General features: G+C 39.3%; 3 protein-coding genes across 5 annotated transcripts; 1 reads left to right on the top strand and 2 right to left on the bottom strand.

The window, feature by feature from the left end:
• Window positions 1-2,347: 2,347 nt before the first annotated feature.
• On the bottom strand, window positions 2,348-65,856 carry WDR25 (WD repeat domain 25). Of its 2 annotated transcripts, none has more exons than XM_033062524.2 (7): window positions 65,770-65,856; window positions 61,505-62,259; window positions 30,726-30,873; window positions 20,542-20,672; window positions 6,991-7,161; window positions 4,899-5,039; window positions 2,348-4,515 (listed from the first exon to the last, which is right to left on the bottom strand). In XM_033062524.2, exons 2-7 carry the CDS (start codon window positions 62,198-62,200, stop codon window positions 4,294-4,296), a joined length of 1,509 nt encoding a protein of 502 aa, XP_032918415.1. In that variant the 5' UTR covers window positions 62,201-62,259; window positions 65,770-65,856; the 3' UTR covers window positions 2,348-4,293. The 2 variants fall into 2 exon arrangements, with proteins under 2 accessions (XP_032918415.1, XP_032918413.1); XM_033062522.2 differs by having other exon boundaries at window positions 65,739-65,775.
• A 140-nt stretch (window positions 65,857-65,996) lies between these two features.
• On the top strand, window positions 65,997-85,597 carry WARS1 (tryptophanyl-tRNA synthetase 1). Of its 2 annotated transcripts, XM_033062526.2 has the most exons (12): window positions 65,997-66,077; window positions 66,691-66,713; window positions 69,263-69,474; window positions 70,483-70,690; window positions 74,439-74,547; window positions 75,812-75,931; window positions 76,534-76,716; window positions 77,362-77,462; window positions 78,702-78,814; window positions 79,822-79,995; window positions 83,178-83,318; window positions 85,134-85,597. In XM_033062526.2, the coding sequence occupies exons 3-12, from the start codon at window positions 69,361-69,363 to the stop codon at window positions 85,290-85,292; spliced, it is 1,422 nt and encodes a 473-aa protein (XP_032918417.1). In that variant the 5' UTR covers window positions 65,997-66,077; window positions 66,691-66,713; window positions 69,263-69,360; the 3' UTR covers window positions 85,293-85,597. The 2 variants fall into 2 exon arrangements, with proteins under 2 accessions (XP_032918417.1, XP_032918418.1); XM_033062527.2 differs by lacking the exon at window positions 66,691-66,713 and having other exon boundaries at window positions 66,009-66,077.
• A 4,894-nt stretch (window positions 85,598-90,491) lies between these two features.
• Window positions 90,492-99,325, bottom strand: SLC25A47 (solute carrier family 25 member 47). The gene is made up of 6 exons (XM_033062525.2): window positions 98,838-99,325; window positions 93,687-93,730; window positions 93,340-93,411; window positions 92,894-93,076; window positions 91,539-91,809; window positions 90,492-90,792 (listed from the first exon to the last, which is right to left on the bottom strand). Exons 1-6 carry the CDS (start codon window positions 98,863-98,865, stop codon window positions 90,506-90,508), a joined length of 885 nt encoding a protein of 294 aa, XP_032918416.1. The 5' UTR covers window positions 98,866-99,325; the 3' UTR covers window positions 90,492-90,505.
• Between the last annotated feature and the right edge of the window lie 4,998 nt (window positions 99,326-104,323).

Genomic DNA, 104,323 nt, shown 5'->3' on the forward strand with positions numbered 1-104,323 from the left:
CCCAAATTAATAATGCTCCAGTAGCAAATAATAAAGTGGTAGAGACTAGCATTATTACTTCTTGGTACAGTACAAAATAGATTTAAATTAATCTGGCTTGTTTATCTACACAGTCTAGACCATTTCAAAATGCTGAAAGCCTCTGCCTTGGCTCTAACATACGATGCCCTAGAGACCTCTATATAAAAATAAAATAATTTCTCCTAAAGCAAGATGAAAAAAATTTATACATTACAATTTTATGAATAAAATTAATTAACCAACAATTCATTACATTCTAAAAGCTTCATCTGAGCATAATAATCCTTGTTTGCAGCCCAAACAGTATTTGGTAATTGCAGAGTGATGGAACAATGTGGATATTTTTTGATTACATTTCATTACATAAGATAACAAGGAAGAATTTGTGTTTGAATCATAATGAAAATTTAATTGACACCACTCTACTAAAATACAGTAAATTCATGAATACAAGCCGCACTGACTATAAGCCGCATCTCTGGGTGTTGGCAAATATTTCGGTTTTTGTCCATAGATAAGCCGCACACGAATATAAGCCGCTCTGTCGTTCGCAGCGAGGACCCGCGTGCAATTAGTAACAGAACCGCAGGAGGGCGGGGTTTACTGGCTGAGCTAAGGCTGTGCAGGCTCGGCCCGCTAGGGGCCGCTGACGGGGCCAGGTGGCCCAGCCCGGTGCTGCAGCTCGGGGCCGGCCGCTGCTGTCACTGGGCTCGGTCACCCCGGGTCGGCGCTGCCCCGCGGTGGCAGGCAGGGACGGAGCTTCCCCCGCTCCTACGGCCACGGCGGCGGGCAGGGACGGAGCTTTCCCGCGCCTGTGGCGCCAGCGGTGGGCGCGGACAAAGCACCCCGTCTCCTCCCCGGGCCACAGGAATGGCTGCGCGGGGCTCCCGTCGGCTCCCCAAGCCGCGGCAACGGTGGCGCGCGCTTCCCCCCCCCCCCCCCCCCGGGCCGCGGCAATGGCGGCGCGGCCCCCCACCTCTCCTTCCCTGGGCTGCGGCAGAGGAGGGAAGAAGAGAGCTCTCCTGCCTCTCTCCCCGCCCCCCATGCTGCCTGCAGGGAGTCAGGGCAACACGGTAACACTGTAACAATTGCGAAATGCCGGCTTTTACTGGCAGGTGCTTGGCTCGGCACTCTGGCTGGCACGTCTGGGGTTGTAAATGCCAGAAAATTATTCACATATTAGCCGCCCCCGACTATTAGCCGCACTTCCGGGTTTCCACCAAAATTTTTGTCAAATTGCTGCGGCTTGTATTTGTGAAATTACTGTACTTCCAATGACTACATTTCAGTCAGTGTCTTAATCAGTTTTATATTAGAAAGAGATTTTAACAAGAAAATGCTCTGAAAATAATTTCATAGCATTATAAAACCTTTGACTGGATCGTCTAAGTTATTAAACTCCAGCCATCTCAGAAATCTGAGATAAATGCAATTCTAACTTCAATACTCTTTAAGATTGTACAGTTACAAGTTTCTTTTATTTTCTCTACTACCTTCAATCAAATTTAAGCTTTTCCTTCCATCTCCACCCCTCAAATAGTCTACAATTTATACCTGCAAGATAATTTCAGGAGGGATATGATTCTAGACACCAGAATCATGCCTCAGCACATAAGTTAAAGTGAAACAACAGCATGGGTAATTGTACAAAATGCAGTTACTTTTCTCCATGATTCCCAAAGAGCCTCTCTCAGGACCTTCCCTGTATCCAGACATGCTCTTGCTGAGGGTGAATGTGCTGAGAGCTCACTCAGGGAGAGGGAAGTGTTCACACAAGCTGAGGCCTCATCTAAGAAAGCATTTCTACCATGAGCTCACATTTATTTCAGAGGCCTTTCTCAAGGCTGTACTTAACAAAACAGCAGACAACCTCCTATGGAGTTGGGTACCAGGTTGTAACAGGAACAATTACAGCGCTGCCCATCCTTCATACAAGACACACCTGGCTGCCCAAAGTTTTAAAGTGGTAACAGTACATTAACACCAGGAGGGAAGAACACAGAGCCAGCCCCTTGGAAAATGCTGTGCAGTTGGGATTCAGCCTGCCTAGCAACAGGCAAAGGCCACTTCACTTCCAGCTGACCTCCTCCTGACTTTTATGAGGATCCCACAGCTTGAATTAGGAGTAACTCAAAACCGCTGAACAAGTTTCTATTTAAAGGTACAGCTGGCTTGTATACTAGAGGCACAATGAAAAAAGGTGCAAACTTCAGCCTCCTCTTAAACAGCTTATTGCTGAACAAGGAAGCAAGAAATAAAAGGCAATTTGGGAAACAAAGAAAAAGTTGCTTTTTTGTTGCAAGACACTTAAATTTAATGTCCTATGTTAAAATCTGTCATAGATGTTGATAAGGTGATTAAAGCCATGCAGCTACAATATCTTGGTCTAGACTTCAAACCAATCAACTGGACCCACAGTTTTGGTATAGGCTTATTTCTCAATACAGGCAATAAGGAACATAAACTACAAACCAGGAGTACATTATGCTCATGAATTAATTAACGTATGCTGTTTGCAAGAGTGTTCTGAAATTTTTAATTTTCCTCTGAAAAAGTTATTTTTTAATGAGTGTGCAAAAAACCCCCAGTGGCTAGAAACCCCTTGCATTTGTGACAATATAAAAAATCAGAATAATAAAAAGATGATAGAGAGGAAAAGTTGCTACTATACATGGTTTCTGGATTCCATGACAGAGACAATTTACTCAGCACAATTATCCTGTGTATGTTAAAACACCTTTCCAGACTAACCAAAGACAAGCTTATAGCACTCACTACAAGATAATACATGTTTATATGGAGTCATTATTAGGAATATATGTGGTTTATGTGATGCACAGACATACTATTTTTCATACATATACACACACATGCACATTAAATATTTTCTAGAACCAAGTAATACAATGCAGGAAACACAAACTTAAGGTACACTTACAAACAATCTGTATATATGTGATCACATAGTAATGGCCTAATGAGCTTTATATTTGCTGAAGAATAGTGAGTGCTGAAGAACCTCCCCTCCATTGAATAGTATGATGATCATCTTCTGTGTCCAAGCAACATCAAGAACTATGGAGAAATTCACATGTGTTTGCAATAAATTAGACTAATATGTTAATTGTTTTCACCTCCAAGCATTGATCCATTATAGGCTTGTGTAACTTGTCAAGAATAATAGGAGTAAAGTAGTAAACAGTGATAGCATTTATTTAAAAAAAAAAAGTTTATTTTTTCCTTAAAAATATTTATACATAGCTTCATTTTGCTTTTATACAGTCATAAAAGTTTAAAACTCAAGTTTAAACATCAGGATTTCAAGAACACAAATGTATTGACCTCAAAATTAGGTTCAAGCTATCTGCCACACCTTTCCCTGAACTCTCAAAAGGCATTTTACAGTAAGTTGAGCTGATAATAGACTGTGCATTATCAGAAGAAGCAGTAGCTCCTGCCCTGTGACCTTCCCCCTTCTTGTGCATAGAAGCTATTTTGCCTTGAACTACAGTATTGCTTCTCTAACCCTTCAGTGATCAGGCGAGGAAGCTAAACTAGTACAAAAAACTGGGAAAAAACATCTCAGGGAGATAGAATAGATCATTAACTGATCTGGACATCATTCTCTGTTAAATAGTATGCCCTCAATTTTTAGTGAGGACAAGAGGAAACAGTCTCATATTGTGACAGAGGAGGCTTAGACTGGATAAAAGAAAAAACTTCTTTAGCCAAAGGGTTTTCAGGCGTTGGAACAGGCTGCCCATGGAAGTGGTGGTCACCATCCTTGGAGGTATTTAAAAGATTTGCAGATTTGTGGCACTGCAGGATTTAGTGGTGGACTTGGCTGTACTGGGTTAAAGCTTGGACTCAATGATTTTAAAGGTGTTTTCTAACCTAAACTATTCTATGATAAACCTGGTCTAAGAAAGTTGCATTGAAAAGATGCATTAAAAGAGCAACAATTCTCTTAAATTTAGGTGCTCGCTCAAAGCAGAATGGGACTGGATGAGCACCAGAAGTTTGACTCAAAAGGGTTAAAATCTCCAGGGTTGAAGCAGAGAGTAGTACCACTCCTTTGCTCAACAGTTAACCATAAAACCTTCTTAACTGCATTATGAAAGCATAAATGTAAGGGTCATAGAAGAAAAGACAACAGTCTCTCTCCTGCTTACAGCATATCCCAACAGAATTTCACATTCCATACTCTGGCTTATTTCCTAAGCCTTTGACAGACTAACAGGAGAGAGACATCCTAAAAAGTAACTCTGCTTGTTATTGCCAGATCTTGATTTCTCCAGCCCAATCACATGTTGCTAGGAGTGATGGCAGGACTGGGTGAAATATTGCACTCACACAAGCTTCTTTATGTGCAGACAAAGTGCGAATAATCCTTGAAGTATGATAGTTGTAGAAAAACACTTTGCCATCTGAACTTCCTGTCACCAAAAGTGTTCCATCTGGAGAAAATTCACAGCCCACTGCAAATCCTTCCACCTGTGAAAAACAATAACAGAGTAACTTTTGATGCTAATTAGAAAAGTTCTTTGTGGTATACTGAAAATTAATATAGTACAAACCCCATATATCTTTAAATAAAGATACACTAAAGATTTCTTCAGGTCTTTATTAAGATACATCTATATCAAAAACTTACTTAATCAAGCCATTAAGCATTCATAAAGTCTTCTAATAACTATTTTATTCAGAGTGCATATGATTCAAAATAGACTGGCACATGGGAAAGCAAATTAAGCCAATTAATATCTATCACTGACTTATAAAAAAATACTATTAGCAAACATATTAAAAAGCAGAGGTGCTTTGCAATCTGTCTTCCTTTTAAACTTGGATACTGAGCTCCTGGTGGGGAAGGATACCTTGTGTCCCTCATATCTTTTCTTTTTGTTGATTCGGTAGGGTCGCTGGGCAGAAAACAAAGCCATGTAGTTCCCGTTGGTCTGAGCTACAAACACAGACTCCTTTGGGTGCAGGGTCAGACTTGGGCACGTGTAACGCTCCTGAAAATGATTGCAAAGGAAGTTTTGTTGTGTCAAACAGAAGATTAGTTCAAACTATTCAAGTTATCTCATATTTGAGAGGCCATGAAGGACAAGGTAAGGGCAAGTTATTCCATATATACATTATATGAAGACATTTAACTCACTACAAACCACTTACATCAGGACAAATGCTAAATCAAACCTCTACCTTGTTTTCCTAGGTACTGACTAAAATCCCCTATCTCTCTGAGCCATAATTATACTGGAGAACAGCTCCAGTTCTGGCCAGACTGACAGCAACAGAAAACACCTGATTGAAACAGACACATTTCCCCATCCCTCTTTTACAAAAAAGAAGAAGGAGGGGGAAAAAGGGATCTTTATTAGCCTCCTTATGACAGTGATGTGGGCTGCTGCTGGCTGCAAACTCATAAATATCTGCAGTAATTTGTAGAACTTGGCTTTACTGTGCAGTTCCTATTTAAGACTGAACTAAGATCACTATCAAAACTCTGCCTGGTGACCCTCAGAAATCAACTGCTCCCTCAAGGCTTCCACCAGGTCCAAAGCTCTTCTAGTTTCAGCCTAACCTAAAGACAGAGTGTTGAGTTTTGATACCATGAGTGCTTTGGCTGTAGGATCCGTCTGCATGTGAAGAACCCCAGGATGACAGTGACCGCTGGACACCATGGGCTGTGTGGTAGAGCAGGAAGAACATCAGATTGGTTTTGTTGTGTGATTTGGAAGTGAAAGACTGGGAAGGAAGCTCTGGATACTGTAAAGCATTGGGCACAATGCAGTGGTGAGTTTCTGCAGAGAAACTGGGTCTGGAAGCATGGCACCAGAGAGCACAACACAATCTGCAAGAGCAGGGTGCTGTCATGCTGGGAATGTTGTAGTAATGGGTTATTTTAGAGCTGTTAACTATTCATTTTTTAATGCAGACAAGCAGTAGATAAGTCCTGTTGGGATCTAATCTCTTTGGAGAGCTGAGGAGTTCACTCCTACCTCAAAGGTTTCAAAAGTGAAACCTTTTTTTTTTTTCAGAAAAGTGAAGCAGAGTTTGCAGAGTCACCACCACATTTTGTTTATTCACAGAATAGAAAAGTGGTGATGGGGGGAATTCTGGTATGTAATTTATATATTCACATTTATGTATTTTTTCCTTTCCTTTTGCCTATCCAAGGTATTGATAGATCTAATATTGTACAAAGACACGTTTCTGGAAATTAAACACGAAACAATCCCATTAATTCATCAACAACATGTTATTGTCAACAGAGTATTTTTCTTTTCAGCCAAAAAGGATCTATATACAATCCAATCATATTATATTACATTGGATATTAGACTTGGGTTTTCAAAAAAAGACCCAGAGAGTTGAAATTTTCTATTAAGTGCCTTGGTAATCTCCTTTGAAGCTGTCAGACTTTCTAGACAATTTAGTCCATTAAATGTCTTGCTTGGTTAGATGACTGAGAAATACTGCACCTGCACTGATAAATGCAAATTTTACCTCTGTGATTATTCTGTATTAGGTATCTATATGCACATATCAGGTTGCTATTACTCTGTGAATATTAAACTCAATTTGTTAATAGCCCTCATTGCAGCTGACGAAAAATATATGAAAAACTGTGGGAAAAGAAACATTGCACTATAGCAGCTACTGCCATGCACCACTGGCAAACCACAATGACACAGCAGAGTCCTTGCCTAAATATAGCTTAGATGTCAATGAATTAGCACTGAAACATAAATATTTTAAACACAAGGAGGCCTCTCAGTCTTCAAGGTTATTTTTTAATAACAATTAAGTGTTAAGTATAAAAACAAAGAAAGCCATCAACTTACATGAAAGGCATCTTATACATCACAAGATCTTATTGAAAATCAAATTTATTTTTTTTTTTTTTTACTGCTGAAATATTAAATCATGACCCAAACAACAGTAAGTTTTTAATCTTACATGAAAAATCTGATTGGAGATTTTGGCAGCACTTTGGAAGTCCCACGCAACGATGGTGCGATCAGCTGAGTCTCGGCTTACTGCATCCGTGCTGGTAAGAAATTCTCTTCCTTCAGGGAGGAAGAGTATATCCAAGGTCTGTTGTACTGCAGCTTTGTACACTCTCAACACCTAGTGGACAAAAGAGTTTGTTATTTTTTTGACAGATTAGAACCTGATAACCTTTTAGTATTAATAATTATCTCCATTAAATTACAGTAATTTCATTATTATAAGCCGCACTTGATTATAAGCCGCACGTTACAATACAGAGTGTGATAAAAGGTATCTGTTCTATCACCATCTGTTGAGGGTGGGGGCAGTGATCCTTATCTCAACGGCAGATATTCTGCTAATGGGCCATCCACTGAAACCAGGTGGGGCAGTGTTCTTTATCTTTTCACAACCCATCCTTCTTCCAGGGAGTCATTGTCTGCTAATGGCCCATTGAGTCCCACTGTGGGACTGATAAAATTACTGCATCCCATTGGAAGTTGCTCCAGCCAGGGGGAAGAGCACAACATTTCCTACCAAAATAAAAACGAGGTTTTGGGACACTAAGGTAGCCCCTTTCTCCACTGGACTCCAGAGGGAAACCGGATTTCTCCACATCACCACTGGACCTCCAGAGGGAAACTGCACCTTGTACAGAAGCACTGCTCCAACTGAATCACATCTGTCACTGCAGGAGGATGCAGCCACCATTGAATGGGACTGCTACCAACACCCTGCCTGACGGGGTGTCAGGTTGTACTCTGACTTTGTCAGGGTTTGGAGTTTGTTTCTTTGTAGTACTGTATTTCTATTTTAATTTCCCTAGAAGAGAATTGTTATTCCTAATTCCCATATCTTTGCCTGAAAGCCCCTTGATTTCCAAATTATAATAATTTGGAGGGAGGGCTTTTACATTCTCCATTTCAAAGAGAAGCTCCTGCCTTTCTCAGCAGACATCTGTCCTCCAAACTAAAACACCATCTTTTCTTTCTTTGTCCATATATAAGCCACACCTGATTATAAGCCGCACTTTGGGTTCGGACCAAAATTTTAGTCAAAATGGTGCGGCTTATAATAATGAAATTACTGTACATATTCTTTTTAAACATCAAAAGTTAACTCAATTAAAAATGTTGACATACCCATGTATTAAATAGTTTAGTCAATGAATATAAAGAATCAATGTACAGGAAAATTGAATTATATTTTAAAAGCATCAGTATGTACAATTTATATATTATATTTGTATATACATAAGAGTCTGTTGTAAATCACCAAGGAGTTTGAGTAAGATCCAGAAAGATCTTCAGACAACACATTGTGAAGCTGGGTCTACACAAACTCCTTTCAATATTATGAACTATTCTAGATTCCCTAGAAGAGGCAAAAGAATCCTTGGCAGAAAGCTGTCCCACTCGGTGAGCTGGACTTTAAAATGAAGGACTCAGGGAGTTCGGGGTGTCCAAAGTGGCAACACTAAACACATCATGGCAACCAGCTGGGGACAAGCCAGGCCAACCAGAGCAGCAACAAATGCTCCTTAGCTGCCTCCCAGGATGAAAAACAGCAGACCAACCACCTCAGGTGTCTGCAGACCAACACACACAGCCTGGGAACAAGCAGAGGAGCTGGAGCTGTGTGCCCAGCCCAAAAGTGAAAGGGACCTGAGGATCCTCATGGACAACCAGCTCAACACGAGTGAACAGTGTGCAGCTGCAGCACAGAAATCCATCTGGGTGCTGGGGGACATCAACAAGGACATCACTAGCAGAGATTGTCACTGACAGCTCTTTTCAAGTCACACCTGGCACATTCTGTTCAGTTTTGCCCATGGTACACAAAAGACATGGGGACAGGTTGAAGAGGGACCAGAGAAGGGCAGCAAAGATGCTCAAAAGACTGGGAAGCTGCTACATAAGGAAAGGCAGAGAGAACTGGGCTTGCTCAGCCTTGAGAAAAAAAGGTTTAGGCGAGACCAAGTTCCAGCATTTAAAGGGTGGCTACAAAGATGATGGAAACTGTCTTCTTACAAAGAGTTGTGTGGAAAAGAGGACCTGAGGAGATTCTGATTGTACACAAAAAGTGGGTTAGCTCCATGCAGAAATGGGTATCAGCCACAGGATTCTGAATATTTTAACAGCGTGTAAGCTGGATCTTTAAGAGATATTTTTAAATTATTCTAAGGAACACATGAACAATTTGAATTTCCTTTCTTTCCATCTTCCTTCACAAAATTCTGTATCTATGTTGTCTAATTTGAATTTTGCAAATCAATACTTTTGCTTTCTTTTTTCTCTGATTTGCCTCCAGTGAAGAGAAACTTCAAGGCAAGTGGCCAGATCAAAGCAAACCATCTCTCTGAATATGGTGATCCTTGAAACTAGGACATGGGAAGACTCCTAGTTATTAATATCTGAATCTCTCTCTCTCCAAGTTAGCTAAAAACGTATCTGCCTGCACTTCCAACTTGTATTCAGAGGTTGGTTGTTCTTCTAATGTCACTAGAAAACCAAGAGAGTGGAGAAAGTGCTTGAAGCATTATCCTGAAATGACTCCCAACTTGGTGAGGCATTTCAGTGCCTACTTGATACTCCTTATAAACCTAGTGACTGCTGACTTCAGGGCCCAAACCATTTGCAGTTTTTTGTTTTTTTTTAAATAACCACCAAACAAACAATTTTCAGGTCCCACAGTGAAATATCCTAAATTATATCCCTTATACTTCTTGATTTCTTGCCTCAAACTCAAAAATCTACAACTATTGGGAAAATGTTCAGAAAGCTGATCCTGTCTACTTGTGTACGTCCTGAGGTCCCTTCCAGCTCTGCTTCCTGTGATCTCAGCATGTAGAAGGATGGCAGCAGCAGCTGCTCCAGTTGCTTTTCACAGGTTTTGTGAAATACACAGTTTAGACACATCATGTTTGCATTCAGTGAAGAACCTTAGCCATGCAAGCACTCTACATACCCTATAATAACAGCAACAAGATGTAAACCTGCACACTCAAAAACTTGCACATTTCTGAGCAATCTGCCTGCTTTTTTAAGATAGTGACTATACAAATGTGTTACTTGCTCTCATCAGATTTTACAGCCTCAGAATCTGCATAATGTACAAAGCAATTAAACTTTGTAAAGCCAAAAGGGATATTTCCATATTTATAGCCTCCACTTTCTCTATGGAGAAATCACCATGCATGTTTCTTCACAGAGTTATAAAAGGAAGTCTATAGTTCATTAAGAAAGCAGAAAATGAAGCTACTTTGGAGGAGCAAAAAAGAAAAATAAAACCCCAAACTGAAAAAAAAAACTCCACAAAATATAATAGCTGCCTGGAATGAGAAATGGAAAACCATACAGAAATCTGACAGCTGTAGGAACTGAAGGACAAAAATGAAGTTAAATTGAGGAGAGTGGACACAAAAGTCTGTCTGGACATGACAGACTGAGGAGGCAGCTGCTTAGCAGCAGGCACCTCCTCAGAAGTGACAAGTCCCAACCAGAGAGTCAGCAGGAGCAAGAGCATGGAGCAGCACAAGAGCAGAAACAGGGACAAAGAGCCAAAAACAAAGGCCAGTTAGTGCTGAGAAATTAAGATCGACAAAATAGGGCAATAAATGACAACAAACTTCCAAATGGATATTTGTGGTAGTGATTTTTAATATTTTCTTATTTTCAAGATGAAAATTACAGACATACTGCTCATATCTTCATAATCTAAAAAAGGCCCAAACTTGTGAAGTGTGGGTATTTATCCATCCATATGTTGTGTCCAATATTGTAAAGGGTTTGGGTTTTGGACTTGCTTTTAACAGTTTTTGCAACAACAGACATCTCTTGGTAAGGAAAAATAAGATAATTTGAAGTTGGTAATGTGCAAATACTTTTCATGCTTGCTGAAAGCCTGTTGGGTTCTTACAAAAACTGTCACTATCAATTAAAACATTATCACCAGTAATCATTGAACAGTATTTGTTTGTCTGTTATTTAATAGGATATTTAACCAAATTACCTGTGTACCTTAGCTTTGCAACAGGAAACTGTCCATCAAAATTAGTACAGAAGACCTTCTTTTTCTCTATGTTTGATACATCCCTCAGAAAAACTGTGCTGTTTTATCTTCAAACCACACAGTAGGAACTGACTTAGAGAATAGTAAATTAACACTTTGAATAGCAGCTGGGAACTTGGTATACATAGTATTTCAATTGCCCCATACAGGCAGTTTTCAAAAATAACTAATTGCACCATCCCTGCTCAGGGAAGCACTCATAATTAACTATGCTTTGTTCTACCTGAGGCAATTAATTCAGGAGGTGCCTGAGGAACTTGTCTGAGGAAAGCACCAATTTGCCCACCCTGCTGGCTTTAGTTTGTTAATAACAGCTTCTGCTCTTGTCCTACTTGCAGATTTATCACCCATCAGCACTAGAAAACCACAGTTCACTTCTTCAATCTCAGAATTTTATGGACATAAAAGAATTCATTTCAAAGGAAGCCGTAATTGTTTCTAGTGTCAACACAGTCCAACACAATAACAAAGCTTCTTCAATAAGGCAGGAGTTCATGGCTGCAGGAATTCAAAAAGAAAGGTAATTTAAGCAAATTAAATCTGTTTCAAACAGATTCTTATGGTTCTGGTGATTTGAAAAGCAAGCTGTGATGCTGAATTCAAGGCGTATATTTCAGATGGGTGTTCTATAATACTTCTTTGCATTGAGCACATACTGTTAGTATTCTGTTTGTCAAGGCATTTTCCACATGAGCAATTCAGAAGCTGCTATTTGCCCCAACTCTGTGCTGGTCCCTTGTGTGCTGTGTGCAATGCACTTTACAAAAAGCACCTCAAATTTTATGCTAGTGATGAGAAAGAAACATTCTTTTATAGTCACTGTCCTGGGCATCAGAAGAGGAGGTCTCAAATCTAACAGGACTACAGGCAATATGGCTGGTCATCAAAAAAACCCCTTAATCAGTCAGATCCATGGCTTCCAACCTGTAAAATTTGGCATATTTTTTCTTTCATGTCTTGTCCTACCTTTTCAGATTGTGTGATTTGGCATGGACCTGCCTCTTCCTACTGACATGCTGGGTAATTAGTTCAATGGGGGACTGATTAAATTTCCTCTGTGAAACAGTACTACACCATAAACAGTAACAAAAACTACACTTTAACTTAAATAAAAGCTTATTTTTTCACAAAATAGAAGGGGTTTTAATCTATTGCAGTGCAAACCATTTGTGTCAATCAATTTTATTTGTCTTCATGCAGTTAAAAAACTCTATTTTTCTTTACTATTTAATTTTTTCCCCATTTGTAACTGCTCGGTTTTCAGAGATACAGCTCAAGATTATCAAGGGATCTTGAGAATAATTAAAAGGAAAGGAAGACTTTTTATTATAAAAAAGGGGTTAACCTTAATCTGGTACTGAGCTCTAAGACTTCAGATATGAACAATGAACACTGGCTTTTCTTAAAGTCAATTTTAGATCACTTGAAAAGGCACAAGAATCTTGTGGTGGAAATTGTCTACCATTTATGAGGAAAAAAAAATATTTTCCCATCAGGTTTTTTTTAATTTAAAATTATCTCCCCATCTCAAATAGGATAAAAAGTGAAATCCACATATAGGAAAGATACAGGAAGATAGAGAATGGCTTTTCTGTGAGGAACTCACCCAAAGTTTTTAGTACAAAACCAAGAATCTTACTACACAAATGAGATGACTGAGGGGAATCTGAAAGAATTTGAAATAAAGTCTGAGCAGCATGGAGAAGGCAACTGGTTTCCTCCATGATAAGACTTCAGACTGCAAATGAGCAGAAAAACATAGAACGAGAGGCTTCTTCAAACACTACATATTTAAACTGAATTCCTTGCTAAAGGAAGTTGCAGATGTAAAAAGATCAAGAACAAACAATTCCACAGTGTGAAAACTGGAAGTGATCCAAGAAAGACAAAGAGGCAGGAAGCCCCAAACTCTCAGTTAAGAGAGACCTAGGTAACCATTGCTGGGAATTGAGATAAAGACGTTTGCTGTGCTTTTCAATTCTCATTCCTCAGAAGTGTATTGGTCACTGCTGGGGGTGTAAAACATGTCTAGAAATGAGCTGAAACTGGAACAGCCTTTCCCTGACAGCTTCCCACGTGAGCATTCCCACTCCTAAAGAAGGAATGTTTTGTTCCTGGCTCGTTTCAGTCCCTCTGAGAGCACAGCAGTGACTGTCCACAGACAGGTGTAGGATTTTCATCTGCAATGCCACCACGAGGCTCTCACAAAACACAGCAGACTGCTCACCTCTGTGCCACAGACACATAACTCGTGCCTTCACACTCAGAAAGGACCCCTGAATGCTAACATTTAAAATCAAATGCCATTATGCAAGTGCAAATACATCCCCACCATAGTTCTTTGAACTTTTGTCCATGGATTCAGGAAGGATTTCTCTGAGAAGAATAACTTGAGTTTTCTAAAGCACTGCATAAATCATCCTATTTTAATTACCTTGTTCTTCCTAATACCGCCAGTACATGACAATGTATTGGCTGTTTCTATAGAAACCAGAAGTGCAAGCAGCTCCACCAGTTTCTACAGCCTTCTTTTCATATTTATATGCTATCCAGAGACAAATTCATCAGGGTCTCCTAAATACATGCTACTTAAAATGACTGCATCTCATCTGAAAGAAATTGCAATAGGATGTTTCCAAGGAAACAAATGCAGTGCATTTGCACCTATTAATTTTTTAACTGTGTTTTAACAGCTTGGGCTTATTTCTTTATAAACTCAAGTATGGAGAACTGGCTCACCAACATAAAAAGCATCTCTTTAATTTTTTTCTTTTTAAGCATAAAGTTGTAGATGACTGTTGTAATTTTGTAGATAAATAATGTTCAGAGTGATAAACAAAGATGGGGGGAGGCAAAAAACCCTGTTGTTACTCTGCCTTGAACTCTGTTGTTAATAAAAATTTTACAGCTCATTTCAAGACTTATTGAAAAGCTTGAAATAGGAGCTTCCATTATTTTTTTCTAGTTTATTTGTTCTATATCTTATAAGATCTCAATTTTTAAAACGGGAAATTGTGTATAAATCTTCAAATTTGTTTTCCTTAAATTTGGCTTGACTTTATACTAATCTTTTTTCAAACTTTCCAATTTTGTTATTAACCCCAAATGGTTGAACCTTTCTATTTCTTTGTACTCTTTCAAATTCTAGAAATTTGTTACTATTTTCCCTGCATAATATTATATTGCTTTTTTATTGATTGTGCTAGCACAAGATCTTCTGTAACAAACATTTTCCAAAAATAAAATAACAAATTTTGTCTCCATTTAGTGTCATGCCCGAAGCACTTAATTAAATTCTTTCCAACCAATTCCCCTTCTTGAGACATCCTTTTTAGCCAGTTTTCTCATTATACAGCACCTAGGTTAATTCCTTCCTTCCCCAGCTTCTCTTACTGCTCTATCAAAGTCCAATGTCATAAAGTGACATCAAGTAAACTTCACACCATCAACTTTCCTTTAAATAATATAATTTTTTAAAATGTATTTTATTTCTATATCTGTAACTAATCTTTTCTTCAAAGTCTGTTTTGTGGCTGTCCATCATATTTTAATGGGTCTCCTCCACCTGATGCCCTTCCTCTCTTTCCCTCCTTGTTTAACATAATCAGTGGATTTGCATTTCTGGAGGTCTAAGAGCTTCAAATAATGCTTTAGGATCAGAGCCACAGCCCTGTCACCTTTCACTTATTCCCTCTCCAGATTACTGAGTGGTGCTTCATCAGGACTTGCTGTTCTGACAGCAATCTCAAATAGTTCTTGCCAAAGCTCCAACAAACCTCACTAGCTTGTGACACTGGACACGTGAATATCCACAGACAAAAGGTCAAAAAGAGACTATGTCCAACAGCTGAGTAAATTATTCCTCTATTTTTAATAGAGTCCAAAAAATGTTGTTAGTGACCTCCACTCTTAAAGTCGCTCGCATTTCTGTATGGACACAATAAAGAACCAGTTCCTGAATGCTTACAAAACATTAAGTTTCATCAAAGTAGAATATAAATAAAAGATAAAATATGCAAATCTCAAAAATAATTAAATGGATACATTTAGAAACTTTAAGTAAGTACATTCAGATGTAAGCTGTGACTGCTGTATGTCCTTTCACCAGACCTAACAGCATTTCTGCTCTACACTATGCAAACTTTGCTGACACAATAAATTGTGTAAATACATTATTTCAATGTATTTGAAATGTAAATTCACCATTTACACTCATCATATAATGAACTTCAGCTCCTTTAAAAGTATTATTAATTTTACACAGCTACAGTCAGTTTTTCTCTGACAGTACATCTGTCTAAGCTTAGAAACCCAAATTAAAAAGCAAAAGAAACATGTATAGTCATATTTATTTTAATGAACAATATAAGGTCCTTATTGCTGAGTTAAAGGATACAAGTCCCAACCTTTTGTCCTCTTTGCTATTTCAAGGAATAGTAAAATTTCAGGTAGAATAAGTGGTTGGAATATATATTGTATCCTCAATGAAAAGCTAATGTAGATCAGTCAAAATGAAGGGTGACTGTGCTGGCTTGTCCTGAACATCTCAAGAAATTCTTCCATGGCTCAGAGAAAGGAAATACTTCTAAAATACATAACTACTTTAAGGTCTGGGGGTTATTGCACATTTCTTTTTACAGAGTTTTACAGGGTTTATCTAGGTTCAGCTCCAAGGTCCAAAGATCCCATGGGGGCTGTTAAATATGATGCTCCCTCCTTGGTCAACACAGCAGATTGTTTTGGGGTTTTTTTAAACATAACAGCTTTTTTTCCAGGTTTTCTGGTCTTTTCATAAAATCTCTATAAACATTCTCCAAATTTGTCATAAATTTAATCAATCTGTTATACAGTAATATAAAATCTCCAGAATAATCTCTTTACCAGAGAGACAAAACTGGGTTTAACACAAAGAAATGCCATTGAAATAAATCTCCACAGGCTATTCAGCTGCCTCTTTTATTTCATTTTTCAGGCTTTGATTACTTGTGCCTGTAATTTCGAGATGCATGTATGCTTTACATTTCACTGAGCAGTTAACAAGCTGTCCCATTCATTCATTTGTCTGAAGTATATTGCTTAGCTTTATCTTAAAGATTTTAACTCCCTTATTGTTCTTTCACTCTTTGTCTTACTTAATACCCAATGCTGCATTTGAAACTGTTTTGCCTATTTGCTCAACAGAACAGGGATAGCAATAAGTATCTTTCAACATTCCCCTTTTTTTTTTAATAACTGCCTGTCTGATTAATGGCCAAATGCACATTTCTGTCGCGTTTTAAACCCAGTCAGCACACAACTAAGTACCACACAGACACTTGCTCACTTCCCTTGTACCATGAGTGAACTGTCAAACTGAATTGAAAAGATTCATTTATACACATTAGCAAGGTTTGCATTGTGTAAAGCAGGGATACTATTAGGTCCTCTAAATTTTTTCAATGTTTTAGTAGCTGAGAGGCTGCCTCAAACCAACTTGATACATTTTCTCTGGGACTTGCAAATCCAATTTTTGTACCACATTCAAATAATGAAAAATATTAGTAATTAATGCTCATAAATTCATGGTGCTGGTCAGGAGTACTAATTTTTTAAAATACCACCATAAGCTATTCTATGTCACTTTCCATTAGCAGAAAGCATCAATGTGGCACACTGCCAAAAAGCAGCTCATTTAAACCACAGCATGTATGTGTAATTGGACAACATTTTTGCAATTTCTCATTCTCTCTGTCTGTTATGCCTTAATGTTTTGCTCTGAAATTCCACGAAAAATCCCCTTATTTCCTGATAAAATTATCATTTTGCCTCACAGTTAATTTTAAGTTGTGCAAGAGGATAACTTGTTAAAACATAGGAGTGCATCCTAAAGTATGACCCCTGAAATTGAATTACCAGCAAATGCTGAAATTGAGTTTTCAATGTGCAATGAATAACAAGATTCAGATGCCTGATTTAGAGTGTTCCCTCTATTGACAAAATATGCTGCAAAGCCTGAAAAGGCTATCAGGAGTATGATGATAGGAACAAAAAGAATCATTAGTTCAGCCACATTCATTCCAAGATGAATGACAGGTTAGCACACTTGAAAGAACAGGCAAAAGAGGAAAATCTTGTAATTAATTAGGATGAAAGAACTTGAAATGTAGAAAGGTTGTTTGTGTCAAAATTGAAACAAAAGTGGCATGAGGCCTCAGACATCTATTTCAGTTAAGAGAAAATGGCTTTTATTAAAACAGGATTAATTTCAAAATATTGACCGGGACACTATCCAGTTTTAACGATAGCTATAACTGTGTAAGATGGAAAAGATATGTGAATAAAGATAACAATATAAACTGAAAGCAGGAATACCTGAAGAATCCACTGAAATCCCCCAAACTGTGGCAGACATGACATACTGATGACACTGATAATTCATGCCTAACCAACATTTCTTTCTATGCCTGGGAGTTTGAAATGTAACTACAATATTTTGCTGTAATGATGCACAGGTGAGACTAACCTCACCTGAGGAATGTTTGTCTGTTCCTTGTTACTGCCTCATAAAAACTGTGTGCCACACCTCTCTATTTGCCTTGTCCTGTTGCAGCTGCACTGTTCATTGGTGAAGGACATGTTTCCTCTCTTCTGCCAGTTTTCAGGAACAGTTTCAGTGAGAAGACTTTCTAAGACAGCCAAAGAGCAAACTTCAGCCCACAGGGATGCACATATTTCAGTAGGAGCCACCTTCTGTGGAGCTTCAGGCTGAGGTGCTTGGCAATATTTGGCAATCACAGCCTGGGATGGCTGTGGTGCTTTGCAGCCTCTGTGCAGGTTAAGCACCACATGCTGTTCCATGCCTGCTCCTCTTCACAAGGAACTTTCTGAATCTACGTTTATACAGGCCTGAACTACAATCAGGTGTGCCAGAAAAATCAATTGACAGTTTAGCTGTGGTTAAACTGGGACACCATGAGAATTTAAAACCTAAAAGGAACAACTTGATTTAGGAGGCAAACACATTTATTGTGTCATTGCTTGGAATACAGTACAGCTTGATACCTTGTCTGGGGCCAAAGGAAAGCACTATTAAGACTCTGATGATTCACAGGGGGTAAAAAAGGGCCAAGAACAGCATTTTTCAAGCCATTTGTCTTGGTGATACTATAACATTGTTCAAAGATAAAAGAAAAATACTGTGGATTAGCAGAGATACTGACAACAAGAGAGTTGTAGGCTCAGGAGACAACTCAGAAATAATTTATCTAGCACAGGTACTAGCATCTGTTCTCTAGCCCCTTAGCTCTACTTCAGTCAATGCCAATTTTGTATAGTCTTCAGATCTTGACAGCAAAATCACTGATATCAGAATTACTAGAAAAAGAAAATTCATTCAAGCATAAATCTTGGATTGTAAATATCCACTGTAAACAAATCTTCTATTTCTTTGAAACTGAAGTGCTTTCTCCATTATCAGTATTTGAGATTGTGTCCTACCACCTGTGAAAAATTTCTGACATATTTCTCCACAATCATACATAATATGAGCCCCATCCAGAAACGTGCACATTTTTGTATCCTGTGACTTCAGCCATTTGTTACTGTAGAACAGAATCAGTTATCATTTTCCATCTGGAAAACTGGGCAGTCTACACACACACAAGCTGGAGGCATTGCCAGTTTTGGCATGACCATGCTCATCAATCAGAGTTTATTCCAAATCTATAGAAAAGTCATGTTCACAGATTCTCAGAGATAGTCAATCAAAGATATGCACAGGCACAAAATCCATCATAAAGAAATGACATGGGGTGAAAGAATGTCTCTGGCTTTGTACACACCCAGAGACTATCACTTAACTTTGTGTATAACTACAGTATCACTTTCAGAAAAGACTATTGGACCAAGTCAGAAAATCTCTGGAAGAATGTTTTGTCACCTGCATCTGCCATCTTCTCCTGGACTACAAAGACCTCAAATTTGACAAAACTATCAACAATCTTTAAGCCTTAAAAAGATGACACCCATTTAGCTCCCAAAGCACCTTTCAAAGGCAGTTCAGCATACCATGACAAACTATGGGTTCTCTATATTAAAAATGACACTGAATTATTCAATTACAGACTGCACCTCCTCCCCACAATTAAATCCTACTGTTATGAGAATCTCAAAAAAGAAAAAATGTATTCTCTATGTCATTTCCATGCTATGAAACCACTGATCCTGCTCTTCAGGAGAAAATACTTCTATTAGTCTTTCATCTTCAGTTCTCTGACAGGGGGAACAGTTAAAATAGAAAATCTAATTTCCTTTTTTAAAATTTACATAGGTATTTTTTATTAAATGCACTTATATTTTGCAATTTAAAATTAGAATCATCTTCCTTCACAGACCTCTGCTTTGAGAATCTCTTCACATCCACATGAAGGAAAACTAGCTATCATACAAGTATGATGGATGCAATAAATCCCATCCACTTTTACAAAGGTTTTCATACTAACATTGTAACTCTGAAACTCACCGTAATTTTATTTTCAGAGTATCCTCAGATGTGGCAATTTCAATATGTATTTACTAATGTTTTCCTTTTAAGAACCTATTCAAGTGGTAGAGATCCTACACAATTAAACTCTTTCCTCAAATATCAGTGACAAATCCAACTGCAGCACAGCAACTCAACAGAGCAACTCCCACAATTATTTCAGAGCTCTCCTGTTAGAGCCCTCATACCTGGAATGCATCTCCCTGTATCTCTCACCCATTATTCTTAGGACATCACAGACAAAGTGTGGCTATGCTGTCTTACCTTCTTCAGGTCCCTTCTGCCATCCTCAAGAGTAAACAGATGGCAAACTATGATGAGTAGGATCTACCCACAGAGAAATACGAAGGAAAACAAAGAACTATTCACTTTACAGTCCCTGCTTCTCCTTGAGCTGTTTTGTGCATGAGGATGTTGCTTACCTTACACTTCCACTGGCAGAGTACAGCTCTGGTCTTACCTGAGCTCTGAATGGCAGCTGGGAGCACATTGCTCTTTGTGATAAAGTAAAAGCAGAGTCACCTGTGACCCTTCACAAATGTAAAAATTGCTCCTAGCTTCTATATAAAATGTACAGGCATACACATCCTGACCCACATGTAAGAGCTTAAAGAGCAAATTTGCTGTACTGCTTCCTTGCTTTTCACAATCCTTAAGTGAGCTGTTTGCTTTGTTTAATTCAACTAGATGTTGCTTATATTGACAGAAAGAAAAAAATAATATTTTTCTGTACAATGTTCCTCATAACACTTAAAGCACATTACAGAGGCTCATATCAACAAATAGGAACACAGTGACAAATGCAAAAGACTTCAGAATAACATTTCAATGAAAGACCAGTAAGTACATCTAGCACTTTGGTAACACACAGCACACACAACCTAGGAAACACTCTGAAAGAGAAAGACAAAAAATATTTCTTTTACCTTAGAAGTCCTTAAATCCCATGCTTTAACTTCTGGGCTGAACCCTCCACAAATGAAAACATTTGACTCTGTAGGGTGGAACTTCAGTGCACTGATCCTAAATTCTGTTTTGCTGCTAAATATCTGCTTCCCTAAAATCAAGTGACAAGCAGAGATTAAAATTCGAGCAGAAAATGAAATACGTTATTCAACTTAGTTTCAAAAATATCAAGGTTGCTTAAAGTGAACATGCTTATAGTAACACATTTCAAACATCTGGGACTAGTCTAATTTAATGAAAATAAAAGACAACTCACTAATGACTATCCACTTGAAATTGCTCCTGCTCATGGGCCTCTGCACCACTGACTGCTTCCTACTGAAGGGAGACAAGAAGTTGTTCCCACACTAAGGAGAGGAGCTCCACAGAGGCCACGGTTCAGACAACAGGCAGGAAAAAATCTACAAATCTAATGGCTGGTTTCCCTACAGAGAAACCACAATCTTTTTTTTTTTTCAGTGAGACAAAAATAACTAGAACAAAACATTGTCTGTACATAAATACCATGTCCAATCTATATTACAAGTCCTAAGTTGTTTACTTAGCTCTCTGTGAAGGTAGGAGCGAAACTTCATCTTGAAATTAGGAAATAATTTGCAAATCACCATATGAAGGCAATAGCTGTTCCCATGGATACACTGTTGCCAACTTTTAATTGTGTACACTAATCTCCACAGGATCCTGTGGTTAGTATCAATTGGATTGCCTGCACTTTGGAACACAACAGAATTCAGCTAGGTTAATTTATAGCACATTTCCACAGTTCACTGCTTCCTTTCCTCCTAACAAATTCATGATATTACTGTACATTCACTGAAATAAAATTTTTGGAACACAGCAGTATGGAACAAGATAAATATATCTGCTCACTTTCACAATAACAACTGTGATTTATATTTTATATATCCCATATAAAGAACTACATTAAATAAAGTTACTGCTGTAAGCAGCAGTGAAGGAGGTACTGCAGAAGTAGAACAAAAAATTCCTTTAAAATACTATGATAAAAGCTTCTTAAAATATTCTTTAATTTGCATTTTATGCAAGTGAGGGTTATCTTAAAACAGGCTTTTTTAAACAACTGAAAATACTTTCAGCTAAAAGCATTACTGACAGATGTAAACTCTTGCAGGTATGGGTGTACAATACTGAAAATCATTCACACAGATTTTTTTATACTTATTTCATTCTCTGAGGCAAATTTATTTGATTTCATCATCAATTCAATTTTCCTCATCTGCTGAACTCAACTTACACAGTCAATAGGCTAAGACTTGTAAAATTACTTATTTATTCGGTTTAAAAAAGAGAAAAGTTTTGCTTCATCACACATGCTCATCAAGGGAAAAGACAGGGAAAAAGATTACAGAGAGCCTAAAGGAGGGGTGAGTGTTGTTCTATGTGAATTCTGGTATTTGTAGGAGATTTTTTCCTTATTTCAAATGACTCTCCACTGATTGCCAGTGCAAGCTCTAAAGGGCCTCTCTGCCACCACTAAGTGAAACACTTCATTTTGTCCATGAGTTCCTTCCCCAAAAGGACAAAAAAGTCATAAGGGCAGCAGAGATTTTCTCCGCAAGTCATATCTGTGACCATCTCTTGCCATGGGAGCTTTCAGAACATCAACAGCTACAGGGAAATAAAAAGACTCATCTGGGAAGGAAGTATTAAAATCATCAGTTCTAGGAGCAACAAGATATTGCTCTCAGGTACATCACTGCCAGGTATCATTTGGGAGGGCTTTACCAAAGCCACATACACAGGCACCTTGCTCTCACCCACAGCACTTGAGAGGCTCCTACTCAGTTTAACAGCCCTTTGCTCCCAAAGGAGTTTGTTTCTTACTAGTTCCCAGCCTAATAAAAACCCTGGGAGTATAATCAACAAGTTTTCAATGGAACTGCAGCCAGAAATTAGCAAAAAAATGCAGCCTACCTGTACTAGTCCTGCCACACAGCTTTATAAAGGACAAATCAAGTGATCACTGTTCTCCACAAAGTGTGCTGTCCAAATGGCATTAGACATATCCATAACTGATTCAGTGGAACTCCTCATTTAAGCTTTCAGCAAACACTGGCTTTGCTGTATGTTTACCTCCACAAGACTTCTCAAAATTGCTTTTTCTATAATAAATACTTTCGTTCTCTAGCCTAAGACACGAGAAACTCAGGTAAAACACAGGCAAAAACGATGTGCATTTAGTTCAAGATGCAATTCATCTACTAACTACAAGATCTGTTACCTTTTCCACAGAAAGACTGATTTAACGTAATTTGTTATTAATTTGTTATCAATTTTTCAATCTCATTCCAAACTGTTTCCAAGTAATTTAATCATTTGCCTGATATTTTCTTCAGAAACTAAAATACTCTAATTCCCTGCTTTGTCTCCCTCTGTTTGAAAGAGAAATGGGCACTGAATTTGCCCTTTTCTTGTCTTCTAGAGGCTGCAATTTATACAGAACCTCTCAGTGACAGTCACCAACATAATTAAACCACAATAATCTTACTGTTATGAATTCTATATTACAGTGTAATAACAAATAAAAACAATGCAAATGACCTGAGCGTCTTATTTACCTCTACACTCTTTAACATCATTCTTTTTCTATTTTAAGCTGCTACCTTACAATTTGATGCAGATATTAACCATTTTTTTTACTTAAGTCAGAAACAATCACCATAAACTAATCCTAAAAGTTCAGGCTCTCCTGAGCTGAAAGACAACTCTCCCTCTCTTGTTGTATCCCCAAAGTGAAATTCCATCAAACATCTCTTTTTGGGAATTGAGTAAACAGTGTTCTGAGGAGTTTGGTGTTATTAGATGTATACATGAATTCCATTCTACTGCCATGTCACAGAAAATGAGCAAGACTGGAATGTAGACAGGCTGAACAGCAGCAGTCAGCAAACTCAAAAGGTGTTAGAGAAAAGAAACACTCTTATTGTCAGAACTAAAATTTATTCACAATTCACTCAGAAATTTAGGAAAATTATCCATCTGAGAGATGGAACAGGTCAATGCAAAAGATGACATGGGGCATATTAGCTCGTGCAATTAAGGTAATTTGAGATAATTAACTCAACTCTTGGCCTTTATCCGTACAAACTTTGCTTAGTGTGTTATACTACTATGAGGAGAATTTATTCTTTCCAGGCTGTAATCCTGCTATGATGGAACCCACCCCATAGCTTGGGAAATCCAGGTGCTATAGATCTCCCTCCATCTTTCTAGAAATCATTTGTTTCAGTTACACATCTTTTTCTCTACAATTACTCAGTTTACTAAAATGAAATATTCACCTTTGGGAGACCTTATCTTATATATTGCAAAAGAAAGCCTTTGAGGAGAAGACCCCCCTTATCCATAACAAGTATAACTCAGCAAGCTTGTATATACCTTTATTGTGTATATATTTATTGTATTTTAGTTCCTAAAGGCAGTATAACCAACTCATAGACTAGAAAATTAGGTCTTTTGAAAATATCTTTGGCTAATTGAGGGAAAATCCATACCACATATCATTCCCTTTTATAAGGGGTTGTTATTCTAAAGCAGAAATCAAATGTTTCTCTAAATCCTTTATTTTCACAATTTCAGCAACAATATCTACTATATCTTTTGCAATGTGTTTCATGTTCTTTAAAGGCTTTAATTCAATTCTCCAAGCATTAAAGGCTTGCCAGTAACTTAATAGTAACACACACAACATGGAAAAAAATCTTTAAAAATATCTTGAATATATGTTTCTGGTCCTTTATGCAGCAGCCTACTGTGAAACTGCTCAGTGACAAAATCAGATATTTTAAAGGCTATTTAACATTCTGAATTTTTCACAGAACAACAGCACAGTTCCAGTAATTTCACTATTATAAGCCGCACGTCTGGGTGTCGGCAAATGTCTTGGTTTACAATACAGAGTGTGATAAAAGGTATCTGTTCTATCACCATCTGTTGAGGGTGGGGGCAGTGATCCTTATCTCAACGGCAGATGTTCTGCTAATGGGCCATCCATTGAAACCAGGCAGGGCATTGTTCTTTATCTTTTCACAACCCATCCTTCCTCCAGCCAGTCATTTTCTGCTAATGGCCCATTGAGTCCCACTGTGGGACTGATAAAATTACTGCATCACATTGGGAGTTGCTCCAGCCAGGGGGAAGAGCCCAACATTTCTTACCAAGATAAAAACAGAGGTTTTGGGACACTAAAGGAGCCCCTTTCTCCACTGGACTCCAGAGGAAAATCAGATTTCTCCACATCACCTCTGGACCTCTGGAGGGAAACTGCACCTTGTACAGAAGCACTGCTCCAACTGAGCCACATCTGTCACTGCAGGAGGATGCAGCCACCATTGAATGGGACTGCTACCAACACCCTGCCTGACGGGGTGTCAGGTTGTACTCTGACTTTGTCAGGGTTTGGAGTTTGTTTCTTTGTAGTACTGTATTTCTATTGTAATTTCCCTAGAAAAGAACTGTTATTCCTAATTCCCATATTTTTGCCTGAAAGCCCCTTGATTTCAAAATTATAATAATTTGGAGGGAGGGGGTTTACATTTTCCATTTCAAAGAGAAGCTCCTGCCTTTCTCAACAGACACCTGTCCTCAAAACTAAAACAGCAACTTTTCGTTCTTTGTCCGTATATAAGCTGGGCCTGATTATAAGCCGCAGTTCCAGATTCGGACCAAAATTTTAGTCAAAATGGTGCGGCTTATAATCGTGAAGCTTCTGTAACTATGCTTAGGGATCCTGAGGTTCACACATCTACCTTTAGAACCCAAAAACATTTACTTCCTTACTCTAATCTGTAAAGAAAAGTGAAGCCTGAGACTTACAAGGACACAAGAGCAACATTGCTTAGCAAAATGGATTTCCTTCTGTGTTTAGAAAAAGAAAGAAGACAATATATACAAAAATATTTCATTACAGTCACAGTCCCGCTCATGCACAATAGTGAGAAAAACCATTAGATTGATTAGACATCATTTGTTCTTAACAAATCAATGCTGTCTGTTACTTCTCCATTCTTGGTGTGCTTAAAAATGGCCTTATTATTTTCTCAAGAACCAAAGTTATATTGACTACCTGTTTTTCCTAACTTTTGTCCCTGCATGTTCACAAGTTCACAGCACATGAAGATGTTTGAAATATTAAATAATTTTCTCTTTTAAATTTGAAATGTCCCCAAAATAAATACTTTTCAGCAAGGCTTTACACCAGTGAGCATAAGTAAAATGCTGTTACGTCCTAGATGGAGAGTGACCTCTAAACTATGTTCAGCATTGTTCATAAAACTGCTGAATGTTGGGGGAATCATTTGATCTCACATCTAAGGTGCCTGCTCACACTGAAAAGAAAACTAAACAAGTAAATAAAAACAATATCAATCAACTGGGGTTTTTTCTGAGGTGTCATATAAAAGCTTTCTGCATATTAAAACATACTCTCTAAATAGTACTGGGAGAGAAAAGGAGGAAGAGAGGAGGGCCACAGCTTTCCTGGGGTGATGTCTAGGTAAGAGAACTAAAACTCCTATGTGAACAAGTATGAGTAATTAAAAATAGTAATGTTATATCTATAGGCCTGTCAAATTAGAATAGAAAAAAATACATAGAAAAGAAAATTTGAACTATTCTCTTGGTAGGTACAAAGTGTTCCATTAAGAAACTCTCTCTCTCATTATAACTCTGAGGAAATTATATTTGAAAGCAAGCTCAGTCCATGAACTAAAATACAACTGCAACATTTGGCAACTTAGGAAATGTGCCAAAATTTCTTGGAACATTCCCTCTGTCATAATATTAAAGAAATGAAAAGTATCTACAATATGCAAATAGTAAAAAACCCAGCCAACGTTCTGCCTATGCTATTATACCAATTCATTTGTGACTAATGAAAAATCTACTGATTAATAAAACATGCATTCCAAAAATAAAACAGTTATAAATAAATTCTAAAAATACAATTACCCTTCCAAAGTTGGTAGAGCATCTCCATTGCATCTGGATGTAGCAGAAGTTAAATGTCAAATGTATTTGACCTAGAACTATTTTAAAAGCATTTTTTCCCTGCTCTCTGAATATAGCACTATTTTATAGTCTGTAAATAATGTGTCTGAACTACCAGTAATAGAAAATGATTGTGTGTTATTAGTGAAAAACAAAACCAGAGTCTCAGACTGCTGCACTATTATCACATTTGTGAAACCATTCAAAAGGCTTTATTTTTATAAAGAACTACTGTATATAAAATAGGACAATGAAAAAAAAATAACCAGTAACAGGCAGTAAATCTGCAGGTTTTTGGATCTACCAATATTCATGGATCTCCATAGTGCAATACTAAACCTGCCTGATGCAAACTGCAACTAATCAAAGAACCACTCATGAGACTGACTCATGAATGATCTTGAGCTCTTTAAAAATTTATGCACATTTTGGGTCTGACCCATACTGAATGTGTACAAAAGCTTTTAAGAAAACCATATTTGTGGAGAGCCTTAGCTCCACAGAGTCATAACTGTGGACAGTCTTAGCTTCACATCCTGGTGTTAAGGCACTGGATGGCCCTTGAAGATAATAAATTATGATCTACAAAAATTGAATTTAAAAAAGACTTGCACAGCAGTATCTCTTATCTCTTACCCAAGCCACGGTAAGAGAACTCCTTGTATGTCATTAACTTGAATTCTTCCCTTGTCCTGTTCTTCATCACAGTATCATGTAGGCTGGATCTCCAGGGGTCATCTCCAGGGACCTCCAGGGACCTTTCAAATCCCTACTCAAATCAGGTCCAGCTGCAGCAAGGGACTGTCCACTGAATTTCTGGGTATCTCCAGGTATTGTCTCCAAGCTTCTCTGAACAGCCTGGTTTAGTATTTGACAGCCCTTGAGTAAAGCCATCAAGTTTTTATGTTCCTATAATGTTCCTTTGCCTTGTATCCTTTCACTGTACATCTTTGAGAAGAGTCTGGTATCATTTTTTCTACATACTAGGTAAATACTTCCTAATCTGGCCTGGAATGTCACTGACTTTCTTTGCTTCAAGAAATCACTGCTGATTCATATTCAGCACCAGGACCTCCAGGTATTTTTCTGCAAAGTTTCTTTCTAACCAGTTCAGCCTCAGCCCGGTCTGTTGCACAGGATTACTCTATTCTAGATGCATGCCCTTGTTGAACTTCCTGAGATTCCTACCAAGTCATTTTTAATGCTTGCAGTATCTTAGATCTCTTCATATATATGAACTTTCATTAAATACACCTAACAACGGAAAGAAGTTTGATAGTGTAAAATTGCAGGATAAGATTTAATGGATGTGTCTTCTAGCCTTATATCAGGATTTCTCTGCCAATAACAAAAGTTCCGTTTCATGATTAATGGGATTTCAGTGTTTGCTTCTATTCTGATGTTGTTCATATCATAAAGACTGAAAAAAACCATTCCAGAAGATGCATTATGTTAGAACATGGGATATCCAAACTTGAGTCCAATCTTAGAAAGAAAATTTTCTAAATAATTTATTCTAGTGCTGTTTGTTAAAAAATTGCTGACACATTTCTTTGAGAGATATCATAACCAGCCTTCATCAGATCCAGAACAATTAGCCAGACTACAATTTCAATTTAATAGGGCAGAAACTATGTTCCCAACAGAAAATTACAAAAACCACACACAACTCAGCAGCTCATCACCATGAATGTACTAAGCTGTATTTGCAACCTTTTTAAAATTTTTTAAGTCATTCTATATAGACCACTAGGTTTCTTTTAGTGAAGGACATGTAGCAATTTTTATAACACAGATATCATATATAAAACATATACTGAAAACAAAGAAAAGAAAGATTAGATTTTAGGAAATGACTGGGAAAATGTTGAACCAGAACAACATATACAAGAGCATAGAGCCTGAAAGAGAGCATTATTATTTATAAAATCCCACTGGCATGCATTTACTACATTTAAACACATTGGTAGTTAGTTCACACTAGCAATGCAAAGTAATTAGGACTGAAGTCCAAAAAAGTATATGAAAGTCCTCTGTGAAGAAACAGTTCTAACATCTATCTGAAGTTAATCAAAGAAGAAATCATCTCAGCCCTGATGAAGAGTGAGGAGGAATGAATGATTCAGTGAACTAATGTAAATCAAAATCTTATAGATGCCTTAGTGTTTTTCAAATGGAAATTAGGCTTTTTATATCAAATTGATTTGGATTCCAGAGGCAAACTGCTTGCCCTGTCTCTCTGAACAGAATTGACTGAAATGTATGAAGAGTAACTTTACAACAGGGAAGGAACTCAGAAACTGGCTTGCATACATAGGAAATCAGACTAAAATTTTGATCACTCATGCTTTTCCAAATGAGGTGTGAAAGTCAGGTCCAATCACAACTACAGTTCAGAGGAACTACAAGGAATTCTGTGTTCTCTAAATAAGGCAGTAATGAAGATCTGATATTTCCAAGTATATAAGGATTCATTTTACACATACAATTCATTTAAATAGATAGAAACACTACATAACTCACGAGTTAGTAAGGAAAGAACCATTTATAAACCTATCTGCTTTGAAACTTAGTAAATGTATTTTGCTATTATTGCCATACCCTGGAGAAGCATAAATGAATCACTGTAATCAAGGTAAATCCAGACTCCTGTCCCATTACTGGATAGTTAAGCCAAAGAGAGGTTTGAAATTAAAGTACATTATTTAAATCATGTATCTTCAGAATTTTTCCTATGATTTTATGAGATTTTCCCAGAGTAGGGAAAAATTACTCAGACACACAAAACCTATTTGGCTCCTATAAATCCCATTATGAAGATAGCCATTCCATTTGGAATTTGTAAGCAGACAAAAGTAAATGCACTTCGATTAGTAATATTCAGTTATATGTGAGACTCGAAAGATTGCTGTAGAAGTCTAACAAATTAATGACCTGGTATATTAACCTCACATTCTACTACACCAATTATAGCAAGCTCCTTTCCTCATTAAAATAGCTGAATATTCTCAAAACATCAGTATTCTATAATATATTTTACATTCCTACACTGCAACAGCTCCCTTTCAGCCATCATTGAATTCCAATACTTCTGGTACGACTATTGTTGAGAAAAATAAATTCTCAAAGCATGAAAAAGAACCTTTCCCTCATGTGAACAATATTTTAAAATTTTGTTGGCTGCTTTCCCAGTTTATCTGAATAGGACTTCTGCTTTCCAGATATTCACATACAATGTAGTTCCAGTTTCACGCAAGAGAAAATCCTCCTAGACAAAAACCACTTGTCATTTTTGTAAGGATTTCTATTGTAGTCTTACAAAAAATATTGCACCTTTGCAGGAGTTAAACACTTAAAAATAAACTAAGTGGGAAATGTAAAATGTTGCATCTCTTCCCTTGACAAGGCCCCATTTTGGATGCAATTCATACATGCACACAGAGATGCCCTATTGTGCACAGCCCCAGTGAATGCTGCTGGATGTTGGTAACACACATTAAGGAGAGAAGGAATATAGCTGACAGAAGCACTTTAGTTTGTGAAGGAGACATGAGGAGACACAGCATTAAGTCTATTAGTTGTTAAGGTTACAACAATCAAATCCCAAATCAAATTTAAAAATGCATCAAGGCAACACAAGTTCAGTCACAAGGTTTCATACCACAATTTAAGTTTCTATACTCCTAATTAAGGTCCTATTCAGAAAAAAGAAAAAAATCACCTAATTAACTTAAAGCACAAGCTTCAATCCAAGAGAGAATGAGATACAAGCCTATGTTTAAATTAAATATATGTATAAATGTTACTGAAGTCAGCCTTAAGAGGCTGTTTAAACACTTTAATGAATGACTGTGACAGAGCATAAAAACACACTTTTCATTCCATTCATCTGTGTAGTACCTGAAAACAGAAATTACATGTAATCATGAACTGTAAGATATTTCAGTTTTCTTAAACTTCTCCAACTACTCTTAATTGCCAAAATACATTTTTAAAGTAAGGTCACATTTCAAGAATTCTAGCTTTCATCTACAGATTTGTCTGTATTTTAGAAAAAAATAATAAGGCTAGCAAGACCCCAAGTTATCTGTACACAATAAAGAAATGGCTGTAGCGCACTCTTCATGGCCTTTACCTGTTTCTACATCTGTTAGATGCAGCATGGAATCAAAGCCCCCACTGAGGATCCTTCTTCCACAGGATGACCACCGGGCAGCCCGAACAGCACAGGAGTGACAGGAGTAGGTTTTTAAACAGCAGCCTGTATCTACAGCATCCCATACCTTAAAGAGAAGGAGAAGGACACCTTTACAAAGAGTCACAGTATTTTTTAATAATAACAATTGGCTACAGCAAGTCATTTTAGTTGAGAAAGGTTTGCATTCTGAAATTGTGTCAGCTAAGCTGTAAAAAATGGTTTGGAATAAATGCATGGTCGATTAGAATTAGGGCATTTTATTAACAAGCCACAAATCAGTAATCCATTTTTATTACTTTTGTTATTTCTTGAAATGTCTACATTGCTTTCTATTCACGTTATACTTTCCCATTCATAATGTTGTCCTAATCTATGCAGGGATGCATCCAAATTTTACCTTTAAATCAATTTTCTTCTAAATTTTTGTCTCTATCATATCACGCTTTCCATCTAGTAAGAAGAATCCTGACAGATTACACTTCCACATCTGCCCATACAAGGGCTTTTATCATATTTCTTAGTTTGTGATTTTAAGTAGAATTTTACCTTAACTTCACTGAGGAAGCAGATAACATGTAACTACATGGAGATTTTTAAGGACTGGTCTAAGTCCTCTCCTTTTTCTTTTGGACAGAACTAAGTGGATGCTGAGAATTTCTGAAAACCTACTAGTTATCCAATTTTTTCAAAGCATATTACAAGTAGCATTTTCAGAACATAAATAGTTCCACTCATATTTTAAAAGCAAATTTTAAAGAGACAGGTACATTTTTCCAAGTAATACATATTAGAAAATACAACCACTTTGACTTTAGTTACCAAGTACAGTTGACAAAAATTAAAAGCATATCCTTTTCATAGTTCTCTTTTTTTCATAGTTTTAAGATCAAATTAGAAGTTTAGCAACAAGTGGCCCATATAAAAATCCGATCAGTTCTGTGACAGAAGGCTAAACATCAAAACTATTATAAATTTTCTTCTTCAGTAAAAACTAGATTATAAAATGTCCTATGGTTGCTCAATATAATACCTATTAAGCTTAGAATGTGAACAGAGAGAAAAAAGTGAGACTTTGGAAAATGTATTTTTTGTCTTCAATTATATTTTCTTCTTACTGACACAAAGGACTTGCTGACAGTATCATTGAATAATGCATACTCAGAAGACAACACTGCATTATAGAAAATTATTTTTTCAAAAGATCTTCTATCATGAAGCACAGTTCTGCAATGCAAAGCAACCAATTATCATTAATTATTTGACTAGCCAGTAAAGACTGAAACTGTGAGGGCCATAGCCTTAGTATTCTACCCTAATCACAAGTTTTAAAAATCAGGGAAATCCTAATATTAAACTGCTTTTTAAAGTAAGTGTCTCTCTGTTAATGAGTTTTAATGATTGTCTCAAGTTTCACAGTATCAAAAAAGGGTAAATTATGTCTTGGAGGGCTTTTAATACAAGGCAGCTAATGAAAATGAATCAAGATGAAAGGAAAAACAGGTGGTACATGCTTCCGATATTTCCTGTCATGTTTTAGAGATTAAGTACAAAAACTCAATTTTCACAAGAAAGGTAAAGTAAAGCAAGTCCGGCAGCACTTTTGAGTTCATGCTTCATTAAAAAAAGCTACATAATTGGACATAGCACATCCTTGAAGCTGCACATTTCCCTCCATTATGTGAGCTGGAACAAGTGATCCACTTCTGTGGATGAGACCACTGACCATGCCCAGGGGATAATTTACCAAGTAACACATTGCTTTCCACTGTTTTATTTTCCATCAGCTCTTCTTCTGCCCAGGTAATGGTGGTCTTGCAATGCTTTCCTGGAATTAGAGCTGCATGAGCAAGGCAGTTTTGACTGAGGAAATTCACTTCGTTTATTGCCAAGAAACGTAAACTTTTAATTATAGGTTTTGAGGGGAAAAGAACAAGAGTTAAACAAGCACTTAGGGGAGCACCATCCCACTTCAGTCCAGGGCTTCTCCCCCCTGCTCCTACCCAGCATCATCAGTTTTCACTGGGCATTATGGTGAAACGCTCAGCTGAGCAGTGAATGCTCAGCTGGAAGAGCCCCAGTTACGAGCACCAGTCTTGCCTCAAGTGACAGATGCTAACCATGGTATATGCACAAATGGAGAATCTTCTGCATTTCATTACAAGGGAAAATCCTTCAGATCCTATCAGAGGATCACTGCAAAGCCACCATCATGTCTGCATTTCCCTAGGGAGCCTCTTAAGTGCTTCCCATTGCTGTGTATTCCCACTGCTTAACCAGTGGTAAGGGAAAGAAATGTGGATTGTGGGAGAGTTCCACTGTACTCTGCCCAAAGCCTGAGAGGAATGTCTGCTCAGCTGCTGCTGCTTGCTCCATCAGGCAGCCACCATCAAAACAGGAGAGGTTGCAGAAGGATGAGTCCTCTGCATTTGAGTTTGCATCTCTGCCCAAGACTCAGATGTCAGATCAGCAGATTCTCCAGGGTGATGGGCACTTCAGGGTTTTAATTTCAACTGAGAGAGTCAAGTGTGTCAAGAATAACTTGTGGGGAAATAAAGGCCTTTCTAGTCTTTTTTTTCTTCAGTTCTTCCAAATTCTAGGAACTAGGGCATTAAAGCTTCCTATTTCAAGTGACTGATGTGAATCATGCCTTCTTCGGCAAAAAGGAACATGAATTACAGCCTCTTTGCCAGAAGAGGATCCCAAACATATTCTTCTTAGTGGCATCTATACATGAACTCAAAAAAAGGATTTGTTTTCTAAACCAGTCTAAGGCTGAAGATAAAGGCTACAATACCATAATCTAGGAAGTCATGGTTTTAAGAATTTCAGAGTAATTTCTTTAATAAATTGCCTTAGATCTATTTAGAAAATTTCACTTTAAATACCAAAAGCTGCTAAACTTTAACCTGGTAATAAATACTTTTACAATTAACATTTGTAGAATAAACTCTTAGATTTACATGGAATAAAGATCATATTTAGTACAGAATAAATTACTTGGGCAGAGGAAACAGTTCACTAAAAAATACAGAGGCTGATATATATAAATCTTCCTTCACAGGCATTGAAGCACATATATCAAGTATTATAAGCCTAGACATTATTATGCATCTGCCAAAGCAAGACACATTTATATGAAATTATTTTTACCAAGAGACGAACTGCTTAAGTGTTGTAGCTTGACTTCAAAACTCAGCTCTCACAGAAACTCAGTAATATTTCTAGATGAAATACTGAATTGCTATTAAACCTGAAGTTGCTCTTTTATCTTATGATGACCATTATGATTTTAATTGCTGAGCTAAAAATTTAAAATCACACATTTCATCCTGCTACTCTGAAAATACTTTTTTCCCACACACTCAAGCAATGTTATATACTATAAACAATAACCAGTCCATCCTTTCCCTTTAAAAGAATCACAAAAACAATGAAATATGCAACTAAGATTAGAAAAAACCATATATTATCGTATTACCTCTCCAAATCTACAATTATTAATTATTATAGTATTCGAAAGAAATAAACAGGCAATACTCATTTCTGGTATAAAGGGATCACGAAAACTTAAATTTTATTTTTTTCCAACTTTAATTGGAATTAATTGGCTTTAGTTTAGCAAACAGGTTCATCTTTCTCTACTATTTCTTACTCTTCTGTCCTTCACTGTTTGTAACACTGCACTTCCATTTCTTTTCCATGATTTGTTTTCATTTCCTTTCCCATTATAAAAAGCGTGGTGATTACACAGTTATCTGCTAGGATTAATATATGGGGCCAAAATGGCAGGTACAAACAGCAAAGTGACAAAAATGTACTAGTGATTTCTTTACAAAAGCAATTTTCCTTTTACTTTCTCTGAGGCACATTGTAATTCAATTGCTCTTTCACTTTCTCCTTAGTATTTGGAAATAAAGGCCTTAGAAGATGTTTGCTTTCCAGTAGAGCCTAGAAATGCTATGAAAATACTGTAACATATATTTTAGGTAACATAACCAGACCTCCTTGCCCTTGAGAATAGAAGTTCACAAAGCACATAAGCAACTACACAATATAAAAAATGAGTTTTATTATAGATATGCTTCCAGATCCTATTTTCTGCTTTCAGGAAAACAGCCTTGGAAAATAAAGCAGTTTGGGTTGAAGATAAAAACTCTCTTGGTAAGTCACAGCAGGAAGCAGGAGAGGGTAAGCACTTGATACTCTAGTAAACAGCAATCACAGAATAAAGCTCTGGGGTCTGCTGCACTATCAACCAGCTCATAAGGCACAAAAGAAAGGCTTTTATCTTACTGATCATACAAACTAGGGATTCATTCCCAGAGAAAAAGGACACAGTAACATAAGAAAAGAAACCAAAATAATATGAGAACTCATCAAGCACACCAAGACTGATAAATTAGGAATTGAGCACATCTCTTTCATTGCCATGCTGTGATTATCTATGATGCACTTGCCTCCAATTCAGATAGCAGAAAAGAAAATCCAGCAGACTGACTTTCAGAAAGAGAAAGGTGCATCTATTCATGCAGGCAGTCAGTAATTGCACAGTGAACCTGAGAACAATGATTCAATTGTGATAAATTAGAGGTTAGAAGCAAGTGAGGAATTAAGTTGTATGCATTTTGAATTTGCATGCACAGAGGAACTACAGCAGAGCCAGTCAAGAATACTAAACAAGAAATTAATTTCTGGAGTGTGTGTGACAGAATCAAAAACTTCTGGAATTGTTGGATACATGTTCATTTCAACACAACATCCATACCAAAAGAACTCTTCCCCCCTCAGTTTAGCCAATTTGTGCCAAGCTGCGTTACCAGCTTCCTCTGTCAATGGCTCCTAATGAACTACAGTAAGAAATCATTTCATACTTGTCAATTACTATAAATACAAAAGTGACATTTAAGAAACAGCCCTGTTCAAGGATGATGTGGGATAGTACTGAGTTACAGGATGCATGAAGAAATAACTATGCTTTGACTAGAATAGACTCTGTTCCATTCCACAGCACATTCAGGCTGCTTCACAGACTTCTGAAGATGAGAGCCTCTCCTTTCCCTTTCTTGGAACAGCACTGCTCCCTGATGTGTCTCAAGGAGACAGAACTGATTCATTTTTTCACTTTGTTTTTCAACTGCAGAACTGAAATCAGGTCTGAAAGATAATATGCCATATCTGGTAACATGCAGAAATTTAAGAGAATGGTGCTCCCTGAACCATACTGCCTTTCCGGTCTCGTCAATATCGAAATACTGTAATTTCTAACAAATACAGTAGAGAAGGAAGCCCCAAACTATCTACATAAAATGTCTTTCTAGTTTTCAAAGCAGTCTCTGATCTGTACTTTAAAAGGTTCTTTGAAAATCAATGGGCCAGAGGGCAGAAATAGTCTCATGGAAAAATTATAAAAAGGTATCTCCTGCTGTTACTGCTTCTTCACATTCCCCAGTTGGATGAGGTGCAGCTTTGGGGAGGGGTGCAAGAGCCAAAACCAACCATCTCTAACCAAGAGCAAAAAGGATAAGGGGCTACATAAAGAGGTACACTGAGACAACAGAATGCCAGGAAGGGAAGCAATAAATAGAAAATAATTACAATTGCAAGATGTGCCTAAGCCTCTCCATCCATTGCATGACTTGCAAAAAAGTCTGATCTTGAATGTAATACATATAAATTCCTGAAGTAACTATAGAAATACTTAGAATGTTTTATTCTTGTTTCAATTCATGTCTTCTTAAAATATTGAGCTAAATAATACTGTTGTAGTACAAAGTAAAATTGGTTGAAAGAACAAAGGAGATCACTTGAACTCTTTTGTCTAAACCTGCAGTTAAACCGTGTGAAAACTAAATTAAGCTCAAAAAAAACCTGTCAGCTAAGGTCAATTTGTGTATAACCTTCAAGTGCTAATAAACTTACTTTTAAACAGTTATGAAGGATGTAAGTAGATATTCAGATTTTTACATGGACTATGAGTGACAACATTTTAACAGCTTAACTGTTTAACCAATTGTCCCAAAAAAAGAGTTTTTTCTGCAGTATTCTGTATAGCTAGATAAAGCGAACACATTTTCAGATGCATTGAACACTTGTTTCAGGAATGTTTAAAATGTTCTAGGGAACATATTTAAAATGACATCCCTCTTCCTAATCTAGACATAGTGTATCATATAAGAAGTATGTATCAATGCTGTCATTTGAACATTTACAGATTTCCACCAGCTTTCTTCTTGCAGCAGTTGTAATTCAAAATGCAATTATCTTACTAATCTGAAGGGAAGAACCAACTTTATTGTTGCTTTAATATCTGAATAAGAGAATAAGAATTTGTATTTGGATAGCTTATTACTAGACAACCCTTACTACTGTAGAAACAAGGAGAATGGAAAGTAGAAAAATATGATAAATTAAATTAGCTGAGACAGCCAGCATAAGGTCTAAATTTGTTATTTTTTCGCTAAAAAGTTTAATTTTAAAATATCACAAGTGTATTAGTCAAATCAATGATCTCTTCTACAAAAAAGAAGAAAACAAAACAAAACAAAAACCCAAACAAACAAACAAAAGCCCCAGAAACAAAATCAAACTCAACCCAAAAATAGCCCAATATATCATACATAAGATTGTTCTAATTTTGCAGGGGACTTTATTCAGGCAGAAGCATTTTAACTTATAATACTTGTGGCATACAAATTGACACTACTACTAGAAACTGTTCAGTGGTATGAAAACTGATTTGCATGCATGTCAAAAAAGATTTAATCCTAGAAAATCCAGCAAAGGTTAAGTAGAAGCACTACATGAGCTTCATGCCAACCATGTTTATAAAACACATTTCCAATTATCTGGTGTTTTATTTTCAATAAAATCCTTCCCACAGAAACTCAGCAGCCCTGTCCCCAAGGAACATTCCATAATTTTTAGTTGTGAAGCTTCATTTGGGTGATTTTCCCATTAATAGGAAAATAAAAACCCAATCAAAAGTGCACTTTGAGCTGCCAGCATCCAATAAAATAATTTTAAGAAAGAATAATTTTAATGGAAGAAGATAAAACATTGACATTTTCATTTGGCAAAGGAGGGACAAGACAAATAAAATAAAATTCTGTAAAAAGGAAACAAAAACTCCACGCCACTCTGGCAATGGCGGCCCATCTCATTGCATACAATAAAGAAATATTCTTGGTAAAGCTTTCATAACAAGAGCTAGTACACTTCATTTAAATAGACTTAATGATTCCCTACTTCAAAAGTTAACCTATAACACAAGGAAAATCTAATCAACCGAGGAAAAATGAAGACATAAATAATTTTAAAGTATACAAACTATCTGGGGGTTTGCCAATATAAATAATTAATTTTGCCTCCACAGGAGTCTCTCAAGTCAAAACTGGCAAACAGAACTCTTCAGAAAGAAGTGAATTATTTTTTTTAAATGGTAACAGTAAGACACTGAACAATACTGATATAAATATTTCATAGACATTTCTATTAAAGAATTTGCAAATTATATATTCCCATTGTATCAAAAGTGTCCTCAGGACATACCAATCTCATCTGTGAGAATTCTTTTTTTAACCATTTGATTCAGAAATGGAAAAAGTAAAGAAAACATGGACTCTGGTGAATTCCCATTTCTTGGATGTCATTCATGTCTAGAATTACAGACAGAAAGATGAAATGGATAGTTGAGACCTTATCAGTGGTTTCAATATTCTTTCCCTGTTAATTACATGCAGTTTCTGGACAAAAAAACTCAATCCTCCAGCGTTTCACAACCCTCTCAGAGGGAAGCTGCACACACAGGTGTTGCACAGCCCCTACACACAGTTAGTGTCCAGATGAAATGCTGCTAAACACTCACGAGTAACACATGCATGGATGCAGTAACATGGACTAGCAAAATACTAGTAACATAATCAAACACTTGATTAAAGTAAATAACTGCTAGGATATTATATAATTACACAGAAGTAATCCCTGCTGCACTTATAAACTGAAACTAGAGATTAGAATGAGTTTGTTTATAAAAAATGTTAACCTAAAATTATTTTCTCTATGATAAGACCTGAAATACTGAAGAAGTATGAACAAGTTCATGAAAACACAGTTAAAAGTTTCAAAGTAACTCAGCAGCAGTTCTGAGCACTTTCATGACACAGCAACTACTTGTAAAATTTTCTTTTTATTATGGCATATTTGTAGCCAAGCATGCTGAGCTGAAATCATGACAGATTTATATTGAACTGTTTCCATTCAACACCTGGGCTTCACAAAAATAACAAAGCTGAACAGGCAGTTTCTTTCAGGTTTTTTGCACAAAGTAACATTAGAAGTGCATATATAATAACCTACTTCTTCATTACTCCAAGCTTCTGAGTCACACAAGCACATGAAATTCTCCTCTGGAATGGCATATCAATTCTATGCACATATTACTGTTATTACACAACGCAGAAAAATTTTACAAAAGTCAGTCACTACCATATGATTGCTGTGAAAGAAAATATACCTAATAAAACAATCAAAATAAATCTAATACTTCCTTTATTTGGCAGAATGATTATTTATAAGGTTTGTTGTGTTTAATAAACAAGTGAAAAAATTAAGCAGACTCCTTTAAATGAGAAGATAAAAAGCATTCTGTTTTTTAAGTGTTATAACACTTCAAGGATCAGTATCTTGCTGTAATTAATTTCTTTGATCACTATTTAAACAAAAGTGTTTTTAATTTGAGGTGGTCTTTTTAAAGACGTGTTTTTAAAATTAAGCTTCAGAGCATTTCCCCATTCACTTGAAAATAAAACCTTGTTTGAGGGGGTTTTGGGTGGGGTTTTTTTGTTTGTTGGCTGTTTTTTTTTTTTTTTTAAATGTGTTTAATACCACAATCATGGGCCATTTCATAGTTTTGTAGTTTTTCCAGTGAATGTCTAGTTAAGATATGGCACTGAACTTTGAGTTTTAGGAGCACAAGGTTTCCTGCAGTGCAGTGAGTTTGGCAGAGAAGTTTGTTTTTCTAAACATAGGTGGGGGTTACAAGTTTCAAATATACATTTATTTTTAGTATCACAGTGTAACACAAGGCACATTTGCATTGTGACAAGAACACATTACAAAGTGACAAAATCAGTTTAAGCAAATTAAAATCAGCAGGATCTATATATCTTACGTGTTTAATCAAGGGTACCAACAGCACAGGTTCACCCCTACTAAATAAAACAATACTGAAACAAGCCCAGTAAGATGATCTTACCACTAAAAATACTTCCAGGAAAGCAGGCAAGTGAAGAGAAGTACTAACACAACTCAGAGTTCCTTGAATATCATCTGAATTTCTCTACAGGAATGACCGCCACTCCAACAGGGGAATGTAAACCAAAAACTGAGGAGACATGCTGAAGAACCTGAAAACTATGTAAATTTATCAACTTTTTCAACTATAATCAAGTTGGCAAGGACACAGAGGAAGTGAAAAAGCAACCTGGTTTCAGGTAAGTATTAGAGCTTTAATTAATATGTCAGTGAGAACCTATAGTATAAAACTGTTCAAAACACAGCCATCATAAAGTTGCTAGCATTTTTTATTACTTACATTTCTTGACAGTATTAAGTTGTGAGTAAACTGACATGCCTATTTTCATTGCTTTTATGTAGTTTTTTTCTACATTGGCAAGTGAAATCTTCACAATTCTAGCTTCCTTCCTTGGAACCAAAATATCATTAGTAAGAAAATTCTCCTGAAACCATTTTATTTTCCTTTAAAAACTTCAGGGAAATAAATTACACCGTTAGACTTTCAAAACACATTGATTCCTTTACAAAGCACAGATTTGTTTGTTAGAATGTTTTATACCCATGTATCATTTTAAAAGACATTAGAAAATTGCAGACATTTGCAGAATAAAGTCTTCACTAAATGAGATCAAGATCTCCAAACACACCAATCATTCTTTTGACTTTTATTCTGGTAGACAGCCACTTTTCCCAGTCCTCCTTTGTTCTTAAAAAGGAAAGATTCCAAAGGAATGGAGATGCAATAGATGGTATGAGTAGCATTCTTTCCCCTATTCTAAGATTTGGAGAAACACTTTGCTTTTCATTGATATGAGACCACTCTAAGTAGAACCCTGTTGCCTTAGAGTCCTTTAAATGCCAGCAAGACTTGTGGTTCAGCAGCAGAGCCAGCAGCAAACACCCTTGGACAGAGATGGCAGTTCAGCATTCTCTGTACTGGTACCTCCCTTCACTCCTGCTTTCAGCACAAACTCTGCAGCACCAAGACCTCAAGGGGAGATGAATGAATCAGTCACATTACACACAACACTTGCTCGTCCCTCTAAAAGGCCTGGAAGATGCAACCTCTAGAAACTACATCAATTTTGAAACACTGAGAACTGCAAAAATTTGAACATGTATTAAGGTGCAGGACTCATGTTATCATACATTTGACTTTGGCTACATATTTTAAGGTCCAAATGAATCTACAATGCAGGATTGCCCATGACAGCTTGTGGTAGCATTTTACTGAAGCCGTATCACACAATTAGAAATAAGCTGGAGTCTTCTTTACCTTCAGAGGAAGAAATACCAAAGCCCCCTCTGGCAGTTGTACAACTTTAACTTTGTGATTTGTTTCCACAGAAATAGCCTTATCCTGCAGTTCAGAAACAGCAGTGGGGAGAAAAGATAAGCCCACTGTTTGATTAAGTTCTTGCAGTAAAGGTCTTTAAGTAAGAGCAGATATTTTCCTTACCCAGAGCAGAATACAGTTTGATAAATACAACAAGCAGTTTGATTATTTATGTGACACTGAGGATAATGCTAAATTTTAGTTGTGTAACAGAGATAACTTTGTAATGAAATTGGGTTAGCCAGAACAAGAGTACCAAGAGTACTGAAAAAATCAGTAATTTATTTGGATAGGTTTTTTTTAATTTAACTGAATATTTTTTAATTGCTTTGAAGAATATACCTAGCCTAAAGGCTGCAGGGATAAACTTTGGCTGAGGTCTTCTCAAGATTTTTCTCCGTAAGATGTTATTTAGCAGGATGGATGTACAATATAGGAACCTCCATTTGTTCTAGTTATACTAGGGTCACCCAGACTGAAAATTTTTCCAATTTTCCTTGAGGAAACCATTCTGCTTTACTACAGTTATTTGTACCTTTACTGAGTTACTATGATGCTTATGTGTCTCTAAGCACTGGGGAAAGTAATGGGAAAAACAAGAAGTTTATGGCCCAAGTAACAAAGGTCTCTCAGTGCAAGGTTTGGTCTCCTGCTTCCACTGGAACAAACTGTTACTTGTGTTGTGTGTGTTCTGCCTTCTAACAGACACATCAAATTGCTGCATGTGAATGGGAAGTTCTGCTTCCTATGTAAATTAAAGAGGTTGCAGACAGCTCCTAACTCAAAGCTGCCACCCATGATCCTCAATGACAATTCCTCACAGGGAGATCTCCACAAGGTCCAAACTCTGCCACAGGAATTCCTGCTCAGGTGGGTCTCCTGGATGTGTGGAGGTAGGTTTTATCTAGTATGAAATCGGTGAAAAATACTGTTAAGCCTTGGAAGCTGAAGAGCATCAAAGAATGAGTAACATGATGGTAAACAAGTGATTTATTATATTAAGGATATTTCAATTTCCTGGCCACTCACTCACTCTAGGAGTGTAGGAGGCAGATGCCTCAAAAACACATCAGGATTTCTCAAAGTTACACACTTGACTCCCAGGATATTCATAATCTCCTATAAGATTTGCTGCCTCAAACAAAACAGTTTGCCTTACAGATGGGGATGACCACCTTGTGTGCAGCAGCACACACACATTAACCTCAGCAAATTCCTGACTTTTAAATGTAGTAGAAAAAATCTTGCTGTGATGCAGTTACTTAGAGAAGTTGTAAAACAACTTTTCCTTTGTGGTTTTTTGGAGCTTCCCTCCAAGCACACAGCACAGTTCAGTTTTCTTCACTCAGCACAGCCATCACAACTCAGCCTTGGCCCTGATGTGGGGCCAGGAATAGAGCAGGGTTTGTGACCATGTCATGTTTACTCTGCCAACAGTAGCTTCACCTTCCCTTCCAGCTTCCCCATATCCTATGTTGCTCATAAATGTGGAAGTGAAATATATTTGTTATCTCCAGCATTTGGGGCCATTTCACCCATTTCCACTCTTCATATCTGTGGACAGTTTGGGTTTTTTTTTTCTTTTTAAGTATATACTTTTAAGTATTTTCTTTTTAAGCATATACCTTTTTCATATGAAGTGAATACAGCAGCTCCTCTTCACCAAGCAATTTACACAGCATCAACACACATCGTTAGTATACTCAGATTTTTATTTTTTCTTTTAGGGAACTCAAGTATCTACACATTAACAGCTTTACATAAAACAAAACTGATTAGCTTTTGTTATTTCTCCTTTGCATATCTATGCAAACCACTAAACAAAAAGGGGCCTGGCATTCAAATAACAGAATACTGCAAATTGTGTGACAAATAACAGAAGACTGCAAATATGTTTAATATTCTTTATAATATAGCTCAGTTCCTATAACATCATTTAGATTGCCCTATGGAGTTTCTGTACTTTGTACTTTATAACATTTAATCTCTCTCCTGTGAAATCTTGAAGAACAACCTATTCCGTAAGTCAACCCAACAGAAAGTTATTGACAATGATTTCATGAAGAGCTTTGTCCCAAAGGGCATTGGTAGGTAATTTGCAAATCTAATGTACATCTAGTCAGCAGAGGGTATTCAATGCTTACTTACATTCCCACAATGTAGTACAGTCATACAGCCCACCTGAAGTTGAACAAGAGATCTTTGATTATGTTTGTCAGCAATACAAAGCACAACAGTTTGCATTTTAAGATTCAGAAAATAACCTTAAAAGAACAACTACTTAATTTTTTCACATTCTGCACAAGACTTTGGTAAATAGGCTTTTATTATTAGATTGGGGGCTGTTTATTTTAACAACAAATTCAAAAACATTAAACACAGACACAATATTAATTTAAAAATACAGGGGTTTTTTTCTTAAAACCAATCAGCATAAAAAAGTTTTATACTTGGTTTACCTAGATATCATAAGTTGAAGAAAAACCACAATAATTTAAGACACCAGAAGCTGTACCATAGAGAGAGATTATTACTGTAGTCCAAATGTTTCAGAGCTAGTTTCCAGATATAACTGACTCTTTAAATTTAACTAGGAGTACAGCTCAAATGAAAAGTCCTGCTACATAAGTGTGGGTGGAAGCATCTATAAATACTCAGAACTGCACATGTGAAAAAGTATCTACTATGCTCTCCAACAATAGTTTAGAAATTAGGTAACGAGCTTGCATTTTTATTGTGATTTTGTCATATTATGGAGATTGCATGACTAACTTTCATTTTACAGCTGGTGTAAGAGCATGGCTTTGCAACTGGAAATGAAAATAAGAGCTCCAGCTAAAAACCTAGGACCAGATTAAAAGTTAACTTTCTCCTATGTGGATGTTGACTTGAAGCTATGAATTAATGACAGAATTATCAAGGAGCAGATATGAACATACTGACACCTGCAAACATTGCCTGGCATTTACACAGGACCCAATTAAATTATTTTTAACTAGAGAAGTAAATGTAACATTTAGATTCTTGTAAAATACACACCACTGCCCTCCCCTGTTTTGTTCTAAAGCCTGATGAACACACTTCATTTAGCAAGCACTAATGCCTAACTGTGGTATTCCATCAGTAGGGGCTGCCTCTGATTACATTCCCATAGTGCAAACCTACTTGATCAGCACATCAGTGCACAAGAAATCCCAGTTAAACTCATCCCAGAGAAATAGCTGGGTATCCCAGTAGAACATCACACCAGCCTCTGGCTCCATGGCTCTGGGCAGCACAGCCCTGAAAATGCACATAAACCCAAAGGTCCACCACAGGTCCCAGAGTGCTCACCTCCTTGGCACCACTGCAACAAAAACATTTAAACAATGCAGCCTCGGGTTCAGCATTTCTCACTGCAGCAGCAGTACAACACACCTACTGAAAGTGCTACTTCACCTAGAAATATTTCACTGCATTTACTGCACTGCCACTGCAGACTTACAGAATGAAGAATTTCAAAATTAGAAGTCAATGCAAATAGTTGAGGTTTGGCTTACTTGAAATTTCTAGTAGCATTGTAGGCTCCTAAATATTAGCACAAATTTAAAGAAATCAGTGACTAGTTTTGATAAAATTTTTCAAGAGTATTTAAATCCTTTTTAAGCACATAAATGTGAATGGTTTCTAAAATAAACAAGGAATGTCAGCAGCTGGATATCAAGTTTTTTGATAATCCAGACTCTGTACTGAGATACCCAAGAGCAGATTTCTCAAAGAAGAAAAGAGCCCTTCATTTATAATGGTGGGAGAATAAAGGAAGCAAAAAATGTTTCGTTTCAAGCCATTTGGCATAGCAAACGCATGGCTGAAAGGTTTTTGACATCAACACCATGGGTCTATGGCATTACCTAAATATTTAAAATCAAAACCTGGTGGTTGTGAAAAGCTTGTTTTCCTCAAGTCATTCAACAGATGAAAAATTATCATTGGAAGCTTCCCCAATGAAGTCCTTACAATTTCAACACTATTTTCACATAACATGTTGAGGACCCTTCCACAATCAGATTCACTTTATTATTTTAGCTTCATATTACTCAATGTCTCCTCCATTTGTGTTGCCGTTACTAAAACACTTTTACTACTTGAAAAAATATTCATCACTCCCCTTGCTTATGCCTTCATGTACCTGCAGTTATCTCCACTCCCACTGCAGAAAGCACAATTAGTTTAATTAATCTTCATGACTGTTTCTAAAATTTAGTAGCTTTTCTTCCTGTTCTCTGAACTTGTTTGAAATTGATGTCTGAGAGATCAAACATCTGCTTAGCATGTTGCAAGTACTGTCTTGAATTAAAAACTTTAAAGTATTTCATGTACTATATAGGAAAATATTATTCTGAAATGTAAGCTACAGGTTATTACCAGGATTTCAATGGACTCTCCATTCACACAGGTTAATGAAATGTGTAGGCAAAGAGAATATGCAGTTGGTAAGTAAAAGTAACTGACAATAGAGGTTTTCTGCTAATTTAATGGTTTTTTATATACAGTAATTTCACGAATACAAGCCGCACCAATTTGACTAAGATTTTGCTCCTAAACCGGAAATGCGGCTAATAATCAGGAGCGGCTAATACAACCTCAGAAGTGCCTGCCAGAGTGCTGAGCCGAGCAGCTGCAAAGTCGGCATTTTGCGATTGTTACAAATCGCTACTCTGTTGCACCGCGGGTGGAGCCTGGCTCCCTGCAGGCAGCACGGGGGGCGGGGAGAGAGGCAGGAGAGCTCTCTTTCCTCCTCTGCCACAGCCCAGGAGAGAGACGGGGGGGGCCCGGCGCCGCCATTGCCGCGGCCCGGGGAGGAGAGGGGGGACCCGGGCCGTCCCTACCGCGGCCTGGGGAGGAGAGGGGGGACCCAGGCCGCCCCTGCCGCGGCCTGGGGAGGGAGGGGGAAGCCCGCGCCGCCATTGCCGTGGCCCGGGGAGGGGGGGGAAGCGCGCGCCGCCATTGCTGTGGCCCGGGGAGCCGACGGGAGCCCCGCGCAGCCATTGCCGCGGCTCGGGGAGCCGACGGGGTGCTTTGTCCCCGCCCGCCGCCGCCGCGGCAGGAGCGGGGAAACTCCGTCCCTGCCCGCCGCCGGCGCCACGGGCGCGGGAAAGCTCCGTCCCCGCCCGCCGCCGCTGCCGTAGGAGCGGGGGAAGCTCCGTCCCTGCCTGCCACCGCGGGGCAGCGCCGACCCGGGGTGACCGAGCCCAGTGGCAGCGGCGGCCGGCCCCGAGCGGCAGCACCGGGCTGGACCACCTGGCCCCGTCAGCGGCCCCTAGCGGGCCGAGCCTGCACAGCCTTAGCTCAGCCAGTAAACCCCGCCCTCCCGCGGTTCTGTTACTAATTGCACGCGGGTCCTCGCTGCGAACGACAAAGCGGCTTATATTCGGGTGTGGCTTATCTATGGACAAAAACCGAAATGTTTGCCAACACCCAGAGATGCGGCTTATAGTCAGTGCAGCTTGTATTCGTGAATTTACTGTATATTTAAATATATGTCTTTATAATATACATATACACTTAAGCATACATGAAGTGCACTGCTGCAAACAAGTCGAAAGAAAGATTCACTATTGAAGAAAGTTTTATTTTAACAGAAAAACTTTGAAGAGAATCCTTGGATATTTCAATTAAGTTTCTACTTGAAAAGCAGAGAAGAAAGATGGAAGACAGAATCTGAAAACTAGAATTTAGGGAAGATTTTCTAGGCTCTGTGAGGGGTTTATTTTGGTTTTAGTGTAAGCTATCTTGGGCTGTGGAATGCTCTTTGCCAAGGAAAAACATCCTTAGAGAGAGAAAAGCATACAGAGTGTAAGTGCTATGATTGAAAAAAACCCCTTCTGGTATTATCATAAGCCATACTTCTTCAGCTGAAGATGTCAACACACCTTTGTAACACCTCATGATGGATCTAGCTTGCCAGTCTCATTTGCTACTGCTTCTCTTTTCTTATGCTGCCAAGAGAAAAAAAATCAACTGCTTGCTTTTTTAAAAAATAATACTATACACATCACAGTTCAGAGGTTAAAAACCAAATGGAATGAAATAACTGATTATCAGTGCTGCAGTGGTATAAGTAAATAGTACGGAGGGCCTAAGCAACTGCAACATTTTCAGAATGATTTAAATAAAATCTGGATTTTATACTGAGAAACCTTTAGAAGCAAAATACATTTTTCACAGTAGGAAAGAGACTCCAGAAACATAAGTACTACCTTGAGTAATTATTGTTAATTAACTAGAGATGAGGCACTATTTCCAAATGTGACATTTAAAGCACATAATGTGATTGTGAATATTCACAAAGATAATTAAGTTCATCTGCTTCAAGTCCTTGATTTAGGCACATCTGAAAACACCCCTTAAACTATCATTAGACCTGTAATCAAGTATTTTGTTGCTCAGGAAAATTGTATACCTTTGCTTACCTGCTAATATTGGGATATGTACTCAAATGCTAGTACATGGCTTTTGAGAAGAAATTCTCCTTCAGGCAAACGCTGAGAAAGAAAACACTGTTTCTGATTGTTTTCTCAGAAGGGACCATTAAAAATTAATTCCTCACAGCATCAGATGGAAACAAAAACAAAAATTTCTAAGTTTCCCAAACTGAACTCATGATCACAAGACTGACATGAGCCATACCTGACTGAAAATATGCATCAAGTCAAAGGTACCCCCAATGCACATACTGAGGATACTATTCATGTTAGGTTGCATACTTTCTTCATCTTCTTTATACCTAAATCCATTTCTCTACAAAAAAAAAAAATGCAATCAAATTCAGGGATGAAATACAATGTATAATGTAAAAATGTGAAAATCAAAAAGTGCACTGACTTCATTCTGTTGGAAAAAGGTTTTAAACATTACAGTCTTCAGAGGCAGGAGTCTTTGATCATTAACTCTGATCTTGGTCTTGATCAAGACCTTCTTGGAGAAATAAACTCTGAAAACAGGAAAAAAATGACCCCAAGAACAGAATGTCAGAAGAGTCATAACTTGGTGTTTTGTCCTTTGTTCTTTTAAGAGTAAAGACAGCTTCTTTTCACTAGAAAAGAGATTAATGAATAATGTGCTCCAAGATGGAGAAGAAACATTTAGACAGCATTCTAAAGTACAAAAGGTTAAATTTACTCTATCACTCTCCAATTATTTGACATAGAGGATTTTTAATCAGTCAAAACAACGTGAATAATTATGTACTCTAAGGATGTCCTAATGGTCTGTATCTCTCAGTTTGAATAGCAGTTTTATTCTAGATCACAAAACTTTTTCCTGATCAAACTTTTATTAAGGGTTATGTCTGAAGAGAAAATTAAGGCAAAATCTTTCTAAAAAAAGAAAAATTGAACATTCAATTGTGCATAGTGCCAAGAAACTCCTGACCTTGTCTAAAAGCCAGTTCCTGCTGCTGCATTAAGTGCAGATTTACTGTTCTACTTCAAAGTCCATCACAAGCACTGGCAATGCCAACTGCCAGGAGAACAGAAGGGTGAGACACTGTGCCACAGGTCATTAACCCCAGTCAGCACCCTGCTCATACCAGCAGCCAGCTGGACTTCACTGCAAGTGTCATCCTCCAGAAAGGTGTTGTTCCATTCCTCAGCAGTGAAAGGAGAACATCTGACCCCAAACACAGCATATATCTCATACAACAAAGTACAGGCTTGGGAAGAACCGCCTCAAGAGATGTACATGTTACCCACCTTCCCCAATATCTTTCCTTAAACTATAAATAGACTGAGAAAACAAGAAGGGAAAAAAAATGTTCTACAGTCTCTGGAGATGAACAACAGTGAGAATTACGATCATGTTGCTGCACTCCTACTAAAGAAATGTGTTCAGATAAAAGTGATCTTCAATCAAACTAATCAATAAAATTAAAATTGTAGTTCTCTTCCAAGTGCTCAAAGCACGTTTCAGAGAAAATCAATCTACTCAGGATTATACAAAAAAGAAATACAGGAGAAGAGTAAAACTTACTATAGATCTTCCTTTCCCTTTTTTTATTCTGCGCAAGAACACCAACATGCTGTTGAAACACTTTCTTACAATCATTTCGTAGCGACCTTTGGCAAGTTTCATGAGGAATTATTCTGTTCCCATATAAAGTGGTCAGCAAAATAAAATAGGTTGTGGGAGGTTACACTACACTAAATACTACTACACTAACATTACTACCACCAAGCATTACAGGTTAGCCCTAAGGCAAGCCAGGTTGCCAAACCAGCAATAATTGAAGGCCAACTAGTCCAGTGCACATCCTCAAAGCCACTGGACATGTCAAATCCCCCAGAGCAATGGGTTACTGCTTTTTATAACAAAACAACCAAGGAATAAAAGGAATAAGTAAAAAGCAAGATTATGTCATTAGTATTTTCTCCTATTTTATTTGTAACTATGACAAGATAATGTCTTCAGACATTTTAGGAGAATGAATATGTATTTTTCTGATGCTCATCCTTGAATTTACAGCAAATTAGGAGGAAAGCAACAGCTTAAAACATGTTTCTCAATTGAATTAATCTGCTCTTCAGATTACATGATGGTATTAGACCATATATACCATAACACATTGTATCCTGTCTTCTCAAACCATTCTAAAATCCAAATTAAGTATCCTCTGAATTATTGCACAGATTTGTACTAAAGAAGCCTAGAAATTAACACCCCATGTATTAGGTAGCCCAAATCAAAAATCAGAAATTCTCAGCCAAATAGTCTTAAAAACAGTTGAGCAAAGTCACACCAAACAGTAAGATTCACACCAAGAGAGACTTGGTTTGATGTTTTAGTCATCTGTACCAATCAATCTTTTTTAGCTAATTCCCACTATTTACAAGAGCGATGGGCTTACCAAAAGCTGAGTAACATCAAACTGACAAGGAAAGAAAAGAGAGAAAATAGGAAAATGAATAGAGAAGCACTATTTTTTACACTGAAGACAGGCAACCTTTACATTATACACAATGCTCACAGAAAAAGCAATTTGTAAATAAGGGTATATATCCAGTAAAGGATATTTAAAACCATCAGTTATCAAGGACTCTATCCTTCTCAAGAGCAAAGTGTTTCTACCATGCCATCAATCGTCATCTTTTAACACAGCGTGTTCTTTATTGTGCAGAGATTCTGGGACAGCTATGCCTGAAGCTAATCACAAGTTTTCCATAAACCACTGACTCTAAGGAATATGCTCATATAGCTCACATTCTCAGCCAGCTAAAAGTTCTGAGCATGACTAGGTTTTTCTGTAGCGACAAAATAGCAATTGTACATTCATGCTGGCCAGGCAGCGCAAGAGAGTAACTTCCCACACACACCAAAACAAAGTGAAGAATTCCCATCTAGTTTGCAGTTAACCTTTAAGTGTTTTGTGACTAATCATGGCACTATGGCTAACCCTGTGGATTTTCCTCAAATGGCAAGTTCCTGGAAAACACAGAAGTGAAAAGAAGCTACAACATCCTTATAAATCAGCTAGTGATTCAAGCTGTCGTTTGTTCTAAAATATGAAAAATCAGAATTATTTTAACATGAGACAAAGCTAGGTATAGCAAAGATACTTAAATCCTCACCCCTGCTGTACACTACATATCCACCAAAATTTACTTCAGATACATTAGCTACTTCACACACAGCAGTGAGCATATTTGGGATGACATGGTACAAGCAGAAGAATTTGACGCACATGTTCAAGTAATTCAAGAGAAACACATATTTAATGACAGGTAGCTATTAAGAATTGTTTTTAAACCACTAAATTCACTACTGCTGCCCCTATGTGGGAGAAGCACATGGCATAAAATTGGCAGCTTCTCATCAACTTCAGAATGCAGTGTGGTGCACGTAGTAGTGTGTTAAGAATAACACGTGTGCTCCCAAGACCTAAAAGCACAAACCCAGTAGTGGTTACAAGCAGAGAGTATTCATGCCCAGAAAACACTTCAGCAATCAGATCTTACCAGCAGGCAAAGGAAAGGAACTTCAAATGTATTGCAGCTCTCCAGGAGATAATTAGCTGAATTGCTATAGCCATTTATTAAATAATCTGGTTTCCCCTTCATCTCTATGAATCAGATTCATTAGCATCAATCACTTCTTCAAAGTCACAAACATTTATGCTCTATTAAAAGCAGGGATTCCTCATAAGTGCTAGACACCTCAATTTCACATTTACAGCACTTTGGAGGCAAATTGCCTTAAGCATCCTCAGTTCCTACAGGTAAGGAAGGACTTAGCATATCCCAGAGACTCTTGCATGCCACAGATTTGGAGCATCCACTACTGGTGTAAGAAGCACTGTTCTATTGAGAACACAAGTCTTAGCAACTCTACTCCCAGCTTCTGAAACACCGTGTGTCTACTCCTGCTGACCTGTGACTTATTTCCGAAAAGAAGAAGGAGAAAACCACCATAGACAAACTCCTTTTAGTTTTATGGGGTTTTTTCTTAAGCTTCAGTTAAATAGTAGCTATCAAATTCAAATCATAGCTGCTTGCACCGTACCTCAATACTATCATACTTTTTTAATATAAAATTGCCAATCAGCTAAGGCTACTCATGTACTTTAGAGTTTTATACTGATCTATGTACATATATAAAATATAAAATCTTCTTCACACAGTCAACAAAACAAAGTACAAACAAAAGGGAGCAATTAAACCTGTCTCATTGTTGCACATTATCCACTGGGAGCCCCTGGCACAGCAGGGACAATAGCTGTGGACAAGTTCTGGTGACCCAACCATCAGATGAGTGTGGCTGTTGATCAGCACAACACAGCTGGACATTGCCAACTGTGCACCCACTGATAGCAATGGCACAGAGTAGCACATCACTGCAGCAGGTCTAAAAATAATGCTAGAGAACTATACTTAGGGACTAATTTCTATTTGGAAGAAATTACCTAATCCAAATTTACAGGCAAATTCTGTCCATCTCCAATGTTAACCAGGTGATTTTCTTATTTTAAAACCTTCTTTTTTGCAGTCTTACTGCCTACCCTGATTTGGAGTAATATCTGAGAGGCAGAACACAGTGATTTAGAACAGCTATCTAAAAACCTGAGCTTTAATGAATCTTGTATTTATCAGTCAGCCTGGGCTAGTTACATTTTCTTTACAGCTTCATTCTTTCAACTAAAAAATAAACCATTTATTATTCCCAAGGCTATTGAGAATGTTAATAAGTGGGGGGGGGGGGGGGGGGTGGGAACGCCAAACACAAACAAAACCAAAGAGAAAAACCCAATAAATACAAATAAAATATTAAATATCCTCTTCTCTGGAAAATATAGATGCAATTCTAAACCCACTGATGTCAGTGACATAACCCAGTATTAAACATGAAAACTAGTCATTTAATTATGGAAATAAACTATTAATTATGTCAAGCAGCTACATGCTTTGCTAGCAATGAGGACATTTTAACTAGCACCATTTCAGTACCAGCAAGGAGAATAAGATTGAACTACCTAATTAATTTTAATTTCTTCTGCATTGTTAACATAGTGCTAGCTTTAACATGTTTATATGACTATGTCAGCCCTAACCACCTGCACCCCTAACTCCCATCCTTTCCACAGAAAACCAGCTGTGTTCCTCCCTCCCTTAGTAGATAAAAACACAAAATTCCATGCACACAATGTTCAGAAGGAGAAAAATTCTTTTAAAGAGTACATTAAAATTTGGAAAGAGGCAAGGAGACCAGCGAAAAGGACAGATTCCTAGGTGTGACTTCAGGAAGCAAGGTGTTACACAGCTGGCACATGCACAACACACAAGCACATGCAGTCTTGACTTTAACACCCAGGATTCTTAATCCATCAACCAACCAAAACATCTGAGAAAGGCAGAACACTTTGCAACATTTTCAGTTATGTCCTAGAAGAAAAACAGCAGTTTTATTAAAAATAATATAAAATAAAGCCTCCACAAGCACAGTAAAGGTAAAGATCAGCCTTAACAATCTAACCAGTCTGTCACCCAGCAAGCATGAGCTGGAAGACAAACCAAACACAATTCCACACCAGCTACAAAATGCTTTTTCTTTGAAGAGAGATATTACTGCAATGAAACATGATATGTATGATAAAGGACAGTAAGTTATTAGTTCCATAGTAATGAAGAAACTTCTTTGAAGAACAAGTAGTTTTCTAATGCTTCTTTCTCCTATAATTTAAAGGGAATTTATAACTAACAGTTGTTTTTATAGAATAAATATACAGCAAAGGCATCAATTAAGTTCTTTCTATAAGGCTTCATCCAAAGATCAAATTTCAGCAATCCTTGGTACATTCACTGGTATTATGACCTAAAAGATGCAGCTATGCTAAAAATAAAACCTGCTTTTAAAAAAGCAAGGACATGAACATACTGAAAAGAATAGAAACTTCAGGAAAACTCCTTCTAGCCTTGATGCCAGATAAATCTTCCACAAGTAATCTCTCTATAGAACCTGAAAAAGTAGAGCAAATTTTCTCAAAAAGTTGTTTCCTTGACAACATTGACAAACCATGAAGGGTAAGGAATCAAAGTCATAAGATGATGCCTTGTGGCTTTGTTAACAGATTTTTTTTAATATATAGCAGTATGTGAGATGCAGCAATAAAGCCAGATTTCTAGAAAAGAAGCAAAGACTGATCGGTGTCATTTCTATTTTCAAACAGTAAAAATATTCAAAATTTCTTAATTGTTACAAAAAAATTGAGATACTTCTGTAATATATTACAGTCACTTAAGAACTTAAAACTACTCTAGTTCTTTTCTTTTAAGTACCAAAATCTTGACTTTTTCTTCAACAATCTTACTGACACACCCAGAATGGGGAGAACACCAACATACATCTCTCCCATCTCAGCTGACATTCTGCCTTTAGACTGCACAGCAGCTGCCACACAGATCCTGTGTGTAATTGGAGAGCTTACCTTATGACATTATCAGTTCAGCTTCATTAGAGGCACTGCTCCACTGACATCTCTAGCCCTGACTCTCTTCCCTAGCAGGCTGGCTGTGCTGGGAGGCTGCTTTCTCCTCTGCTACTTCAGAGACACAGTAAACAATTGGAAGACATCCCAGTAGAATGGAAGTGCAGAGCTCACCCATTCAGGACAGATGGGTTGCTAAGGAAAAAGTCAGATAAACACTTTAAATTCATCATACTTCTGCAAATAATGATACAAGAAATCAAAACTTTTTTTAGGTAACATTAGAGAACAGAATCCTTTCTTCCACATCAGTGTTAAGGATATTTAGAAGATATTCTCCATGCTTTTGGATTTCCACAGAAATAATACTGTTTGTGAAATAATATTGTCACAACAACCATGTTATCCTGTGCATCTCACCTGTGGCCATTTTGCACCTGTTGATCAGTGTCAACCAAATTTTACAGAAGGCCTCAGTGTTTTATCCTCAAGGCTTAATCATGCTAAGCAGCTGAACAAAAGTAAAAGACACTGCAGAAGGTTTCCAGAGAAAGAAATTGAAGAGGATTTGTAGTCAGACTCAAAATACAGACAGACTTCAGTAACTTCCCTGCTCTTGGAAGAACTTTTATTTCCAAAATTTTTCTTCAAATAATTCCCAATTTATTTTTGCAGGGGCAGGGGGGAACACAGGCGCAGTAGCTACACTGCAAAATATCCATCCCACTCTTCTCCCCCATAGCCACATCCTCTAACACAGCCACAAAGCAGCCAAAAATGTTTCACAAGAACACTTGGGATATCCCTCTTGCATTCTTTAAGGAGATCTTATTCAGGAGTAATTTCCAAGTGGAAAAAAACCTCATGACATCACAAAGCTAAAAACCTCATCCAGAAGCTGAGAGGCTCACTGCACTTTTGCCCTCCCCCTTTTCCTCAAATGTCAGTCTTCATATAAGTGTTAAGATAAATTCTAATCCAAAGCAGTACTGAATTTAGTTCTTGTTAGTACAGAAGGAAAGAAACTATGGCTTATCAAACCCTACAGAGATGAGGATGGTGCTATTTATACTCAAAGAAACATACTCCTTTGAAAAAAATCCTTTGAGGCCTAAGCGTGTGTCAAACACTCCGAACATAATAAAAACTATACAAGTCATCTCCAGCTGTGGATTCTGAAAAAGTGAACAAAGGTTTTACTAGGATTTCTGTTTCCTTGACAACAGCATCACTGGAAACAAGAAAATAATTTTAACATATATCTCTCTAATGGCAGTCTCTAAACATTATCAAGGTGCTAAAATACCAAATGTGAAACAACTCTTAGCCACACAAACCTTTGGGATGAAGAGACCAAAATTCACCACTTTCATGAACTGTTCTTTGCTGATATGTGTCACCAGCTTTTGCAGAACAATTGTGAGAGCTATCTATTACATCCTGACCTGAATTATCATCTACCCATGGCACAGTCAGAAGCTTTCAGTGAGGGTCAAGTACATTCCTTCCTGCATGATGTTCCTTTTCTTACAAAATTAAGCATTATTGAGGATACTTCTCATTGAAGTATATTAAATAATTTTGTTAGAAGAAGACCAAGGCAAACAAAAAAGGCTGGCATTACTATGCCTGTACCTATCACATAAGTGTACTGCCATCTTAATAATCAGCAATCTTAAAGTCACTGGAAAAAACATGCACAGTTCTAAACAGACAAGGGAAGAAGGCCAGAACCTTCATAAAGAAAAGTCTGCTTCAGTATTTCAGAACAGCCTATTTAGTAGCCTCTTCAACAAGAAAACAATGGATTTTTTCCCACATCTAGGTAAGCACCACACAATAGCCAGAATATGAGCATTTCTTTGCAACTTTCAAGATCATGGGGAGAACTACTTATTATTTTTAATACACATTTAATATACATTATTTAAAATGTATCAACAGAGATCTAACATTTCAAATACAGAACATAAGTATCAAATAGGATGACTTCCTCATTTGTCATCTTATCATCACCTACAGTTAAAGGAATGTTGCCACAATTAGATTTTAAAAATCAATCTACTTACAGCATGATAACTAACTCTGCTTAGTGAACAGTTTGAATCCAGCCTAGCTGTGACAGGGCTACAGCCATCTGACAGCTATGCCTGAGTGTACAGGAAATATGCTGGCAGCTTAAATTTATTCTTTAATAAACAGACATGCCTGTGACAGAACAACAAAAAAGACTGCCTATTCCAAGTGAATTGTATACAGAATGGTTGAAAACAGAAATATTAGATTTTGTTACTCTGAGACGGGGTAATGACCAACATCTAGGAAATTTGGGTTGCCACTATCTGTGCCACAGTTTATAGGTTGAGGCTATCATCTTCTATCATTCAGGCCAATACAACAGGATCAAGAATGACAGAATTCCTGGAATATACTACTGCGCTATCTTTCTCCTAACAGACACAAAAACACAAAGTAAAAAAATACTTTGAAAGTATGATGGAAAATTGTATTTCTTGTGGCATTTGACACACTCCAGAAACCAAAATCCGTACATTACATTTAGTGAGTCTGAGTAACATGCCACTCTAAATCTAATGATCACAAAAGAGTCTCAGAAGACTGGTGAAGTATCTGGAGGAAATCTCTTGAGGTAGCAAATACAAAGGTGAACTACTTAGGAGCTCAGAAATCCCGACTTGAAAATAAGCACAGACCAGGAGAGGACTTAAAGACACCACAAACCTTTGACTTGTTCTTCTTTATACATGTACATAGAGACTGACCCCTGGGCGAGACAGAGCCCTGCTCTGAACCAGTATGGTTGTTCTGTTCTTAATCATGGCAAGTCAGCAACGCCCCTGTTCAAGGGGCTGATATTATTAAACTCATTTTCAAAACTTTTACTTTACTTATATGTAGAGCTGTGACTAAATGGCCATTCAACTAGGCCAGTAAGGAACAAAATATATAAGAAAAACTTACAACAATGTTTTAGAACACAAAGTGCTGCTAATATACATTTTGCATACTCAAGAATTGCAGCATTTTCTTTCCTTGACCTTGTTTAACAATGCAGAGTGAAAGTGCTGAAAATTACGAAATCCTCTGCAACAAACATAACACCTGCTGTGATGCTCTAAATAAAATATGAGAAACACAAAATTAACAGCTAACAGATGATTATATAAAGTTGTTACCTTGAGTTAATTTTAGGTAGGAAATACAGAATAAAGGCATAGGATGTTGAAGTTATGAACAATTGTTAAAAAGCTAAGTCCAGCACCAGTAACTAGTGAAAATGTTAACATCTGTGTGGCTCTGTGAAATGACAAGATCTTCCAAATAAAAGACACTGACAGTGTGAATGCAGCATTGTGGTTTCTGCAATTTAAAAATGTCTTTCAAGACACAACTTCTTAATGTTCTCTGCCACTGGAGGCAAAAAGCTGTATTCAGTGGTAACCTGTGATTCTGGATTCTGTATTTGGGGTTCTAAACCAGAAATACTTAAACAAGGTTTGATGTTCAGAAAGCACTGAATATCCACACTATGGGAACCAGGCACCTTTAACAGCAGTGATTACTCTCAAATTTTATATTAAAAAAACTTCAGTAGATGAGATATAAAAATCATGAACATTATTTTGGCATTTAAGTAGGAAAACACAAAAATGGCAGTAGATGCCTAAAATTCATTTACAGCAGCTTTCAAACAGAAGATAGAGAAGTGTTATTCAAATAAAACAAATTTAATCAGTTCAGACAATATTTCACAGACTTTACAATACACACCTTAGCTAAAAACATAAAGTCCCTCCCAATACCATTAGAGTGTAATCATGAAGAGCAGTACTGCTACAGTAAGAGCTCCCCATTCCCTACAAATTTAAACTTTAGCATTAAATATTCTTCTACTAATGCTCCAGATTTGAAGAACTGGGGGTAATTTGCAACACCTATCACTGCCCAGATGGAGTTCCATCTTATTTTCAGGTCTCTCAGAAAAATCAGGGGTTTTCTTATACATTTAGCAACACATGCATAAACTTGTAACTTTGGTCTTTCAATACACACCATAGAGGCAAATACTGAAGTCTGAGTCTTCAGGGGCAGTTCAGTTCCCATCCCTTTCTAACACACTCAGGTGCCCCATCTGCTGGTAGGAGTGTTACTCTAAAGAATTCTGCCTCTGAGCTAGTAAATGATACTGTTTTCAACTTTCCCACTTGGTAACTGTTTGAGGTGTTTTAAATGCAGCAATACAAAAGAAATCAGAATACATACTTTTAAAGAAAACCATAAAATGCTCCAACACAGTTCATTCATTCTTAACTTTGCAAGATATTTTTACTAAATGCTTCTGATAACCTTCCAGCTCTAGGTTTTCAGTTAATAGAAACTGAAAACATCAACTCATTTATTGTAAATACTTTAGCACGACTTACACTGATTCATAAAGTGCACTTTTCAACCTAAGAGAACATAAATGGAAGACTGTTCTTTTCTCTTCATCTAAGCATACTTAAAAAGTTTAAAAAACCCACATAATCAGTTCCTTATGCAGAGTTTAGACATATATCTGTGTGATCTGAATTACTTAGTCATGGTAATTTAGATGGGAATAAAAAAATTATGATCACTAAGATAAGTAAACCAAATGTTTTTTTGTTCTCCATACCAAGTTAAAAAAAAAAAAGAAAAAGAAAATCATTTTCCGCAAAGGAAAATTATTAGCTTGTGATGAAAGAGGAAATTATTAAGCATATAAGAACAGATAAAATATACAAAATTGGCTTAATACTACACAAATTGCATAGAGCTCTGGTTCAAGCACAACTTAAACTACCACAGTCATCTCAGCTTAGAACATTCAGTTCTGAGAAATCCCCACTAGTACTGGACTCCTCAAAACATAAATGACTTATACATAGCCTGTGTGTAAGGACTCGATCCAAGACATTTACACTTAAAAATAGTCAGTTATTCCTGTGACTGACTGAAAGCCCAGAGTTTTGAGGCTCTGAATTGCCTCTTCTCTCTGCTCATACAGAGATTTTAGGCTTTTAAGTCTGCTTTGAGTTTTACCCAAACCAGATGTTGAAAGCAAATCAAGCAAACATCCTGAGTGTCTGCATATTCCCATTAGAGGGAAAGAGGACACACATCCACTGCCTGGATTTAAATGAGCAATCCCAAGCAGGTGTTTTTGGGGGAAAAAAATATACAATCTGTGTGAAGTTAAAAGGATGAGGAAAAATAATAATTGACCTGCAATTCCAATCAGTTGTTTTATGCTTATACCGGAAAATGGACAACTTCAGGCAACAGTAGACAGCCAAAATCAATTCCCAGAAGGTAAAGCAGTGTTGTCACAGTCACCAGGGATCTATGTACTCGTGATCCCAGAAAGGAAGGGAATTTGGGAGTCTAACACCAAGCGAATCCTCGGTGTCACCGCGCCCTCTGCTGCCCGGGACAGCCTGCGTGTAACAGTGGGACAGTGACGAGATTCCCTAAGAAATAACAGCAAGGGGCATCCACAGCTTGCTGCCTTCCAGAAGATAAAAGTGTGGTTTCAGATACTTCCTAAGAGTTGTGTTATTCTTTTATTAATTTTTCAGACCCTCATGCTCTGAAGTGTTGCCAACACTAATATACTTCATTTATATTGAATTTCCAAGGTTTGGGGGACCTAAAACAGTCAGATTTCTTCAAAAACTGGCTTTACTGTTAATGACTGCTTCCAAGTTGGCATGGTAACACTCATTCAGAAAAATAAATATTCTTTATGCTCAGAAAACAAAACACACTGGCCATCATTTCAACTTTCTAATAATTTTATACTGCAGCAACAACTTAGACTTTAGATTTTTATACCAAATGCAACACATCTATAACTTCACTTGTCAGTGAAATGAGGTTCTGGAACAGTCAATAAACATTCAGCAGATGATGTGACAATTTAAGACAAAAGGTCTTAAATCCAGACATCAGTATTGTACAATCTAAATTTACATTGCTGCTTAGCAGAAACATCCATCAGCCCTTCTCACATATCTTAGTCTCTTCCTCCTAAGTCAGTTCTTCACAACAGCCAAGATGTAACAAGTATATTAAAGACAACTTGCAAGGAGAAATAAAAGTACTTTTTTCCTCTATTTAATGTTTAAGAAAAAGAGGTTTAAAAATCCTGGGAAAGAAGATGGAAGAACTATGTTGATATGCTGGTATAAGGGATGTTCTATTCTCTATTTAGGAAGATTTACTAAAGTCCTAAACTTTAGAAGCAAGAAAATAATTGTGCCTGCCATGGTAAATACATGTTAGATGCAATAAAGCATGTCTTCCACCAGAAAGGACACTTTCTGTGCACTCTTATCAAAGCTATGTTCCTGTGTAAGGCCACTTCAGAGGACAATTATTTGAACCCAGAGGCACAATCAGCCCTATATCTGGGAACGTATACACACAAAATACTTTTATTACCCATTTTTAAAACAAAAACCTCATTGGACTGACTAAATTACCAAAGAATTGAAGACAAATTCATTAAACCTAGAAGGTAAACTCACTCTGAATATTGAGCAATTAACCCTTGAAACAAATTTAAGTGGGAAGACCCCTTAAATCATGACAAGACACTGTTCTGAGATGCAAAATCCATCTGACCTGACCTACCTCCTCCAGCAGATGTCACACAGGTTGCCAGAAAGGTAAAGGTCTTCAAAATATCATTCCAGTGTTGGCAGTTAGTTGCTTAAGTCTGCTTCAGGGCAGAATCTGTGTGCATACCATAGTGCTCATAGGCCATTGTAATAAAACACTGATACAGATCATGAGACATGACCTAGCAGAAATCTAACTTCTTAAGGTCTAAAACACTGGCATTACTAAAATTAAAAAAAAAAATTAAAAAAACAAAACAAAACCACCAAAGCTAAAGGAACTGTGAGTATAGTGAAAGATTAAGCTGCAAGTTCATAATAATCTTATAAAGCATCTCTTCAAAATCTGAGCACATTGGAACTGTTAAATACACACAAGCAAGGATGTCATTTCCAGAAGAGGATTGTTTAATACAATATTTTTAAGTCTGATGATTGAGCCAGAAAGCATCTTGCTTTACATTACCTTGACTGTTTTGTCCATAGAAGCTGAGAGAAGCATGTGACTTTGTTCCCGTACAGGACACCACTGGATTTCATTAACAGGGCCGCTGTGTTTAGACATGGAAAATATTAAGCTTTTTGGAACTTCAGTCACTTTATACTTAGATCCCAAATATGGCTTAATTAATTCAGAGATCTTTCTCAAAGTCTGCTCTGCTGATATACTAAACTTAACATCACAATCTGAGCTACCTCTCTGGTCAGATTCTTCTTTTTCAGGCTTACTGGAATTTTCTTGACGCAGTCGTTTAGGGATATATGGCCTAATTCCTTTCAGGGTAGTAGTGCTGTCTTCATGTGTTCTCTTCTGGGAAAAGCCATTTCCAGAATTTCTCGAAGAGCTTGAAGCCTGTTCATAGTTTTTGTAAGCCACAGATAATGCAGCATGGCCAGAGTACACCCTGGGACAGTAGGGAGGTGCCAAGTCAGTGTTGTTATTCTGTGCATAACGCTCAGGGGGATCTTCCCAAACCCTGCTCCTGCCAGTGCTCCCAGCAGGGTGCATTTCATATGCAGATTTTGTGCTACCAGGTGCAAAGTGCTGAACACAACTCACAGAAGAACTCGGCTGGTTTGTTTGTCTGCCAGAAGAATTGGGGGCTTCAGTCTTTTCAGCTTCTGTCTCAGAGTCTGAATCTTCATAAGCAACCAAACTCATTATGGCTAGACACAGCAGACTCCAGAGATCTCAGTGCTGCAATCCTCCAAAATTATGATCTAAAATAAAGAATTGATTATTCAGAGCACAATTAATTACAAAGTCTACAATTTGAGTATCTCAGGGATATAAATACGCCTTTCTTTAAAAAAAATTTCAAACCTCTTATTTCTGTTTATTAATGGAATTTATTCTTCTATTATAACACACTGTACATTCTATTATACAACACGATTTGCCTCCAAGCCCTTTGCATACATTTTTAATGCATTGCAGAGGTGTATTTGCATACCACAAAACAATGACAATGAGGATGAAAAGGAAAACAACCTTGCAGTATAAATACAGCAAATTACTTTGCCTTACTTCCAGCATTACTTCTACACACACACACACAGAGAAGAAATTATTTAATTATGTAGTGGTTTTGTATGTACATTCATAAGAATACAAATACAACTCTTTTGGAATCAGTCTAACAATATCTTTATCAACAGTACAGATGACTTGAAAGAAGTGTGTAGGGGTTCACTGGCAGTTAAAATGTAAACACATTTTTGACCCCTTCAGCAGCCTTGCAGTATGAGGAAATTTTCCAACTACATCCACAGAGCATGTTCCACATAGCCTTTAGTTTTACAGATCAGATTTGTCAGAAGCTATCCTAAATTCACTATTTGCATCTACTTACAGAAAAATGACAGCATAGATGCCTCAGCTGTGAAACAAGTTTTTTGCAACATGTCCAGGAGAAAGAAATCTCATGCTAAGACTGCATATGTAACCTGCAGAATAATTCACCCTCCTAATAATCCCACCAAGATTTTTCCAACAATTTGTATGTGGAGCATAGAATTAACTACATTCAAACAACTGATGTGTCTGCAAAGTAATATTTCTGCTCTGCTGTTTACAGGCAGGAAGTATTGGTAAGATTGATTAAATGTGACATTTTATTACTGTTTTGTTTCCTTGCCAAGCTGTTAGCACTCATTTACGCTGAAGAGATTTAACCCACAACACTTTCAGACAGGCTGCTGAAATTCTTGGTTCAGGTCAGCAAACAAACTGCCCTCAAAAGCATCTTGATGACAACAGGAAATGCAGCATGAAAGTCAGTATCTTCATAAGTATTTGCAGAATTGACACCACAAATGTAGGGACACCACAAATATAGGTCCTACAAATACTTCTGCAGGAGTAGGATTCTGGAACTTGCAAAGATTATTCATTTAACTTCAGAATTGGATCTATTTAAATTAAAATAACTGTGTTTGACATAACCTACAGAAGCATTACATGACTATATATTTTATTATCAAATTTTTAAGCAAAGATCCAGAAGATAGGTACTTATTAAGATATACACATTCAACATCACAGATCTTTCCCAAGATAAGTGATCAAGACATTTAACTGGAACAAGGTGACCAACATTTCAGCACGTAAAAGCAACAAGATCTCCCTCTAGAGGACATTTTGTCATTATCTGAAGTTTAAGACAGCTATAAGTGACAGCAAAGAAGAGCAAGGAAAAAGTCTTTTTTTTTTTTTTTTTTACAATACAGCTTTTAATTCATTACATCAATATTTCATTTAAACAGTGTCAAAAAAAACAGTGTTTCATGAAAACTTAACTAACAAATCAATTCAAAAACAGTAAATTGAAGTTCCTAGCAGTAAACTGAAACATCAAATAAATAGGAGTTTTGAAGGGCTTCACTTCAGTGATCGTATCAAGTGGTTACTGTTTGTGTTGCAGTGCTAAACACACTTCCCAACCACATGTACCATGTCCAAAGAACAAATAGAGTAAGAAGCTGACCTCTGGCTAAAAGCTGTAAACTAGGATACACAAGTGAATTGGGTTAGACTTACAAAGTTACTTCAGTTTAACACCAAAAAACCCCTCCAAGTTGAGATTCAGCAGTGCAAGATAGTTAAAAATGTTTCCCATGAGATACTGGAAAGAAACATTCCATTACATTTGGTCAGCATAAATCCATCTCATCACACACATCACCCATAAACATCAGTATTTTGGTAAAAACAAAGCATCACTCTCATTTGAAGACTTCCCAACAACGTTTGTTTTTCAAGAGGAACCACAATGTACTTGATTGGAAACATCCTGTAACCAGACTGTGAGCTCATCAATGATGTAATGTGTAATGTATTGGACTGAAAGAGAAGTTTACAGCATTTTGGGTTTCCTCGGCTTCCACAAGACTGATTTATCCGGAAGCTTTGAAGAAGAGTGTTCAGCTAAGGGGCACGGTGTCCATGGATGCCAGCACAGGTGTGCTAAGGCACTGAGCACCCAGCAGAGGTGTGCTAAGGGACTGAGCACCCAGCAGAGGTGTGTTAAGGGACTGAGCACCCAGCAGAGGTGTGCTAAGGGACTGAGAACCCAGCAGAGGTGTGCTAAGGGACTGGGCACCCAGTAGAGGTGTGCTAAGGGACTGGGCACCCAGCAGAGGTGTGTTAAGGGACTGAGAACCCAGCAGAGGTGTGCTAAGGGACTGGGCACCCAGCAGAGGTGTGCTAAGGCAGTGATCACCCAGCAGAGGTGTGCTAAGGGACTGAGCACCCAGCAGAGATGTGCTAAGGCACTGAGAACCCAGCAGAGGAGTGCTAAGGCACTGAGCACCCAGCAGAGGTGTGCTAAGCGACTGAGCACCCAGCAGAGGTGTGCTAAGGGACTCAGCACCCAGCAGAGGTGTACTAAGGCACTGAGCACCCAGCAGAGGTGTGCTAAGGCACTGAGCACCGCAGGCCGCTCACGGCGGGGCCCCGAGCGGTCAGACGGGACGCACGGCCCTCCCCGGGGCGCTTCCCCACTCCTAACGCCCCACAGCCCCGAGGGGGAAAGAACAAGCCGCTGGAGGGTTCAGGGGAGGCCACAAAGATGGTGAGGGGTCTGGAGCATCTCTCTTATGAGAGACTATGGGAGACGCGTTTAGTCTGGAGAAGACTGAGGGGATCTCATCAATTCATACAAGCGTCTCAAAGGCGGGTGCCCAGAGGATGGTGCCAGGCTCTTTTCCGTGCTGCCCAGCGACAGGACGAGGAGCAATGGCCATAAACTAAAACACAAGAAGTTCCACCCAAACGCGGGGAAGCATTTATTTTCATGGAGGGGGGCAGAGCACTGGGACAGCCGCTCAGCGAAGGGGTGGACTCTCCCTGTCTGGAGACATTCCGATCCCTCCCGATGCGTTACTGTGTAACCTGCTCTGGGTGACCCTGCCTGGGCACACGGTCGGCCTGGATAACCTCCAGAGAGCCCTTCCAGTCCTAACCATTCTGCAAACACCCGGCCCTCTCCAGTCCCCCCGGAGCAGTCCCACACGAGGAAGCGGGTCCCGGGAGGGCCCCGGCAAATGAGGCCGGCTCTTTCCCCTCTCCCACAGAGGCCCGTGCGCCAAGCCCAACCCTGGTGCTGGGACAACAGCACCCGGCAACGTTCCGGTTCTGATTCCCATTCCCGTTCGGATTCCCGTTCCCGTTCCCGTTCCTGTTCCCATCCCCGCGGTACCTGCGCTCCCCGCAGCGCGCCCGGAACTCACCTGCCGGCCGCCGCCGCGCCGCAGCTAAAACCGCGCCGGGTGAGAACAAGGCACCCCAGCCAAGAGTTCCGCATGTCGTAGCCCCCGCGCGTTGGGAAGGACAGGAGTCAGACCGCGGCTCCTTGAGCGGGCAGAAACTCCTCTTCCGCCGCTGCGAGCGGGAGGGAGAGCGCTCCCTTGGGCTGGCGGCTGGAGCAGGAGCGAGGACTGCGTGAGGCAATGGTTCCGGGAGGTTGTGTTTCCCAGCCGGGAGCCGTGCCGGCCGTGCCGGCTGGGGTGATGCAATGGTGGTGACAGAGGAGCGGCGGGTGAGGAGCGGCGGGATGGGCCAGCACGGGCACGGGGATGGGCACGGGCACAGTGATGGGGATGGGCACTCGCGGAGACACCCCGGCGGGCGGGAGAGGGGCTGCTTGGGTGGTCACTGCCGGCCCTGTGACCGGTGCGAGGCGCCGGGTGTGGAGCGTCCCTGCCGGTCACGTTTTCTCCTTCCCCTGGAGGGAGATGCGTGATGCACTTGAGAGCTTTTCCTCCATTCCCTACCTCGCCAGAAAGTCCGGTGAAAATGCCCTTTTCCCTGGGAAGGGCAGGGCGCGTGTCCAGGTCACTGGAGAATGCGTCCCACCGCAGGAAGGGCAGAGCTGGCGAGCGGCTTTGCTGTGCCGGGCAGGGCGTGGCAGGAATGCTGCAGGACGCCAGGGTTAGGGAGCATTGGTGGTGGGTAACGTGCACAACAGGAGCTTTGCTCTTAAACCGCTGCAATATAGCAAAGGTTCGTGTCGGGCTTTCTTCTGGTGACTCCTCGGTCTTTGAATGGTCACGTTATGTTGGAGTGCCTCTCAAGGCCTGTTTCACATGACATCTGTGTGGATGCTACCTACTTTAATTTTCTTTTTTTGTTTTGATTTTTTTTTTTTACAGGAGGAAAAACAGTTTTCAGGAATGTAAGTGCTTTTAGACTTAGTCTTGCATTCTTTCATTTGCTCATGAAAGCTTGTTCTGGACTATTGTATTACTGTAGTCTCTGGAAATCATAATGTACTTACATGCAATGTTTATCTTCTTAACTTAATGTGAAACCCTGTTTTTTAATTCTCAGGTCTCTAACTTGCCAAGTCAGACTGCAGACAGTGAAAATGATCATAGATCTGATGGCCAGCCAGTTGAAAAGGGGGGAAGATGCAGTAGTTTTCTGATACCTTTGCCAAGAATTGTTTTTGAGCTGTGTCTCATAGCAATTCAATATTTTAAAATGGACACAGGAGCATTACCCATTATAAGTTACCTGCATTTCTTAGGTAGAAGAAGCATACACATCTTGGCTTTCAAATTCACACTGGGTCATTCTAGACTCTGGTCCTAAATATCCTAATAGTTCATTCTCCAATTCCCATACATCTTTTTTTTTTCCTTCAGATCTGCTTGCATATGTTGTGTAATATGTCTGGGACTGTTAATTTTTATAATGTCGATAAGGTAGCAAGAAAGAAAATCTTGATAAATAGTAGAATATCCAGACATTCCTTTTTTATGGTTCACAATTGCATTAATGAATTTCAAAAGGTAAAAAAGTAAAGACCTCTGTTCCGCATAACTTAATTCCTGGCTGGAATTCCACTAACAAATAGGGGCAGTACCGAGGTAAATAAAGGCAACCTTTAGGTAGCAATCCATATGTTTTGCATTTTATAGTCACAATATCCTCATGTCTTGTTGTACCACCTGGATTACTTTTGCTCCTTCTTAATGAAGATGCACCTTCATTTGAGATTCTCTTTTCAGCTTAAATCCATAATATTCCAAACATTTTAAGGAGTCTGGTTTGCTGCTTTCCAGTATGTGTGCCAAGTGTCAGCTGTCATTTCAACCTTTCTAAATGCAGGCAATCCATCAGTAAGACTGTACTGTAAAGAATTAAGTTAAAACAGTCGCAATTTGTTCTACACCAAAGAAATTCTTATTTATGTCTTTATTATTTTGTGAAGTTTGAAGCCAGTAAATATAAGTGGCGTGTTCCTACAGAAAGAATTAATCTTCATAAACATTTTCTAATATGCATTTATTCTATACTTTCTTTAACACTTAAAATATTCTCTGCCCATGAAGAAGAGGAAGACAATATCCAAATTTTAAAATGTAATTGAACTGTAGGAATGCATCAAAAATTGTTTGATCTGCTTTTTTTTAATCACACTGTCAAATTGCAAAAAGTCAAGTTTAAAGGGATCAAATTAGGTTAAAAACTGAAGTATTATTATGTCATCTAAGTATGGTAATCTAAGAGTTAATAGAGGAAACAAATTTCATTAACAAGTGGATGTATCTGCTTCCGAGTTTTCTCAGGGTTTTCAGCTGAAGCTGAAATATGGGAATGTTGCAGCTGACTGACAAACAGAGCCCTAATGATAGGGATGTGTTGGTAAGCACCCGTTACCAAATCGACCTTCAGAGTTTGCTAGGCAGGTGAAGGCTCTTTACAGTAACAGTTTAAATAAACACTGTGTACATATAACCAAGGTTATGATTAGACTGATTATTTTGTAGAAGGAAGGCTTTGAAATACTGCTGAACAGCTAATGCAACTATTATATGCTTCTGGAGGTTTTGTTTTCTTTGGATTTTTTGTTTGTTTTAATTCTGGGAAAAGGAAGCCAAAGAAACGTGTGTTTTTGCTAACACTCGGTCAGTCCGTGCTGCATGCACAGCAGTGGATCAGTAATTTGCTGGGGGATCTCTCCAGACATTCAGACCTTTGCAATTCAGTAGTTTCTTACATGGGCACAGAGCTTCCCACTTGGTGGGCATGGACACGCCATGACAGAGCCCGCCTAGGCAGACTGCTATGTTCTTAGTCTCAGCCACCTCCTCATCTTAAACCATCTCCTATTATTTTTCCTGCATAGTTCTGAGAAACACAGGCAAATTTACAGCCTATTGCTGACCTAAGGATTCTTTGGAAAGCAACATTTCTCACCAATCATCAGTGTGGTTTGTAACTTCTGCAGGAAAACCATAAAGGAGATGACTAAACTTTTCTCCTGTGTATCTTTTTTTGGGCTGAAGTACTCTGTTACATATACTGAGACAAAATTCTATATCATAATTATGAAAGTTTCATCATCCAGCATTTGACAGGGTGCCAGTGCAGGAACATTAACTAATTAGGAATCACATAGTCTCTACAAGTTGTTCTGGGATGCTCTGGACCATATATACATGTATTTAATTATTTTCATTTTGCCAGGAATTTGACTTTGAAAAGGTGTTCTAGTGTTAAATAGACAACATGAACAGTGATGTCTAAATTTATCTGATACTCTTGTCAGTCTCTGTCCATTTTTTTGTGAAACTGATGCTCACTGTGTACTGTCTCCACCTTTATCAATTTGATATGAGTAGAATGTGGTAGGGATCAGTATAGTTTTTATTTTTATGTTCTGTTCACCTAATCTTGAGGGCTTACACTAAAATATACTACTTTTTTGCCCTACAGTTCTCTTTGTTGCTGCTGTTTTGAATCTCCAAGCCAAAGAGCTGGAAGAGGATAAATTGAGTTGAGTTGTACCTCAGGTCTTTGTGCAGTCTGGCAAAATGGCTGACAGCCCGAACTGTGATTTGAAGTCTCTGAGTCCACTTCAGCTGTTTGAAAAAGTGACTGAACAAGGAGAGAAAGTCAGAGCACTGAAAGCAGGAAAAGCACCAAAGGTATTTACATTTCATGTTTTGGACCCATCCTATTTGAGTGCTGAAGAATTTTATTGTTCTAAGATCTAATTTGCATTGTGTTGAGAAAAACTCTTGTTAAAAACTGTTTATGTTCATTTTGTGAACTGTGGCATACCTGGAGTAAGGTAGTCACTGGCAAGGCCAAAGTTTTTACTCTTGAAATAAAAGCAGAGACCTAGGCTTAGAAGTCTGCTTCATCCAGTTGCCATACCATGTGACAGGATCCAAGGCATTTATTTCTCAAGCAAATTTATGGCACTTGTGTTCTTTCCTGGTTGTAGATGGTTTATGAAAATCTTTTTCTTCAGGTGTTTTTGAAGACTTTATCAAATATGTGTTCCTGTAACTATGCTGACAGTCCCTTCTTAATCTCCCTTAAGTAATTCAGTAATTTGCCATTTATTTCAGGTTCCCTATGGGCTCTCTTAATATATTGTCTATGGGAGTAAGCCTTGAAAACTGGGAGTCAAATAAGGTGTTGCTTGCAGGAGATTTTACAATAGCTTTATATTAGAGAGGTCATCACCATAACTTCTTGTTCTAGTTTGTCTTTAAGTCTGTCAATGAATTGTAGTGAATAAATTATTTTAAGGTGAGCCACTAAAAGCATTGTAAAGTAAATTAGATAAGAATCTGTATTTTATTTGTATACCTTGGAAATTCATGGTAAAAGTGGTAAGCTTGCTATACTTCTGAAAGGCAAGCAAGCTTTTTTTTTCCTAGGCAGAAATTGAAAAGCAAAACAGAGGTGCTTTAAATATCTTGGCAATCGTGATAATTTGTATTCTAATAATTAAGGGTTTGCTTTTCTTCTACATTTGACATTGATGCTGAAAACATTTAATTAGAGCAGAGTTTAGAGTTTATTAATGATGCAGTTCAGATCAAAGCATGGATGTGGGATTTTGAAAGGTTGGGACATGAATGTAATTGTCTGTTTCAAGTATGTTAAGGCAAACAGTTTTTTGGGTTTTTTCCTTTATTCAGGATGAAATTGATGCAGCAGTGAGGATGCTCTTATCATTAAAACTGTCATATAAAACAACAACAGGACAAGATTATCAGGCAGGCTTGCCTCCAAAAGATCTTGTATTAATAAACAATGGTACAACTAAAGAAGAGGATGAGGATTTAGTGGATCCCTGGAATGTGCAGACATCAAATGCTAAAGGCGTGGATTATGACAAGCTCATAGGTATAACTCTTCCTTCACTGCTACTAAGGAATTTATGTAAAGTGATCCTAATGACCACAGAAACAGCAAGGCATCATAACAAATCCAGATCAAAACATCATAGGTAACATTTAATTTATGTCTAATATTAGCATTTCCATGAATAAAGAATTTGCTGTGAGAGATGAAAATGTCCCAGGTGGAGATTTGCTATGAAAGACTTAAATACTTTTCAAAGAACTTATAGATTTAAAATCCAGGTTTTAATGTGGTTTTTTTTTGATGTAAAGACTGTTATTAGAAATTACACTAATGAAGACACTGTGACTGAGTAGCTGCATCTTCAGTGGCTGGAATGCAGAAGAGCATTTAGGCCAGGCTGAAGGATTCTTCCTCCCTGCTCCTCACATCGCTTATAGATTAGGGAGGGCAGGAATGGTCCAAACCGAATGCAGAAATCTATTAAATCTAATGACTTCTTCAGAAGGCACACTTACAGGCAGCCAAGTGCTGGCTGGAATGAAGGAGTTGCAGCTCGTTCAAAACCATGCAGTGTAATGGAAATGTTTCAGATGGGGTTGTTACAAAACTTGTTACAAAAGTTTTGTAGTTTAAGTTTGCTATTTTAATGGCTTGTTTGAGTCTAGCCTAGAAACAAGTGAGAGAACTGTTCTTTCATTTCTCCGTTTTTCCTTTTTTTCATTATTGTCAATCTTCAATTCGTGTTTAGTACCTCAGTTGTACATTGCTGAGATCTGCTTAGTAGTTTTTTTTCACACAATAGAGCATACACCCTTACATGGCAGTAATCATATTTGCTTTTGGGACAGTTCCTCGTGTCAGCATTATTTTAATTCTTTGTTACTGAGAGATTGTGTCAAACATATGCACACATTGGCTGAGTCTGCAGGAAGTAATAGGAGAAAGAAAAAGTTGGAAAGGGAGAAGTGTGCAAAGAAAAATAGAGGTCAATGTGAGAGAAGGACAAAAATATATTTATTAGAATCTGGAAGTGGACAAGATCTCTCAATCTTCTTACTTGCGTAAGAGTTACAGAGAAGTGATTTGGGGATTTTTTTCTTGGTGGAAGGGGTTCTGAGCATTTTAGAAAAGGAAGAATTGCACAATTGTGGTGGCACAATCTCAGGATCTTTCTAAGAAAAACTTTCTGTAAATCAGTTTCACCCTTTTTTTCCAGTAACTATGTACATAAGACCTTTCATCTTCCATGGAGTGTGGGTTAGCCTAAAGGGTTTTTACTTCTTTACACTACTCTCAGATTAGTGAATTTGATAAATGAGTCATTTTGCTTGTTCTAAGTGCTGTGTTGGAAATTTTTCAAAGAACACTAGCCTAGCCACTTCAGGATGTAAAGCAGTTGCTGGTTGTTATCGATAAGCTTCCTTCTTTTCCTTCCCTTTAAAAAAAATAACAATAAAAGGTATTGTCTTAGAACTTACTACATTGGATAGCTCCTACCTTAAGGGAAATTTTTGTACCATCTATAATTGTTACTAGTGACACTTGAGAAAGTTACCACTGTGCTTATGTTTAATCAAACATAGAAGAATTTAAATCATTGTTTGAATTGAAAGAGGTCTTCTCAAATAGTTGTCCTAGATGTACACTTAAGTGTATGGCAGCACAACAGAACAGCATGAAGATATTCTGGGAAGAATATTCTGTCAGCTAAGCACTAGATATGAACATCCCTAGAAATCTGTTTGTTTGTTTGTTTGAGCATGAGCAAAGAGCAGAGAAATGAGGGAGAAAGAGCTTTTTATGCTATCCATGCTGATAATTCAGTAAGCTGAATATTGCAAGTGATACTAAATGGTTGAAGTTGTTGGGCAGTTTCTCAGACCATCTGGTCAGCCCCTTTCTCCAAAGCAGGGCCAGCTAGAACAGGTTGCTTGTCCAGTACGATTTTTTCATCTCCAAGGATGGAGATCCCAGACCTCACCAACACATTCCAATATTTGACCATGTGCACAGTATGAAGGGGTTTTGTATGTTTAAATGGATTTTCCTCTTTCTTCTAAGTTGTACCATTTGTCCCTTGTTCTTTCATTGGGCATCACTGAGAAAAGTCTGATGCTGTCTTTTTTATTTCCTCCTCACTTCCCCTTATCACATATTTATACACTTTGATAAGATCCCTCCTGAGTCTTCTCTTCCCCAAGCTCAGCAATCCCAGCTCTCTCAAACTCTTCCTTGTATGACAGGTGGACTGGCCTGTCCACCTCAATTTCACAGTTCCTCCTTCTAGCCCTTCTTTAGGGTAGGCATTTGCTTACTTCCAGCCTCCAGGAGCATCTCACACTTGTCATGGCTGCTCAGAGATCATCAAGACTGGCTGGTCACCAGAGTTACTGTATAACAAATATTAGGGTATAGATTTTTCCATGTAGCTATAACAGGGCAATGGCAAAGAGGAAAAGTACACAATGAGTTTTCAGCAAATGCAAATATTCTTTTGAAAATGGCAGTTCTCAGGACTTCTGCACAGTGAGTTGAAAGCTGTATTTTGATAAAGGTTAGAACACCAGAGATGAAAAGCACACTAGGAATTTTTTTAAAGCTTGTTTAGGAGCAGAGACTGTGTCTTTGTCAGAAGCTGTTTAGAAAGGCAGATTCTTTGTGAGCACAGAGCCTAAGATGTTCTGAACATTCAACTAGGAGGAAATAGGTAGGGAAAAATGATCAATTTTTTAATACTAAAGGTGAACATGGGCAAAGAGAAGGGAGTCGTGCAGCCTGTGAATGTTCAATAAAGATATTTAGGCATTTCTATACCCCAGAGAGGTTTTCTAATCACTTTCTATGACAGTACACGAATATTTCTAGGGGAGCTAGTCCCAGTTAATCCAGGGCATCATTTTCATGTGTTCTGTTTCTGTCAGATTATCCTCTTACCAGTTGCTGTTGATGTGCTGAATCATTTTCATGCTCGTTTGATCTCTTCTTAGCATTCATTCAGATAATAATTTGCCATTTTGATGAATTTTGCATTTTATTAGTGCAATGTTGAATAGTTCTAATATTGAATAGAGCAGAATAGTAGCAAGCAGTAAAGTCTTAGATAGATTTTTTTCAAACAAGTTGAAATCATAGAGCATTGGCCTGATTATTAGGATGCCAGGATTACTGGGAATAGAAAAAATACTGCTATTTTACTCTATCACAACCTTTCCTAAACCAGCAAGTCCTAAGTCTTACTGATTGCCATGAAGAGCATTATGCATTTCCTTTTCAAGCCTCTTGAGGGGAGCAGTGTCTGTAATCATGTACGTATTAAAGAAGAATTAAGTTTGCAGAAGAGTATTTGGGGCTGGTGATGTTGTTTGAGTGAAAGCAAGAGAAGATGTTGTCTGACAGCAGAAAATTCAGACATTAAGAGCAAAACATTCAGAGCCTCATAGGCATTTTTATTGTATGGCTTAGGTAAAATTGGTGATCTGAATGTGTTTCTTTAGCATGTTTTTTGCTTGGAATATCAGTAGTTCTGCTGTAAGAAAACTGCAGTTACAGTAATTTGTGGATGGAGAAACACTGCATGTTGTGAGTGAGCTGAGCCTCCCAGCATAAAGATAATACTGGAGGTGACTGCTGGGTCTTCAGGCAAGAATCAGGAAAATTGACTTTGACTTTTTGACTTGAAGATATCTTTTTTTAGTCTAGCCTGCATTGGTATGTACTGGGTATTTCAAGATCTATATAGCTACATCATATGCTCATTTTAATTTTTTTTAACATCTTATGATTGTAGTTCGGTTTGGCAGCAGTAAAATTGACACAGATCTGATTAATCGAATAGAAAGAGCTATTGGGCAAAAACCTCACCACTTTCTACGGAGAGGAATCTTTTTTTCCCACAGGTGAGTGCTTTTATTAAAATTCAAAAGGTCCTGTTGGGCAGACTTCCTGTGAGAATTATTGGGAGAGGCCTGTGACTAGCAAAAACCGTGTGCTTTTATACCAAGGCAAACCAACTGTGCCATTTGAAATTAGCAACTACTGCAGATTTCCCCTGGCAACACTTGAAACTCTGGATTGCGTGGGTTTCTGATATGTCCTCAAAAATCCCAGACTGAAGAAATGTGCTCAGAGTGCAGGCTCCTTTTGACTCTGTGTCAGCACCCACAGGCAGTGGCATAGCAGAGAACTCCGGGTGCCACTGGTGATTTCAGCAGGGCTCCCATGCATCTGTTTGTGGTACAGAAGAGGCTCAGGATATAATCTTAAGCATGATTCTGCCAGTGACCTTCACTGTTTAATTGTTAGCACACGATTACAGTAATTTCACGACCATAAGGCGCACCGGATTATAAGGCGCACCCCCCGGGAGTCGGCAAATTTCGCAACTTTGTAGATCAGATAAGGCGCACTGGAATATAAGGCGCACTTTTTTTTTTTTGCAGCGAGGCTCCGCCCCCAGCTCACCCCGTGTGGTTGCTGGCCGAGGCCCCACCTCAACCTGGCAGCCATGGGCCCCCGGGACTGCCTGGACCCGGCAGGAGCGGCACTGTGGGCTCCTGGGCCCGCCTGCACCCGGCTGCCGCGGCACTGCCGGCTCCCCCCACGGCTCATGGCTCACACTTCCGGGGTGGCAAATGTCGCAACTTTGTACATCGTATAAGGCACACTTCCGGGTTCAGGGGAAAATTTTAGTCAAATGGGTGTGCCTTATAGTTGTGAAATTACTGTAATTGGGGCTTTTGGGCTGTGGCACCAGCAGGTTTCACAGAAGGGCCTGAGCATGACTGACGGCATGATCTCTACCAGAGGTCAGCTAAACTGCTTGGTCAAACCTAATTGAGAAATGGTCCCTGGTTGTTTTACTACTCCCTAGAGATTGTTATCCAATGAAGTAATTTTAAAAGTTGCACAATTTCAACATTAAATTTTCACATTTGATTTCATTTTGAGGTTTTTTTCCTTATGGAGACTGAAGGAGACTATGCTTTCTTTGAATTAAAAAATGAGTAAACAGTAATTTTCTTATTTCTGGGACACTTTAAATTCTATAATTTATTTATAATACTTTTGGCTTTAAAAACACTCCAATTTTGAATAAAGGCTTTTTACTGTGGCTATTTCTTACTAAATAATTGTGTCTTGTTTTCTCTATTTTTTCTCTAGAGATATGGACCAAGTACTTGATGCATATGAAAATAAGAAGCCCTTTTACCTTTACACAGGCAGAGGGCCATCCTCTCAGGCAATGCACGTTGGTCATCTTATCCCATTTATGTTCACAAAGTAAGCTATTTCTACCAGTTGTATTAATCAAGGAATTTTCTTTAAAAGAATCATTGAACATGGCTTGTAAAACTGCTGAAATGTTACTTTGCAAGTACTTCTGATTGTGTGAAGTGAATATTAATGAACATAATTCAGTCTTACCTTTCATTGAAGTTATCACAGTCCCTGCATCACCATAAAGCCCTGTTCTTTACTCCCTTAGCCATGTGGCACTCCTTAGAACAACTCCTCTGTTGTTCCTAAAAACCAGTTCCTTACAAGACTCAGTAACATTAATTTGTAAGGTGGTGCCTGCAGCAGCAGGACACAGAGACATTGGGCTCAGAAAGGTGAAACCTCTTTGAATTCTGGTTCCTTTGCAACTGGTGACCTCTGTCATGTGTACAGAAAACAGTGAGTCTTTTTTCCAGGTAAGTTGTCATTACCATCTGTATAAAACATTTAATCTGTTCACAGAAATATAACTGCATATCCATACAAAGAAAGGAGCATATATGTGCTTCATATACTTTTGTTTAAATATATAAAAATATTTTAGCTGCATAATTTACATCTTCATTTTAATTTAATTTGGAATCAAACATGTCTGCTTCTATTAGGTGGCTGCAAGAAGTATTTGATGTTCCCTTGGTAATACAGTTAACTGATGATGAGAAATACCTTTGGAAGGACATGACAATTGAGAAGGCATATGAATATGCTAGAGAAAATGCAAAAGACATCATTGCATGTGGTTTTGACGTCAATAAAACCTTTATATTTTCAGATTTAGACTATTTAGGGTAAGTATAAATTTCTTTAGACCATTGTAGTGAAAAAAGTGTCTGTATTTTCTCTCTGACTACCAGCAATGTTTTAGTAAGTGTGTCTAAATTTGAAAGCTTCATGACAAGTTTTGTAACACTTGAAAAAGAATCATATTATTTTTTTTCTTCTGTCCCACATTTTATATATGTTACTGTCATTCTACTGTATAATATATGAACAAATGCTTGTGTGTGCAATGTGTAAATTATGAAATATATATTAACCAGCTAAAGTGTAAAAATACCTAAACCACCGAGAAACTTCCAGATTGTTTTGTTTAAGATGGTATCAAAATCTCCCAGATGTGTTTACACTTTATTGGCTTTAACAGAAGGCTTGCAGCAACTTGCTGTGTTCAAGTGTTTTAATAATGCAGCATTGAGTGAAGTTTAAAGGAGAATATTTGTAGTAATTATTGGGGGAAGAGAAGAACAAAATAAACTTTTAAGGCGTAAAATTCCTGTTTGTAAATGATTCTCTAATCATCATCTCAATGTGCCACAAAAAGTCGGAAACTTTAAGATTTAATCCTGCAGGGTTTTTGATATTTTCAGCTTTTGCAGTCACAGTTTGTGCATACACCCTCCTCATTTTATATTTCCACATTTTTTTTCTTACAGGACAAGTGCTGGATTCTACAAAAACATTGTCAAAGTTCAGAAGCATGTGACATTTAACCAAGTGAAAGGAATCTTTGGCTTTACAGACAGTGATTGCATTGGTAGGAAATCATACTAGTTACAATATATAGTGTTTGCTTTCACTTTTAATTGAGCTATTTTAAGTAATAGTTTAAAGAGATTAGTATCTGCCACTCATGAAACAGACAGAAAAAGCAGGAGGATTATGTTTCCAGGCATATTCTGATGTTATTGTTGTTCCTTCAGAACAGAACACACTTTAAAATTAATTTCTAGCATAACATCTACCTTTTTGACTTTAGTAAGAGTAAAGTACAAAACACAAATGTTGAAGGGTCCAAAACAGAGAACAACTATTTCTTCTATTTTCTTTTTTATTCTTTTGTTACAGTGATTGAAGCTATAGACAATCTTACCTCCTAGAAATTTCTGTGCCAAATTTGTGAAGAAACTTGTCAGAAAAAGTTGCATTAATACCCATAGGCATTTACATATATGAAAAAAGTTGAATGCTGAATAGCCTAATTATCAATGTGCTGGGTAACTCAAGTCTCCCATTTACATCACTGCAATTTCAGGTTTCTGTCATATGACCAAGAAGAAAAATTCTGTTTAAAAATGACATTAAATCCTAGATGTTTCTGAGCATTATCATCATTCTTCATCCAGTAATTAGACCAGTGACAGCTTTCAGCCTTCACTGTAACCAAGGAACAGATTTCCACTTGTTTTAACAGTGCTCTGATAAAAGATGGACTTGTGATTATGACTTCATCACATGTGTGTAAAAGTCTTCCTGTCTGTTCTGATAGGATTTTGATCAGTTCCAGGTCGGGCACGCTGTGATTTAGCCCTGTATAAAAAAGAAAACATATCTGTTTTGGCATATCTGAGATGCTTCATGAGTACAGTGTGCATATAGCAATGATTTAACATCTTGGAAGGAAGCTTATGTGATGACTGTAGCTATTCTCTCACAAAGTGAAAAAAAAAAGAGAAGTTTAGTCAGTTCCATTTCTGGAAAGGGTAGATAGTTCAGTGATCAAGAGAGTGTGCAGTGATGAACTTTTGCTGAAGTCAATGTGGGCACATCTTATCTTTTGTCATTAGCTTCTATGTTGTTGAAGGTTTGTTGACATTGCAGAAGGTAAAGATGAAAAGGCTTCCTCAGATAAGGCAGCAGTGCTTGCTAAAGACAGAGCTTGGTCTTCAACTAAGTATTTGGATTATTCGTTTGTGCATTTTACGTATTGCAAAAAATTCTTTCTATTTATCACTGCTTCTATTGATTCCTTAGTTTTTTCAAACATGTTTTTTAGGTAAGATCAGCTTTCCAGCTATCCAAGCTGCTCCATCCTTCAGTTCTTCGTTTCCACAGATATTCAATGGCAAGGAGAATATTCAGTGTCTTATTCCATGTGCTATTGACCAGGTAAGAAAATCATATTGCTTAATTTGGTTTTCATGGATTTGGTTTTGTATTGTACCATTCAAGCTTTGTGGTGGTTTCTCGAGGCATCTGTAAAACATTCCTGCAAGCACCATTCTGGGATAGAAACTGAAAGACCTAAAAGATGGAAAGATGAAGGCTTAACCCAACAATCATGTATTCATCCAGTCTTGGATCTCTCTTGATCTCAACTATTGAACTGAGCTGACATCTAGGAAAGCAAAGACATCTGTGCAAAAGCACACTGACATGGGGGTAGGAAGAAGCTTTTGGCCATCTCCACGGTAACTTGGACAAGATGGAATGAGCTCAACTTGCAGCACAAGAGATTTCTGTTGAACCGTGGGGAAAAACCCTTTCTCAGTAAGAATAAAGAAGCATTGAAATAATTTGCCAGAAAGGCTGTAGAACCTTAACAATTAAGATTTATAGAGAGAGCTGGAAAAACATCAGATACAAATGAGAGTAATAGGGTCTTTACTTCAGTAGTGTTTCTAGGAATCACATCCTGCACTGTCTGAATCATTAGCTACTTTTGTCATAGAGACAGACTCTGGAAGATGATGTAAATATATTCATCAGCCACAATATTATGAAGTAATATTTCACTTTGGTTTAAGTCACATCATCAGCACAGCACTGCCAGCTTGATTGCTGATTTAGTTCAGATTCTCTGCTGGCTGTTAAAAATGCTTTGGGAGAAAGCTTTCATCTTAGGCTGCATCCATCTCCAGACATATTAAGGATAGTTTTAGCAACTATTTGAGTTCATGTAAAATTTTGTAAATATGCCTGTTACTTAAGGGAATCAGAGTGTACAGCACGATGGGAAAGAATAAAAAGGAGATTTTGTTGGTGTTCTGAATGAACTGGATTGAGAACAGGTTCTGGAATATTTCATGGCGAGGGTTCAGTTTTTGGTTTTTTCACGTAATTTCTTATGGTATTTTTCAACTTTATTCGGTGTTTTTTATTGATGGTTGTTTTAGGATCCTTATTTTAGAATGACTCGCGATGTAGCACCCAGAATTGGACAGCCTAAGCCAGCCTTACTCCACTCAGTCTTCTTCCCAGCCCTACAAGGAGCACAGACCAAAATGAGTGCTAGTGATCCAAATTCTTCCATTTTCCTCACTGATACACCCAAACAAATCAAGACAAAGGTAAGGACCTGCAAAACCTGATAGCATGAAGCTTTACAACAAAAAGGAGTGGTGGTGGTCATAGAATCATAGAGTCATTTGGGTCAGGAAAAACCCTTAAGATCATAAACCCTTAAGACCATAAACCTATCCCTGTGAAGTCCCCCCCTAAATCATATCTGTAGGTACCATGTAAGTTGAAATAGTCTCCAGCTTCATCAGGAAGTGCTGCAGAGGTTGGCCCACAGCACCTACCTGACACTCCTTCAGTATCCCCCTGTCTGACACTACCTTCAGCCAGCTTCTGGTTACAATGACAATTTTTAGTGTTTTCCTGGAACATATATGAATCAGTTTTTCCATACATTTCATGGCAAAGCATCTTCAGGAATTGACTGAGTTGCACAAATTTAGCTGTATGATCTTTTGCAGTACCAACTAGTCTGACAGTACAAATATTAGCTGGGATAGTGTACAGAACATGTTTGTTTTTCTGATACCTGCAGGGCAGGCTCATGCTCCTACAATAAATATTATGTTGCCATCGTTTTGAAATCTGACAGGCCATGATGTAAACCTAATACACAGGTCTTTCTCTTGACTTTCACTGTTGGGAGCACCAAACATTGCACGGTGTTAGTTACAGCACAGGTCAGACCTTTCCTGCTGCTTGAAAATCCATTGCTGCCAATTCACAAAGAAATCTGCTCGCTCCAATTTACAGATAAACATTATGCTGAATTTCAGCTCAGAAGGTGTATTTTCTTCTGAGTATATTCCTAGTTTGTTTCCAAGTTCAAAGCAAGATTGCTCTTATCTGGTGTCAGATGATTTAGTTTGGCAAAAGTTCACCTGTGTCATGATAAAGAAAGTGAAAATCAGTCCTTGGGAAGGAATTTATAGGCATGAAACCAGACATTAAATAACTGTCAAAACAAGAAAATATGTTTTTGTTGTTTCTATTGGACGGGCTTGGATTAATTCTCTTATGGTGAGAATTATGATTATGAGGATTGATCCTCTTATGGTGAGACTCTTCTACAGCCACCTCATAACACTTCATTCTCTTTTGTAGAAACTGATTAAGCAATACTGTTTTGAAGAATTGGAATTTTTCATGTGTTTGGATTATAATAATTCCAGTTTATTTGCATAGTTACAGAGTTGCTTAAAAAAAAAAACCACTGTAATTTCAGGATGGAGAATACTTGGGTAATGATAATATTGGTAATGTTCTTTTTTTACTGGCAAGTAACTTGTGATCTGCACAGAGATCCAAGTTCATAGATCCCAATTCTACTCTCTTTAAACTACTGAAAAAAATTAAAAAATAAATCTAGTTACTTGAAATATAAAAGACATAAAGAAAAATCCTGAACATGACATAAAGTGTTGAATAACGGAGGACAAGCTGAGATTTATTTCAGCTTCTGATGCCCACCAGAAATAATTTTTTATGGAAATAGAGCTTGAGTGAAAGACCAAGTACTATTATAGCAAATAAATTTTAAAAATATATTAGGAAAGATGATTTCTGGTCATGAATGAAGGTTAAAAAGAGAATGCTGTGCTGGACAAAAAAAGTTACTGCTTACAGCATTTTTAAGATTATTGGTACATTGCTAATTAATGAGGTTCAAAACTTACAGGTAATGGAAGATAAAAAAATACTATGTATTTGGAATGGCTAAGAGAATGCTGGGTAATCCAATGAGATGAATGGGAGCATTTTAATAAACTATTCTTATTGTACCTATCAGCAAATTACAACTCAATTACTTGTTTGTTTTCCTATAAAGTGTTATTTAGATTTTATATCTATAGTCATTTTGAGGGATTCAGAGAAATTCAGGGGGAAAAAATCAGTGCCTCACTATAGTTCACTGAAATCTTCAGGTGAGTAGGTGCCAGAACATGTGAAAAAAATAAATTTGAGATTAAGAAAGGAAACATTTTTTGTTTCAACAAAAATGTGCTTTCACCTGGCATATTGTATTTAATCCCTCTCTGTTTAGGAAAGAACACAAACTGTAGAGATAAAAGGCATAGAAAAAAATTCATACAGGCTTACAACATCTAATAAGGAAGAAGGTCAGTGAAGAACAGTATGTAAAAACTTCATTTTACAGATGCTGAGACAGCTATTCAGGCTGCCCTACAATATAGGAAGAGATGTAATGTGGCAGGTGGCAGTTCATTTCCTTAAAATATTCATCAGTGCGTGATTTCTGATTGTAGTCATTGCCACGAGACTCATCTGTAACTTCGTGGTTGGAGAGATTCAAAAAAGCACTAGATAGTCTACACAGATAGTAGAAATGTTAATAAATTGTGAATATATAACAGCTCCTAGATACCACAACTGAAAAAAACACCTACTTCATATGCAAATGTGTCTCTTGGCAGGTTGATTATGGTATCTCAAAAGATACAAGAGCTAAATGAAAGCTCAGCATATGGTTAAGAAATATTTTTTCCCACCACTTAGCAATTTATTTTCTTTAAATTTGTAAGATTAGCATCCTCAGAGAGTTCTACATATGTATCACTGTTCAAAATAGGCCAGTGGCTTGTGAATTTATTAGGAATGGGATTAGCAATTACATCTGTTCAATAGTGCTGTTCATCTGCCTATAGGAAACTGTGCTTAAAAAGAGGGAGGCTGTCAGCAAATATTCCATTTTTAGGCTGAACAATTGGGCATTGATCTGATCTTAAGCATTCTAGATAGACTTTTGTCATCTTTAACTTTCCTTTCTTTTGTTTTCCCAAAAAGAGGAGATAACCTTACCTCTAGGATTTCTGCAGGATTTTCCATGCCTTCTTCATCTCTTTCAAAATTAATTTCTTGATAAAGTATTTACTTAATTTTTGTACATTTTCTGCAAGCCCAAATTCTATCCAACAGCTTCAGCAAAAAGGACTTAAAACTTTTTTGACTGAGTCTTGGGTAGATTATTTTTTATTTTCACTTAATTTTTGTTCTGATTATGCAGTCTGAGGACTATGTGTGTAGCCATTTTTGACTGGTGGTTTCTAATGACCTCCTTTTTTCAATCCTGAGGCTCTGCTTTAACTTGTCCCACTCATTCTTCAGCTAATCCTTAGTAAAGAATTTAGAGGATCATGACTCATCTGTGTTTGCAGCAAAGGAATCCTGATTGTGGTGGGAATTACAGCATGAGCTCCTGGTGTTGTTTCAGATTAACAAGCACGCCTTCTCGGGGGGCAGGGACACCATTGAAGAGCACAGGAAGTACGGAGGCAACTGTGACGTTGATGTGTCCTTTATGTACCTGACTTTCTTCCTGGAGGATGATGACAGGCTCGAGCAACTGAAGCAGGTGAGTAACCAAACTGCAGGCAGGGTTATTCATTCCCTGCTGTGAGGACAAAGCTGTACCTCAGCCCTCAACAGAGCTATCTCAGTTCTCCTGTGAACCTGCTCCAGGAAGGTAATTCTGGTGTTCTTCTCATGCTCTCCATCCCTTCTGAAAGGGACTGCAAGTTTCAGTATTACTGTCTCAGTTTTTGTTTCTTTTCAGTGTTCTTTCTCACAGGCCAATCTGTCTCTTCTTTAAAACAAAAAATCCCCAGTGTTTTCACAGAAATCTCCAACACTGTGTAGGACAATATCTTCCCTACCTTTCAAATGAGGTCACCTTGGGTTTAATGTTGTTTTTATTGTATAATACACTCTGCCTGTTCCTTTTTGTAAAGTACCTAAACATTCTGCAGAACTACAGAAGCTTATGTCTAAAGCTTGCTGGTTTTTGGTTTTTTCTTATCATCACAAGAAATCTAATAGCTCTCAGGAAATTATTCATTGACCCCAGGTGAAAACTACTTCATATATGTTGCATTTTCTTTAAGCCTGTCTAGCAGACTTCTGTCTCCAGGGCTGGTAGCAAGCCATTTCTCTTCCTTTCATCACCAATACTAGGTGGTGTGTGTTCTCTGGAAGGCAGGAGCTGCCATAGATAACACCCATGTCACATTGGTTTATCAGCTTTCTCCTGCTGGGAACAGCTGCAAGAAAATCAAGAGCTGCAGATTCTTCTCCAGCCCTCTACTCCTTCCCAAACAAGAGCAGGGTTGGATAGCTGCTCTTTTCTGTGCTGTTGCAAATTCCATATGGAAACCTGAAGCACGTTTGACTTAGAGATTTTTTTCATTAATCTCCAACCACTGTAAGAGTGTCAGCCTAAATCTGCTGCAGAGCACAAAGCATTCCCCACAGCTTGCTGCTCCCTGCAATGTGCCTCAGAACCTGAGTAGAAAACATGGACTCATCCCCTGTAGCGGCATCAGTGCAGTTGCTTCAAGTGTAGCCCCAGAGGACACTTCCAAAAAAAGCAACTTTGGTGTTTTTGTAACAAACTAACAAGCAAAAAATAACACACACCCCCCAAACCATACCACCACTGAAATTGCAATTCCATTTGTTTTTGTTGATGTATTTTACTCTTGCTGAGTGAGCATCAGCAGCATTTACACCTTGAACAGGTGTTACAAGTGGCTTGATGATGAGGGGAGGTAAAATTATCATGTTTATTGTCATTTCAAATATAGCTGAACTGTCCCAGCCATGGTTGCTAAATGTGGCTGAACCAATAAACTGTTGGCCTGTGCTTCTAACCTAAAGCATTTCAGTATTGAGCAATGGAATGGATTACCTGCTGTGAATATGACTACAGTGGGAACATAGATTCTGAGTGTCTTTGCTATAAAAAGGATATTTTAATCACATCTAGTCTATTACCCAAATGCAATGAGAGAAAAATATGAGAATTTGTACCTGTTATGGGAAAAAAAAAAAAAGGCTTAGGGTGACTTAGTTTATTTGGGTGGCTTAGTTTATTTGAACTGGGATTCTGGGGAGGAAGGTTGCAGTTTCCTGCAAGTAATTACAGGATTTCCTAGTTAAACTTGTGAATGTAGTTTATTCAGTCCTTGTATTAACTTGTCACATAAGAACTTTGCCAGCTGCCTTAATGTTTTAACAGGCACCAAGCAGCTCTGCAAGTTGTATTTTCTGAGTGATACCAGATAATCTTCTAAGGCGTGTACTTACTTTTAAGTCATCCAAATCTGTCTTTTAAATAAGTACTGATCACTGTGAATGGCACCATGATCAGCAACCAACACTTTCTTGACAGGCCTACACCAGTGGGGAATTGCTCACTGGGGAGCTGAAGAAGGTACTTATTGAAACAATGCAGCCCTTGGTAGCAGCTCATCAAGAAAGAAGGAAGCAGGTCACAGATGAAATTGTGAAGCAGTTCATGACTCCAAGGAAACTGGCTTTTGAATTTTGAAGAAATGTATATGTAACTTAGCACTTGATAATCCACAACCAAGTAATTGTTGTCTTCTGTTGTATGTCATCACTCCCTAGTTATGTACAGCCTGTAATCGGTGCTTTATAAATAATAAGTAAATTATCATGAAGAGCAGAGTACAGAAAAAGTTTTAAACTGGATTTGTATCTATTTAAAATCAGAATAAGCAAGACAGAATTGATCAATCTTGCAGAAAAGCATGTATGTCAGCCCAGCATTGTATTTTAATGTATTTCATGTTGAAAATATAAATAAAATTTCCATTTGATGATAAAGGCTAACTTGGAAATTGTTTTAAATATGTTGGTAAGAGGTCATATCTCAAAGTAATAAATAGTAGCTCCATTTTCTTCTGTACTATGTACTTTGGTTTACTACACTGTATGACTTCTTGGGCTACTGAAAACATGCTGCACACAAAAAAGTAGTGAATGTTACAAAGTGAGATCCATACAGAAAGAGTGGAGATCTGTGAGTTGAACACTGGAGAAGGAATATCAGACTTGTCTTGCTATCGCCTTCCTCTTTGAGATTGGGCAAGTTGCAGAAATCTCACTGTACTTTTTTTCTGGAGCTTTTTACCTCTCCAGAGTGCCTCTGGAGAGCGGAGGTCATGAAGAAGTTGTCAGGTCCTTGATATTCTCAGGTAGAAGATAGTATAGCAATGCAAATATTAGTTTCTAGTTATAAATAACAAGTGTTAAATCATGCTGTGAAAATTGAAGTCACACTGGACACAGGGATACTTCTAGTACTGTCTGTTCTCTTTCACTGCACCAGGAGGTTTAAACTAGGGATATTTATTTTAGGATGTATTCCAGTGAGAAAATATACTTTGTTAAAATACCTCATGTAATATTTAATTATCTCCTTTCTTCAAAGGAACTTCAGTGTCTTTGCTATGATTTATGGAAGAAAAATTCCAATTTTTAGCTATTTGTTTTGATCTGAACAGTGCTGAGTGCAAACTGTTAGATCTGTCTTGTATAGAATAGAAAGTTGCTACCCCAGATACAGATTTAGCAAAGGTGGTTTTATTTGATATAGATAACACAGGTGGGTTAACCTGGTTTTGTTTGTTCAAGGAACCAAGGAAAAGGCAGAAGTGCAAGGCAAACCTAGGCCTTTTGCACAAGTTTCAAACTTGTGCTAGAAATAGCAAGGCTTAGCTTTTGTCTTTTTCTTTACAGTTTATGTGAGCTGACATTTCTAATTTAATACCATTGACTTCAGCATATTAGTGAAAATGTTTCCCAGAGACTGTCTCCATAACCCACAGGCAAAGCATCTCAGTGCCAGCAAGGGCATAACAATGAGTAGAAAAGCTTTTTTTTTTTAATTTTCTAGAAGTAGTGGAGCAATTCTTAAGGGGAAAAAGCAGCTTCTTAATTCCAGTAATAAATAAGCTAAGTCTTAATTACTTTAGACTTTAATGATGACTTCCCATCTACTCTTTGTCGTCTTTAAGCCATACATAAAAGATAAGCCTTAAATTTACTTTGAAAGTGCTTTTACAAACTTATGCAAATATATTGTTTAAAATATATGCAGATTTGTTCTGCTAGATTTATTTCATTCACTGAGAATTAATTTTGTTATTCAGCAAAGGGAAATACGCTGTAGGAGAAACAGTGCTGTGTTCTATTCTAGATAAGCAGATGGATTATTTTATAACAACAATTGAAATATGTTTTGAAAGTTCCAGAAAGGAAAGTGTGATAGGAAAACTATTTAGTATTTGTTTGCTGAACAAGTGCTATTTTCAAGTTCTCTGATTAATTCATACTAACATACTTCTGAGATGGTACATTTTCTCAGAGGAGTCTTGGTGAATTCCTGACTCTTGTAATTACAGTTCATGTCCCAGAGTTCATTTTAAAGGTCAAGGCGAGACAGTTTTCAAAAGCACCCTGAAATGTTTTCAGGCATTGTTCATTACATTTTCCTCAATTTGCCCATTTTGTTCATCTCACTGCAATAAAGATGTAGATAAAAGTCTGTATCAAACTTCTTTTGTTTTACTTCTTTATTATTCTTCAAAAGCCTGGTTTTGGCCTCTTCCTACCTTTTTAGGTATTGATTTGTCATCTGATGTTGCTGGTCCTTGTTTTGAAGTATTGAAATGGGGTATCCTAGAACCCCCCTCCAGGTAGGCTTGAGGCTGCTCCCAGAGCAAGCTGGTAAGGGTCAGTTGTGCAGACATGACCTGGTCACAAGCCAGACTGGGTGTTGCATGTCCCTGTGCACAGCAGCCAGCTCTGGGCTTGGGGAAGGTCAGTGAGACCTGTTTACAATGACACCTCTAGGTTTGTTGTAAAATGTGCTGAAGTGGAAACACAGTGCTCCCAATTTCTGTGCAAAAGCACGGATTCTGAATAGCTTCCCACGGCACTTCCACAATCAGCAAGAGGAATACTGAAACCTACCTGGATGTTCATGAGCACTGTCAGAGCAAACAGGAACTCTCAGCAACATGGAACCTGATCATGAGTGTGACTTCTAAGAGGTCTTTTTTTCTCAAGGCCACCAACTTTGTTGCTGAAAGAAATTATCTGTACAAAAAGCTGCAGTCCATATAGCAAAGTAAACCCAATCTCAGCACAACAGATGTGGTACCTTCTTTCTGTTGGCTGACCTTCAGCTAGCTAGTTTATGAAAATAAATGGTTCTGTGATCATTGGAGTTGCTAAAGGTCAAGATAATACAAATCAGAAAATAAAGCAATCAAGTGCTGAAAACCAGAAGCCAGCTTGGGGTGTGTAGTACATAATGTATCCTGTCAGTAAAGAAAAATTGGTTCAAATTTATGTGCCTGTGTTTGCAGTACTCACACAGTCACTTCCTGTACCTGTTGCTGTGTGTATCAGTTGTGAGTTCTTCCTCAGGCTGTCACCCACTCATTGTGTAGATATTTTTCCCAGCAGAGGGTTCTGAACAGGATGGATTGCGAAGCCCTTACCTTGCCTTCCTGAAATAAGCTGCCTGGAGATATAATTTGCCTCTCATGTAGCATTTGTTCAGACCACGTGAAAGCCTGCTTATATGTGGTGCTGAATACCCTGAGGCTTAGAGTTCTCAGCTCTTGCACTGGCTTCTGCTGTTATTCCCACTCATATTTACAATTCCTCTGTAGTCCCTCTCCCTTGGAATCAGCTGTTTTTCAGTTACACCCCCAGGAGGAGACATTTTCTGTTATCTGAGGGCATGAGCGTACTGGGAAAGATGAGCTATTTGATATTCAAACCTTGGGCTGACCATGGATGGTATCAGTGCTGCCTAACAATACATGGTTGTTTAGTCTGTTTTGCAGGCATTCTTTCACTGTCTCGCTTCACAGAATGTAATGGCTGAGAACAAGGTTGGCTGAGAATAACATGGCATAAAGGGATATGATTGTGAACATCCAGACAGAGCAGGGATAAATCACTGCCCAGTTAAACACATCCCTTGTAGAAAGATGAGAGGGTAGTGGACTCTTAAGAGGAATTCCAAATCTCTAGGATATAATTAAATCTTCTCTTTTAAGACTTTGTTAGTGTAGGAAGTTTGGTGCTGACACTCAAAGCTGTCACCAGGGTGTAGGTTGCTGAGGCCATAAGCATTTTGGAGAGAATCCAGTTCAGGTCTTTCATTTCACTCCTGTTAGGGTGATGTAGTGTGCACCAGCCTGGACTCTTCACCTTGCTCTTGGATCAGCTGAGATCAAGAGCTGGGTGGGCCCTTGGAAGAATTCAGGTGCTGGTTTGATATGCTAGCATGGCTGTGAATGTGTTTAAAAGGCCAGTTGAAAGCTTAGATTTCAGGAGTTGTGGAGCTTTTTTATGGTCTCTGTCTGGGGTAGAAGAGGTTCCCTTTATTCTTGCCTAGGAGTACCTGAATTCTTTAAATTTGTAGTTCTTTCTGTGTATCCAAGGCAGCTGACAAGTCCTGTCTGCTGCAAAACTGCAGCCAGTGTAGTAAAACCATGCCATCACCTGGTGAGAGTGGCTGCTGACCAGAAGGGTCCTAAATATGACAGCTCCTTTTAAAATGCAGTATTCCCCTTTCCCTCCAATAAACACATTTTTAGCAGAATCTGAGGTTGGATCCAGAATGTTTCAAGTGTCATCATCCAGGGATTAAACCAGAAGCATACATGTGGCCCCTGAGACAGGATGAGCAAACGAGCATTTCTGAGTTTAGGGATTTTGCTTCTGAAGAAAGAGAATGGGCATTGGTTTTTCAACTAACTTTTTCATGGAAAAAAAAAATAGGAAAAACTAATGAAAAATAAGTAGTAGGAAGATGAGAAAAGAAATTATAGAAAATTCTGAATTTATTATTATCTATAGCTTTGCAACTCTCCTTTAACTTGCCTAACCCCACCAGTGCATGGATTTTATGGCAGCCTTTCCTTTGCAAAGCAGGGAGGATTTGCATCCATTCCTACTGTCTCTCCAGGATGAGAACAGAACACCTCCAAAGCTGTGCCAAGCTGGCACCATGGCCTGTGGAGAGGACTCAGGAGAAAATCATGGAGAGAAAATCAGAGAGAGAAAATCAGGGCCCTGCCGGGAACCGTGCCTGGCATGGCTGCAGTGAGACCATTAGTGCAGTTATGTACACAGACCGTGTCTGCCACTCATTAAAGAGCAGCAGGGAAAAGAAAGGACATTCCTGCCCCAGCTGCTGCCAAGGGGATATAATTGGAGAGTGCTTTGGGAAAACTACTGCTGGGAAGGGGAAGAAGTTGCAGCCTGAAGCACAAATATGTGAGTCACTCAGTGAATGCAATGCAGGCATAGCGTGTAAAGAGCACACACTGGAGAGTGTCAAATCTGACACAAACTCTCCCCAGCTCTTCCTTTGGTTGTGAGGATCATTTTCTGCGCCAGAAGGAAAAAAAAATATTGATTTACCAGAACACCTGATCAGACAAACAACTGAATGTAAAAATTTGCAAATGTTTCAAGGGCCTAAGCAGCAGCTACAGTCTAAATACATTAATGAGATAAAAGAGAGGTTTCATTTGAAAGGCTCCCTGGTGAGTTTGCAATCCTATAAGAATAAAACAAAGCCATCAAACATCAGCTTTTGGGCTGAAATGTCCATGCTTCTAATGCTGTCCACCAATTCAACAGTTGTTTGTGGATGCTGTCTTACAAAAATAAATAAATAAATAAAATACACTTTGGACAGAGTGAAACAAGCTATTTTTTGTTTATATAATGATCTGTAAATCTCAGTACACCTTCATATGCTACAAACACTACCATGTTCACAGGAAAGGCACGAATGCAGTTTAAACCCAGTCCTTTGAAAAGCACTTTTGGCCCCTCCTTTCTCACACTTTCCCTCACGCAGTGGATCAGCCCTTTGTACTTGTGCTGGTCTGATTCATCTACTTGCATGCGCGATTTGATGACATCCATGGGAGTAGCTAATCCCCAGGCCAGGACTCCAGCAAAACCACCAGAAAGCAGCACAACGAGGAAACCTGCAGGAGAGGGTGAAGGGAGAAGGGCCGTTCACTTGTGCCACATTCAGCTACAGCCATCCCAGATTTGACAACAATCTTTAGTAACTTTCATGTTTTAAGGGAGTTATTTCATGCAGCTCTTGCAGTTCTGTGTTTCCAGTGATCTGAGAATTTTTGCACACTTTGAACACCATGTGAACTAGATGTGGGTACAGCCTGAGAGCACTCACACCCTCTTCACATGGATCTAATTTTTATATTCACAGGGAGATGCTCTTTTGCTGTATCTTACCTATTCAATCTTTCCTCAAAGTGGATGGTTGCTTTTTGGAGCCAAATCACAACTAAGAACCTGAAGTGCCTTTACCTTCACCTGGACTTTATATTCAAGCTCTGGACTGACCCTTATCTGAGCTCCATGATGGTTCCCAGGAGCTTTGTCCATGTTTAATTTCTTGTTATCCTGTTTCTGCATTAACAGAACTTCATATCCACATTCCAGGCACCAGTGTGTGTGGTAAAAACCCCTCCTGCAGGAGGAGAAGGAGCTGCTCAGGGACAGGGTGGGGCCAGTGAAGTGCTCGTGCAGGCTGCTGGCACTAGACCTGGGACCAAAACCAGCACACACAGAGCAACCCCTCAGGAGGATCTGGGTGAGGTTTTACAGGTACTGGGTGATGTTTGCCCAGAGCCTGGTTTCTCTCTTAGTGTGGGACTAAATAAGCCATTTTTGCAGGTTATGCCAGACTCTTTCCAACACCTACCTGGTTTATTTCTCCCATCTGGTGTGAGCCAGTCACACAGAGCAGAATAGGAAAGGAAATATATTGCAGAAGCAGAGCAATCCCTGCAGAGTAGTGCAGAACAGCCCTTGTAGAGGCCCCCAAAACCTTCCTCCTTGATGATAACCTTCAGACAGTGCAGAGACCCTTGGTACTTTGGCTTGGAAGCAGGCTGATGTGTGATGGGAGAGTGTGAGTTCTTCTGAGTCTGCATCCGAACTTTAGCCACTTCACTAGGGTTTGTCAACACAACCTGCAAAACCAGAGAATGGCATTTTAACCCTCACAGTTAAGCAGTGTTTTGATCTCCCTCCTGTAAATTCTTGTCTCCCAGCTGTTCAGACAATAATATTGTCTGCGAGTTGCAGCAAGCTCCAGCCTCCTCCCCTCTGCTGTGCTGTTCCACCCAGCAGCAGCAGGACACGTGTGTGAGCTGCGCTGGGCAGAGAGGAAGGCAAGGCAGAAATCTACACAGGATATTAAATACCTGTAACTACTTGCTGAACTAGATGGGTGTGGAAAGGGGGATGTCCTCAGCCATAGGGAAGCATACATCAGGGCTCTTATTTGTGTCTGTGTTTGTATCTGAACAAGGCCATCCTGACTATAAAAAGCTAGCCTGTGTTGAGTCACTGACTGCCAGGAAGTACCTGACCATCTGGACTGCTCTGTAAGAGGATTGTGACCAGGCACACATTTCTGCCCAGCATGCCATCAGCGGGATAGGATGAGCTCCTCCACATTCAGAGCATCTGTGGATGCTCACCCTCATCTGCTCGTGGGAAACTGCTCCTGGGCCCAGCCTCGCCTCCCTATCTGAGGATCCTGCACGTTTGCCAGGCAGCATCACTTCTCAAGGGTACCCCATTGAGTTTTAAGTCCTGGCAAGGCAGCACTGTGCTCTGCCCATTCCTGCAGTGACACTTGTGCAGCCGCCGGGAAAGCCCTGACCTGTGCTTTAGCTCAGAGTTATGTCTTTCTTACATAAACACTCCATGGCAGCCACTTGGGGAGTTTGCTGCCTATGCTGACTTTTCTTCCTTGTTCTGTGTTTGCTGCCAGGTCTGTGTCATTTTAATGGCACGTTCTTAAGTGTTCTGGTGCTCCAAACCAAATCCAGCATGAGCTGTCCAGCAGGACTCGGCCACGCCACGGAGCCAACCAGTGCAGGGCCAGCGTGGGCAGAGCATGACCTCCCCTGCAAAAACAAACCCAGCAGACTTGTTGCAGGCTCCCCTGTGGCCTCTTGGACCAAGAAAACATTCCCTGCTTTTCCAGCTGCCTGTGTTGGTGAACAAGATCTCCTGTTGTGCTTTCCCTGTGGGCTGTTTACCTACCCGGGCAGCGCCGGCAGCGGCTCCGGCCAGAGAAACATCCAGCTTGGATGGCTTGGCATCCACAGCCCCGTGTCGCAGCTTGCAGATGGCACCCAGGGAGTTTTTGTATGTGCCAAAGGAAACAGAGGAAACCACTGACACAGCAAGGACTGAGGCGGTCACTCCTTTGTAAAATCCCCGGACCTCGTGGGAAACAGGGAAAGGTGAATTAATGGTGAGTGACATGGGAAAGCATCTGCTCAAAAGCACTGGCTGTGCGTTGCTGTGACAAAACTTATTCCCACCTTACAGCACATCAGCAAAGCTAAATTTCACCCTGACCCCTCTCCCAACAGATGCTTGTGTGCAACTGGTGCCCATCCTCCCCAAACTGGCAGAGGCAGCTCTGCTTCCCTGAAACAAGGCATCTGAAACTGGTATCAGCAATTCTGATGAGAGGCACCTACCTTTTCCGTCCTGTATGTTTCCTGGACACAGTGCCAAAATCCTTTGTAGTGGTTCTCAGTCTGAATTCTCACCTAGGAAGACAGGGCCAACTTTAAAATGCAGCTATCAGATTAAAAATAAATAAAACAAATGCCATACCAGCAAACTGGATAATTAACCATAAAATAACATCAACAAACAATTTTTTTTTTTCAAAAGACAAGTAACACAATCAAATACAGTGAAATATGCAGATGCAATGCAGATAAAGCATTACATTGGGATCAATTTTCTGAAAAGGAGGGGGAAAACAAAAGGGCCTCTTTGTTTTTGTTCTGCAGTCAAGAAATAAAGCTGCAACAGGTACCTTTACTGTGTCCAGTGGATAACCCACAGCTGTGCTTAGACCACCTGAAACAGAGAATATGTTGGAGATGGTTAACAGCACATGTCACAGCAGGCCATTTCACCCATCACAGAAGGGCACTGGGGAATAGCAGAAAGCAGATCCAGAGCCCAGCCGTGCCTGGCACCAGATTTCTCGAGCTCCAGTAATGACATTTGAGCGAAGAATGACAGAGAAAAATGCAGATTTCTCTGGGTGACCGAGACTCACTCAGAGGCACAAACAGAGTACGGGAAAGTTATCAGGGAGGAACATCCAGATGGAGCAAGATGAGACAGGGAGAGACCTCAGGTAAAGGAGGATTTGTTTCCCTGGGCTGGCTTTTTTTCCCCCTCATTTTAGGCACTAAAGCATCTTTGGACTCTGAGCAAGTGGAGCAGTTTTGGTGTTCGGGGCTCGGTGGGGTTTGGGGCAGGAGGGATCAGCGCTGGCAGAGCCAGCCCAGCACGGGCAGCTGAGCATCACTGCCTGTGTCCAGGACTGTGTCCAGCCCCCGGGGCCGTGCCAATCCTCCAGCAACACCCACCCTCGCTCCCACAGCCTTCAAATAGCCACTGGATATGTAATAATCCTCTGAGACAAAGCTGCTGCCTTAACGCAAGGAAGGAGGGCTAAAGAGCTCCAACAAGGATTTCTCTGTGTTGCAATCATAAATAGATCTCACCTCACTGCATTTCCAGCTCTAAGTGTGAGCAGGTAATACAGCAAACTTCCTCCCAGCACATCAGTGGCCAAGTCACCTGAGAGGAAACCAGGCTGAGAACAGTGGAGCTGTATGCATGTGGGTTATTTAGACACAGATCAAGTTCATAGAAGTGCTGGATGAGCCCAGCAGGCAGCCAGGCATTCAGAGGTACAGGGCACATCTGCTGGCTCACCTGTTGAAAACTGCCTCTCACTGAGTTCTTTGTTAAAAAAGAAAAATTAAAACCCAAGCTACTTAAAAGTGTGTTAGTTGGTGTGGGCATGTTCACCTATGATTACATGGCTGCTTGAGAGCTCTGGAGAGCTCTCCCATGTTCTGGAGAAAAGCAGCAGCTGCTGTTGTGAGTCACCAGGAGACCATCCCAAAGTGCATCACTCAGAGCAAAACAACCAACAGCATCTTTCTTGCAGAAAAATTGAGATTTGTTCTTCAAAAACATCTATCAAATCTGACACCAGATAAACAGTAATGAAGGGGTGAAGAGGGCCTAGATGGAAGAGAGACAATGATGGAAGAGAGAGGGCAGGAGGGAATACACAGGCAGTAATATGGCTTTGTGCCAAGCAGAGAGTGACAATGCACAAAGTCATCTGGGGACACCTGTGCTGTCCCAGGTTCCCAGCCATCAGCCAGAGTAAACAGGGACACTGCCAGCCAGGCAAGAGCAGCATGTAAGGCAGTGCCAGGGTGACAGTGCTGACCTCACAGCTGCAGTCCCCCAGCCCAAGCACCCATCTCAGCTGGGAGGTTTCAACACATCTCATTGTTTTCAGAATTCCTGAACCTTAGAGGAGATGGGCATGGGCTGACCAGGTGCTGGCAACAGAGGGGCACCATGCACAGCCAAGCCCTGGCTCACTCCACTGGATAAGGAAGGTAGGAGCTTTGCCTCATGCAGATCATACACCAAAGATGATTTGGGTCAGTGTTTGATGAGAACTGACCTCCCTTCTGGAGAAATCACCCTGTTCACACCTTAAGATACAAGGACAGCAGCCCAGTAGCTTGCCCAAAACAGACTGTTTCAGCCCTAAGGGCTCCTGATCAGCTTGGTTCCAGTAAGGACAAACATCTCCACTTGGAAGGAGACTATAAAGTATATTTTTCACTGCTCCCAGAAAAGATGTGGATCCCCCAAACCTCCAAATAACCCAGCCTACCATGAACTGTGCCACTTAGGGGCACAAAGCACTCCAAGCAGTTGTCAGAGCTGAGGAGCTCAGCCAAGTCTATCAAAGGCTGAGGAATGAGGGCTCTGCACAGTCACACAATATAAATAGCCTGTGACTAAGATAGCATGACCCACACATGCCCTGTTTGCACAGCAAAATTGAAGAAGGCCAGCAATGAACAGTGGGCATACAGGAGAGAGCTCCTGTGGGACTCTTGCTGAGTAACACCACATCCGTTGTGAGAAAAATAAACAGCAAAACCAGGGGAATTACCTTTTTTTTTTTATTTTAGTGAGCCATTTTCTATGCCTCCTTTATCTGAGATATTCCCAGGTATTGAGAGAGGTTGCAGCATCCCCTACACACACAGTGTGCAAAGAATGGATCATTCTCAGTCTCTACACAAGTCAGGTCAGTCTGACCCAACAACTCAAGTAAGGAGAGATTCTGGTGGGGTGGCAATCACCAGGGAGCAAGAGGCAGCTGTACAGAGCCCACCAGGCTGCAACAGCTCTGAGCTGTTGGCAAACCCTTGTCTGAGATGCCCAGGGAGAAGCAGGGATCATTGTTCATGCACTGAATGGGCAGACAGCAACTTTGAAAAACCTTTGTTTGGGAACATCAGTGCCCCATACCCTAAGCAAGCTGAGTATCACTCATGACCCTAGCAGGAGCTGGTTTGTCTGTAAGGAGACAGCATCTTCATTCTGTAGGGGGATTATTTTATCTGCCCTTGGACTGCATGTAACCTCCCAGCTATGGAAAAGCCCAGTCATGCTGCAGACCCTGCTGCTCTACCACCGCTGGGTAAACTTCAGCTTTGCTTCCCCAAATCCTTACTCCTGACATAAGAGTCAAGTCATCCTGCAGTCACCAACAGCCCCAGACAGAAATCTCCATCCCCTGCCATGGCCCAGGCTGCTGCTGCAGGGCTAGAAAGTGTTCATGGGATCACAGGAAAATTCAAGTCAGAACGGAGATTAGGAGGTCTCTAGTCCAACCACCTGCTTAATTTTCTGGCCAGGAAGGACTGCTTCCTAAAACATCCAGCCACATTTGCTAGTTATAGAAAGTCTCCCCAGTCATTAAGGATGTTCCTCTCATGTTTTTTCTATCTGGAGCCATGGCAGATCATTGTTTCTTGGGCTGAAGATGATGAGTTTATCTCATTGCCACAGAATCCATTGCCTAGAGGTGATGCACAGTATTTGTGCAGCTGTCTGAGGCAGCCAGAGGCTGGAATTCAAATGGGCATGATGTCTGCTGTTTTTCAGAGGTGCTTAATCCGTGCTTTCTCCAAGACACTCTGAAAATAGGTCTAGGTCACAAGAAAGTCACTTACTAAACATAAAGCCTTATTTTTTGTGTTGCCTCAACTTGCTTGATGCTTTTTAGCTGGGTTCACAGACTCCTTAGGAACATGAAAACTGCTTCAGCTCTAGCAATGAACCCCAAAACAAGCTCAGCACCAAAACCATCCCAGTTCTTGCAGGATAGATGGCCAGCCCCAGGAGCTGTCCCATCTGAGGGGAAGGATGATGGCCCTGAAGCCCTTGCCAGGTACCTCCCATGTGTCTGTGGGCAAGCTCCCACCTCTGTCAGCCAGTGAGAAGTTGCAGTATCCCTCCTAGAAAAGTTCTGAGCTGGACATAGAGGACAGGATGGAAAATCTTGCTCTCTGACACACTGAGGTCAGTAAAGTGCCTTACACCTAGCAAAGACTTTTCTGGTCCCGGCTGGATCTCCACAGCTGCATGCCCTCAGGCTGAGCCTGTGTCCAGGGCTCACGTGAGATTCTTGCTGCATGGCTGGGTAGAACATGATGCTGGAGCCTGGGCAGAGGGTCACAGCATAAACCCTGGCTTTGCATGAGAGCTGGGGCTGAAAGCCAAGGAGAATGGCCATGTTCAAACTCTGTTTTCAGCTCTCCATGTTCCCTTACAAAAGAAGTTTGTCCTTAAGTGACCTATCTCAAATTGCGCTAAAAGAGAAAGGAGTCCAAGTAACAAATGCAATCATCTCTGCCCCACCATGAACAGGAAGTCTGAGAAGAGGTTTGGTTAATCCTTCTGGGATAGACATCCTGCTGTCCACCCCAGGACAGGGCTTGCTTCTCCACAGGGTACTGTGAAGTCAGAAGGGAAACAGGAGAAAGATCAGCTATCCTGGTGGGGCTGGTCACATCCTCCTGTCCCACGAAGGGTCTCCCAACACCCCAGGGAGACAGCACCCCAAGCATAGGCACAGCAGACACCCCAGGGCTGGGTGCTGCTGAGATGTCAAACCTGGCCCCACTTGCACATATTGGGTGATGGGCAATTATGGGCAGGGTAAGACTCAGCATGGTCCTTCCCAGGACAAACACATCTGCAGCAAGACCACAGGCTGCTCCTGGTGAGGGAAAATGCCAAATTTCAGTGAATGTCAAAGTCAGATCTGTGTTGCTGACTTGGACTGGATGTATCAGCCACCTGGTAGGCTTAGTTGGCCTTCCTGTCAGTGGTGACCCAAAGGATTTTTCATGGTATCTATTGGTGTATATTATCTTGTATACTTCATTAAATCTAACCAGATTTCAGAAGAAAACTGAGACTGATGGGTAAATTTTGTCATTTAAAACAAGGATGGGTTTGAACAGTACATGCTCTAAAAATGTCTAGAATTTAATCACACTTCTCTCCTGTTACTTTTTTTACACACAGCTAACCTACTTTCTCCCAGATCAAAGCCTGCTGCGTAGCTCGCCTGCGCTGAGATCCCCATCACAACTGCAAATACATCTTAACCTAAGATAACGCAAAGGTCGCTCATCCAGACATCCTGAATGCAACAAGAACACTGTGCTCCCTCCCCTCCTGTCTCACAAGTCACACCTTCGGTCCCCCAGAGCCACTGCTGGGACCCCTGGGTGGGGGTTTTGCTGTGTGGGCATTACAAGCCGGCCCGTATCTGCACAAAACCTCTTACACTGTCCCTTCCTATTAGTGCCACCCTGTCCCGCTGCGATCAGACCCGAGCGGGTTGCAGGCAGTGACCTCAGCTGACCCCGCTGCCTCTCCAGCCGCCCCGGGAACCTGCCCTGATGACATTTCCCACTCAATAAGGAACAACACACTTTTAACCAGCAGCCCCCATCGAAAGACTCAGCTCTGCTATTGAGACCTGCTCTTTAGCTGAACGAGAAGGAAACACAGCTATCTGCTTTTGTCAACAAGCACTAATTCGTGTATTTACCTCCGATGGCCCCAGCAATGAATTCCATCCAGAGCGCGGCTGCTGCCTGAATCACCCTGATGAAGGGAGGCAGAAGGAATGAGGATATCGGTCCGGTCTTCCAGAGCCCTGCCGGTCCTTCGGAGACAGTGTTTGTGATTTGAATCACCTTCCCACAGCCTGCTCCTGCCTCTGGGGATTGTGATCCTTGTGGGTACTTGATGAATCCGTACGCTGTGGCAGAGCTGGGAAGCCTGGAGCTGTTCCAGGAACACAGTGAATAAGTAATCCCAGGCAGCCCTGAAATGCTGCGCCAGAGCTGCTGTTCCCAGTGCCCTCTTGCCTGGAAATGCACGGGGGTGGTGGCTCGCAGGGTCAGGCTGGGAAGGGGCCATCCCCTGCTGGACTCCCCAGCCCCACAGGACAGCTTTGCACTGGTTTGCCAGGTTCTGGTGCCCTGCGCCAGACACGCTGCATTTGTGGCTGCTGCGGGATTCCTCCTCCCCCTATCCCAGCCCACTCTTCTTCCTTCTGATGGACCACACACCCTTTCCATTAATGAAAATTCCTTCTGCCTTTGCCAAGCCATTTTTCTTGACTTTCCTAACACACAAAGCTGACCCTAAACTTTCACACAGATCTCCATTAATTATTACCCACTCACTATGTATACAAATTGTGAACCTCAGAAATTAATCCAACCACATCCAGAGCATTTGCTTCTATTTCAGAAACAGCAGCAGAGTTTTCCCAGCCCCTGGAGCAGCTCTTTTTTATTTCTTGCCCAGGTTCCTAACCCCGTTTCCAATGTCAGCTCTTTGAGAGAGCCCTGCTGATCAAGGGGAGCCAAGAGCTCAAGGAAATGTCATATTGCCTGTTTTTGTACTACAGTCCCGGTACCAAAGGGTGCCTCATCTACATGTGGGAGGTTAAGCTTTGCCCAGAGAGACCCTGGAAATTAAAGTCCTGGTGCAATGAAGGGCTTGCCAAGCCGTGACCTGGATTGTGCCCCTCTTGTAGAGGTTTTCCTGGGTCAGAGCCAAGGTACACTGGCAGCAAAGGGAAAAGAAAATTTCACGGCTGCTGCCCCCGAGTCAGCTTTGCAAGGGAGCTGAGGATTTTCATGCCATTTCCTGCACATTTTCCAAGAACCTATTTCTCATTGAAGCATATGTTCTGTGCCAGTGACATATAGCACTGTGCAAAGGCAGAATTCCTGAGAATTGAAAATGAAAGTTTTATTTACTTGCTTCCTGTGGTTTCTTAAGTGTCCTCCCCTGAATGCTTTCTGTTCTGAAGAGAACAAATTATTCCAGTTTAACATCATGCAAGGACAGCAAAAACTTAAAACCAGAAGTAAAATATTATCTAGAGAGGCAGCAATGTAGCTGCAAAAACACACTGGGTTGTTTAGCAGCTCTTCCTTGTTATACCTGGTGTCCCTACAGGAGTTATTAATAGTTCAACAGTCTGTGCATGCCAAGTGCAAGGAAACCTGTTGTTTCCTCCTCTCTCATCCAATTCTGCTGCTGTCCTTGCAGGACCCCTCCAGCAGCAGAACCAGGTTTGGGACCTGCTGTGTCAGTGACACGTGGGGACAAGGACACAGTCCCCTGTGGAGGGGCAGCCTGCAGCACATGGCGGGGGGGCAGAACTTTTCTACACGTTGCAGTGACTGGTGCCATATCAGCAAGAAAATAGAGGCTGGCTGGCATTTCACACTGGCTGACTAAAGCATCAGGGCCAATTAGTATTTTCCATGAAATATCAAAAGACCAAGAAAAATTCCTACTTTCTTTAGCTGATCTCAACAGCTCAAAGGCAATCTTCCTCATGAAATCTTCCGAGATTATAAAAAAACAAACCCAACCAACCCAACCCCCTTCATTTTGTGAAAGAAAATTAATCATATGTTTATTTTTTTTACCTCAATTCATGCCAATGCTTCTAAAAAAAATGTTACTTGCTTTATATAGCAGGAACCTGACTCCATAACCTTTTCATAATGGTTCTGGTTGTTCAGTGGGGCATACAAGGAGAGGTCAGGTTTTCCATTTGACTGGGATTGCTTTGCAAACAGAGGTCATTCAGAAGGTGTCCATATGAAAAAAGAATATTTTGGGGCTTGAATCATTTCACCTTGCCCCTTGTCCCATCACTGCGACAGCCAGCTCTGGAGGAATGCACACACAGAGCTGCTTCAGGGACATCAGCCAGGGCTTAGCAGAGTAACATGAGCCTCAAGAAAACACAGTCACCACTACAGTACTCTGCCCCTGGTGTGCAGTCAGGACTTAGGGGAAAACAGGACCCATGCCATGCTCAGCCTGGCCACCATGTGATGGCAGCAAGGGAAGGGTCTTCTGCAAGAGGAGCCCCGCACAAGGGTTCAAGTGCTCACACAAGAGCCGCTACTGAGCAAGGTGCAATCCTGCATGAAGGAAAGCCCATCTGAGAAATGAAGCCTGTGTTACTGCTGGCACACTCCAAACAGCACAGAGCAGCTCAGCCCTGAAGAGAGGGAACCTCAAGGCAGCAATTCCACTTCCCTCACCAGGAGTCCCCCCAGAGACAGAGTCCTTGAAGTCTCACCCTTCTTCATACCTTGCTGAAGGAGCTTACCCCTCCATCATCTTCTCTTCCCTAGATTTCAGAGATATGCCAGCCTCATTAATTTACCAGAACCAGGTCCCCCAGTGCTACAGGCCAATAGAGACAGTCCAGAAAATCCATCCTAAAGAAATCTTGAGTTGTTAGGCATTTCTCCAAGAAGAAATAGAAATCATTCCTGCCCCACTTTGACACAATGTCCAAGGACTGCAGATCCAGAGATCTCTGCTTGTCTAGCTTGCAAATAAACACCATGGTCCACATTTATTCAGGAAGGACAGAAAGTGTGTGCTCCCAACCTAGGTGGTCTTCTCAAAGCAGGCCCTAGGAAATCACACACAAAACATGTTTTGAGCCTCCACAAGGGATAGCATTCCATGAGAAATAACTCAAAGAGTTCTTTCCTCCAGTAGCAAACTGTTTGTTCAAAATGGGCCCATTTCACAGGTCATTTTGAGGAAGCAGAGCATGGAAGCTGTCAGATAAAACAACAGATCAGACAATACGAAATAATCTGCAGGAAATCATGAAACTGAGTGATAAAAAGTGATGAAAGCCCTAATTTTGCCCAGTGTGTGATGGATGAAACACTTCCTTTGCCACACAGGAGGAGGCAGTTGTCTGCCCACCCAGGCAGAGAGAACTGCCCAACAGCAGAGTGGCAGAGGGTCTAGAGGACTGGTACAAGTGATGGAGCTAAAGGAAAGGTGGGAAGGGAGCCTTTAGGTAGGCAATCAATGTTAAATAGCATCATGTAGGTGAGACAAAGTAGCAGCAGCCTCCTTCTACCATCCTCTTCCACAGTTCACTCACAGGGTGTTACCAGCTCCTTCCATCCTGCAAAGCCTGTCCTCTTTCCGCTCTGCCACCACCTGCCAGCTCATGCAGCCAGTTTGCAGAGAAAATGTTCCTTCCTCATCTCCTGCCATAACATCTTGCATTTTCTATCCCACCTCCACTGTGCAATACTGCATTTACATGCACATCCAGTAATTCCTGTCCAATTCATTTTGGAAAAATCCTCGAATGGAGAGACTGTTCAAACAGCCTTACCCTACATCCTGGGGTGACTATATGATGCTTGTATCCCCAACTCTCTGCTCTGTTTATGCTGGATTTTAAGTTCTGCACATTTAAGACTGCTCTGAGAGCGAAGGGAGGAAAAAAGAAGCGTGCAGGTTGTTTTCAGAAGCTGCACTAATTCCTCCACATTCCCACTCCTAAACTACGTTGTCTGCAGTACAGAGAAACAGCAACAGAGAGCTCTCCTTCGCTTTTAATTAAATTTTAGCTAGCTAAGACAGAAAAGTTTCCTAGAATATAGTCTTTCTTTTTCTTAAAACTGTTCAAACCTCCTCTAGACTTAAAACCCCCAAAAAGCCACAGAGAGCTCATGCCTGTAGCACACTGGGGCCCAGAATGCAGCGTTTTCCAGCACAGGAAAGACTAATAAAAAAATAAGTGAGCCAAGCTACATCCTACGAAAAGACTAAATTTGCCATCTCTTCAAAACAGTGAAAAAATTTATTATTTAATATTATTAATTTTTTATGCTTATGAATACTTTGCTCATTAAAAAAAACAATTTTTTTTCCACTTTCCTCTAAAGAAATTTTTTCCCAAACCAGTTAGGGGAAAAGCCACTTCAATCTGTTTTCTAGAGAGACCCCTTTAGAAGTTTCCCCCCAGGTTTACCCTAAGCCCAAACAAATACACCCCGCTACGTCACCGGGTGTTTGCACATTGCGGAACAGGAAGGAGTGACACCAGCAGAGCTGAGCTGGCAGAGCAGAGCCTGGCACTTGGCTTGTGTGCTGGGGGTGGGATGGGGGGTGGAACCTCCTGGCTCCAGCTGGGGTATGGATTTTCAGGTCAAAGCAGCTCCCTGTCCTTTATCTCAGGTACTAAAGAAAAACCAATAATTCCAAGGACTGTAGAACTCACAGCAGGAATCTTACTGCCAAACCAACAGAGGCAGTAAGAAAATTACTCAGCATTGGCAACTCCATCAGGTATGAATGATGCATGATTTCAGCTCTGGAAAGCTGAAATATGTTTGTAATGTTTCTACATAAATTCCCAAGGTGAGGGGTTGGGGGACAGCACATTTCCAAGAAGACTGAAGATGATTGCAGTAATTTAAGAAGTCACAGATTTTCTGGTTTTGGGCAAGTCATTCAATCACCCTATCTTCTCATCAGCATAACTGGTGTGACCACTGCCATGATGACACTGCAAGGACCCAGACACTTCTCAGAGAGCCACAAGTCTCTGTTCAGGAGTCAACAATGGGAAAAGGTGGAAGTAACAATATTAGCACCCATCCTGCACAAACACCCCTGTGAAAGTATGTTTATATTGAAAATTTCAAGTGTTACATATATCTTTCCCCAAAATCATAGAATCACACAATCATAGAATGGTTTGGGTTGCAAGGGACTTCACCTAATTCCAACCCTCCTGCTGTGGACAAGGACATCTTACACTGGACCAGGTAGATCAGGGCTCCATCCAGCCTGGCCTTGAACACTTCCAGTGCTGGGGCAGCCACAGCTTTTCAGGGCAGCCTGTGCCAGTGCCTCGTCACTCTTGCAGTAAAGAACTTCATCCTAATATCTAATTTCTCACCTACTCTTTTTCAGTTTGAATCCATTCCCATGTGACCTGCTGCCACATGTCCTTGTAAAAAGTCCCTCCCTCTATTTCTTGCAGGCTCCCTTCAGCTGCTGGGAGGCTCTGATTACATCACCCTGAGTTGCATACCAGGAAAGAGGAAGTTTGACAGTGCACCACTACAGCAAGTTCTCAGAAGGGATTTTATGCCAGCCTGCATTGCTAACACTGCAGCAGAAGTCCTTGCTGTGATGTAGGGAGGGGATGTCAGGACTGGTATTGAC

The sequence above is a fragment of the Catharus ustulatus genome, chromosome 6 (genome assembly GCF_009819885.2).
Source record: "Catharus ustulatus isolate bCatUst1 chromosome 6, bCatUst1.pri.v2, whole genome shotgun sequence".
NCBI classification, from domain to species: Eukaryota; Metazoa; Chordata; class Aves; order Passeriformes; family Turdidae; genus Catharus; species Catharus ustulatus.

Bases quoted from the DNA above. Each gene is read 5' to 3' on its own strand.
- WARS1 (XM_033062526.2), top strand. From the start codon at position 69,361: ATGGCTGACAGCCCGAACTGTGATTTGAAGTCTCTGAGTCCACTTCAG. The intron at 74,548-75,811 runs GTGAGTGCTTTT...TTTTTTCTCTAG, and splicing joins GGAATCTTTTTTTCCCACAG to AGATATGGACCAAGTACTTG. The intron at 75,932-76,533 runs GTAAGCTATTTC...TGCTTCTATTAG, and splicing joins ATCCCATTTATGTTCACAAA to GTGGCTGCAAGAAGTATTTG.
- SLC25A47 (XM_033062525.2), bottom strand. From the start codon at position 98,865: ATGGAATTCATTGCTGGGGCCATCGGAG. The intron at 93,731-98,837 runs GTAAATACACGA...TCTCTGTTTCAG, and splicing joins CATTGCTGGGGCCATCGGAG to GTGGTCTAAGCACAGCTGTG. The intron at 90,793-91,538 runs GTAGGTGTTGGA...CCTCTCCTGCAG, and splicing joins AGATGGGAGAAATAAACCAG to GTTTCCTCGTTGTGCTGCTT.
- WDR25 (XM_033062524.2), bottom strand. From the start codon at position 62,200: ATGAGTTTGGTTGCTTATGAAGATTCAGACTCTGAGACAGAAGCTGAA. The intron at 30,874-61,504 runs GTAATGTAAAGC...CTTCTCTTTAAG, and splicing joins CTATGGACAAAACAGTCAAG to GTATGGGATGCTGTAGATAC. The intron at 4,516-4,898 runs GTATCCTTCCCC...TGTTTTTCACAG, and splicing joins AAAGATATGAGGGACACAAG to GTGGAAGGATTTGCAGTGGG.